General features: G+C 38.3%; 1 protein-coding gene and 1 pseudogene across 2 annotated transcripts; both read right to left on the reverse strand.

The window, feature by feature from the left end:
• Positions 1-39,780: 39,780 nt before the first annotated feature.
• HNMT (histamine N-methyltransferase) lies at positions 39,781-79,579 on the reverse strand (the record flags this gene model as incomplete). Its single annotated transcript, XM_080690042.1, has 6 exons — positions 39,781-40,136; positions 49,160-49,253; positions 51,825-51,955; positions 53,379-53,486; positions 73,203-73,255; positions 79,443-79,579. 6 exons carry the CDS (start codon positions 79,577-79,579, stop codon positions 39,781-39,783), a joined length of 879 nt encoding a protein of 292 aa, XP_080546168.1.
• Positions 79,580-92,884: 13,305 nt separating this feature from the next.
• On the reverse strand, positions 92,885-93,075 carry LOC308258758 (metallothionein-2-like; annotated as a pseudogene). The gene has a single exon. The product of its transcript is annotated as a metallothionein-2-like (transcript).
• Positions 93,076-144,179: the final 51,104 nt, after the last annotated feature.

Below are 144,179 nucleotides of genomic sequence, written 5' to 3' on the forward strand. Positions count from 1 at the left end.
GGCCCATTTTAAGAGAGCTAACCTAAGAATAATTGGAATAGAGGAGGGAAAAGAAGGTGAAACCAAACTGATAAATAATCTCTTCAAAGAAATAATAACAGAAAATTTTCCAAACATAGAACAAGGTCAAGGAAACTTATAGAACATTCTTTCGACAGGATCAGAGAAAAGGTTTCCCATTTGGCCAATTATGTTGGCCACATAATTGCCAATATGACCAATGTAGAAGCCAAGCAGAGAATCTTAAAGGCAACAAAAACAAAAAGCCAAGTGATATTCAGAGGCAAGCCAAGTAGAATTACTCCAGACTTCCCAAACCAAGTCATGAAAGTCAGAAGGGCTTGGAGTAACATATCCTAAACTCTGAAAGAAAACAACTTCCAACCAAAATTTCCTACCCAGCAAAATTAGATGGGGAAATAAGAAGCTTCCATGACAAACAGAAACTGAAAGAATTTATGTCTTTAAAACCAGTGCTAGAGAAAATACTCAGAAATTAACTATAAAGAAGAAATAGGTAATATACACCAGAACCAGAGAAACAGTATTTTCCATCCAGCAGACAAATAATCAAAGAAGAATAAACAGTCTTTCAAACAAAAATAAAATCTTAACATGTTAGGAATTAAAAGTTATCTCTCAATAATCACACTGAATGTAAATGGCCTCAATTCCCCATTAAAAAGACATAAAGTGGCAAAATGGATTAAAAACAAGAATCCATCTATCTGTTGCTTACAAGAAACACACTTTACAAGTAAAGATAGTAACAAACTCAAGGTAAAGGGCTGGAGCAAGGTAATTCTTGTTAAGTAGCCATCCTAACAAATGTGAAGTAGTATTTCATTATAGTTTTTATTTTTATTTCCTTAATAATTAGTTATATTATGATAATGATGAGTGATATTCATGTGTTTGTTGGTCATATAAAATCTTTGGAGATTCATTATCTATTTTAGTCTTTTACCTATTTCTAAATTGTATTGTTTGCTTTTATTGTTGCTAATTTTTAGGATTTCTATTTAGAATATTAATATACCTTCAGATATAGCATTTGTAAATATTTTATCCCATTCTATCGGTAACTTTTAATTCTGTTTATATTGTCTTTGGATGTACAATATTTTTTATTTTTTAAGAAGTTAGTTTCTTTATTCTTTTGTTGCCTTGCCTTTGGAATCATATCCAAGAAATCACTGCCAATTTCAATGTTGTGAAGTTTTATGACCCAGGTTTTCTTCTAAAAGTTTATATTCTTAAGATTTATATTTAGGTCTTTTACCTATTTTGAGGAAATATTTATATATGGTGTTAGGAAAGGGTCCAAATTTATTCTTTTTCATGTATTATTTTTTCAACAATATTTAGAGAAAAGATTATTTCCTTCACGAAATGTTCTTGAAAACCTTGTCAAAAATAACTTGACCATATGTGGAAGAATTTATTTCTAGGCTTTTTATTTTACTCCACTGGTTTATATATCTGCTTTTATAGCAGTACTACACTGTTTCAATTATTGTAGCTTTATCAGGTTTGAAATCAGAAAATGTACATCTTTTAGCTTTGTTCTTTTCTGAAATTGTTTTGGATGTTTAGCGTTCATATTTCATGTTAGGATAGATTTTTTTCTAAAAATATGTATGATAGTTTCATCTTAAAAAGAAAAAAAAATATCCTCTGGTAAGAAAGAAAACAAGAAAGAAATATTGAAATGTTATCTCTAAGTGATCAAAAATTTGATATCAGACAAATGAATCTGTTATGTGAGATTATCATTGTTATTTTTGGATAAATTGCTATAATATTAAAAAATAAAGAATAAAAACTGTAAAAAATAAAAAAACAAAAGACTATGAACAAAAAAAGAATAAAAAATAGATCTGGATGTGTATCTCAGAGGTTGAATACCCTTGAGTTCAATTCCTAGTACCGCAAAAATAAATAAATAAATAACACCAGTTTACAGTATTTTTATAGCAACCCAAGTGGATTAAGCAGGGTTTTTTTCTATATGCAATTGTGGAGCCAGAACCTGGCAAAATATATAAAACCCTTCCATTATGGGCTCTTTTATTCACCATTTCTCACACAGTGTTTTTCCCTTAAGCACTTAAAATACATTAGAAGCAAATTATTCTGAATATTTCTTGAGCTACCATCCTATGGGGGCTACCCACATTTTTGTCTTGCTTACTTTCTTGTTTATTAAAATTATTTTTCCTTTTGCTATACTCCTATTGATGCATTATAGTTTCACATCATAATGTAATTAATTCACCGTGATAGTGGCATACATGCACACAACACTTGGTGGGCTTTTCCCAGCTCCCTCCCTACTTCCCCTTCCCCATACAGGATATTAAGACTGACTTTAAAAATGACTAAATGTTTTGATTTTAACATTGTTTCATAGTAAAGATGTCTGCTCACACCCTTTAAAGTAGGACTCTCTGGTTCAACTGAGGAAAATGTCAGACACTGACAATCATAGCCTTCTGAAATCTGAGCTAAGATGTCTTTTCATCTTCCATACATTCTTCTCACTAGGTGCAAAAACCATACTGGATTCAACAGACCTTCCCCATATACCTTATTCTATTCCATGTATCATGAATTCAAGCTTTGATGCACAACACATCTTCAAAATATAAAATGTCATATTTAAGATACTTTGGTCAAGTTCTCCTCCCTAAAATGAAAAACAGCAAAATTATGGAATGAATACTCAGAGCCATGTATGGTGACACAAACTTGCAGTCCCAGTAAGTACTTCAATAGCTGAGATAGGATTAGGATCGCAGATTCAAGGCAGCCTCAGGAACTTAGTAAGGTCCTCAGAAACTTAGCAAGGCCTTGGTTCAATTTTTTTAAAGGGTTGAGGTATAGCTCAGAGGTAGAATGCCTTGAAATTAAATCCCTAGTACCCAAAAAATTAAATAAAAAAGAATAAATTCTAAGAAAATATTAGCCTTTACTTTTAATGGCCTTTGCTTATTCTGTTTACTTATCTCACTTTGGTGTTCTACCCAGTCATCAAGTCATAATGGAATCCAAATGCTTCCAAAGAAACACTTTACACTATCAACACCACCATTCCACCCTCAAATACCTCAAATACCATTGAGCTTTGTTCTCCTATTTTAAGACCTTTAGCAGTTTCATGAGCCAGGTTGCATTATATTATATATTCGTTGTTACCACTACCATCACTTCTTTCTAGAAGTCAGAGCTGGTTTCATCTTTATGTTCACCACATATAGGTAAGTTGATTCAATAAAGCAAAATTTTAGCAAATATTGTTGTCTTGAGGTAAGTATTCTTGTTTTGTTTCCCACCTCTGTTGTTTGCTGATAAGGCATGGAGGTTATAGGATTTCAACAGAATACTGAGTCATCACCTTATGTAACTTTATTTGTGTAGAGAATTTCTGGAGTCACACTGCCAGCTTCTCAGGAGTAGGGGGTCCCTAACACAACACACAGGGCTGCCTTTGAGAGTCAAGCAAAACTTTGTGGTCCAGAAGAGACGTGGAATGAGCATGTTTCACAGGGAGAAGGAAGCTATTGTCGTCTTCATAGAAAAGTACAGTGAATCTGCAGTAGATTCCGGGAGCCAAGGAGAGCACTTTTGGGTTAAATGCAGACCCACTTGTAGTAGGTAGATCCACTTGTAGTTTCTTTTTCCCTTGAAAGATCATTGATGGGCTCTGGTCTAGTAAAGACCTTCAGTGTTGGACATTTGGGGTCAGATTCTTCAGAGATATTCTTTGATTGGCCTCAGAAGCTGCAACAGACCAAATAAAAAGCCAGCCTGAGCCGGGCATGGTGGCACACTTGTAATCCCAGCATTCAGGAGGCTGAGACCGGAGGATCACGGTTCGTGGACAGCCTCAGCTACTTAGTGAAGCCTTCCACAACTTAGTGAGACCCTGTTTCAAAATAAAGAATAAAAAATGGGGCAAGGGGTATAGCTCGGAGGTCAAATACCCCTGGGTTCCATCCCCAGACCCCCCCCCCCAAAAAAAAAAGCCAGCCTGGCCTGCATTAGACATGGAAATCAAGCAAGGAAATAGTCACCACTTTTCAAAGAAAACTCTCTCTGAGGGTTAATTGGATTTTATTTTCATTGGGAGAAGCAAAGTGTACTATCAAGCTTACATTCTGAACTTACAAATTTATAATTATGTTTTTACTGTTAGGCTCTTGATCATGTGTACCAATATTCAAAGGAAGAACATGGGGAAGACTGAGCTGTGATGGGGACATCAGAACAGTATAAGATGCATGCACAGTGATTTAATCTGTTCACAGATAGCATCAGCGTTGCATCCAAGTTCTAGTTGCTACTTATTCTTTCACTGTCTTTTTTTTTTTTTTTTTGGTGGTACTGGGGTTCCTGGAAGCCCTTCTACCTCCGGGATACACTCCCACAGGCTACACTCCCAGACCTATTTTTTAAGATTTTTTTTGTGGAAACAGAGTCTCTTAAGCCAGCGAGGCTGGCTTTGAACCAGTGCAATCCTCCTGTCTCTGCCTCCCAAGTGCGGGGAATACAAGCGTGTGCCACCACACCCGGCCTTCTTTCACTGTCTTGAGGGATCTTTTTGAGTAAAGAATAGCAGAATGCTTGACCTAGAAGAAACTTGGAAGTTGTCCGGTCCTTTCATCCTATAAGAGATTAAACATAAAACCCCAGGCATGTGCGTGCACAGGAGGATGACCCTGAACAGAGATAGCAAAGGGGCAGCCAGCTGCTAGCCAAGGAGAGATGCCTCAGAGGAAACCCTTCATCTTGGACTTGAAGATTCTAGAAGTGTAGGAAGAAAACCTTTGGTTTTTGAACCACATAGTCTGTGATATTTTTTGTTATAGCAGCCCTGCTTGACGAATCCAGGTATCCTTCTCATCAGCAAACACATTCTTGACTCCCTTAACTGATTCCCTATCCCCAACTAGCCACTGTCTTGTATTTCCAATTCTCCTCGACAGTCAACTTTCTAAATAATTGACATAACCATCCTTGACTTTTCTTCATTCAAACTTAGCATCCAATTTATTAGGAAAACACATCAGCTCCAGTTTCAAAATACTTTCAGATCTTGACCATCTCTCTCCATCTCAACTATTACTACCTGTTACAAGCTGCTATTCTTGCTTGTACACTCTAGTAGCCCTGTGATCATGGCCCTGTGATCACTCTCTTGGTTCTCTTCCACCTCTCTGCAGACATTCCTACTGAGAACCCCCCAATTGCCTTACATCATAGATAAAAGTTTCAACAAGTTTGACACAAACTGCCTTCCCTTCTTTCCTTCACCACCCTGACCTTATCTATGACCCCTTTCATATGCTTTATTCAAGCCAAGCTGGCTTCATTGTTTCTCAGAAATTCTCTGCATGAAGCTATCTTAGGTCTCTATCTCTCCTCTCAGTTTGTGCTCTGACAAAGCATTATGACAGAAGACTTCCCTAGCCAAGGAATATGACCTTTTATATAAAACAATCCCCCCAACGCAACAATCCCCAACCCCTTTGATGCTGCTTTAGTTTTTATCTGACACATTGCATATTTATTTGTATGCTTACAGTTTGTCTTCCCTCTACTACATGATTCAAGGCATCTTTTTTTCTGTTCTTTACTTTTTTTCTTGTTTGTACTGGGGATCAAACTCAAGGGCATTCTACTTCAAAGCAATACCTCAGCCCCTTAATTTTCTTTATATTTTTAACTTTTAAATTATTCAGACTGGCCTCAAACCAGCCATCCTCCTGACTCAGTCTCCAAAATACTGAAATTACACATACAACCAACCCACTGAAGGCAGCTTTTTAAATTTGTTGCTTGTTTCCAGCATCTAGAGTGGTACCTAGTATGTAGTATCAATAACTATTTTCTTACAAAAATGTCTCTGCCTTATTTCCCTCCTTATAATCATTATTACATACTGGTTTGCCCCTCGCTTTCTAACTGTCCTTCTATCAAGGTCTTCAATGGCCTAAGTTTTGCTAAATCCTCAGTTAACTTTACCTCTTCGTATTTTTCCAAAACAGTGGTCTGTCTTCTTTCTGGGTCAGCCTCCCTCTGCTCCTGGATTCTCTCAAGCCCCCTCTGTGTCCCTGGTCACATCTCCATGTCTCTTTGTTTCCTCCTCCTTCACCAGCCCCCGGCGCAGAGCATTTCGGGGATCCCTCTGGAGCTGCCTCATTCTCAGGCCTCGCTTTCTCTCCAGGATCTCCGTTCTTCCCATGGCTTTACATACTACCCATTGCCAATCACACCACACTTCTTCTCTCACCCAGCATTATTTTCTGAGCTTCAGGCCTGTGTTCTCATGAAGACTCGCAAAATGAAGTGTGGGAATTGAAGGTCATAGGTACTTGTCACTGAGCGCTACCTCTCTCAGAAAATAGCCTTATTCCTTAACTCGAAAAACTGGAGTCATCACCAAGTCCTGTCACTTCCACACCTTGTGTCTACTGTCTTCTCACCATCTTCAATGTAATACCTCGACCACCATGCTCCCTACCTGGACAACTGCAACTGGTATCTAACTAGTCTTTCTTACCTCTTTAATATTTTTTCTGTACTGTCTCCAGTATGATTATGTGATAATTTCCTTGCTTAAAATATCTCAAGGGATCCTCAGTACAATTAGGTCATAAAGTCCATCCTGTTCTGTTTCTTTTTCCTGATTTCTCACATTTCTTCCCCTCATTCATTATCCTATATGTCTATATCTATGAATAGCTCTTATTTCTTGGAGTACCTATTACATGCTTTGTGGTGGTTATCTCACCGTGTAGTTTTCACATCTTTCATGCAAAATGAACATTAATATTCTGAAGTTTGAAACGAGAGCCAGGCATGGTGGTTCATGTCTGCAAACCCAGCTACTTAGGAGACTGAGCAGGAGGATCACAAATTTGAGGCCAGCCTCAGCAACTTAGTGAGACTATGCCTCAAAATAAAAATAAAAAGAACTGGGGGTGTAGCTCGGTGATAGAATGCCACTGGGTTCAGTCCTTAAAACTGAAAAAAATTTTACATGAGAAAGCTGAATTCTAAGAAAATGAATCTTGGCACTGAAGTCCTATTTGTCTGAAGAATGAATGAGCCCAAGACAAATAGCTAAACAGTACCAATCTTCTCTGCCAAAGAACCAAAATGTAAATTTAAAAAATTTAAAAATCATTATGTTTTGGAAGTTTGTGTTACTTTGTATTCACAGGCATTCTTACCGAGTGGGAAATATAACTAAAAGGCTAAGGCTCCACCATTAAATATCTTATGTTCTCACCATTCAGACCAACCTTACATACACTGGAAATCACAGAGAGCAAAGTGGTGCCACATACACATCCCTGGGAGAATGACTGGGGAAGATTCTCTTTTTGTATCCTGTTGAGGAAGGACATGAATAAAGAAAGGCAAACCCACCCACTAACCTCATTAACTAAGCCTACCAATAGAGCAATAAATTGTAGCTGGTTTCTCATTTATGAATAGCAATATGAACTTAGCCCAAAGCACATAATCAGTATGAGTGTGTCAAATCCAACCCTATAAAACACTACCTAACAGAAAAGATCTACTCTGATGCTAAGTCCACCCTATTTCCTCAACTTCCCAGCCCACTGATTTCTCTACCTTTTACCCAAACTTATTTTTTTCTCACCACTTACCTGCTTGTTGTCTGTTTGTTTTTGTTGATTCACTGTTTCTTCCAACAAATGCAAATCTTAAGAGAACAGGGACCTTATTTAATTTGCTGTTGTCCCCCTGGTCTACACCAGAGGCTAGTCCTTAGAAGTCACTGAAGAAATAGTGCACTAAATGTTTGAATAATGAGGCATCCTGTTCAAACAGTCTCTTGCTTAAATGAAAAGCCCAATGATGGGGGTGATTACTGTAACAATTCAGTATTATAATATTATCCTTTCTCAACTGAAAATATCATCCGATTCTCTGCTCTTAATTTTCAGGATGAGTTTCCCTATCCTCTTACCAAATTTTATAATAGAGAAAATTACAGCCCCATTCTCCCCTGTGTCCACAGGCTATATGACCAGAGGCACAGGCCATGCCCTCTTCAGAGGCCTTAAGAGCTTCCATGGGCAGCTGTCTGGTATCTCAGTGGGCCTCACTTACTGCATTGCTGCTTTCCAAGACTAGAAGATCACCAACTTATTACCAAATGTACTGTTTATGAGGATTGATCAAGAACCCAAGAGGCCCAACACCGGCTCCATTCAGCTATGACAGTGTACCCAAGAGCTAATGCAGGTTTTACTAAATTACGGGAGCAAATGTCAGACTTCCTTTGCATTATCAGGCACACATCTTACATGGCCTCTTTATTGGGTTTTCATATCTTGAGGGGGTCTTAATAGGATGGAAAGGGAAGCTTGCTAGGTGCAAATGAGTGCCATTTGACTATTTAAAGGCACATTTAATTAAACTGGATTCATTGCCTGCATGGGGCAAGTTAAAAGAAAACTAAATAGATGGAGTATGATTACATATTATTAAGAAGAGAGACAGCTCTGGAGACCAGATTCTTTTAACACAACATTAAGTTGAGCTCATTTCATATGCACAGTTTAGCACCGGACTATAAGGAGAACATGTTTTGAGAAAATCAGCAGAATGGTTATGAGCTCTAAACAGCTTTTAATAAAATGCAATGTTTCAGGGAAGGAGCAGCTTCTAAGCTTCACTTAAATATGCTAATTAAAGAAAATGAAGTTTCCCACTGATTCCAGGTTCTTTTTGTTTTCTCTCTATTTTTTATGTTCATCTCACCCAAGCTACTTTCTACCTTATTTTATGAACTCTCAGAAATGCTCCAGATTGCATATTTTAAAAATGTCAGGACTTAGAGTGAATGGGGGGAGGGGTGTACAAACCTGGGCCTATCAAGTTGGTGACTTCATCTGATTTGGCCATCTGGGTCTGGTTGTTCATATACTGGGGTTACACTGAGCTTATTGTTGGCACCAAGACCATTTTGACAAATGGACCCCACAGAGTGTGGCAATAATACACTAAAAACAATTTCCATCTGTTGAGTCTCTGTACATCCTGGAGGCATCATGTAACTTGATTTCCCTATCACCTTGAAAGATAGGTATTGATATCCTCATTCCACAGAAACTGCAATGACGAGGTAACTTGCTCAGGGTCACAAAAATACAGGTTTGACAGACTCCAAAACCTTTACTCCCTCAACAATGTCTGCTCCGATCCCATCCAAGAAGCCATACCTATGAGGAAGAATGATATTTTAAAAGTATGTAAAATAGACAACATAAAATTATATTGCAAGAAAGAAAAAAATTTAAACTTCTAATGATATTCAAGGCATGAATCCCTTTAAAGAAAGTTTTACAAAACCTTCTTGGCTGCTGGACAATAGGCTAAAAATAAATTAAGCACCGATCTGACTTATCCTGAGTTACAAAATCCTCACCCTGTTTCTCTATTCTTCTAATAGCAACATTTTATGTAACTTTGTGGAATCAGTTCTCCCCTCCTTTGGTTTACATGATCTGAACTGTGTTTTCTTGAGCCTTTAGTTCTACCAGTTAACATGTATTCCCCTATAGCCAACAAACTTCCAACTGGCTAACAAAACCTATTTCAGGAAAGATTCACTAGTCCTGATACTTTGGGCTGGAACTATTGAGAAACTTAGAGCTACCCCCTAAGGTTGATAAGCTGGTAGAATGTACGGTACTGCCTCATAAAAGGTAAGCCTACTTGGTAATGAAACCCAACTGATATATGGAAAAGCACAGAACCCCCCCTCACAAACTTTGTTTGAGAACTGGGTCCAGCCATACACAAAGTCGAATGCCTACATGTGGACTTCCCTAGTTCATAAACCAATCCTATCTTCAGCCAATCAGAATCAGTTTTCTATCACAAGCATCTGAAAAAGTATGCCTCTCACCCTCACCAACTGTATTACGGTAGGATATAAGACCCAGAGTTGAGAAATTTAAAAATAAGCTATCACTAATTAGTGATAAGTTTAGGACTAGAAGCAGGCTCCTGCTTCTCAAACTAGTTTTTTCCCCTTCTTTTTAATAACTCTCTAGAGTTTTGATCATCAAAGTGTGCCTATTAGACCGATAGCATCAGCATCATTTAGAACTTGTTAGAAATCAGTACATTAGTGAGCCCACCCCAGGCCTACTGAATCTGAAATTCTGAGGTTAGGAGTAGCCATCGGTTTCACATCCTTCACGTTGACTACTATGCCTGCTGAAGTATGAGAATCACTGCTCTAGATCAATGTTTTCAAATTTTTAAAGTGATAGAGAAACATTTTCTTCAAAGAATCTATTGCACAGAAGCTACCATTATGTGTGTATGAGAGAGAGAGAGAGAGAGAGAGAGAGAGAGAGAGAGAGAGAGAGAGGAGAGAGAGAGAGAAATTATTTTTACTAGAAATGTAGGAGAGAAAACTAGAGATCTGCTTGTTTCTGAAGATCTGTGGAAGCACCTGAGAGTTTCCAAAGAATCTCTAAAAGTCCTATAAGGCACCATTTGGTTAAAAAATCTTTGAGATGTATAAATGGCCACCTAACCCAATCCTTATCATCTTATGTTGTTTTCCTCTACTTATATATTCAAATTTTCTATAATCCCTGCTTTGTTTTAGGATTAGCTATTTATTATTCTCAACATTAAAAAGTTACAAAGTCAGACATGAAAAGTGGGACGAGGAAGGTCACGGTAAGTGCACAGAAATCTTTCTTGGGAAGTCTAAGGTCTTGTCACAACCCTCCTCCAAATCCCAAATATTTCATGTTTGGGAATGGGGTAGCAAACTATTTATACTCCCATCTATTTGGACTTCCCTAAACATTACAAATACAGTAGGCCTACTTCTTGGCCACTTTTTGAAAATCGGGTGTGTTCTATGGGACCTTGATCATCTGGCTGTTTCTAGCTCCTGGATCATCTTTCCTTCCCTGGGACACCTGACTTCTCCCACAGAACTGGCAAACTGGGTATACTTTACCCAAGTACATTGAGGCTTGATGTTCTTCTCCCTAGGGACAGACAGTGTCCAACAGAAAGCAGAGCATCTGGTGGGGAAAGATTTGGAAATGAGGTTCAATATTCCTCCTAGGAACAGTGGTACAAACTTTAGTGTCTTTGCAGTCCTTAGTTATTATCCCAAGACCTTTAACTCAGCCCATTTTCAAATCTATTTGATTGTTCTTTTATAATAAGTTCAACTATCCCCCCTTATAAAGCTATTTCTTTCTGTCTTCCCTGAAATTCCATGTTATCATTTATTCTTGTGCATAACTCTGTTAAAACATTAATCATAGTATTTGTATGCTAAAGTAATGTTTTATATAACAATAGATGACACATTTCTTACCATTATCAGTTTGGGGTAGATAGCTACACTAAGTGGTGAAAGTAGGAACCACATCTGTGCCTCAGGAGCCAGATACAGTATCTGTCACATCATAGATGCTGGAAAAAATATTTTTAGCTACAAAATATAGAAATAAATTCCTCACTAGGACTACTCTCCCAAGGTCAATCATGGAGCATACCATCTTGAGAGATTATTAGCAGCTGCCATGAACCCAATGCCTAATGTCTGGTGAGTTACAGACATCATGGATGAGGAATTGGAAGCACAGAGACATTATGAGCTAGTCCAAAATCTAATAACCAGTGATCAGTGGAGCAAGCATCTAATCCCGGTCTTGTTTGTTTCTAAACTCTTGAGTTGCTCCTCTTTTTGCCTCTTCCTCTTATTTATTCACTCAATCATATAACCCACACTTAAGGAGAGCCATCTTTGCTTTAATAACACGTCTGGGTATGTGACATTTTGAGGGGCTGATCTCAAGGGCCTCTGAGTTCTTGAGATTCATACAATGGGACAAGAAAATCCCCCAAAGGGCAAAGAATAAGTAGGTAAATACAATCTGGTTATGTTAAGGGATTTTTAGCTTGGATCTATATCATTGTTCATTGAAAGAGTACAAAACTCCAAATACATAAACACTGAAATCATAAAAAGTTTTTGGTTCACTGTTTTTCTGTATAGAAACAAAGCTTTTTGGCTTAACAGAATTCTTGGGCCAGAAGGAAGATCAAATTAAGCAGGTTATCTTGATAGCATTCATTATCCCAGGCCAGCTCTCCTATCTCCTGCTCTAATTGCTAGCTTTCTTGGGCAGAAATAATTCCAAGTTGCATGCTCGGCATTTTCTCGTCTTTTTTAATATCTTCAGATTTGAAATAGACATACACTGTAGCAGAGTGGCTAGAAGTATTAGAAAAGCCTGGTAGGAGATATTTGCATATTTATGAAAATAGTTTACTTTCTACTATGATAATAATAAATGCTCACAATCTCAGCAGTTTGTTCCCTTTGTTTGAGGAAAGAACTAGAAGTGAATTAGCAATTTAGAAAAGATTTTGAAGGGAGGATTTGGAAGGTGATTTATTTTCTTTAAAGTTATCATTCCAAGAAGTTTTGAGGGCACAGAATTTCTCATGCCAGGATGACCTTCTTTTGGCTGTGATAAACATGGAAAGTTTTAGGATTCTCTCCTAACTGTGCCGAAAGTTTAATGGAGACTTTGCCAAACTTAGTCTAACAGATTATACTCAGAGTTCACATTCCAAAAAATTCAATTCATGTCAACAATTTTTTTATGAATACATATGACCGATTTGTCATTCTCATGAGTCATTCCCGGTTTCCTAATTTTTTTTTGAAGATGCTAAACAAAGGATATTGAGAATCTGACTCATGAGTACGTTTGCAACCTTTTTCTAGGAAGAGTAAAGGCTCCACAAGAAATGTTTTAGAACAGAAAGATGAAGATTACAATGCCTTAAATAACTCTCTAGCAGCCAGTGTTTGTGCTAGGCTATCTCCGACTACATCACTAGTTTACAGACATTTCCAAATAACTAAAATAACTGAGCCCCACATGGCAAAAGCTTAATAAAACAATAGAAAGAGCATAGGTTTTGGTGTCAGAAAGACTTAAACATAAATTCCTACTTCCTTGCTTATTTGTAATGGTCTTCAGGAAAAAAAAAATCCAAACAACTATTTGAAACCCAATTTCATCAGCTATAATATGAACAATCTTTCCTAGCTTGCCTGGTTTTCTAAGTTTGAAAGGACAAGGAAATGTAGTTCTGAGTTTGTGGTGCTGAAAACATGTCAACCACTGTTCAGTAACCACTCCCCTAGAGTTCATATCTCATCTTTTGCCATTGCTTCTGTTATTGTTAGTGTGTGGTTTACATGCTATTACTGGTATTAGTCTTCTATGACTACTGTGACAAATGATCACACATTTGGTGGCTTATAGAATTAACAGTTCATTCTCTTACAGTTCTGAAGGCCACTAGTTTGAGTCAAGATGTAGACAGGGAGTACTCTCTCTTAAGGCTCGGGTCGAGAATCCTTCTTTTATTATTCTGCTTTCCGGTGTCTCCACACATTGTTTATTGGCTTGAGGACACAGAACTCTGATCTCTGTCTCTGTCTTCACCTGGCCCTTATCTTTATCTTCTCCTGTTTTGCCTGTGATAAAGACAGTGGTCACTGAACATAAAATGCATTGCATCTTCAAATGCTCCTTTGCCAAATAACATTACATTCATAGCTTCTGAAGCTTAAAATATGGACAAATCATCTTGGTATCATCATTCAGCCCACTACACTAGTATATTTGTGAAAGTATAATCAACTAACTTTTGGAGGGGTTGTCTGTTTGTTTGGTTATTAGGACTGAACCCAGGGGAATTCTGCCTCTGAGCTACATCACCTGCCCTTTTTATTTTTATTTTGAAACAGAGTCTCACTAAGTGGCTGAGGGTCTTGCTAAATTGCTGGGGCTGGCCTTGAAACTGAGATCCTCCAATCTCAGCTCCCTGCATTCTGAGATTAGAGGTGTTTGCCACCTTGCCTGACTAATAAACTAAAGTTTACAAAATACGTTTTCTTAATTGCATAGGAGAGCAGAACAAAACCTTTAGCAAACTAAGATCTGACTGGTTTCAGTATAGGTGATGGATGCCATCTGATGATAATGGGAAGTTAGGCCAGAAGGTAGATTGAGATAATTTGTGATGGGGTTAGTAGAAGGTAATTTTAATGAAATTACATAGTAACGAGTATTTAACAAGATTCACCTTGTGAATACAACCTGAGTCTGGCTAGCTCTGAACTACTCTCTTGTTTCTCTGTAAGTGCTTTAGTCTTCTCAAAACATTTCTGCCTATAATGTATCTTTAAATTCTTTAGTAGAGGAGAGGTGTAGACATGACAGTTATTTGATCAACATAATGAATCCAACTTGAAACTAATTTTAATAGGGGTATTTACAAGCCACTGACAGATGGAATCCAGGGACATTCTACCTCTGAGCTACGCCTCCAGCTCTATTTTTTATTCTTTATTTTGAAACAGGGTCTCACTGAGTTGAAAAGCCTCACTAAGTAGCTGAGGTTGTCCTGGAACCGAGATCCTCTTGTCTAAGCCTCCCAAATACTGGGATTACAAGCATGTGCCACCACACCGACGAAACTATAGTAGTTTTTCAATTATTACTATCTTCAGTTTTGTAAATTTCCTGGAAAAATGTATATTAACGTAGACTTCACTTAAAGACAAAGAGAAGTCCCACTTTTAACTTATAGGGGCAAAGAGAAGAGCAGAGATTAGCGACTGAGGACCCACCATGATGGTGCACTCTTGGAGAGAGTCAGGACTGAGGTTTGCAGCCCTAACTTCTCCATTGAGATGTAAACGTATAATAAACTGGATCTTAGTGTAGGGAAACAGCATGAATATTAGAATCAGAGGGATGTGTGTGTGTGTGTGTGTGTGTGTGTGTGTGTGTGTGTGTGTGTGGTGGTACTGGGGTTCTTGGAAGCCCTTATCCCTCGGGCTACTCTCCCAGACTTATTATATATCTTTTACTGGAAACAGGGTCTCTTAAGCCAGCGCGGCTGACTTCAAACCTGCGTAGTTGACTTCAAATCCTCCTGTCTCTGCCTCCCAAGCGCAGGGATTACAAGCGTGTGCCACCACACCCAGTGGAATCAGAGGGATTTATTGCTAACCTAATCTACGATTTACTGGCCCAGACTTCTCAAGCGAGCTACTTGGCTATTTTGATAATTTGCAACATTATTAAGTTGAAAATAGTTCATCCAACTCAAAGAATTTCAGGTAAGATTAAATAAAAATTGAGCGCTTTGAGTTTTTTCATGGTGAGACCTATCCCTTTATGTCTTGGTATAATCTGTAATAATTTATGGGTTTGCTGTCCAGAGCATCTCTAACTCAGAGAATTGTTGGTGATAGACTTGTACCTTTAGCTTGTTGCTTCTTCATCCTGGGATTCTCAAACCTTCATGAACTTTGCTCTTTGATAAGCTACTTAATCAGTGCTGGAGACTTAAAGGAAAATGCTATCATTTTCAGAAATTTCTCCTTAAATAAGTACATAAAATCCATATTTTTATCTTTCAGTTGCCTTTAAAAATAAACCAATATAGATGGAACTTTCTGACATTCACAAATGCTAGCTTGAGATCACTCAACTCATTTGCATGGGTGACCTCTGCTTGAACTCATTTCTCTGGAAATAAAAGTTTAGTGCACTACTAATTCAACTTAGAAAGTAATTGGAAGACTTCAGCAAATGAGGAAAATTCTCATTTTATAGGGACTAGGGATTTAATTCAAATGAAAAAAGCTTCATTGATGACATGAGTTAATTGTGCAGTTAACATGAAATAACCTTACCTAGAATTACAAAGACTCTAAAAGCATCCATTTGCAGGTATCAATGATTAAAAGACTCTTTAACAGAAAATCACATTTCTTGAATTTTCTCCATGTTGTATATTACGGAGATAGTCACTGGTCACTAGGGAGTCTAATACTTTATGTGATTTCATTTAGAAGAGCCTTATTATAATCTCGAAACTTAAACAAAAAGAATGTATTCAGATTCTAACACTGCCTCTTAATACTCATATCTCTCTTTGGCTGAATCCTTGCCTTCTATCCCTGAATGTCCAAGATCTCCAGATCTCAAGATCGCCTAAACTCCTTTATCTAATTGCATACCTCCTTGTAGGTTTCATCCATTCCTCTAGCTATTAATAGTGTTCATATGCTACTGATGCCCAAATATCCCATCTCTGTGGCTGAATCATATAACAAGCTGACTATTTAACATCACCACTTGGATGCCTTACAGTCAAAAGCAACACATTCAAAATTAAATTTTCTCTTCAATTGAGCTTCCTAGAAATAAAGCTTCAGAGAAGGATTCTCAAGTGATTATTATATTGATATGGATTTAGTAATATTCACGTGACTACTCTCAGGAGAACGGGAATGAGGAAAATAAGAGAGGGCTGGGGAAAAGATCCGAGCAAGACTGGTTGCAAAGTGGTTCTGAAGGGAGTTGTGGGCTGCAAATTGTGCTCCACATCACTTCACTTTGAGGCAAGGAGGCTGGCCTTTTGGAACCACCTGTTGAGCTTCAGTCTTTCCCAGGAGCCAGAGGTTGGAGGACATACTCTCCTGAAGCACTGCAGCTACTCCCTTAGAGGGGAAAATTATCCTCCAGACTATGACTACAGGAAGCAATCAATGTAGACTTTCATGGCAGCTGATAATAGAGAGGGTAAGGACAGGTAAGAGGGTAACATGCATTATAGGTTTTTAATTAACCTCACAGTATCTACCGATTATATGTTAAATCCATTTACATGCCTTCATCTCCACTCCTAATGACCCAAGCCAAGCTACCTTTATGTAGGTAAACTAGTAAAATGCGTCTAACTGATGCTCTTGTTCACCCTTATTTACACCAGTGTATGGTCCTTAAAAAACCAGAAGGAAGGTTTTTAAAAAACACAAACTGGCTGGGCGTGGTGGGCGCACCTCTGTAATCCCAGCATTTGGGAGGCTGAGACAGAAGGAACTGGGTTCTTGGTCAGCCTCAGCTACTTAGTGAGAAAATTTGCAACTCATTGAGATCCTGTTTCAAAATAAAGAATAAAAAATAGGGCTGGGGGTGTAGCTCGAGGTAGAATGCCCCTGGGTTCCATCCCCAGTACCATAAATAAATAAATTAATGACTTCTTATTGCCTTTATAATTAATTCTAAGCTAAAGGCCAAGATCTACTACACAGTGAAGCCATATGCCCCCAGTGCCAGCCCCATCAGAAGCCTCTCTCCCTCCAGCACTCAGAGCTTCTGAGGCTGCTTTTCCAACTGTTCCCAGAGCATTAGAACCTCTGCCTTGACTCCTTTGTTTCCTCTGGTGAGAATGCCCTTGCCAAATCTTCACTCATTTGGCTCTTTTTATCATTCAGGTTTGGGGTTCAAGGACACTTGCCTCAGAGAGGCCTCTCTTGACCTACTTAGCTCTTCCACAGCGCTAATCACAATCTGAAAGGTTGTTTTCTCTGAAAACCTGACTATTGAATGAACCCAATTTGGTGTATAAAAGCAAAAAAACAACTTTCTATTAACCTTGGTCTCTTTGCTCATTATCCTGCACATTGGATAAGATTGTAGCTTCTTCAGTTTCTCTCAGCTATTAAAAGTCCAGTCCAGTGAAACATCTGACACTTTCATTTCTTTAACTTATATTATTTAAAGCTTTTTAGCTCTGCCAGCTTGGGCCTTCCTCCAGCTGGCAAGACTACTGTGAACCAGGAGGCATGGTGCCATCAGCTTTATTTTTTTTTTTAAAGCTTGATTTTCTCAACTTGCCCTATTCAATTGCGCAGGCTCTCTGTGTCTTCTAGTTTGGAGCAAATATGGAGCTGGGTGATTGTAACTGGGCATCAGGGCCATCATTGTATTGCAGGACTAACGCTGATCCTGTCTTAAGCTGAGGACAACTCATGTGTCATTTTCTGACCCAGTTAGTGCCTTAGGTGCTGTCTGGTAATATACTCTTGAACTCCTCCCATCCTGTGGTCATCTAGTCTCCCATGCAATCCTTTTGAGGTCACCTCACCAAATAAAGATCCCTATCCAGAAAGGACATCTGAAATATGGAATATCACTTCGTTTTACACTGCCAGCCTAGAGTATGAAGATCTTCCAGGGAAATCTGCTACTAAAGGCTATGCAAAATCTACAGGAGGTTGTCAGCTACAAGTAAGATATCAAACCTTATGTCTCCCAGGTTTCTGCTTTCTGAGGATCTAGTTTCTGGGAAGGGGGGGGGGAGCATTTCCCTGGCATCCTGGCCGCTCAGTGACAATAGTTTGTCCATCAGTCTTTGTTCCCAGGCCTGTCTCCATTGGCTCTTTATAGCCAGAAGGTGAATGTTGACAAGAGACGGGAGGACTGATTCTATCCAATCTTCTTGCACTACCAGTATACAAGATACAACACTCTGATTCAGAATATGAGGGTAACTTATACCTACTATTCTCAGTGTGAGTGTCTCAGTTGAAACTATAAGATGGGAAGATGGGAAACACCACATTTAATACTCAGTTACTTTTTTTTTTCTTTTGGTCTGTGAATCTCAGTAAAATATATACCATAAATCTCAAACATTGTCCTCGGGTTCTTTGATGATTCTCCATGCTGAGATCAGTTCCTGGCACAAAGTCTTTGCTCAGAAATATTTAATGAGTCAATTAGTGGTAATATATGTGTGTATTTTTTTTTGTTTTAGTTCCTATATTGATAATATTTGCTCAAAACCTGACTCTTACGACAAAGAATACAAGAGGGAAAATGTACAGCATGTAGAGAAAAGAATGGAGGGCTGATATTTAGATTAGAGCCTTTATTTAGGATTTCAAGGATCTCAGAATCTAGTCTGCATCAGAGACTAATAACCCCTCACTGATTCTCTGGACTGTTCTACAAGTCTCCTGACAAGACCCAATCTCAGATCAGGCAGGTGTCAGACTTACCATAGTTGTCCTGCTTTAGCTACTCTTGCCTCCCTCCCAGGAGGTCAGAAAGCCACAATCAGACTTCTATCTGTCTTTATATTAAATGAAAAAAAAAACACGAGAATTATGTGAAAAAAATCCTCTATTATTAGGTGGTCAGCGCCTCCTAGTTGGTATCATAATTATCATGATTGTTATGATATGTTGGCAGGATCCTCTGCCAGTGAAAGTAATAAGCCTGTTTTCTTTACTGCTTTCCATTGTCAACACATTGTTACTGTACTAGCTGAGTAAGCAAACTACTGTGCATTTTTATGGTTGGAATGAGCAATGAGTTAAAAAAAAAAAGATGTTCAAATGGAAGAGAATTGTGTGTATTAGGAAAAACCAAGAATTCCACCTTGGAATCCAAGCCACCTGAAGATGCTGCTTGCTTTGCTGAGGATCTTCTTATGTATAAGGAGAAGATTTTGGCTGGAGTCAGTACAAGTAAAAATGCTGTGATTGGACTTTTGAAGAAAGGTCAGGGAAAAAAAATATGTGGAAACTAACAAGTTAAAAAATCAAAGCAAAACAAACAAAAAGTCTTTCAAATGAAAAAAGGCAAAGTCAAGTACTGAAGTTTCTCCTTTAATGCCTCCAAAACAGTAGTATCATAAAGTTCTCAAAAGGAATGCATGGATAACAGTCTAAAGGGCATCGGTGGAGACCGTAAAGTGTATTATCAAAGTCAGAAAATATCAGATATTCTTTGAGACTGGTGAAATATAAAACAAGGATAGAAATCATTGCTCTTCCACAAAAAAAGGAGCATGAAAGCAGTTAAAATGAAGCCCTGTGTGTCCTGGAAAGGTGTTTATAACACAACAGCTCTTTGAATTACAAAGTTGAGTACAGGAGTGGTGTCTTCTTTCCTAAAAATTATGTGGCACTGAGGTTGTTTGTTTAGAAACTATGGTCAGGGTTGAGTCCCCACTCGTGGAAAGAGTTCTCTTTGATATAGATTATTTTTGCCATCTAATTTTGTAGTTATAATAATATACATAATTATGTGGCCATTGATGTATGTTTCTGTGACCATTGCTCCAATTCAATAAAAGCAAGTCTGTCTGGTACCTTATTTTGTTTCCATCTCTGTACCTCACATTCTGATAGGTTTTAGAGAGCATCTTCTTGGATCTTGATTGCTTAGACCTGTGTTTTGATTATTCCCAAAGACTCCAACAGCTGTCCATATTGCAAATTTGTTCATATTTGGAGAAGGTATACTTTTCTAAAGAAGATACTGTATTTCCTTCTATCATAAATTTCTCATAGTACATTGATTATATTTAAGATAATGCCTAATGTGACTTCCCAGAAAATTATCCTGCTCAATATACAAGTCTAATCTGGGATTAGTATTGCATTCCTATAATCCCGGTACTTTGGATGTTGAGACAAAATGATCTCATGTTCAAAGCCAGCCTCAGCCGGGCGTGGTGGCGCACACTTGTAATCCCTGCGCTTGGAAGGCAGGGACAAGGAGGATCGCGCAGGCTCAAAGCCAGCTGTGCTGGTTTAAGAGACCCTGTTTCCAAAAATAAAAAAAAATATAAAATAGATCTGAGAGTGTAGCCCGGAGGTAGTAGGGCTTCCAGGAACCCCAGTACCACCAATGAAAACAACAACAACAACAACAACAACAACAAGTCAGCAAGCTAGCCTCAGGAAGTTAGTGAGGTTCTCAACAAATTAGTGATACCCCATTTTCAAATTAAAAAAAAAAGTAGGGCTATAGGTGCAGTTCAAAGGTACACTGACCCTGGGTTTGATACCCAGCACCACACATACAGATAAAAAATTGTGTGTGCGTGTGTGTGTGTGTGAGTATATGCACACACACACACACACACACACACACACACGCACGCACACATGCACACACCTACCATGACATGCATGAAGATGTTTAGTGGGATACCTTTTGCAGTATACAACATGAAAAACTATTTCAGTTCAACTATTTTATTTTTTGCTGTGTGAGCTGATAAAATTATTTAACCTCTCTTTGCTTTAGAAAAATGAAGCTAATAACAGGACTCTGGAGATTAAATTAGTACATATATATATATATATATATATATATATATATATATATACACACACACACAAACATAGGTATACTTAAATACTTAAATAGGAATAGGAACTTGGCAATAGAAAACATTCAGTAAATATAAGTTGTAATCATTATTAGTCATAAAAAATGGAGTTTTAGGCAGATTCTCCAAGGGTATCCAACTGGGATATGAACTGGATCTGGTCTCTTTTCCCAGCAATTCTGTTCACATGGGATGTGGTCTGTGGTTAAACATCAAAAGCTTTGGTTTTTCAACACTGATTCTTAACTAAGTTGAAAGTAGCTAAGAAACAATCAGGTATTAGAATGAATGTTATAGAAATGCATGCTGTTTTTTTCAGGTAAATAAAAAATATATATGGACACTTCCCTCCAGAAAATCATGTGGTTCTCTTGAGTTTGCAGTTTCGTTCTGGCATCTAACTTCTTATAAAAAGATTGTTTTATATCCACTTCCCTATTTGGTACCTACCATAAGCAATTATAGTTGTTATAATAGGACCTTTTAGAATGATGCTTAACAATCCTTCTGAAAATATATGGATCCTTGAACATAAGAATTCCAGTAATGAGAAGGAAGTGTACAAACAACTGTGAACCAGAGCAGGGAGACAAGGAATCGTGTGCTGGTGCCAAAGCCTGAAGCCAGTCCTCTCACCTGCTCTATGTCTTAGAAAGGACAGCCCTATGGGAGCTAAAGTCAAAAGGCACAGGAGGCTCTCTTCTCACTCCTTCTCCATACTACCTTACATTCCTGTCTGTCCTGCCTCCAAAGAAAATTCTACCACCTGACTCTAATCTGTTAAGGGTAATCATGCCTTTACTTTAAGGTTCCTGTGGGCTTCTTCATATATCAAAGATAAATTAATCTTTTATGGCTATAAATGAACTACTATACCTGTTCATGGAGCTTCATGTCCTTACTTGATTTTTTGCTTTCCTTCTGCTCTGCTCTGCTCTGTATCACAGAGGGGTGGGGGATAGTAAAAGGAGCAGATTGGTTGGCTGCTATAGGTTGCATTTTCCAGGCTCCTATTTTTTCCACAGGCTCATGGTCATGTTTGGGTTTGGCCAAGGAAGTTACTCATGGACTATTGGAGGTCAGTGGGAAGAAGAAAGAAATCTCCACTTGTTATGGTTTGGACTTAGAATGAACCCTACATCCCACAGAGACAATACAGTCATATTGGAGGTGAGGCTTGGTTACTGACGAGAGGTACCTGAGAGTGTGGCCATAGGAATTATATATTTTACCTCTACCATGCCCTGTGCTCCACTAGTGTAATCTGTCCTAACATGGACTGAACCCATGAAATCTCTAGAATTGCAAGCAAAGAAACCTTTCTTCCTCTGTTGTGGTGATCAGGTGTTTTGAATAAGAGCAGTGATAATGCTGACTGAACACCACTTCTATGCTTAGAGTGGAGTTTCTAATAGCAGCTGTTTCTCTTCTGTGTTGCAAACAAAACTTGCTGACATATCTGGGCTCTAGTTTTCAATAGGTGACACCCAGCCCAGGACATCATTGCCAATATTTCTTTTTTTCCTTCAGATATACTTATTCCTCCCTCTGTTTTATTGATTATGCAGTACCCTCTCATTATCCTATAAAACTTTGGTGCCAATCCTTTGAAACTTTTTGGATTTGTTTTATATATCCAGACTTGTTGTCATTTTCCTAGTTGGACCCTGATCAATAAATGATGATTTTATAAAGGTAGTGATAGTGTGGTAGGGATGAGCTCAAACTCATGAATATGATATATAGAGTCAACTACATACAACAAAAAGAACTACAAGGAATAAAGATTTTGTGGAAGTCATTCCGACTAAAAATACAATATCGTTTGCTTCTAAAATGCTGCATTGCAAGCAAAAAAGAAGGTAGTACTTACTAACTTAAAGCTGGGGGCACATTATGCCCAGGGGCTTACCACATCAAACCACAAGCTTTTGTACCTACAAGAACATAGTTTGTTCTCTCTCTCTCTCTCTCCCTCCTTCTCTCCTTCCTTAATCTCTTCCTCTCTTTCCCTCTTTCCCTCCCTCACGCTCTCCCTTTCTCCCTCTCAGAACTGCTTCATGATAGAAGAAAAAGAAAGAAAAGAAAGGGCTTCTGATACTCAGGCAGCAGGAGACAAGAGACCTTGTCACTATCAAGATGAGTGACAAGGATGCAAACTTGAAAATAGTTGCTTGGAAGATATATTCCTGGCACATCTTTCAAAAGATGATAGTGTTTGTCCAATAAAACACAAAGGACAGCTATTTTATTTGTTAATTCTATAGATGTGAATGAATGCATACTCTATGCTGTTCTATTTAAAACACTGCGGTTAAAACTGTAAGCAAATAGGTAGGGCATGGTGGCACACTCTTGTAATCCCAGCATTTCAGAGGCGGAGATTGGAGGATCACAGTGCATGGACAGCCTCAGCTACTTAGCGAGGACCCTTACAACTTACTGAGATCGTGTTTCAAAAATAAAGAATAAAAAAATTAAGGCTGGGGGTGTCACTCAGAGCTAGAAATGCCCCTGGGTTTCATCCCCAGTACTGCCAAAGAAACTGTAAGCAAATAAAAAATATCCTATTTTGATATACATATAGTATATATGTATATATAGAATATATAATATGGAGAAAAAATGAGACAAACAATAGATAAATAAGTAATGTATATATTAAAATGGTGACTTGTAATATAGAGAAAAGCAATGCAAGGAAGCAAATAGTAAATGTTGGAACTAGACGGTTCAAATTTGAAGCAAGGAAGGCCAGGGAAGACCTCACATGGAGTGGCACTTACAAGAATTCCTGTAGTAGGTGAAGAAGGGAGCCATGGTTCTTCTGATTAAAGAGCATAGAGGCAGAGAGATGCAGAGGTGTTGTGTTCAAGAGTGTTGGTAAGATACAGACAACCCAGGAGGAATTTGATATTCCTGGCCAGAGCAATTGGAAGCATTGTTGTTAAATGAAATAGGGCAATAATAAGATGGAGGAAATTTACTTGGGGTTGGAGTTGGAAACATCTGACCACCACAACTTAGAGGAAGAAAGGTTTCTTTGCTTGCATTTCTAGAGATTTCATGGGTTCAGTCCATGTTAGAAGCTTAATATTTATACATATTAAATGTGCAAAGTCTATTAGATACTTAAAAGAGGGCCACCAATGTCAGTGCCTTTTGTGTGAATATTGTATTGAAGATAGAACACAGAGGCCTTTAACTTGGAATCTTCCTGTCTCCGTCTCAGCCTCCCAAGTACTGGGATTAAATTCATGCAGCACTACCCTCAGGAAAGGTTAAATTTTTAAAAAATAGGGGAGTAAACAGCAAGTTATTATATTTAATGAGAATAATCTAATAAAGAAGAGGAGATTATGGTTTGAGGAAAGAGTATTAGTTACTGCTATGATGTATTTGAGCAGACCAGAGGACTTGAGTCTCAGTGCACAGATAAAGTGCTGGTCAGCCAGTAGCATGGTCCTGGCATCCACACTCCAGGAGAGGGGCAGAGTTTGCAGCCACAGATTAAGCAGAGGAACGGGTGTGGTGGGAGTTTGTAGAATTTTTCTTCTGGTTGCATTTGTTTTCTTAGTAAGATATAAAGCTGAGAAGGAGAAAACAAACTACTAGCTAAAAGGAAAGCTGAGAAAGATGCCTAGAGTTTAAGGAAAGAATTGAAAGTAAGAAGTAAAGTCACTAGTAGAGTGAAAGATAAATGGGTATGGAAACAGTTTCTAGTTAACAGTAGATCTCACTTGAGGTGAGTGATCTCGAAGTAGAAGCAAATCCACCCACCATGGTTTTGCACTTCCCTTCAGTGGTATTCTGGTACACAGTTGCAGGCTTGGAGTAGACAAAGGATTGCAGTTAACTAGAGCTCTGTTTTGGCCCATGATGAAGCCAGAAACTTTCAAAAAAAATGTCATGGATATGTGCAAGGGAGGGAAGATTATTATTGGTCACCAAAATTTCCGCTGGATATGAACAAGATTGAATCCAAGATGGGCCAGAAAAATGATAACAACTGATAAGATGGGGTCACAGAGTGGTTGGAGAGGTTATACTAGAGGGAGTGGGCTAGAAATTGGGTGGTGGTGACAGTGATTCTGGAAATAGAGTCTCTAAAGAGGTCATAGTTCAGGGATGACAAGTCCACAGCATCATCATGGGGGCAATTAGCTGAGATGAGAGAGGAAAAAAGAAAGTCACTGACTTAGAAGCCAGGGCATTAGAAAGGTCATAGTACATTATAGAAATATTGAAATCACCATGAAGTTGAAGACATAAAATCAAGCAGAGTGACAGTGAGACAGTAAAAACGTCAGACATTAAGAGTGTCCCAAGGGTGATCTGATAAGTGCAATGAGGGCCACTAGTATGTGAAGTAGCCTGGTGATCTGAGATTCAATGTCTGTGTTTTACTGAAAAAAGAAGAGAAAATAGGAAAAGAGCAGCTATGAGAAGAAGATTCTACCCATATCCTGTGTGGTAATGCAAAGGGCTAATAGTTCTCACTCAAAAAACTATGGGGACATGGTCTCCTCAACAGAGAGCCAAGCTCTAGAATATAAATGAGGGATTGGGAATATAGATATTTATAATGGATCGGAGTTCTAGAAGCCACAGTGGAAGAGTTTTAGAAATTCAGAATAATTATATGCCATCAGAAAGAGAATGAGGGTCAGCCTGGTAGGCAGGGCTTCCTGTATAGCTTTCTTTGGTTGAAACTTGGACTTTCTTTAGCTACTGATTAGTAGCACAGTCTAATTATAGAGGGACTAATTTCTCTTCATGGAGCAAGGTACACAGGCACACAGGCATATGTACTGGGTTATATAGAAGAAGTCATCTTCCCTAGGCTATGATGCATGATGCCTAAGAGATAATGTATGAAAATTAGAAAGCTCAGGGTGGTTAGCTTCTTTCATACTTAGAGAAATTTGCATGAACGTGGGAAGAAGTTATTAGAGTGTAAAATACCAGATCTGAAATTGAGCCTGCCTTATTGTTATAGGGAAAATTCCTTCCACCATCAATCGAAGGATAAGATGGCACTCCCTGGCACTGGTAGTATATATTTCATGAGTTAAGGGAGGAAGAAATTGATAGAAATTTTTGTTTCTTGCATGAGTGATACATATTTTGATTTACAAAAGCAAAATTTTACTTTATTTTTTTGCAAGCTGACTGTTGCTTTTCTTTTCATTTCCACATAAAATTGGAATATAATTCAGTCACTTTTAGGTTAATTCAGACAAATGAGATATTGCTCAGTTATTTCAAGTAAATGTCAAATTTAGAAACAGTTTCTCTCCCTATCCTCTCTAGTTTCAGCACCATAAGGTTGGGGAGATGAGGCTTCATTGCTGAGGGAGAGCCTGTGCTTAGGTTTAATCTGTACAGCAACAGTACTATGAAAATGTGAGAGCATGGAGCTCTGTCAGAAGTGCAAGGCATTCACCAGCACCCACCCCCCCTCTCCTGCTGCCAATCTCCTGACCCAAGTAGACCTCTGAGACCATGACTCCTTCTCATAAACATAAGGTCTATTGAAGACCAGTGTCCATCTCTACTTTTCATAACATCCATTTAAATGTTATAATTTTAATTAAGAATGTACCCCTAGACCCCTCATAGACAAGGCAGCCATGCTGGAGGCAGGACTTGGTTGCTGTTGAGGGGTCCCTGGAGGCATAGCACTTGCTCTCTTTCTGCCTCCTGCCTTCATGCCCTGAGCTCCATAGAAGTAACCTGGCCTAACAGAGACTGAACCCCTGAAATCTCCAAAAATACGAGCAAGTAAATATTTCTTTCTCTAAGTTGTGCTGGCCAGATATTTTGGATTATGTCTGTGGGAATGCTAACTGAAACAGATGGCAGTGAGTAGTTGGGATGGGGATCCTTGAAGTGCCAATCCAGCCAATATACTTTGGGGAGTGGTAGTCTCTGTTGTTCTGTCTTACAGGTTTGATTATGAGAGTTAGAAGAGATAGTTTACCTTTGTAGTAGCTATGCATGATTGAAAAAAGAATACTCCTTGAGGTTTTGCTGCCTTCCTGGCTTCCTCTAAGGTGGAAGTCTCACACATACTATATCAGGTCTTTACATATTTGGCATAGAATTGGGCATAGATGTTTCTACACAATCTCAAACAACAAGCAAGAGTCCTCTCTCATGTCTAACATTCCTGTTTCTCGAATCCTTTCTATTCTGAATTCAAACCACTTTTTATTCATTAAGACATGGAACTTTGGCCAAAACAGGAAAAGCAATGCATTGTATGTCAAAGTCTTATACTTTTTCTCTGGAGTAAGGTATTTATACCCTTATTCTTTGGTTCACCAGGAGAAAAAAGTTTGCTGCAAATATTGGATAAAAACACATGGTAAGTTTTTACTTCCATCTGTACGATCCATTTTTGTTTTGGCAGAAAGCTTATGTTGATAAATAAAATAATAGGAACAGCAAACAGTAAGGCTTTGACAGGAAAAAGTGTGATATAAATGGAAATAATTGTTTTAAATTTGTGAGAACTAGAAAGACAGAATGAGCAGATGGCTCATCATGCTTTTGTTGGCTTTCAAATTGGTTCCAAATGGCAAATGATTGCCCAGGCAAATATTTGGAATCAAGATGACCCTACCCTATTTGTAGAGAATATTTAAGTTATGTATAGACTCTGCAGGTCATGTTCACCGCAATAAAGAGACATAAAAATATCTGTGATTTATCAGAGCATTAGAATAGAGTTTAGGGGAAAGAAAGCTGGTGAAGGAAAAGAGATCTATCACCAAATAACAATGATGTCAACAAGAAGAAAAATCTCCAAACACTGTGAAGTTTTTCATCCAGGGAACACTTTAATCCACACTTAGACAAACACTATGTGCTTGATTTTTATAGATATTAGAGATATAATCAATTAAAAAAGGGAACTTGAGCCGGCTGTGGTGGCGCACACTTGTAATCCCCGTGCTTGGGAGGCGGAGACAGGAGGATCTCGCAGGTTCGAAGCTAGCTTTGCTGGCTTAAGAGACCTTGTTTCCAAATTAAAAAAAAAATAAAAATAGGTCTGGGAGTGTAGCCTGGAGGTAGTTAAGGGTTTCCAGGAACCCCAGTACCACCAAAAAAAAAAAAAAAAAAAAAAAACAGGAACCTGAATTATTGATTGTTTGTGTTCTAAATAAGTCAAAGACAACCTAATATAACTTTTATAAAACCAATAATCTTTTCTTCTTGTTATTTTGTTTTGTTTTGGGTTGGTTCTTTGTTTAATCTTTCTAGCTTGCTGATGGTCTTGCTAAATTGCTGAGCCTGGCTGTGAAGCTGCGATCCTCCTGTCACAGCCTCCCAAGTACTGGAATTATAGCTGTGTGTCATAACACCTGGCTGGTATAATCTACAATCTTTATAATAATAGTTCACTCTTTTGGCTTTCAGTGAAACACAAACTGACTGTCTTTCAGGGTTTCTTTTCCTTAGGATATTGGGTTGTCAATTAGCTTCTTTTTATTTTATTGATGCATTGTAAATGATTATTTGAACTGCTTCCATCATCAAAAATCCCCTTCCACTTCCCTATCTTCATCCCCAAATACTCTTCCATTATTCAACTAGTATCTCCCCACATTTATCTGAAGTCCCCTTTGTTTTCCAGTTTCTTTCTAGGTTCACATATGAGTGAATATATATGATCCTTCACTTTCTGTGACTGGCTAATCTTGCTTAGCATAGTATGCTGAAATTCCATCATTTTCTCTGCAAATGATATGTAATTGTGTTCTTTTATATGACTGAGACTGAGTAAAATTCCATCATGTGCACATACAATGTAATTTCATAATCCATTCATCTCTTGATGGATATCTTGTCTGGTCCTATAGTTTAGCTATTATGAATTATGCTACTATATGTGTATATATTCATATATACATATGAATATGTATATGCATATGCATATGAATATGAATATGTATATGCATGTATTCCTCTAATATTATGACTTCAATTTCTTTAGGAAGATCTCCAGGATTGCTCTAGCATGGTTATATGGTGGCTCCATTCCCAGTCTTTTAAGGAATATTTCACCCTATGATCTCCATAGTAGCTGTACTATCCCACCAACAGTGTATAAGGGTTCCTATTTCTTCGCATCCTCAGCAACATTAATTTTTTTGTTTCTATTTGAGAATGCGATTAAAATAAAATGACATGCATTAAAAATCAATCAAATTAATTAGCCTTAAAAATTTTGAAGCACAATTGGCAATAAGAGCTAAGTTTTGGAGAATGGAAACTGGATCTCTCAATGTTCTAATTTATTACTTGAGAAATTAAAAGAGAAAAAAAGAGGTGGATAACTGGAGAGCAGGACACAGCCTGTGAAGTGAAACAGGTTTGAATTTGTGTCCTCAATGAGTTTGTGTCCTCAAGCGTGCTTGATATTAGGCAAGTCTTCACCTGTCTTAAGGGCTACAACTTGCTTAAGTATAAGTTTATTTTGTAAAATGAAAATATGGAAGCAATTTTAAGATTTGCAAAAGTATCATAAAATACAGATTAAATCACTTAGCATAGTGCCTGGAACATGGATCTGGGATTTTTTTCATCTAATCCCTCCCAGCAAATTTGATATGCAAAGGCTTGAACTAATATTGTTGAAGTATAATATTTTTCCTTGAATACATTTGGGAATAAAGTCAATAAAAGAGCACATTTGCTCTGCTTTTACTCAATGATTAAGAAAATTCAAAAACCCATTGTCCCATTGAAAGGAGGCTGGAAGGGCCAGACCAGTTTGGGAGCTGTTTCCCTGAAGTGAAATAGATTTGTTCCTTTGCCATACTTTGTTCCCACTCTCTCTCCCATCTGCTATGCAGTGGTTACATCTAGCCATGCTTCCTATTTGCCATGTTTAGAAGTAGGCAAGTATAATTTACTTTATTCCACCCAACTAATGCTTATTCCTACAGTAGGAATCAATTTTTTTCTTCCTGTTGTGACATATTCCAGGAAAGAGGTAAGAAAGAGTGGTCTCTAAAAACAGATGGAACTGTTTGAAGTCCTGACCAAGTGTGTCTTAGCTATAAAATCTGTTTCTTCACTCCTCTAGTAAGAACTGATTGCTTCAAATTCCCTCAAGTGGTCCCTACAGTTAAATATTGCATTCATGTCTCATTATACCTTATGTTTGTTTTCTCACATCTCATTTTTCCTTTGGATACAGTAACCTTTCTGAGCACCAGAGCCGGTCTTCTTCACTTCTAGCTTCTCCACTGTATGCTTCATCCAGTTTTGCACACAACTAGTGTGCAAGCAAGGCAAGCCTCTGTCAGTCAACCATCTACTACAGAACTGGCCTCTGAGTTTGGGGTGACTGGTAGTGTTTACATAGAACTATATGGGAGTTAGAGGGATGTTTCTCCAGGTACCTGTGATTATCTGCAACCCTATTTTGAGGTCAGTGAGAAAGATTGAGGATTGTGGAATCGATACATCATATAATGAGGAAAGTGCTTTCAGATCCTGCTGTTTCTCAGCTCCTTGGCTGAGAAATGTCACAGACTGCTGAAGCATGCCTCCGAGCCAAAGACACATCTATTTGCACAGTTGTGACTATTTCTGTTTCAAATTTACATCTGCTTCTCAAATGCCCCTCTTCCTTCACAGTAATATTTTCTCACTACTTCATGTAAATTCTCTCCATTTTTCACATTATTGATCTGAGGTTATGGAAGGAGGGGTTCTTGCATGAAAGGAAAAATCACTTGGCTTATGTAGTTGTCTTGAATGCCTGACATTTACATCCAGTTCCCCTCTGGAAATTAAATAATGTCATTTTAAGGCACAAAAACAAGACTGTTATAAACTCTGATTGTAAATAGCCAGATGTATCCTGGGCCAGATTCAGACATATTTTTCTTGGTGAGAAATGATTATATTTTACAGACCCCCTCCAACACTATTTGGCTTAAGCCTATACCTCTGTTCTTTCTGGTTGGAAAATGTAAATCATCCTTAAGAGTTGTTTCAAAAATAAAAAAAATAAAAAAATAGTCCTGTGCTGAGTCCTTGGACACAAAGTTGCAGTTCCCTGCAGATTCTATAGTTGAGTTACAACTCACTGAGAACCAGGGATTTAAAATGGAAGCTCTGACAAACCTTCAAGCGAGGGCAGCACGAATGGCGCCTTGATAATTTATAGTCCACCGGCAGCTCTTGGGTTTATTATCACAATGACAAATGCACTGTCATTGTTAATAGGATATTTCCCAGCAAGGACTTCTTGTTATGCAAGCCAGGTTCGGTATGTCATGCAGCATGATAGCAATAAAGTCTACAAGAATTTGTAATGAACTTCAATTACTAATAGATTATGGTTAATGGGAAATATGTGCCGTAAAGATATGGGTTTTTATATGCGCCTTCTGGTATTCTATGAGGCAGTGATTTATGCTACAATTTATGTTAACATTTCCCACTATGAAAAGGCCCAATTTGGTAGAAAGCCACTTCATTTATAACATATATTTAAGATAATTTTGTGCACAATATAAATGAAAGCGTAAAATTAGATATCAATCTATTTAATCCTAGCATTTTTATTTTTATTGAAAATGAAGATCTTTTCCCTCTTCTGATGAAGTACCCTGGTTAGAAATTTCAACTATAAAAAGCATGAGCTATATTGTCTTTGAGTCAAATGTAACATCTTGTATGTTAATTACATTGTTTAACTTCCTTCTGTAATTTAGGATGCTTAAATTTATATATACTAGTATCTTGCTTATGTAAGTATTATTTTAAATTAAGAAAATCCACAAGTATTTATGTTAAATTAAGATGAATTTGTACTCCACATCATACTTCCACTTACTACAGAGATCCTCAGTTATGGTATGAATATGAAAGTAGGCATGTAAATGATGTCGATGTTTGTGTGTTTGTGTGTGTGTGTGTGAAATAATAAGAAGGATTTATAAAAGGTTTAACTTCAAGGCCAGGTCTCCTGGCATACATCTGTAATCCCAGTATTTGGGACACTGGCACAGGAGGATTGCAGGTTCAAGGTCAGCCTTGGAAACTTAGTGAGACGCTCATCAATTTAGAAAGATCCAATTAAAAATAAATAAATAAATAAAACAGTGCTGGGAGTATACCTTGAAGGTAAAATGTCACTGGGTTCAATTTCCAGAAACAAAAACCAAAAGTAAGTTTGGCCTCAAAGCTCAAAAACAAAAGCCATATTTTTGTGCTCCTCCTTTTCTTTTAATTCCAGAATTTCTCCCCCTGGTGTTACATCTTCTCTTGCAAAAGGCAGCTGAAGGCATGATGAGCACCCATGCACTTATTGCTGTCCTGACTTGAACAGACTTTGAGCCCTGGTTTATCTCTGAGAATGATGGCTCTAAAAGTCAGAGGATTTAGCACCCATGTGTCTACCAACCAAGCACTTGGATTTTGGAAAGAGAGAATTCCAGAAGAGGCTCTGCCCTAACATAGCTTAGCTTACACTGTGTGTAAGTCAATCTAAACTTATCAAATCTGAGAGGCTTTATCTAACAAAATCAATATAAACTTAACAAAACTGAGAGTCTTTATCTGACAAAAATGAGAATAATTAATCAAGATCAGCTTTTTACTGTGAAAATTAAATAAAATAACCTAGGAATAATTTTTATGGTGGTTGCCACACAGTAACACTCAATTAATTATAGATAATATTAATAGTGGTAGTAGTAGTAGTAGTAGTAGTAGTAGTAGTAGCAGCAGTAATGGCATGTAACATATACTAGTCTATAGGTCAATAAATGGTTTAATGTTTAAATAAACATTACTTTTATTATTGCTACAATAATCTTTTAAGCCTCCATATACAGTAGGTTTGATGGCTCTGGTGAGCCAGAGAACTGTCTGGTCTATTCACAAAAACATACTGTTGGTTTGCATACATGTTCAGATTTTGAATGGGAACATGCCATTTATATATCTAAATATAATCCCATATGATTCTTCAGCCTAGCACTTAGTCATATGAGTCTCCCTAACTTCAAGGGACTATGAGAACTGTAGTCTTGATCTGTCTGGGGATGTGGCTCAGTGGTACAGTGCTTGACCAGCATCTGATAAAGTCTCTTGTGATGGATAATAACTGAAGACGTTTTCACAAGGTCAAAATAACGGGTCAATTCACTGGATTGTTCTCCTCTGCTCAAGAGACAAGGTCACAGTCACACAGGGGCTGCCTTTTGCATATGCTACACTGAGTCAAAAGGTGAGTCAAAGGTGATGAATTCAAGCAGGTGCTATCTTCCTGACGGAGTCCCTAAGGGAGATTGGTCCCTAGGAAACAGAATGAAAATTTGGAATCTAACAAATACTCCCAGAATGAAGCTTGAGGAGAAAAGAATGGGACAGAGAATCAACAGGATTCTAGAGTAAACTGGACATGGTGGTGCACCCCTGTAATCCCAGTATTTGGGAGGCTGATAAAAAGGATTGTAGGTTCAAGGACAGCCTCAGCATGTAGCAAGACTCTTAGCAACCTGTGAGGAGTGAGACGATATTTCAAAATAAAAAATAAGAAGGGATGGGGCTGTAGTTTGGGGGTACAACGCCTCTTGGTTCAATCTCCAACACATACGCACGCACACACACACACACACACACACACTCACACACACCAGTGGTCTACATTAAAATCCACAAGATTCAGTATTATGTACATGGTTTTGGGGTTTAATTCATATATGTTGGAACTCTAACTGCACCAGATATAAGAAAGCAGAGAACCTTAGAGAAGCAAACCTGTTTCCTGCTTGCTTGCTTTCTTCTTTCTTTCTTTCTTTCTTTCTTTCTTTCTTTCTTTCTTTCTTTCTTTCTTTCTTTCTTTCTTTCTTTCACAGCACTGGGGATGGAACCCAGGGGCATTCTCATTCTACCTCTGAGCTACACCCCCAGCCCTATTTTTATCTTTATTTCGAAACAGGGTCTCACTGAGTTTCAAAGGGCTTTGCGAAGTAGCTGAGGCTTTCTACAAACCTGGATCCTCCTGTCTCAGCCTCCCAATACTGGGATTACAAGCCTGTGCCACAACACCCAGCTAGTTTCTTGCTTCGTAAAATGGAAATAAAAATAGTAGCTAACTCACTCATAAACGTGTGTATTAGATTACATAATGCATATTAATATTTAAGAAGTTCCTGACATCTAATAGGCCCTCAATAGATGCTAACTATAGTTAATGTGTAGTCCTTAAAATTCTCTATGGTCTCTTATTTAGCAATAATTTTTCTGCCATGATTAGTTCTTTTTTTGGGGGGGCTGCAAATCTATAAAGTAGAGAGGCCAAGGAAAACAAGGGAAGCAGCCATGCAAAAAGGCCAGTTTGTGATCCTCTATTCATTCCTAGGACACACAGATGGGAAACCCATGAAGAGCCAAGCCTGCCCAGACACATCCATGCTGTGAAGAAGTACACCCTGGATATTTTCCTCATCTTATTTTCTGCTAACTTTGAAACAATAAGGAAGAAGTCTAAACTCTTCCCCTAATCATTCCTGGAAGGATAAGGAAAGCAAATAATAATAAAATATCACAAGGACTGTAAGGCACCTCCCATTAAAGCTATTGTGGATTAGATGAAGCCTCTTGAAAAACATTCAGAAGAGCAGCAGTATCTTGATAAATTAGCTAAGGCTGCAATGTGCTTGTGCCGATAATAAGTAACACAGAACAACTGCCTCTTCTACAAAACCCTGGGATTTATGTCCAGTCGGCTGGCATTGAAAACCAGAGAATTAACTCATGAAGCCCAATACATCAACAAGTGTAGAAAAGAAACCACGGTATAGAAATGAAATTAGCATGAAATTAGTTAGCTGTAGGACATAAATAGAGGCACTGACAAACTCCTCTGTCCTCTGTATCAAATGGCTTTGGAGAGATCACCAAGCTTGGACCACAGTTGATGGTTCCTCTGATTTATTTCAAAATCTTCTAGCCAAGGCAGGTTGTTTGCAAAGTCCTTCAAGTATCATTAAGATGAATCAGGAGATGCAGGTAATTCTTCCAGAGAAGAATATGATTGTGGGAAGACACTACTTATACAGAATATCCAGTGTGTCATCACAGCCTCCAGAACAGGGCATTGCTGTATTTATTAATCCATTGCTACAGAGATTAAGGCAATCTGACATGGACTGCTAATGAATTTTTGGCACGTTTGGAAATTGTGACTGTCGTTGCCCAGGGAGCCTTGTAAATCAGCTTCCCTTTTACTGCAGTTACCTTTGCATGGTGTATATCACATTGAAAAATGGATTACATGATCTGTAGCTGTAACTACCTTGCATTAGTTGATCGTATACTATGGATGTGCATTACACAGTGTATAAATCATAGGGGAGGTAGATTATGGGTGACAGATAATTTAAACCTGAAACTGGTGATGCCTGGCACCTGGTAGGGATAAGGACAGGGAAACGCAGGCCAGAGTCAGGGCAACTTGTAGGGAGAACCCATGTGTTTGTGGCTAGCTTAGCTCGGCTCATTAGTAAAGTGGGGTTTAGAAAGAGTGCTTTGTTACCATTCTAGGAGATGATTTTTTCTTTTTATTCCACTCTTGGTTCATCTGATTACTGCTTCTTTGCTTCTATAATCAAATCTCGCTCAATACAGATGAACTTTTGGTGACAAGAGTGATTTATTTCTAGGAAGTCTTACTCTGCATCTAAGGTGAAAGAAGATCATAAACTTAATTTGCCTAATGTATAGATGCAAACTGTGGAATCAGAAGACCTAGAATCTAACTTAACTTTCTGTTATGAACTTACTTTGAGAATTCAACTCAGCTATTATATAAACTTTATCTCTTGCTTTCTCACCTGAAAAATAGGATAATTTAAAAGTAAAGAATCACGCGGCGTGGTGGCGCACGCTTGTAATCCCCACGCTTGGGAGGCGGAGACAGGAGGATCCCTCAGGATCGAAGCCAGCCGCGCTGGTTTAAGAGACCGTTTCCAAAATGCAAAAAGTATAAAAAAATAGGTCTGGGAGTGTAGCCCGAAAGTAGAAGGGTTTCCAGGAACCCCAGTTCCACACACACACACACACACAAAATAAATAAATAAATAAATAAATAAATAAATAAATAATCAAGCCGTGCGTGGTGGCGCACACGTGTAATCCCTGCGCTTGGGAGGCGGGGACAGAAGGATCATGCAGGTTTGAAGCCAGCCTTGGTGGCTTAAGAGACACTGTTTTCAAATAAAAATATAAAAAATAGGTCTGGGAGTGAAGCCCAGAGGTAGAATGGTTTCCAGGAACCCCAGTACCAACAACAAAAAATCAAATGAGATCATTTATTTCCTCTAACTAGGATATCTGGAAGGTAAGAGATAGACAATTCCTTGACTACAAATGTAAAAAGTATAAGAAATAGTCCCAAATGAGTTAAAGCGTATGCTAATTCTAAGGGCAGTACATAATTTTGTTGAATTTGTTTGCTATTGCAGTGTTGAGGACCTAAGGCCTAGCACATACTTTGCAAACACTTTGCCTCTGAGCTACACCCCCAGCTCTTGGCTAGGCTTCTTGAGCTATGCTTATGATAATAATATAAACAAAAGGGCATCAGGTGGATACTTAAAAAAAAATTCATGCATCACCGTTTTCTTAACATCTACCATATGCAAAACACCATGTTAAACACTAAGAGATATATAATGAGGTAGGAAACAGCACTATAAATTCATGCTATTTTTTTTTTTTGAACCACAAGAACAAACTTGAAAAGTCAATATGACTACTCCAAATTCTTTGTAACATCATGCAGTGCAGGAAGAAGTTAGTAGTTCCCTCTCTTCAAGTATATAGCTTTTGACAAAAAAGGTAAATATTTACATGAATCTATGTGACTCTGTTTATTAGTTAATATATAGTGCTGGGGATTAAACCTAGGGAATTCTACCCATGAACTACACCCCATCCCCAGACATTTTTATTTTAAAGCAGAGTCTGGCCAAATTACTGTGTGCTGGCCTCAAATCTGTGATCCTTTCATCTCAGCCTCTCAAATGCTGGATTTACAGGCATGCCTCACTGTATCCAGCAGGTTTTTCTCTTAAGGAAGGCCTGTGTGTTCCCACTATGTTAAACTGTAGTGAGTAAGAATTCATTTATCCTTGTTTTTAGAGAAAAGGCCTTATAGCGATGAAAAATAGCCAGATTTATAAATAACAACCTATGAACTGTTATTTTTTTTTTACCTTTACATAGCATATTTTATTTTTGCATATGTACTTTTTACAGGAGGGCATAATTGTCTCTCTGTAGTCTAGACTTCCGTCCTTCTAGTGAAGCTGTTAATGGTCATTATGGCCCTATGCCCATCAGTCATGTGTGCCTCAGATTTTCTTTGTCACTAGTAACTATCAAGATGATTAATGGTTCAATGTTCACATTCAGGATTCTAACTAGATAACTGTCATTTTATTTGTTGAAATTTATAATTTAAAAAATTGATAAAATTTTCCAGGAAAATAAATCAATGCAAATCAGTTTTACTTATTATGAACAACAAAACCTGATAATTTGTTTCAATAGGCTCTGTGTATGCCAGTGTACTTCCTGGGGATGAACTATGGGTTGGGGCAGGACATCATTAAAGTGACTCTACTGCAGCAGTAAGTGGTACTGCTATCATGGCAAAGTCGAAATAGCATCCTGGGCTGAAGGTTTCCCCACCAGGAGGATGAGAGTCCAGGAGCTATTTAGTAAGACCTTACTTTTATTCTGTTTCTGATAAGAAGTGGCAACTCTTTACTTACTATTGTTTATCCATTATTAACTTTCTTAATTATTTACTTCTCTAAAGAGATACATTGCTTTTATAAGAATGACAAGGTTTATTATTCAGTGAGGCTGTTTAAAAGTAAAAACCAAAAAATTGGGCTAGGGGTGTAGCTCAGAGGTAGAATGCCCCTGGGTTCCATCCCCAGTACTGCAATAAATAAATAAATAAATAAATAAATTAATTAATTAATAAATTAAAATTAGGAACATCAAATAAGTTTTTAAGAATTCCCTAAAATTATACTGTCCAAAGATGACTCTTAGCCTAAGAAGAGGTATTAGAGCAACAAAGGACTACAAAATACCAAAATAAATTCAAGGTTTTGTAAAAATTTAGTAAATGGTAGAAGATTCACTTCAAATTAATTGAGTTCTTTGTTGTCATTTTTGATTTTCAATAAATTCTGATTATGGGAGATTGAGAAGAGTTTATTCTCAATCTCAAACATAAATTTCATTTTTTCTTTTTCTTTTTTTGCACTACTGGGGATGGAACCCAGGGGCATTCTACTTCCAAGTTACACCACCAGTCTCTTACTTTTTTTTCTTTTCTTTATTTTGAAACAGGGCCTCACTGAGTTGCAAAGGGTCTCATTAAGTAGCTGAGGCTGTCCGCGAACTGCAATCCTCCTGTCTCAGCCTCCCAAATGCTGGGATATTACAAGCGTGGGCTACCACACCCAGCTTCAAACATAAATTTCAAACATTAAAATTTTCATTTAAAAATAAAACTATAAAGTTATTATTATAAAATACTGGTGTTTTAAATGTTGGGTTTTAGAAGACCTTAAAAATGTGCTATTTCCAGGTGCAGAGTGGCACACTCAACAAGTAATCACAGTATTTGTGAGAAAGGAGGATCACATGTTTGAGACAAACCTCATCAACTTAGATCCTGCTTCAGAATAAGTTTTTTAAAGGGCTGGGGTATGGGGATATAGTTCAAAGGTAGCCTGTCCCTAGGTTTAACAACCAGTAATCCCCTAAAATGTCAGAAATGTAAATTTTTTTTTTTTTTTTTTTGCGGGTTTGGGGATGAAACCCAGGAGCATTTGACCTCCGAGCTACACCCCCTGCCCTATTTTTTATTCTTTATTTTGAAACAGGGTCTCACTAAGTTGCAGAGGGCCTCGCTAAGTAGCTGAGGCTGTCCGCGAACCACGATCCTCCAGTCTCAGCCTCCCAAATGCTTGGATTACAAGCGTGCGCCACCACACCCGGCTTAAAATTGTTTTTAAAAAACTAAATTCGGCTAAAAAATAGAAAAGTTATATCAAAAATAAAAAAATTATTAGATAACAGTTACATGAGAAAACAAAGAAGAAATAATACATGACAAAGTTAATTTTATGTCTAAAGTGCTTACTTTTAATAATCAATAAAAATAAGATAGAAATGACAATAGGAAAATGTACAAAGACAAATGCTTCTTCACATACGGAGAAAAATCTATTTCCTTACTGATTGAAGTATCAGTATTGACTTAGCAGCATTTAAAGAATCCATGATATACATTCTATTAGTATTCTAGGAAATCCCAAGACAACCAGCAAATGGAAAGAACTTTATTATCACTAAGCCAGTGAAACTCCGTTCTCACGCATTTTCCAGTGTAGGCAGTAATAGGTTTGCATGTGCTTTTTTGGGGACAGAATTACAACAGGAGTATATATTCCACATGATTCTTCATGGAAGCGCAAGAATGCCTTCGAATTTTGTAGAGTTTATTTATAAGAGATAATGCTCTATCTCTATTATAGGATTGTTTACAATTTTAACAGAGAAATATATGATCAGTAATTATTCAAAATATAATTTTTGAAAACACACCATCATGATTGATAGTTATGCCTCAACCACCATGAAACTCAGACTATTATTAAAAAGAACCTTCCCCTCTTTCTTAACACTAAACTCAGGCCCCTGTAGATCTTTCATAATTTCCGTTTTGAGATCCAGGGGTGCTATTGTGTTAAAGTTGCAGGTTTCTGTCAGAAAATCCCAAAGCAAGTCTCCATTTTCATTACCATCAATAAAACAATCAGTTATGTCCATGGTGGACAGAAGGTCGTAGCACTCATACTTAATCCCCAGATTATCCAGCATCTGAGCGAGATCAGACGACGTGATGTACTGGCAGAGGTCATCCCGGGGAAGGCGGGACCCATACTTTTTCCACAGCTTGTCCCAGCCACTGGCTCCTGTGCAACAGAACAAAGTTCGGGCTTTCATTAATTCTTTCTTTCATTTACCTTCTGCCAGCCAGTACACTCTATGTTCAAAATTGAGTAATGAACAAAGTCATAGTCTCATCTTTTGTGACGTTCAATTCAAGGAGCACAGAGCAAGGGGAAATTAAATAAATAAATATAGAATATATCAGATGATGATAAGCCCTATCTGAAAAACTAATCAGACTAAGGGATAGAGAGGCAAAGGGTCTGAGGCACTGCTAGTTAATCTAGGGTGGTCGCAGAGAGTTTCTTTAACAAAGTGACCTTTGAGTAGAGACCTGACAGTAAGCTATGTAGGAATCAGAGGAAAGATACAGATACAGATACAGATACAGAAAAGAGCAACTTCAAAGGACCTCAAACAGGGACATACAGGGCATATTTAAGAACTAACCAGAAGCCGGGCGTGGTGGCACATGCCTGTAATCCCAGCATTCGGGAGGCTGAGACTGGAGGATCACGGTTGGCAGACAGCCTCAGCTTCTTAGTGAGGCCCTCTGCAACTCAGTGAGACCCGGTTTCAAAATAAAGAATAAAAAATGGGGCAGGGGGTGTAGCTCAGAGGTCGAATGTCCCTGACCCCGCAAAAAAAAAAAAAAAAAAAAAAAAAAAAAAAAAAAAAAAAGGAAGTAACCAGAAGCTGGGTGTGGTGACACATGCCTGTAACCCCAGGATTTAGGAGGCTGAGGCAGGGGGATCACAGGTTTAAGGCCAGCTTCATCAACTTTACAAGATCCTGTTTGTTTAAAAAAAAAGTAATTGCTGGGCGTGGTGGCGCACATTTGTAATCCCCGCGCTTGGGAGGTGGAGACAGGAGGATTGCGCTGGTTCGGAGCCAGCCTCGCTGGTTTAAGAGGCCCTGTTTCCAAATTTAAAAATATAAAATATGTCTGGGAGTGTAGCCCGGAGGTAAAAGGGCTTCCAGGAACCCCAGTACCACCAAAAAAAAAAAAAAAAAAAAAGTAAAAAATGCTGGGGGTATAGCTCAGGGGTAGAATGTCCGTAGATACGATTCCAAGTACCAAAACAAACAAGCAAACAAACAAACAAAAAATTAACTCAGGAGCCAGTATGACTGAAGAAGAGTGAGAAAAGGGAAAAGTAGAAGATGAGGGCAGATGGGTAGCAGGGGGTCTAGATGAGGTACGAGATCACAAGAAGCCAGGTTGCAAACCACTGAGAAGTTATTTCATTTTTACATTTTAATAAATCCACTATGGCCATTCAGATGAAAATATACTATGGGGGCATAAGAAAAGAAGCAGAAAGAAAAGTGGGATGGCTACTGCAAGGAGCTGGGTGGTGTGTGGTGGTAACTTCCCTATCCGGTGGGCTAGGATGTGGAGAGAGGCCATTGTTGTGCATATATGTATTTCAGAATATCCAGCAGGGTTTGGCAATAACTTGGATATAGGATGTGGAAAAGTGAAAAGAGTAAGTGAAAAGCCCTATGATTTTTGCCTATGTACCTGGAAACAGAATTGCTATTATTACAAATGGAAAAAAAGGGAGAGGAATAGTTTTAAATGTATCAACAGCCATCTGGTTTGGGGAATGTCAATTTGGGATACCTATTGTACTTTAAGATGGTGATATGAAGAAGTCTAGAGTTCAGAAGGGAAGCTTCAAAGTTAAAGCATTGAAAAGGAAAAATCACAATAAATGATGATTTCCTCATACCAAAGGGGTAGTTATGTTCCTATGCCATTTATAAAACAGTATCTTGGACTGCTATTAACTAGGCTGACTGCCACAAAATTTTCCTCCCACTTTAGAAGATAAGTTAGAAATATCTTTTGAATGTAATTGAAAATTCAGCCTAGCAAAGAAGCTAAGAGATGTATCTTGTGGATTAAACTAAAGTTTTCAGATTTAACTCTACCCAAGAGATTATCCAAGAGAAGGTATTATAAGTAATAAATGTTAGATAATTGATGTTCTGCTAATATTTCAAAGATGGGGATATAAATAGTGCATATGCGCTAGGGAAAAAGTGGACTTGGAATGAGGCAGAAAAGAATTAAATCTCAGTTGCATGGGCAAAGAAAAAATAAGGGTCGTGATTATATATTTTAAAATGTTTCATACCCAAGACAGTGGGTTGTCTTCCCCAAAGAGAGGTCCTTCTATCATCATTACTTTTTTTAACCTGGTAGAGAAAAAAATAACCAAAAACTAATTGCAGAAAATTTGTGTGGGTCAGTGCTGTGACTCAGTGCCATTTCTGAGCTGAGCAATTCTACACTCTGACTGGTGAGTTATCATAATGGCTCTCAGTAGGCACAACATATGGTGTTACTTTTGCTTTCAACATGATATACACCAGATCCTTCCCCCTGCACTGTATTAAAAATAATAGACCATGACTTGCCTACTTCCTTAGGTAGGAGAAGACAGAAATTGTGTGGACTTCTGTCTCATCTCCTTGACTAAACAGGCTGCCTTTTATTCAACAACTTTCTCAACTAATGCCTGGCTCCAACACTGGCAGAAATACGTGTCATGGCTATCATTTTAGTGTGGGGGACTCCTTGTTTAAAACAAAAGCTAACTCTTCTGTTCTTATTTGTCTCTTTTTTCATCTCTCAAATCAAATTTCTTTTATCTTGATAATAAGGAACTTCTGGTTATCTCTGAATATTTACTGAGTTGGGCTGGTTCTATCATAGGTGCTTCAGAACTCAGAAGAAAAAGTCCTTTTCCTTTGTACAACATACATTCTAATAAACTGATGAGTAAATGTCATCACTGAATTCTGATTGCAATTTCTTATTTTTCCCTATTAGTTTTAATTGTTGATCCTTAATTGTTTTTGTCTGGTTATTTCCATATTTAGCATGCGTGTGTGTGTGTGTGTATGTGTGTGTGTGTGTGTGTGTGTGTGTGTCTTCCTATTTATTAAGCTCATCTGCAAATTATACAGGACTTTCTATGTTCCCTGATTTCTTATCTATATGTAACCAATCTAAAGAAAATGCATTTCCTATTTTGGATGAGTGGGTTAGAGGTAATTATAGTTCTTTTTTTTTTTTTTTTTGGTGGTACTGGGGGTGAAACCCAGAGGCTTTTACCTCCGGGCTATATTCCCAGACCTTTTTTATATTTTTTATTTGGAAACAGGATCTCACTAAGTTGCTGAGAGCTTCACTAAGTAGCTGAGGCTGGCTTTGAACCCGTGTGATCCTCCTGTCTCAGCCTCCCAAGCGCGGGGATTACAAGCGTGTGTCACCACACCTGGCCTAATTATAGTTCTTATAAGGTAGAAATAAACAACTTCTCAGTAAAATTCAAACACAGTTTGAGTATCTTCTATGTGACAAAGGCTTTAGAAAACATCTGGGAATAGATTGAGAGGAAAAGACCCTGCTCTCAAAAAATTCTCCTGAATTCCCCATATATAACTGAGCACATTACTGGAAGTGTTGCCATGTCTGAGTCCTCGAATGAGAAAACTTTCAAGGCAGAGGAAAAGTTAAAGTCATTTCTGCAAGCCTCAGAGCCCAACGGTGACTGACTGTAAATACTCAATAAACTGAACATATCAAATCCACATGTCGACTATCCTATGATACAAACATGGAACTAAGAGTGCAGCGGTGCTTCAAATGTGGCCAATCACACGAAGCATCTTAGCCAAACTCAGCACAATTAAACTGAAAAATGTCTCCATATTTAATAATCTTATAACCTAACATATTTCAAACATGAACACCTATGTGATGTTCAAACAGTTAACTCAGTATATCCAATGAAAGAACCCATCCATTTGTTAATTGGTGAGAACATGACTGAGCTGAGCACCCAACAACCTGGAATACATAGATATTCAGAGCAGAATGCTGCTCCAGACACACCATCCATCGAGCTGGATGAGGTCTTGGCTAGATGAGTGCTCTGAAGTTATAATTGTAATTGTAATTTAATTTAGGTTGTTCTGAATTTGCTGACAATGAGCATTGTTTTCTGCATTGTAGATCACAAAGAGGTGAAAATATTTCCTTGAAACAAAGGAAATATTTGCAAAAACATCTTTCTCATTTGTCAAAGCAAGTTACACTTAGAACATGACTACAAAAATTTTGATAAAAATAGAACCCAGTGTGAGCCGTTTCCTTTAGGTATCCCAATATTCAGGTAAAGATATACTTTACCTTTTAATTGTTTAGTTTTTCTGTTGTTTTGTTTTCTGAGTTTTTGTTTTCAGTGCTGAGGATTAAACCCAGTGTCCTGCATCTGCTAAGTACACACGCTAGAATCGAAGTATACATCCTGTTACATTATATGTTGTAATTTGGCAAGTAGATTGTGAATGAGGTTGTAAGAATTATGATTTGGGCTGCCAAGGCAGGCTAGGACAATGGCTCCTAAATACAGGTGAAGAGGGAGATAGATAGGGTATCTCAGCCTGGGAAAGTTCTTTTCTATCTATAGACTAGTGTAGCAGACAGGAAATTAAAGTTTTATCATAAAAATGACTAGAAATAAACGAGGCATGGTGGTGCTTGTCTGTAAGCACAGTACTTGGGAGGCCCAGACAGGAGAATTGCAGATTCAAGACCAGCCACAGCAACTTAGCAAGGCCCTCAACAACTTAGTGAGGCTCTATTCCAAAGTAAAAATAAAATAGGGCTGGGAGTGTAGCTCAGAGTAAAATGTCCTCAATCTCAAACCCCCGTTAACCCCCATACAAACATTATTAGAAACAACATGGATCAGCTGGTTGTAGTAATACACGCTTGTAATCCCAGTACTTGGGAGACTGGGACAGGATGATTGCAGGTTTGTGGGCAGCCTCAGCTACTTAGTGAGGCCCTCTACAATTTAGTAAGACCTTGGTTCAAAATAAAAAATAGGGCTGGGGGTATATCTAGAATGCCCTGTGCTCTATCCCCAGTAGCACTCGCTCACACACACACACACACACACACACACACACACACACACACACACACACTAAAAATAAAAGTAGAGAAAAAACATGGTTTATTCTAGTACATATTCACTAATATTTATATAAAATATCTGATTAGAAAATTAATGTGATTAAATTTGTTTCCAATTTTGGAAACAAAGCTTGATTTATATTTTTATAACAGATGGTCCATATATTTTTATTGAATATATTGATACAACCAAGTAATTATTGCTATTTTTAAAAAAGAAACTACAGCTGCTTTCATACACTGAGAGGGTATGGAGTCTACCGCAAAAATCATGTTGTTGTTAAAACAGGCTCATGGATGCACAAGTTTAGCTAGGTGATAGTTAAACTACTCTATGTAACAAGGAAGAGGGTAGAATAGGGAAGTGAGGAGCTGATATCTTAGCACTAAGATAAAAAGATATGAAGAAGATCTGAAAGATGTGAGAGTAGGTCCAAAGGAGGCGGGCCAGAGAGAGCAAAAGAAAGGCCTGAGAGAGTGTGGCTGTGGGAATTCAGTGATGGATTCTGTCTTCTGCTCTTCTTTCTCCCCACGGGTCTCAAAGAATAATGTTCTGAAGAGTGAAGGAAGTGGGGTTAGCTACACCCTGCTTGGAGCAAGGTGGAGTGAGAGGAAAAGGGGTAGCTTCAGCACACGAAAGACTTGGAGAGAAGGAAGGAATCCAAAGTCAAAGAGGGAACAGAAATTTAGAGTAAACAGTAACCGGCACCCATCAAGATCATGTGTGTGTGACTCCAGGAATCCTCATGAGTAAGGAGTGAGGAGGAGGAAAGAGACTACCCAGGTTCTCTGGGATGAAGGCTTCAGTCATGTACTATGGATTTATAAGCATTAACTGAGCCTACAGGACTGGAGTACCTGGGCACACTTTAGTAACACTGAGTCAATGACAATGATCAACACATTTCACAATTCTGTTTTCTCTTTTCAGGTAGACTATTTTCTTTCTTTAACTGCATATTTATATCGGGAAGAGTGGTTGGTTGGTTTTTAAATTTGACTTACATTTGATTAATTTATTTGCCTAGTGCTTCTGATAAATACAAGCAAAAAGCTAAGATGTTTTTAGCCTTCGGAGAGACAGAAATAGAACATTCAGAATAATAAATAATAAAAACAATTTAAATACATTTTCTCCTTTGCCTCAGTGGTTCTTCTTTTAAGAAGAAATGGATATGATAGATCTTCCATGGCAGTGGAAACCTCTTCTAGGAAATGAGTATGGTAAAAGAAAGAGGTCTACAGAGTCCCAGTGCAACAGTCTCACAACTGTTACTTGTTCCATTCTATGTCTAGGAACAGTATCGACTAACACTGTTTGCCTCTTAGGATAGGGGTCTCCTGTGCTATTAGCAATAGTGAAAAAATTATGAATTACATATGGATAAAGTGAATAAAACATTACTACTATTCAAACTACATTGATTAATTTTGCCTCAAACATGATCCAAAGCCCTGGTTTGATCACAAACATTGCAATAACTAAATAAATGAGTAAACAAGCAAACAAACAAGTAAACAAATACATACTTTTCAATAGAAGCTAATACAGTTTTGAGACTTTACTCTTTTTCTTTTGATTTTTCCTCATGAGTGCATATCTACATAGTTCATATGAACTGCACATGTAGATAGATACAAAATAATGTAGATTTGATTACCCATAAATAGCCCTTGAATTAACTAAGGCTCAGAGACCAAATTCACCTAAGTAGAAAGAGCCCTAGCATTCTTGAGTCATGTGTCATTGTATCTTGCACTAGGTTTATCTTGGTTTGCATCTATCTTTTTACTCTTTTCTTTTTAATACTTTTATTGGTGCATTGCAATTATGCATCATTGTGTTCAAAGCGATATAAATGTGCACACAGCACTTGGTGTGTTTCCCTTCCGATCCCACCCTGCTCCCCACCCCTCCCTGTACATAGTAGTAAGACTGGTAGTGGCACCTTCATATATGGACATAGCATTATTTGAACGATTTTATCATTTCTACTTTTTCCTCTCTCTTGTTCCTTCCCCCTGTCTCCTTTCATTATTCTACTGGTCTCTCTCCTCAGTCATCTAATATCCCTTTTGTTTCTTATTTTCTCTCTAAGCTCCCACATGAAGGAAAATATACAACCTTTGACTTTCTACTACCAACAATTTTTCACATTGGTCCATAAACCATGGATTATGTTAATTCATTTACAACACAGCCAGTAGAGTGCTGCATCTATAAGGCCCTTGGTTAGTTCTCAGTTATGTGTAGAATTCTCAGCCACTTTATGAATCTTAGGCTGGCTTTTTCTAATTGGTAATTATAGACTCATATAACACTACCATCTAGAATGTAAATATTTAACTTTTAAAACTAATTTAGAATAAAGCAAATATAAATAGAAGAGGACATGAGATATATTATAAAATCAAACTATATTGCTTCTGGATGAATTGCTACTTGTGTCGATAATATTTTTTTCTGGTTTGTTGATGCCGATCATCAAGAACACTCTTTCCACTGTGTTGATAATTAAGTCTCCTTGTGTAATTCTAGATGCAATACAGGTACTTGAGCCAAAAATCCTACTTTAGAAAGGGGTTGGTAGGAAGGATCCCTTTTACATAATTTCTTCCAAATGGGAAATCAGAAATTTCCTACATAAATGAGTACTTTTAACCAACTAGAGGTAAAATTAGCATATCAGAAGGTTCCTTTGGGGAGCAAATTGTGTACGAAAGTTCTCTATTATGAAACTTTCACATAAATTTCAAGTCCAGAGTTAAAGGTAACAACTGTTGGATATTTTTATCACTTTTCTTTATATTTAAAAATAAAAACTCTAGATGAAGAAGAAACCATCGATGAGTAAAAAAGGCCACCTAACTGAGGGGAATGAGAGGAGGGAAAAGTGAAAATCCTAATGTACATGATGTACATTCATAAACATACCAAAGATAACCACTAAGCCAAATATGAGGAGGGAGGTGGGAGGGAATGGGGTGGGAACTGAGGGAAGGCTAAACGAGTGATGTGTGCCTGTGTGCCTCTATCATCTTGTACCCCATTAAGATGTATATGACTACAATGCACCACTAAAAATTTTAAAAGCCAGTGAGGTGGTGCACACTTGTAATCCCAGAATTTGGGAAACTGAAATAGGATCATGGTTTGCAAACAGCCTCGGCTACTTAGTGAAGCTCTTTGAAACTCAGTGAGATTCTGTTTCAAAATAAAGAATAAAAAATACAGTTGGGGATATAGCTCCGAAGTAGAATATCCTTGGGTTCCATCCCCAGTACCAAAAAAAATTTTCAAAAAGGATGTTAATTTTTTGACATAGGGTTTTTGAGTTTGGAGTCTGCTGTATGATATATGAAGATAGATACTATTTTATATTTAGAATGAACCCATTTAGCACTATGTGGATAATCCACAAGAACAGTGAATGGAAGAAGGACTGCAATGCATGAATGACCTCCACAATGCAGGTTTCATTTTCTAACAGTGTCTACTCATGCTCTTTATGTGGCACCTACTATGTCTCTGGAAGCCACGTGAAATGATCAAATGCCTTCTTTGGAAAACAGAATACCATCACAAAACTACAATCAACAATGTTGCTAGTGGTTCTAGAAATACAAATTAAACAAATAGATGACATCTTAAATATCTAAACTTTTATTAATAAACATCACAGAAAAAAGAGGGATGCTCAAATGACATACAAAGTAGGTAAGATAAATATTTCTTGCTTTTAGCCTCATTTACAAACTATAACTTAAATTTTCTTTGTTGTATAAAAATAATTTATGAAAAAAGACAAACACATTTTTCCCTGAGAGAAAATTTCACATAGAAATCTAATTTCAGTATACTCTCTAAAGTGAGAGCTGTTGGGGAATCCCTTTCCCAACAGTGTAAAAATTAATTGGTTGTGATAAAAAATCAAGGCAAGAATTTTATAACAAAGGCAAAATATACTAGTTTTCTTCAAACACATGAATCAATAGATACACACAGTCTTGCGAATTTAAAATTCAGGCTGAATGAAAATAACCTACCTGACACAAGAATAATGAGAATTTTGGCATTGGTAGCCAAGAGACTATGGAAGAATTTCAGGGTAGCTGGGATGTCTTTTACGTAATATAGCATCTAGATGGGAGAAGAAAAGAGAAATAAGACAACTTGTCAGGTTAGAGTCCTTGTTCTTGGATTAGATACTCACTAGAAGGTTTGATTTTCAAGTTCATTGGATTTTTATCCAGCAAAACGCTTAAGACATTGAAAGAGTAAAAATGTTATATGGAGAGTGGACAATAATGGAATAAAATATTTGGGAAAATGGAAAACTCTTTCAACTCATTCTCTCAACTAGAGCCAAATAGTTTTAAATGTACTTTTTGGCTTCTATGACATAGACATTTAAAGCTGGAGACACTTAAATTCCATTCCCTATGATGACAATGGTCCTTTGCATTTTCTATATTTTGTAAATTGTACCTCCGTTGGGAGAAAATGGCACTAGCACCATAAAAACAGACCCCATTTCATGGAATGTTACTTTAAATTCAGCCTTTTGTACCAGCTTCTCCATATCCTCACAGGCAGTTTTTGTTGTTGTTTAAATCACAGGAAATGTGAAAGCTCTGATGTCTAGGACAATGAACTGATAAAGTATGAGGTTACATGCCAGATCTTAGAATATCAGGGGTCAGCCACCGACCCCATTTTTAAATAATTGTGGAGCTATCACTAGTGAAGTGCAGCCATTGTACCTAATGCACAGAACTTGGTAGTATGCGTGTGGAATACTACCACATTAGGTTTACTCTAATGATGTGCATAATTTAGACACTTGGGAAAACACTTCCACAATACTTTTTATATCTTATCTTCATCTCTCATGTACAAAAACTTAGTATTCAATGTAGCATGCTGTAACAGAATTCACTGAATGAAGGGAAAAATACTTAAGCCATGGCTCTGTCATATAAATAAAGAAAAATAAATGAACTTGCATGAAGTGCATTCTGTCTCACAGCCATGTCTGGTATCTGGGCCATTCCATATTATTAAGTAGAGGGAGTGGAGATGGCTATCCAAACACAGCCAATCCATGAGAAAGCAAATAATCTAGGACATGACCTGTATAAACAAAGAGGCAGTGGGTCATAGCAGACACCCTGAATTTTTACCCAACACACACCTCTAGGTTTATGTGAATATTAAGTTGAAAAATCTTATGAGCACATTAAGACTATAAATAACAGTGAAAAGGCATGGTTTGGAAAAATGCAGAGTAGAATATATAAGGAGGGAGAGAGAAATATCACAGTGATGCTGTAAGAAAGAAAGAACAAACATGGAAATTCGAGGAGAAATAGAGGAAAGAAAACCAGGCATAGTGGCACACTCCTGTAATCCTAGTACTTGGAAGGCTGAAACAGGAGGATCACAGGTTCAAAGACAGCCTCAGTAACTTAGGGAAAGGTTGTTTAAAAATTTAAAAAGGGGGAACTGGAGGTTCAGCTCAGTAGTAGAATGTCCCTGTCCCTGGATTCAATCTCCAGTACCACACACACACACACACACACACACAAAAAAAAAAAAAAAAAAAAAAAAAAAAAAACATAAAAAAGAGTTAAAAAGTTGATTCCTAAAGTCACAACATTTTGTAGCAGGGAAAAGAATGGAATTCAGAGCATCAACAGAGAAAATGGCTTTTTTACTAAGATGTAAGAGGATGGGAACAAGTGAAGCCATGTTCACAATTTTAGAAGAAGACCAAGGAGTTTTGAATCTGAGGATTCCTGTTTTTCTCCCTACAGTATGAATTAAGGTCATTGGTTGGGGATGCATGAGCAGGAGAAGGATGCAGGAGGTGAGCAGAAAGGGAAGGGGTGAGCAGTTATGTGAGGAGGTGGGAAAGCATCTAATAGAGAAACGGCCAAGGCTCAGTGTATTCCCTGATAGACAATAGACTTTTGTCAGTTAAGGGAACAAAGATGCAGGACGGCCTAACTATGCCAACCTCGGAGATATTTGTTTCTTTGGTTTATTAATAAGCTTATTCTGTTGAAGTAAAATGGTTGTAGACTACAAGAAGTGTTTTGTTATTAATCAAGTGATATATCTAGAATATGCATATCTCCTGATAGTAGCCACTTTTAAAGTCTATACACTACTCATGCTCTTCAGAAATATAGGTAAGTACCTGGAAATCCAACCTCATGCTACTTATAATATTCATAATTAATTATCTGTTGATACTGGACCATAGAAATAAAAGCCTACTGAATGGCTGGCTGATATCAGTAAAATTTCCTTCATCTATGGAATCATAAAATCTGTCCCCATTAGCCTTATAAACACTAGCCAGGAGGATTCAGAAAAACTCTGAAACATTGAATCTTCTAGATCACTAGAGCCCTGGAGGATTAGCTAAGATGCATATCAGTCTACTATCCTCAAATCTGTGTATGAACTTTCTATTTTAGAAAACTAAGTCAGTGTTAGAAAAATAAGTGACAACAATGGAATAAGAAAAACTGGCTTTTTAAGTGTTCCAAAATATTTTACTATCATCAACATCTTTATTTGGACAGATAATGCTCATAACATTAGAAATGAGAAGATTTTTATTTAAAAATTAAAATAGTATATATTCTTAATATGTATTCCTGCAAAACTCTTTTCTGATATAGTATAATATATATTTCTTACCTGAATCATATGAATAAAGTCCCACTTTTGAAGTTCTGTTTTCTCCATCATTCTATTTTGATATTCAGATGATGTCTCTTTATGCCAAGCAAACTTTATGTTCTCGAGGTTTGATGTCTTGGCTACAAGCTCTGAAATACAGAGAGGAGGTGGCACACCATCAATTTTAATTGCAAATGTGGAACACATTTCCATTTAGAATTTTAATGCAATCAATGTTATACACATAACAGATACAAAGCACATTTTTCTTTTTTTATGTAGCTCTGGGAAACCTGAGGGCTCATTCTGATTTTTTCCCCCAGTATTAAATGAAATTAGAAGTAAAAGAAAGAGCTGAAAGAAATAATTATGAGAATCTGGTCAGACATAGGTTGGATTAACTTAGTGTTACTGGGGAATCAACTAGTGAATTTTATTAATAGAAAGTTGATGTGAAACAAGTAATATGCAGAAAGAAATACACTCAGTGATGTGTGTCTGTATGAATATGTCACTCTGAATCTCACTATGATGTATGATTACAATAATAATTTAAACATAAACAAGCAATTTGACTGTGTAACAGAAGCAGGAAAACCACAGGGGTTCTAGGTGGCTCAGCACCAATTTGTATGGACATAAGATGAACACATATACTACTTAACTTCTTGATTTTGTGTCTCTATCATTCATGAGAGAGAGTCATGCAATTGCATTATTAAGTGGTTGGGAAAAACTAAAAGATGGGTGATATTTCTTAACTTGTGAAAATAGTACAGAATTACATTTTGGTATTCATAAATAAAGTTTTATTGAAACACACTCAAGTTTATATATTGTCCATGGCTGCCTTTATGCTACAATGGCAGAGTCAATTATCTGTGACAGAGACTATGTAGCCTTGTAAGTCTAAAACATTTAATATTTGGCACTTCTCAGAAAACATTTGCCAAGTCTTGCTACAACTCAATAAACATTCTCTCTCCTCCCTTTTCTCTCTTCCTTTCTCTTCTCTGTCTGTCTCTCCCTCTTCCTCTCTCCCTCTTTCCCTCTCCCCCCTCTCTCTCTTTGTGTGTTAGTGGGGATTTAAACCAGGGGCTTCTGCTTCTGAATTATTCCCCCAGCAGTATTTTACTTTTTATTTTTAAACAGAGTCTCACTAAATTACTGAGGGTTTTGTTAAATTGCTGAAGCTGGCTTGTGATCCTCCTGTCTCAGCCTCCCAGGAAGTACTGGGATTACAGGCATATGCCACCACACCTGGCTAGACATACTATCTTTAAGGGCAGGTGCTCTGTTTAAATACAATGAATGACAGAATGACTCTGACCCTTACATGATGGTTGATGATGACACGGGAATGGATGGAGAGTCGATTAGAGAGCCTAAGTACTCACTATTCACAGTCTGAGGTGTTCAGTCATGCCTGCAAGAATTAATTAGGTTCTTATCCCAATAAGCTTACAAAGAACATACCACAATGACTGACTTATTAATCACTGAAGTTAAAAATATGAGATGAAAAGCCATTGTGGACAGGACTTGGCATATAGCATCGTGCATTACAGGTACCTTTGTACTTGGTGATCTGTTCAGCACTTGGCTCAACAACTTCATTGTTGATGCAAACTCCTGGGTATTGAGCCTGCACTTTGGAGAGAATCTGAAGATCAATTTCACCTAGAAGATAAATTTTTGGAACAGGTTACAGCATTCCAGAAAAGAAGTGATTAAGAACAATTTGAACTGATTTATTATCTGCCTTACATTTACAAGAAAAGACCAGCATAAAGAATAATGTTAAACTATTGCACTGTCACAATGCCTCTGATGCAGAAAAGTCAGCTTTGTAGAAGGAATGTTAATGTGAATTGAGGAAGGGTATCAATGCCATTCATTCACTAATTTATTCATGCATATAGTCCTTACTTAACCTATCACTATATTCAATTAAATCAAAGTTGCCATTGATTACAAGAGATGCTCAATCCTCAATTTTGCTTTCCTAGGAGGAAAAAACCACTACAAAATGTAATGTTAAGATTTTTTCAGTTATGAGGTATAATTTAATGGACCTCAGAATGAATAAACTCATCTAAGTCAGAAGAATAAAAATGGCAGATTTTTTTTAAAGATACAAACATATGTTAGGTATAAATGTAGAATGCAAAAATATGTCAGACATCTGCTTCGAAAGCACCATTGCCTAGTGGAAGAGACAGTCCTAGAAACACCCCTGGCTGTGTTGGCACAAGGTGGGAAGAGAAGAGGGGATAAGAGTGGGGAAAGAAAGAGGCAGAGTGTCCTGGAAGGAGACTACTCTTGAGCTCTCCCTCTCTCCAATTGAGGTGGATTGGCACAGAGATTTGAATTACAGGGAAAGGGGACAGGATGCAGAGGCACAAAGTCAAGAAGGGGAAGATAATTTATGGAACTACTAGCAGTTTGGAGTCCTGAGAATATCAGGCAAGGCAGGACCTCTAAGCAAGAGAAAATTTGGGAGGTGAATGGAGAAGAGATTATGGGCAGAATATATATTTTTCTATGCATTCACTTATCAACTATTAATTCTGTAATCAAGTGATAACCACTGCTCTGGGCTCTAGGAGATACTGATATGAACAGATGTATTCCTGCCCTGCTGTGATGGCACAGGAGTTTGTGGTAAGTCAGATGGATTTCAGTTCCAAATCTACTTTCTCCTTGTGCTACATATTTACGATCTCCATCCATTTGTTTTAATTCTGTTATGGTTAGATATAGAACATCCCCTGAAGAGCTTACATATTAACGTTCAGAATTGATGTAATTATGTCATAAGGATTTTAATTTCATAAGTAGATAAATCCATTGTAATGGATATACTTGGTGGAAACCTAGGCCTGTGGGAAGTGGCTGGAGAAGGTGGACCCCTGGAGGCGTGGCCTTAGGGACTACGCTTGCTTTTGTCTTTGAATTGCTTTGCTATTTTTCCTCTTGCTTCTGACCTCCATGGTGTGGGAGCGGAGCCCCTGCTTTTCCCCTGTCTGTTTCCTGCTGCCATAGTCTGAGCTCTGCAAACCTAGCTTGATGCCCCAAAATGTCCCAAAACTGAGAAATTTCCAAAATCTTCCTTTTTCTATCTTGTTAGTCAGGTATTTTGGATTATATCATTGAGAATGCTGTCTGAGACACTATTCAACTTTATTTTCTCATCAGAAAAAAATAAGAAGAATAATAACACCTAATTTATTAATTGTGAGGGTTGGATGAGGTGCTGGATATAGAGTACAATGCAAAATAGAGTTGTCACTGAATTGGTGTTAGTAATTAATTATTTTTACTGTTGTCATTGAATCCCTGTCTTGAAAAACATTTCTCCTCTCCCTGTTTCTCATGCCTCCAAATTAAGTTTTACACTTTTATTCAGTTAGGTTATGATGCTGACCTTCATTAAAATGGAAATACCTCTTGGCAAGATTAGCATATGAAAATTATGTTAGGCTTTAATGTTTTGGCATAAATGACATTAACAGAACCTTTCCAAGGTCAGGCATGGCAGGCAGTAAAAGCATAGGGCATAAGACTGGGAGATCTGGAAGGAAGGATGAGAAAGATGAAGCAGAAACAGAAGATGTTGAGCTAGAAAAAAAAAAAAAGGACAGCCAAGAGCATAATGAGAGTCCCAAGTAATGGGATTTGGACCCTGGAGATTTTATATATGGAGGGGGAAGAGGAGAGTGGGCATGAAGCAGAAATGGATAATAAAAAAGTTTATTTTTCTCTAAAGCTTGACTTACTACATGAACTTTTTATTCCTTCCCTAACAACTATAGCTACCATTTACTGGTCATTTAGTTTGTGCCAAACTCTGTACTAGGCGCATTACCTGGAATCTCTCATATATTCCTGATGGAAAGCTCCAGGACATTTTCCCAACCAGATAAGGTGGTCTGAGTATTCTGACATTCCGGAGATACTGACATGCCTGAACTTTATGGACCATCTGTTTAACTCTACAGTGTTTTTTCTTCTAATTACTTTATATTAATAAGTAGAAAGATATCAAATAATAAAAAAACAAAAACTAAGAAGTATTTTACTCTTCTCCACAGTAACTATTTTTAAGAAAAATGTATAAGGCAAAAGGCAGATTTAAAAAAATTGTAATGAGTTAATGAGAAGTAGATCCCAGCTTGCCCCGAAGGATGAGAAAATGAAAGTTCTATCTCTCTCAGCCCAGCCAGTATCTTAAATGAAAAGAAGTTCAATTATGAAGATCTCAAATTCAACACTTTGAAAGAAACAACTGAAATGCAATCATTTTCCCCTCTGGGCCTTAACGAGTTCTTCTCCTAAGAGGGCTGGCCTCCATTGACCTACTTCCTCCAAGTAGGTCTTATCCTTGAAATTGCTACCACCTCTCAACAGCATCATCTGCTGGGAACCAAACCATATCAGTCACCCCACTTGCGAAGTCAGAATAGACTCTACCTGGTTTCTTCTGAGGAAACATTTCATTTCCTCCTTTTGTTATTCATTCATTTTTGCTAAGGATGCACCATACCTGAACTCACACTCCAGAGGTTGCTTTCCAAACTTGTGGTTTGGTGCGTCAATTGCAGTTCTAGCATGGTGTCCTCCATGAGGTGTCCTCAGCCAGGAGGAAGGACTGCCTGCCTCTGAATATGCCGGAGCTGTGCTAGAGATGATCTGCCATTTGAGAAGATCTGAAATGTTTCTATCTCTTTTAGGAGAACGAGATCTCTTTACATCCCAAAGGGGAAAATATGTTGCTTCTTTCAAAATGTTGAATTGGAGATCTTCATTAATTGAATATATATTATATATATTATATATATTTAAGACAGTGGCTAGGCTGATAGGGGATAGAACTTTCATTTTCTTATCCTTTGGGGCAATCTCTCTCTTCTCTCCCCTCTTCTCTCTTCTCTCTTCCCTTTCTCTCTCTCTCTCTCTCTCTCTCTCTCTCTCTCTCTCTCTCTCTCTCTCCCTTCCCTCCCACCCCCAGCTACCATGAACTGGGCTGTTTTACTCCATGACATGTTTCTGCCATGCTGCTCTGCCTCTCCACAGGCCTAATAGCAACAAGGCCAAGCAACTGTGGACAGAAACCTCTGAAACCATGAGCCAAAATAAACATTTCTTTTTTAAGTCATTCATCACTTGTATTTTTGTCACTGCAATGGAAAACTAAACTTCTTCCCCAGAAAAAAAGAGGGTCAAGAGATAGTTGAGAATGTCCACTGTATTATACTTTAGTCTACCCATTTAGCACAGCACTTACTCATAAATATTTGCTTGAAACTTTACATGTATGCTTTTTATTATCCATTCACCCCCCAAAGCTTTATTCTTTCTTTTATCCTCCTTCCCTTCCCTTTGATATGTTTCCTACAAAATGATTCTTTGCTTCCTCTTCTCTGTCTTTATGAGCAATGTCCTTGTTCAGGTCCAAATCATTTTATCCTGAGAATACTGCATTAATATCCTAATAGGTCAACCTATCTGTCTCTGGTCTTGTCTCCCACAAAACCATCACCATGAAATCATTTTAAACTCTGCACTAAGTGAGCCCTTCATTTCCCCAGCTAAAATCTCCTAATGACTTTGATTAGTTGGTTTAGAGTCACACTCACAATTTCATAATTTGAAACTTTCAGTTACAGGAACTCCAAATCACTTGCATCCTCCCCTTCTCCCCCCAGCCCTCGTGCTCTTCTGTGATTTTTTTTCTTTTACCCATGCTTTCTTTTTCCTGCATACTCTTTCTCATTTTTCATGTCATCTGACTAACTCTTCTGCATCTTAAACTTCACCAAAAATGACTAATTATCCTGGTGGCCTTTTCTACAGAGCCTGGAAATAACCCCACAAGTCTCCATACAGTGACTACTCATCAACTGACTGGAGTTGGCAACACAGATAAAACCTACTCATCTTCCCTGAGTTAAAGTATTGCTTTTCTCTGCTTATTTGATTCACTAACAAAGGCTTGATTTCAATACATTTGTTAAAACAAACAAACAAAAAAGAATCAAAATGCTAGATCCAACAACTGAACTGGTTTGATCATCAATCACTGAAAAGCACAGGAGTGGTTAGGAGACCCTACAGGACCATGATCTCACAGTAAAAGAAGTCCAAAAAGAGGAAAAGGAGACCATTTGTTCTTGTTCAATTGGATCCCTGAGCTGGAGCCACAACATTATGAGCATGTTGCAATATCAGGCATCAAGCTCCTGTAAGTGTTTTGAGAAAGCAACAAGGCAAACTAGTGTGCAAAAAGGATAGCAGAAAGTAAATGAGATGTTAAGTCCATCAAAGAATACAGACATATTCAGCACATCCAGTACCTGAATGATATGTAGATAGACCAGGCATGGTATAATATCTGCCTGTAAGCATAGTACTTGGCAGGCTAAGATGAGAGGATTGCAGGTTCAAGACCAGATTCAGCAATTTAGACTTCCAGCAACCAAGTAAGACCTTGTTTCAAATGAAAATATAAAATAGGGTCATGGGTACAGTTAGAGGTAGAATGCCTGGGGGTTTAAACACCAGTACCAAAAAAGAAAGGAAGGAAGGAAGGAAATGAAGGATATCATGTATGGAGAAAGGGAGGGAATAGAGAGGGAGGTGCTGGGGGAGGCTCAGTAAGGACTATGTGCATATATGCCCTTATCACTCTGAACTACATTATGATATCAGACTAAAATGCACCAACAAAAGTATATATAAAATAATTTATTTTAGGGGAAGTGCGGTAATACATGCTTAGTTTATGGTTTCCTTTCACATGTGAGCTGCCATTTGGCATTACTTGATCATAAATATGACAAATGTAGACAACTTACTTTTTACATCCTAATCTTAAGGTACCTAAATACCAACAGCTATATGGGTTAACTAAAGCCATATTAAGAAATGGCATTAAGTGTTTTCCCTTAGAAACAAATATCTGTCAAATGGAGAAATCAAAATGATGAAATGGCTCTTACTACAGAGCATCCTTTGCTCTTCCTTTTCCTTTCTTTTCTGTTTTCATTTATTTTCTATTCTTTTCTCCTACTTTGGTGAATAGCAAAGCATATTAATGAGTTTGGAGTCTGGGCATGTTATGATATACCAACTGATTTTCTCTGCGATCAAAGTTTGGAATTTGAACAGTTAGGCAAATCCAAATATGTGTCAGCATAAATCAATGGGTTATAGAGCACTTTGTTTCAATATACAATGCATAGAAAAGTCTGCTCTGAATTAAAATCAGTGGTTCTCGCAAGGTGGTGAAACTTTGGGTCATTTTTAATTCTTTTTTTCTTATTTGTAATTTAAGATGCATCTTACAAAAGTTCAGTCAAAATAATTATTTTTAAAGTTTTTATCTTCCAACTGAAAAGCTCTTCTGGATGGTTAATTTTGAGCTAACTCGGCTTAGCCATGGAATGCCTAGATATTTGGTTGAGCAGTGTTCTGTATGTGTCTCTCTCTGACGGTGTTTCTGGTCAGTACATTAAGTAAAGCAGGTGCCTCCTTAAAGAAGGTGGGTTTCATCTAATCAGTGGAAAACCAAAGTAGAACACTATAACTTGGACATTGGTCCTTTTTGGTGCTTAAACTCAGAGGATTGGGTCTTAAGACCAATAGCTTCCAGACTGGAACATCCGCCACCAGCTCCCTAGGTCTCTAGCCTGCACACTGCAGATCTTGGAGTTTCTCAGTCTTCATAATTATTTGAACTAATTTCTGATTTTAAACACATATTAAATAGATAATATTCATATGATGATATATATATATATATATATATATATATATATATATATATATCTCCTATTCTGTTCTCTGTAGAACTCTATCATGCCTTTTCTTCATCCCACCAAACAAAAAACTACAATAAAGGAGGTACAGGTCTGGATTGATTATGGTTATTTTATATGCAAATGACCATCCTAAGGCGAGCATAACCAAATGTGGAGCAACTCATATTAGCAACAATTTGGCATTTAGTTTAATATCATTATTTAACATCTATAATAATGACCTTTCAACATTAGTACCATCTATATTATGAAGTTTCTAATTAGACATCCTTAAATAAGAGAGCCTTTAGAGTTTATTAATTACCTTTCACATGTTGGATGCATATTTGATTTATAAAAGTATAAAATTTTGATTTTATAAAGCAGGGCTGCATTTTCATAAATGTTAGTGTATGTAAAAGATGACTATCCATTAAATCACACATGAACTTTATCTGGTGACTCAAAAGACTGGTCCACTCAGTTGAGTCTTTCAGTTCTGGGGAAGTGCACTAGTAAAAGAGGCTGTCAAAGAAAACTTTGATTGCTTAAGCATATGGATAAGCAGGTAGATAGCTTTTTAGATGGATACATGAATGTATGGACAAACTGACAGAGACTGATAACATAGCTAGTTGGATGATTAGAAGAAAAGTATATAGTAAAAAGGTAAATCACAGCTTGAAAAAACAAATTTTATAAGTGCTCTGCTATGACAGGAAAATATAAAAGCATTTTTGAATGGTAGAATATGGAGACAAGCTAGAAGGAAATCCCTAGCAAAAGTCCTGCCAAGCCTCCTTCTTGGCTGACACCTTTTACAAAATATATTCTGAGGACATGTTTTTAAGTTCAATATACACTGCCATTTGTATTATTCATGGACACAGTATCTGCTGAAGGAGATCTCAAGTCAATCCAGGGACGCAGTTAGGATGGTGTTATGATCAAATATAGAATGTCCCCTGAAGAGCTTGGGTTGATATGGTTGAGTGTTGGAATTTCATCAGTAGATAAATCTACTTTGATGGATTTACCTGGGTGGTAACCTAAGCCAGTGGAGTGTGGCTGAAGAAGGGGCCCTGGGGCTGTGGCCTAAGGGATCATGCTTGTGTCTTTGAATAGCCTTGCTTGTTCTCCCTCTCTTTCTGCCCTCCATGATATGAGGAATAAAGCCCATGGACTCTCCTTCTCTCCTGATTTCAGCCCCCATGATGTGAGAGCAAAGCCCTTGCTCTCTGCTTCCACCCAACATGCCCTGAGATTCAAAGACCCTGGCCTCACATAAACTGGACCCAGAATCTCCAAAAACTGTGAGCAAAGAAATTTTTCTTCCTCTAAGTTGGGTGGTCAGTCATTTTGAATTATAACAGTGAGAATACTGCCTAGTGGTTTTGTAAATTCTTACCCTAGAGGTTTTGGTTCCTATGGAGTTGTCTCTAGTGCATACCTGTTTTGTGTGTAGGCATTTTAGGCAGACAAGAGAGTGTACCACATATATTGTCTTTTCTATCTTAAACTAATGTTTGCTTATAAAAATGATAACCTGTTTGCTACAATGTAGAGACAGATCATAGAACTTCATAAGCTGATAATATACGAACTCTCTTATTAATCTCATGATTGTAATTAAATCATTACAATGACCCTAGTCAAATGGCACAATCCTTTTCATTTTTCCTTACAGTGCTACCAGACTTCCATATAACTTTTTACATGTTATTTCCTATTAGTGCATTGAAATAGTACATGATAGTGAGATTCAAAGTGATACAAGCATACATATACCCAGCACTTGGTGTAGTTCCTTCTCCATCCTACCCCAGTAGCTCCTCCTCCCACTCCCTACATGGTTAGTGAGATTGGTAGTGATACCTTCATTTATGGATATAGTATTATTTGAACTATTTTCTTCTTAGATTCTCCTTTTTCCTCTTCCTACCTCCCTCCCCCAAGTCTCTTTCACTATCTACTGGTCTTTCCCCTGGTTGATCTCAAGTCTCTTATCTTTCCTATTTTCTCTCTAATTTCCACATGACATATAGAGACACGTGACCCTTGAATTTCTGAGACTGACTAATACTCTGGTTTCTCTTCATATCATATAAATTTCTTTTTATTTTATATAAATTTAAAAAGTTATTTAAACCTCTCTTACCCTTGTTTCTTCACTATTAAATGGGGGGACTATAACTACACTCATTTTCTTATGGCATAGGGTAACTGTTTTTAAAGTTTGTTTTTTGTAACGTTTGGTTTTGTTTTTGTTTCTTTAGTTTAATTTCACATGTCACACTTACAATAATCCTGAACTGTAAAATCAGTGCAAGTAGTTAATATAGTTAATTGGGTCAAAAATATGGTCACAAAAGTTATTATTTATCATTCACATTCTGGGACAACAAAAGAAAGCACCAATAACTATTTAATAAAAGTCAATGACTTGTTTTGAAATTTTGTATGTTGTAATGCCTTTCTTGCCACCATGGATCTATTAATGATCTATTATATGCCAGGATATAAATTTATAGAGATAAGTATTAAATGAAGAGGCATATTGACAACTGCACAAACTCATTAGTAATCAGATTAAAATTGCAATGCAATATCAATTTATATGTATTGGACTTACAAAAAATCAGAAAGCTGAAGAGTATTAAGTATTGAGTACTCTTTCCTAGAAGAAATTTCATTAAAGTTGGTAAGAACAGAGACTATAGTTGGCATTATGGAGTCTAATTTGGTAATATTTATTCAAATTAAATATATGCGCAGCCGGGCCTGGTGACGCATGTTTGTAATCCCCGCACTTGGGAGGCTGAGACAGGAGGATCGCACAGGTTCGAAGCCAGCCTCAGCTACGTAATGAGGCTCTCAGCAACTCAGTGAGACCCTGTTTCCAACTAAAATATAAAACAGGTCTGGGAGTATAGCTCAGAGGTAGAAAGCCTCTGGATTCTACCACCAGTACCACCAAAATATAAATAAAATAAATACATAAATAAGTAAATATATGTACAACCTATGATTCACAAGTCTTGAATTTGGAATATATAAATACATAATGGAGAAAAAATTTTGACAGAGGTATGAAGCATCAGGATGCATAGTACCAGCTGTATGAAATACCAGGAAATTTACTACAGCATCATTTGTGATAAAATGAGGCTGAAGACAAATCAGACCAAAAAAACCTGAAAATAATAATTAAGTGGATGCACAGCACTTATTGCAGTATTCTGCAATAGCCAGAATCCAGGGATCGGGTACACATCTAGCAATACAGATGAATCTTCAAAGTACAGTATTCAAAAGAAAAAAAAAAGAACAAGAAAATGAGTAATATATTGAAAAACCAAAACATGTCACCACAAACAGCCTCTTTAACATAAAAATTGTTTTTTGAGCTTAAGATAATTCTTAAGAAGCAGCAAAAGGAAGAAAAACTCTGTCCATCTTCCTGCTTTTCTGCCTAAAACTCGAATACAAATTCTCCTTCATTGAAGACAGTTCTGGATTCTTCTCAGCCCTGAGACACAGAAAAAGGAATCTGCAAAGGAATCTTAGTCTTCTTCCCTTCTGCCCATGTGCACTTTCCCATAGTTCCCAGCCCTTAGAAGCCTAGAACTCCTTTATTTTACTCTATCATTCTCCTACAAGACTCATTGTTCTTTGTTGAAAGTGTTCTGTGAGCCAAAGCTTTAATCTGCTGCTTTGAGTTACTTCTCAAGAAGCTTTCTCGGAGACCAGCACTGTACCCTTTATTAAACATGTTTGTTTTCTCTTGTTAATCTCTCTTTCCTTACAGCAGCCCATCCTGACTAGGAAACTCATTAAGATTGAGGAATTTTTTTTTCAGCTCTTATAACATACAATGTACATCATACAGGATGGACAATAGAAAAAGAATTTTTAAAAACATATACACTGGCCAGGTGTGGTTGGTACATGCCTATCATCCCGGTACTTGTGAGGCTGAGACAGGAGGACTGAAGGTTCAAGGACAGCCTCAGCATGGTAGCAAGACTCAGCAACTCAGGCAGACCTGCTTTCAAAACAAACAAACTGCCGGGGCGTGGTGGTGCACGCTTGTAATCCCTGTGCTTGGGAGGTGGAGATAGGAGGATCACAGGTTTGAAGCCAGCCTCGCTGTCTTAAAAGACCCTATTTCCAAAGAAAAACATATATAAAAAAAAATACGCCTGGGAATATAGCCTGGAGGTAGAAGGGTTTCCAGGAACCCTAGTACCACCAAACCAAATCAAACAAAACCAAACAAAACCAAACCAAACAATAACAAAAAAGCAAACAAAAAGCCCCAAACAAACAAACAAACAAACAAACAAAAAGGGCTAGGGGTGTATGTTGGAGGTATTATGCCCCTGGGTTCCATCCCCAGTACCATAAAAAATAAAATAAAAATGGCAATGGAAGATGCATAACACATTACAGACAGATATTATTACAATACAAAAAGTCTGCTGAGATCCTCTATGACTTCCCTTCTAAAATATATAGCACCAAACAGCTTATGTTATTACAACATATAAAGGGGAGAAAAAAACTTTTATTAAAATTATTGATTGGTGAATCTGGGGAAGCTATGTGACCATAATTTACTTTAACAGTTAATAAATTTTAGTTTAATCAAAACTGGTTTTTTAATTGGTTGGATTGTGGCTTTTTGTCTATTCTTTTTATTCCTGTATTATTTTCTATCATAGACAACATGACCGCTTTTTATTTGGGAAGATGAACAAAAACTAAGCTTTTAAGAATCTCCTTTCCTCCAAATCTGCTCCTTTATGTTACTCTAACCATCAAATCTGACACGACTATAGAATGAATGATCTTGTCTACTTTCTGAGTTATTTTGAATGTTTTAGTTAAAGTCAGATAGTCTTATAGTTGTAATTATTTTTTTTATACTGGGGATTGAACCCAGGGGCATTCTACCACCAAGATACATTGCTACACTCCCAGCCCTTTTTATTTATTTACTTATTTATTTTGAAACTCAGTCTCACCATGTTGCTGAGGGTCTCACTAATGTGCTAAGGCTGGCCTCACAGCTGTGATCCTCCTGGCTCAACCTCCCAAGTACTAGGATTATAGATCTGTGCCTCCATGCCTGGCTTATAGTTGTAACATTTGCCTTCATACAAACTATATTTCAATTAAATTTCTATATTTGATGAGGGACACTTAACTGAGATTTCTGACAGTGGATCTAATTTAAAAAAATCAAAAACTAGGGAAAGAGGGTAGTTAGTGTCTCATTTTCCAGACAACTTTTCTACTAACTGAACTGTAAGAATATATATATATATATATATGTATATGTATGTATGTATATATATATTTATGTGTGTATATATACACAAATATACATGTGTGTACATATATATGTACATATACATATGTGTGTTGTACGCGGCACACGCATGCATGCATGTGTGTGTGTGTGTGTGTGTTTGTGTGTGTGTTACTAAGTGTTGAGCCCAGGGGCACTATGCATCTGTGCTATACCTCCAACCCCTTTTTATTTTTAAATAGGCTCTCACTAAATTTCTGAGAGTCTTGCTAAATTGCTAAGGCTGGCCTTAAACATGTAATCCTCATGTCTCAGCCGCCCAATGAAAATCCCCCATTCCTGGGATTACAGGCAGGCATCACCAGACCCTGCACAAAGATACATTTAATATGACAGCAAAGGAATGTTGTATTTTTGTTTCAAATACAAGATAATTTAATTAAAAATAGGAAATATATAAATTAAAAATAGAAAAATAGAGACAAAACTGAGCTCAAATTTAGTATGATCAAAAATTCTCTTATGCATATTTGTTAATCTCTCTGTTCTTTAAATTGTATGTCTATGAATTAGGAATAACTGAGTCTATGCCACTCTAAGTGTTAGAGGTAATATAGGGAGACAATTTGCCATGGTTTGTGATATACTCTAAATATTCAATAATTTGAAATGATTCTATATTAATTCAAGGAATACCTTTGCACACCTAGTTAAGCTGCCAAACTTTAATCCATGAAGCAATGAATAAAACAAACAAAATCACCCATTTTTTTATGGATGGCAACAAGTTCCATGGAGAAAACCAAAGCAGGAAAAAATGCGGGTTAAGTAGTATGAGTTTTGCAGTTTTCAAATGAGTGGTCAAATAAGCTTCTCAGAAAAGGTGACATTTAAAGGAAGCCAGAAGAATAGGGATGAGGGCATTGACGATTTGCCTTTCTAAATGGGCAGCTCTGTAGTAAAATGACAAGTCAGAAGAGCATCCATCACGCATTCCTGACGTCTGGCTTGTCCCGCTGACTGATCCCACAGGAAATGAAACACAAATCCCCGCTTGAGAACCCCGGGGCTTCCCCAAATGAGAAAATCTGTAGGTCAAGAAAAGGGAGGATTAAAGACTGGCAATATCTCTTGCCATTTCATTTCGGTCTATTCTTGCTTCATTTCTCCCATCAAAATATATGTGAATTCTTTAGATTATCAGCAGGAAAAAAAAAAAAAACTTATCCTGTTACATGTTGAAATAGATTATTATCATCCTTGTTCCCTCTACTAATATATTGGGCAAGAAAAAATTGTTTCTAGGAAGAAAGATTGGTCAGATAACCCTGTGCTTGGTGATGAAATATAATTTCAGCCCTAGCTTTGCAACCACAGCAACAATCATCTGATTGTGAGTTGCATTGTGAATGATAGAAGATTCTTGACAGGAGCCTCTCTTGGCTTCCCTTCTTTATCTATGTTTTTATTTTTCCTGGATGTCTCTGTATTTAAACAGTCTGTCAGTATGGAAGGATGAGAGAGGAATATTAACATTGCTGTGGGGTCTCAGGAAGGGATTATAAATATAAATTCTGAGTTAAAAGAGCATCACCATTATATGCTCTAGTGTTAGGAAAATGTGTGAAATAAATGCTCTATGAACCATCATCCAAAAGAACGTAGAAATCAAGAGTTTCCTCATAACTAGATAGAGACCACAAAGCTTTTACAGCCTAGACTGGGAAGTTGTGTATATACATATGCATGCGTTTGTGTGCTTTAGTGAAACACATTTAGCAGCCAGGAATGCTTTTTAAGGGTCTCCATGTTTTCATATCACATTAATTTCAGCAATTGTTTCTAGGTTTTAAGAGTAATGCATTGCATTCTAAATAGTGGTGTCTGCCCTTTGGTGTATCTGGTGTATCTTCAACATTGAAGTTCCCTAAAATTATTTTTAGGGAACATCATACAGTGGAGCTTTATTATTATTCAACATTTAATGAGTGTTTTTTTTTCTGCTAGATGATACATTAAAAGAAGAAACCCACATTCTTTTTCGTAAGGAAGAATGTTAATTTACAGTGCATACATTTATGCCTGAAAAACATTCCAGAAGGTAGTAATGGGCAATGTATTCTCCTTGCTCTGGGCTTTGCTTAAAAGAGAATCATTTTATCTGTCCCACTATTCAGTTTTTATGTTTCAATGTCAGAAAGTTATATAAGGGTTACACAGAACCAAAATTCAAATAATCTCACTTTTCCAGCTTTCCATTTCTATTTTTATTAACCTATCATATAACAAATCAATCATCATATCCTATAGAATATCATTGCATATAAGTATGTTGATAAATTCTAATCCACTTAAGCAACTCACAGATGAAATACTGGTGATACGAGCCCTTCTTAATTTTTGGTTAAAAACCTTAGTGATAGCTTCTGAGAACAGTTATATTTGGTGCTTTTCTTATTCTGTAAAACAGATATCAGCATTCCTACAAAGATTAAAACATAGTAGAAACTGGGCATGGTGATACAAGCTTGTAATCCCAGCATTTGAGAAGCTGAGACAGGACAATCGTGGTTTGTGGACAGCCTCAGCTACTTAGTGAGGCCCATTTCAACTCAGTGAGACTCTATTTTAAAATAAAAAAATAAAAAAAATTGGAACTGAGGGTGTAGCTCAGAGGTAGAATGCCCCTGGGTTCCATACCCAGTACCACCAAAAAAAAAAAAAAAAAAAAAAAAGAGAGAGAGAGAATTTGGCCACCATCACAATCTTCTCTTTACAAAGAAGAAATCTGAGAATCATTGAGTTAGAACAAAACCCACTTCTCTTTAGTTCAGTTCAACATGTTGTAATAAACAGATAAAACACTTAATTATTAACTTTGTAAATGAGAGATCAGGTGCTCAGTTAATGACCAACTACTTGAAAATTTAATCTTAACAGATTCTTAATTGTGTCATCTTTAATAAGTGACACAGTTTTAATGTTTTAAGATAGTTGGAACCAGGAGAATGAATATAATCAGAGTAGAAACTAGAAGAACAGGCACATGAGGTTTAGAAACCAGGGAGTGACAGGAAGCAAAGGCGAGTACTTTCCAATGATCCAGAGTGAGCCAGTAGCCTAGATCAACAATTAGGAATGATTAGAGAAACACTGAGAATTTTTTCCTGCCTAAAAAATATAACCTAAGTGCACATATTGTGCTATTTAGCTATTTCCTGTTGGACAAAGTGCAAAATATTTGCACCCCAAGACCAATAGTTGAAAACTCCAGAAAGTAATTTCTTGTTGATCAGCATAAGAAATTGCTAATGATGGAATCTGTAACATCTTGGAAGGTAGAGTCACTTGCCACTTTTAGGGGTGTTTGCATAGACTGGAAAAATACTTTTCAAAAGGATTAGGGCACTCGTACCTGGGGTGTTTGGGTCATCAAATGTGTTTTTTGCCCTGAACATCCATGTTTTTGTGATTAACCTTTCAGGAAATAGGCCTTTCTCCAGTTACATGGCTATTCTAAGTCGGGTTGCATTGGGGAAGTGAAATTCTAATGGGGTGTATAGACATACAATGTTTAGTCCAGTTCTAAATGCTTGCAAACTAAAATAAGTAAGAACTGGTTTATTCATGTGCAAGATGATAGCAATTGTTCCATTATTAGAAGTATATAATCTATAGTAGCATAAAATCTATAAAATTTAGGGCTAATTTATTTCAGATAATCATAGCATGGGGCCTCGAATATAAAGCATCATTAAATGCATTCATAACTAGATAACTAAAAAACAATTCTTAATATGTAATTTTACCAAAAGTTTTTGCCTCACTGTATTGTATTTAAAACTTTTAGTGAACATGAGAATATTGTTTAACAACAAGTACATTACAGCTTTGAAAGAATGGAACGTAATGGCACACCACTGGAGTCATCATCATTAAAAGCAAAGTGAACAAGATTGTTTTGGTTAATTTAATAAGGCTTGAAACGAAAAACAAGAGATAATGAGCAAAGTGGAGACAAGACTATCATTATTTGCAGATTAAATGACTGTGTACTTAGAAAAGCAAATAAACCCAATTGTAATGCCTTAGAACTAATAAGAATTCAGCAATGGCCTGATACAGGTAACAGAGATAGAAAACAATATGGTAATATGGTAGATTCTTCTCTTCTTTTTTGATAGCATTTGAGTGTTGTTGTTTTTTAACTCAGTTTCTGGGGTCATTTTGTTTTTGCTTTGTTTTGCTTTGTGTCTATGTGGTATTGTGAATTGAACTCAAGGGCACTCTGCCTCTGAGCTACATCCCAGCCATTTTCTACTTATTATTTTGAAACAAGTTATCACCAAGTTTTCACAGCTGGCCTAAAACTCAGCCTCCCAAGTATTGGGATTATAGGCATTTACCTCCACTCCAGGCTTCATTCAATTTTACTTGAAATTCCATGGCATGGGGTAATGGTAATTTTTTTGAAGGACAAATTTGTATCTACCGGGGTTTGTGCCAGTCTGGGATACAGTCTCTTAACTAGTGAATAGGTTTCTGGCTGACATTCACTATTGACTACAGCTTTCCAATTTAATAAGCACGCATGCAATTCTGAGGGAGGGGATCTGTTGTTCATTTTATTAGTCATGAACCTATAAATATGGGCCACAGGAGTTTAAAAGTCACAGAGATTGGGGTCAGTACCTAGGGTTTCTTGTAACTTCATTAACAATAACAAATTGAGAGAAAGGATAAAAAAAATTGTTTGGTATTTAATTATATATTTAATACAAAACACACATACAAACCTGTTCAAACTTCACTGAGATCAAGAAGATTTAAAAGTTAACTGTAATTGTATTATGAAATCTTTCATATACGAAAGGTAAATATATGACGCCGGGCGTGGTGGCGCACACTTGTAATCTCCGCGCTTGGGAGGCAGAGACAGGAGGATCGCGCAGGTTTGAAGCCAGCCGCACTGGCTTAAGAGACCCTGTTTCCAAATAAAAACAATATAAAAATAGGTCTGGGAGTGTTACCCGGAGGTAGAAGGGTTTCTAGGAACTCCAGTACCACCAAAAAAAAAAAAAGGCAAATATATGAAAAGAAGTCAAATTTTTTTCTTAAAGTAATTTTGTATTTGGTATCAAGGACATCCAATACACACTGACCTGGGCATGCTGGTTGTTAAAATTTTGAAATATTTGGTAAATAGTCATCCCCCTGCCATCACACCACAGTCCCCAGACATTGCTTCAGAGCCTCCTCCTGCATTTATTTCACACATTTTCCTAACATTGGAATATATCATCTATAGACAACAGTGTTGTCTATCAGGTGTATTTTTTTGATGTGAATGATTACTAAAATACTATACTATATATTGAGTTTGCCATCAATTTCCTTTCTTTTGAACTGCACAGAGCCCTAATAATTGCTTAGCAATTATTTATAAGAGGTATAAAACATCTTTTTAAAAATTCTATATTTTTTCATAAACTGAAAATTCTCTCCTTACAAATACTGGCTTCTAAAAAAGAGAGACTGATAGGCTGCAGAAACATCCTCCCTGATCACATTTCTGAAAAGAAAGTCAAACAACCTCCAAAGAACATGAGCACTAAATGTTATAAAAGCAGCAATTTCACTTAGGAAGGCTTCAGTTGGTTTGCTTTGGGAATGTTTTTAAACTGTGCTGAAAGAAGTGGTAGTACCATTATGAATGCAGAGAGTATTTGCACCAGAGATATGCAGAAAATCACCTGCGGTTGTCTGGGCAACCAAGAAGAGAACATGGAGGAGCTGGGCATGGTGGGTGAGACAGGAGGATCACAGGTTCACAACCAGTTTTAGCAACTTAATAGGACCCTGTTTCAAGATTAAAAAAAAAAATTAAAAATAGGGCAGTGTGTAGCTCAGGGGTGGAATACTCTGCTTCAATTCTGAGTAACACACACACACACACACACACACACACACACACACACACCATCTCAATGGTGAACTGAGATCCTGTGAGATGCGTGATGGGAGCCATAAAGCAGAGTGGAAGGCCAATGGCCTCATTAGCCAGGGATTACAGCTAAGTGACTGATCTGGAAGGACATTCAAGCCACAGGATAATGCAAAACTCCCAGGCACACTATGGATCTCAGAAATGTGTGGAGATCTTTCTCTAAGGCAAGGACAGGCAGTTTCTTGATGTAGTTCAGCAAAGAAAGGCTATAATATAACCATCTCCCAGCTGCTAGAAGAACACTCCAGTTAACTGAAGTGGGCTGTCCCTTCACTTCAAAATGCTGCTTTTCCATGATGGGGACACCTAGACCTAGCAATTTTAAATGTGTTGCTTTTGGCTTCATGTAGCTTGGGTAGTGAAAGCTATGTATCCAGAACTCAAATTTCTTTTGGCGTTCTTCTTATGTTTCTGATCAATTCCTTATGAAGAGTGACCCTAAACAGCACCTGTATTCTCCCCAAGGCAGAGCTTGTTATTAATACAGCGTTCAGCCTCTGCCAGAAGAACTGTGAGTGTGGCTCCCTTTATTTTGATAAGTTTCTATATTAGCTCCTGGGCGCACCTTGATGTAAGGAATTGCTGTGCAGGCTAAGTGTTCCTTTCTCTAGATGGCTCATAAGCATCTGGATAAATTTGCATTCGAAATTCAATTAACTTTATATTAAAAGGTCAATTAACTGGGCCAGGATAGAGATTGTTTTTAATTACTTTTCCTTGTAGGGCTTCTCTTCTTGTCCAAGCACAAGTGACACTATCAAATCATAGTCACACTGTCTGTTGGTTGCCTGAAATTTATATGCAAAACACACTAAAAATGACTGTCTTGGTTAAATTAATTAAAAGGACGCTCCTTAGGCAATTCTTCACCATTGTAATTCTTTGAGCTTACAGTATCAGTAAGAAATAATAGAGTATCTTAGCTTAAACACTCTGTAGAGTATTATTATGACAGTATACTTTGCTGTTTGTCCTTGCTGGTTTCTATTTTCTTACTGAAAGATGATAATCAAATAAAATGAATTTAAGGATTAGTCTTTGTTATATTACAATATAGTTTATGAAAAAGAAACCAATAATGTCATGAAAAACTAGCTATTTCATCTCTCAAGACGGCTCATGATTTTCTTTGTTAATATGGGCAAAATTCAACTCAATTTTAAGGCTCTGGAATCCTTAGTTTTTAACATGCTCAATATCACCACAGGGCACTAAGCAACAATTGGCACTGTAGTATCCATGTTAATGACCAGTAACCTTTACTAAGCAAACACTGAGACAAAAGAAAGCAATGTCTGAATGACAATGTGCATGTATAAATAAAATGTTAGTGTATATTTAGATAACTACTAATTTAAAAATAAAGCAAACACTAGAAATTTGATATGAAACAAAATCTTGAAACTATTGTTGTATTTTGCAGAAGGGGACAGCTTTTGCCTTGTAGGAGCAATAACAATGTGCTAAAAACTTAGATAATTATCCATACTATTATCCATACTATTCTCATTATACTACTACAAGAAAAAGCCCATAATTCTCATTTTATTCATAAGAAAAGCGTAGCTTATGTTTCAGCCTAGCTCTTAGGAATGCTTAGGGGCAGGTAGAAATGCCACCATGTCAATCCACCTTTCCAGAGTCTACATTTTCCCCTAGGATAAAAGCCCTGCCTCTAGGAATAGGGAGGCCACAAAAAGAATATAAAAAGTCACTTCTGAAAAGAGGCTGGGGAGTGTTTTGAGTGCTTAGAGAGCAGGTTTGGAACTCAGTCAGAGGAAGGGAATAGCTTAGGCCAGTTCAATTTAAAGTGTAATTACATCAATAAGTTTATTTTTTCTCTACAAAGAGACTTTTTCCCAGTGAAGAGAGATGTACATCAATTTGCATTCTGGTTCTAATCACCTTATGGATCAATAACAGTGCATGCTCTAAACGGCACAATCCTATGGCAATTCTTAAGAAATTTTCCTTTTCTGTGAATATTAAATCATTTTGGATAAAGTAAAACTTAAAGTTATCCTGTTTCTCATTTTATAAAAAGAAAAAGAGAGTCATGTCTCTTACCCACCTTACAGGTAGTAATGAAAGCAAATGTCCTAAACTCTATAAATACACAGGGGCATTAATCCCAGTTGATTAATTGCTGGTTTTAATGTGTTGGTCTTTTCCAAAAACAAAAGAAAGTAGCTTTCCTAAAGAATGAACACTATAGCCATCAAATAGAATCATGTTTACAGTGGAATACAAACTTTTAAATGTTTTTTTCATACCTGCACCTCCGCCTATGCTCAGAATCTTAATTTCTGATTTTTTGTCTCCAATCCTGAAAAAAAAATTATATAGTTTAAGAAAAATATGTTGGGTGCTTTATAAAATCCAGTTACCAAATGTATTGGAAGAGAACAGGCTACAAATACAGCCCACAGAAATCAAGCCAATGCGTAAGTTCCCAATCATTTCAGTGGTGGTAGCATTCTTTTTAGAGTATCTTGCGAAATAGATTCCACTTATTAACACTCTTGAACTGGGAGACTTAGAGCCATGGACATCTCAGAGGTGTGAAATGCCATTTGTTTGGAGACTAAAGAACAAGGACAGAAAATGTGGGCCTTGGGATCTGGTAATATGACATCAGTCATAAAAAAGGAGAAAGGACAAGGCAGTTCACACTCTTCTGTGATGTCTTTTTCCCTTCCTTTTTCCTACCACATTTTCTATAAAAATATTTGTTATGTGCCTATTTTAGGCACTGAGGTTCAAATATAAATCAGGGTCTACTTGGCTCTCAAGTTATGTGAGATCATAAAGCCCTGAATTGTGTTCTAGCACAAACAATAGCATGTAATAGATGGACTGAGAAGTCAGTCAGTAGGATTTACTTAAAGAAGAAGATGAAGGGGCCAGGCAAGACTATGAGTGTACAGTGACAGCTATATCTCAGCTGGGATGTCTGGGCAAAGGGTAGGGGAAAGTGTAGCTTCACAGCAAATTTATATTTTGTCCTTTTTTATTTTTAAGAAATCTGAATTCAGCAGACATTTGTCCATGCAAGACTTAAGCTGGCTAGGAGAGAGATAAGGTCAATGATATATTCTGGGAAATTATCATTATAAAGCAATGGTCAAAAAAGCACATATGTATCACCCAATGATATTGCCAAGTTCAAAAAATGGTAGGACAATAAGACAACATCACTTTTTAAAAGCCACTGAAAGCCAGGCATGATTGTGCATGCCTGTAATCCCAACACTTGAGAGGCTGAGACAAGAGGATAGTAGGTCAACACAAGCCTCAGGAATTTCATGAGGCCCTCTTAACTTAGTGAAACCCTGTTCAAAATTTAAAAAAAATAATAAGATAGGGCTGGGGGGTAAAGTTCAGAGGTAGAATGTCCCTGGATTCGATCCCTAGTTCTCAACAAAACATTGGGTTATGAGAAATACACAAAAGTGACACAGCTCTTAGAGATGCTTGGAAAATAAAACAGGGATATCCATCAGCTGCGTCAAAAGCAGAAAAGTGTACTACAAACAAATAGAAAATGAAAAATCTCCATTGAGTACGGCAATATGAATGTCTTTGATAACAGCAGGTTTAAAAGAAGGTTGAAGACAGATGCCAGATAGCAGAGAGATTCAAAATGACCTCAGTAAAGAAAGGGCAGATCTAGGAACTGTTAGAATAGGATGAAAGTACGAGAAGGGAAGAGTTACCAGGTAGAAGGGACACATGAAAATAAAAGAACCATGTCTGTTTCTTTGGACTGTGGGATGATAAGCCAGTGATGCAACTCAGGTGAACAGGCCAGTGTGGGGATAACAGGGTGTCCTGCATGAAGACACATGGAACCCTGGTTCTGAGGAAGGCTACAGTCAAAGAGTTCAAATTGCCTTCCAGCTCATAGCCATGAGACTGAGTACCCCCAACCTTTCCTTATTTATTCATTTTTAAGAACGCTTACATCCTGTAGATAAGATAGGAGGGCCATGAAGCACAGCATCCAGGTCAAAAATCCCAGCTTCCTGATGTTACCTTGAATGTTATTTGACCTATACCACCCATCTTATAGGATTGTTAATAATTATATATAACTCATGGAGGAGTTGTATTAAATAATCTAACCCATCAAACTCCCTTAGAGATGCACATGCATGTGGCAAGCACTCAAAATTTGCTAGCAATTACTCTGATTCTAGACATAGATAATCTAATTCCACTCTGAGTTAGATACTATTATTAGCTCATTTTATATATTAATAATAAATAATTATTGAACGCTACTATTTTTAAGCCAAGGATTTAAATGCTTTATATGTAACTTACAATAGCAATAATAAGAAACCTTACTTTGACAGCTACATGTATAACTAACCTCTCAACCATATTCCACCCTCCACCTGCAGATAGGGTGAATTCCTCTCTAGGTAAACAGCAATCTCAGTGAATAAATTTATATTTATTGATACCCGAGGATCTTTGGGAAAGAAGCAAGTCCACATTCAATTAACTATGGCAAGTCACTTATTCAATAAACCTTGAATAAACCTTGTCCTTAAATATACAGATAGAATCCTAAATACTTTTAATTTCCTTATTATTATATCTTTTGTGGGTCTGGGGATGGAACCCAGAGGCAATGGACCTCTGAGCTACACACCCTGCCCTATTTTTGTATTCTTTATTTTGAAACAGGGTCTCACTGAGTTGCAAAGGGCCTCACTAAGTAGTAGCTGAGGCTGTCTGCGAACTGTCTCACCCTTCCGAATGCTGGGATTACAAGCGTGTGCCACCACGCCCGGCCATTTCTTTATTATTAACTAGACAGCGAAGCCTCATCATGTATGTGGGAATCTTTTCAAGCATGAGAAATCAAGACTAAACTTGCAATACAACATCATTTTCAGGATAGAGCAATCATAGCTCTAGAAAAACAAAGTTGTATGTAAAAGAAAATATAAAGTATAAATATTGTTCAATTATGAATAGTATATACATGGACAAAATGGCCTAAGCACTCAAATCATTTAACCAACTGTTATAGTTAGCTATGGCCCCTTGAAGAGCTCAGAAATGCGTGCTTGGAGTTGTTGAGTCATGATAGCTGTAACCTTGACAGTGGATAAACCCACTGCAATGGCTTTATCTGGGTGATGGGCCAGGCCAGTGGGGTGTGACTAGAGAAGGTTGGTCCCTGGGGCAGTGGCCTTAGGGATCAGATGCAGTTCTCTTTCCCTCACTGGCCTTAAGGATCAGATGCAGTTCTCTTTCCCTCACTGGCCTTAGGGATCAGATGCAGTTCTCTTTCCCTCACTGGCCTTAGGGATCAGATGCAGTTCTCTTTCCCTCACTGGCCTTAGGGATCAGATGCAGTTCTCTTTCCCTCACTGGCCTTAGGGATCAGATGCAGTTCTCTTTCCCTCACTGGCCTGAGGGATCAGATGCAGTTCTCTTTCCCTCACTGGCCTGAGGGATCAGATGCAGTTCTCTTTCCCTCACTGGCCTGAGGGATCAGATGCAGTTCTCTTTCCCTCACTGGCCTGAGGGATCAGATGCAGTTCTCTTTCCCTCACTGGCCTGAGGGATCAGATGCAGTTCTCTTTCCCTCACTGGCCTGAGGGATCAGATGCAGTTCTCTTTCCCTCACTGGCCTGAGGGATCAGATGCAGTTCTCTTTCCCTCACTGGCCTGAGGGATCAGATGCAGTTCTCTTTCCCTCACTGGCCTGAGGGATCAGATGCAGTTCTCTTTCCCTCACTGGCCTGAGGGATCAGATGCAGTTCTCTTTCCCTCACTGGCCTGAGGGATCAGATGCAGTTCTCTTTCCCTCACTGGCCTTAGGGATCAGATGCAGTTCTCTTTCCCTCACTGGCCTGAGGGATCAGATGCAGTTCTCTTTCCCTCACTTTCCCTCTTGCTTCTGGCCTTCATGATGTGAGAGCAAAGCCATGTGCTCCCCCTCTCTCCACTTTCTGCCGCCACCATGCCCTGAGATGTTTGGTCCTCAACTTCACATGGACTGGACCTCAAGATCTTCAAAGAAAAGCATAAATTAATAAATATTCTTTCTTCTAAGTGATGTGGTCAAGTCTTTTAGATTATAGCTATAAAAATGCTGAAGAATACACTAGCCAAAGATTTTGACATGATAGATGGAGAAAATGTTCATGTTTACCTTTTTTTTTCCAGACTGGAAGTTGAACCTAGGGGCATTCTGGCTCCAAGTTACACTCTAGCCATACACACACACACACACACACACACACACACACACACACACACATATATATATATACATATATATAATTTTTTAATTTTTTAAAAATTATTTTGAAACAGGGTCTCACTAAGGGCCTCACTAAGTAGCTGATGTTGGCCTCAAACTTGTGATCTTCCTGTCTCAGCTCCCCAAACACTGGGATTACAAATGTGCACCACCATGCCCAGCTCATTTAGCTATTTTAATATAGTAAAATCAAGAAATAGAGAATAGTGTGTGAATAAGAATTATGAAAGAAAATTCCACAAGAAACAAAAGATTTTGAAGACTAGAAAGTGATTAGCTTTTGGAGAACAGGAAGGACAAGGCAATAGCCACTGTTTGTTGTTGGTGTGAGCTTTTTGGGACCACTGGACTTCTTAAAACATGAACATGCCCATTTTAATAAAATGTTAAATTAAGTCAGTGAGTCCATACTCAAGTCCATATTCAATTACACAGTGAGCTGCCCGCTCAGTAAGCCTTACCCTTACATATACAGTGCAACTCTGGACCACTTTTTAATGCTTCCAAAATTGTAAATAATTTTAAGCAAAAAGTTTAAATGGCAGACATGGTGGTGCATGATTGTAATTTCAGTACTTGGGAGGCTAAAGAAGAATCACAGGTTCAGGTTCGCGGCCAGCCTTAGCTATTTAGTGAGGCCCTCTGCAACTTAGTGAGTCTCTGTTTCAAAATAAAGAACAAATAACAGGGCTGGGGGGTGTAACTCAGAGATAGAATGCCCCTGAGTTCAATTCTCAGTGCTAGGAAAAAAAAAAAAAAAGTTTAAAGGCCTTTCAGCTAAATCTAATTTTAAACATTACGTTCAGAAGAAAAAAAAAAACTTTTCTTTATAAATGACATTTTGATTCGGCTATTCCTAATTATGTATTATTATCATAATACAAATTTAGCTGTGACTTTTAAAATTATCAGTCTTTGATAAATTTTATGTTCAACATTCCAGTTAGATTATATATATTTCGAATACAGGCAGCTATCATCCATCATTGATTGTTATATCTACATGTACTACCTCTTTAGACTAAGCTGTGTGGTTTTAAAAAAAAAAAGGCAAGGATCTGGACAAGCAACAGAAATGAACATATACTTTTAGGACTAGAAAATAATGGAGAAATGACTACCTTTAATTTGAAAAATGAGCAAAAAAGATAAAAAGAAGTAAACTACAATTAGTTCCTAATTTTAACTTCTTAGATAAGAAGTTGTCTTTGCTATCTACTTTGATTTTTGTTTCACTATTCTATTATATATTAACTTTAACAGATTATGTAACACTTTTTAAAGAAACCAACATTTAAAAAGTGAGCCATGTAACACTGAAAATAGAAAGGACAGCAGAATTTACGTGCATTCAATGATGCCTGTTCTACTCAGAGAAAGGGAATGCCCTATTTAAAAAAAAAAAAAAAAAACTCACACCTAAAATAGAGAAATTTAGCAAAGGATAAAATATCAGGTTCCTTTGCTGTTTGCCAAAGTCAGACATTTCTTCCCAGTCCCCCATAGCTATTTCCTGAGGCATAGGGAGTTATAGCAATCCATTCCCAGATAGGTGATTTGATTGTCTTTAGCATGTGAATCTGTTACTCTCCTAATGCTTATCAGCTCTAGCACAAATTGAACACATTAATCACACAAAAAAGCATGTGTGGGGAGGAGTCTGTGAGAGGGGTAGAAACTAGTGAATTTCACTGATAATGGAAAATGCTCTTAAAGGCCACACTGCTAATATCAAGTTGAAAAGAAAATACATTTTTTTTGGAGAGTGTTAACTATAAGAAGAGACAAAGGCAAATGAATTCAAATGCCTATTATGCGGGCTAAGAGATGCCCGCCCACACAATTCTCCAGGGCAGCAAGAATTTGGCAATTATTTGTATTTGACTCTAATGAAAAGAATACCAGATTCCATTTGGGATTTTTTTTTTTTTTTGAAATGTAAAATTTGGAGGAGGGCTGAAAAAAGAAAATCTGAAGACAAAGATCTGAATCTTATCGCTTCCCCCAATGAACATGGATTTGTGCCTTCAAAGGGTTAACACTTATCTCGGGGTAGCTGGGAGCCAGGCGCAGCGAGAGCTGAGTGTTTGGAGCGACTTGGGGGAGGCTGAGAAGAGGCGGGCGGCGGGGCCCAGGGAACCCGCCCCATCCCCGCAGCCCATCCATCACTGGCCCACAGCGACTGACCCAGGCTCGTCCCTGGGACAAAAACGTCCCTTTTTGTTACCTTGCTATTATGCCTGGCAGCTTCGTGTCCAGGAATTCCTGCATGCACTGGTGCTCGGTGGAATTGTCGAGGAACCTCCGAAACGATTCCACGTACCTGCTGTGGTCAGAGAACAAGCTCCTCATGGAAGATGCCATATTGGGTTTCCTGAGGAAGACCGGGAGGAAAGAGAGCCTTAACTTCCTCCCCTTCCCTTCCCAGCTCCCTCTCTCTCTCCCCACCCCCACCACTTTCTATGAGATAAACACTGCTGAGCTAAGTCAGCCTTGGTTCTGGTCTTCGGTCCTGCTCACACTTGAGCCTCTGCCCAGCTGCTGTTGTTTTACAAGAAACAGAAATGGTCGTGAAGCGAGGCGGTTTGAGCAGGGGCTACGATTTGGTTTAAAACTCAAGTTCAGAAAGCCCTAGAGCAGCGGCACTCCGAGCACTTCCTGTTCGGCCAAGCTGGAGAGTGGCTATTTAAGGAAATACAGGGATAAAGGGCAGCTGCAGGGCTCGGCGCCACTTTCAGAATTATGCAGCTGCTGGACTCTCCCACAAAAGATTCCCGCCTGCCTCTGTGCTTTTTACAGGGGAGTTTCATGCCTTTACATCTCTCTGTACTTTAAATTCACCGGCTGCATTTCTTCAAATGCTGATTGGTTTATTTTAACGCAGCATGTTTATTCTCTTTCTCATTTTATATTTTATTTTGTTTTATTTTGCGGTACTTGGGATTGAACTCAAGAGGATTTTAACACTGAGCTACTGCTCCAGCCCTTTTTCAAAGTTTTTATTTTGAGAGAGGGTCTCCCTAAATTGCCCAGGTTGGCCTGGAATTTGTGATCTTCCTGCCTCTGCCTCCTTAGTTGTTGGGATTACAGAAGTGTGCTACCAAGCTCAGCTTCAGCAAATCTTTTAAAAGGGACCGGGAAAACTATTAGTTGTGAAACGGTAGTATGAACCCTTCCAAACTTCCATCAAAAAGATTAGCTCTTAGCTGGGCTTGATAGCTCACACTTGTAATCCCAGTACTTCAGAGGCTGAGACAGGAGGATCTCAAATTCTCAGCCAGCCTCAGCTACTTAGTGAAGCCCTCCGCAACTTAGAGAGACCCTGTTTCAAAATTAAGAATAAAAAACAGGTCTGGGGCTGGGCGTGGTGCCGCACGCTTGTAATCCTAGCACTTGAAAGGATGAGACAGGAAGATGGCGCAGGTTCAAAGTCAGCCTTGCTGGCTTAAGAGACCCTGTTTCCAAATAAAATATAAAATAGGTCTTGGGAGTGTAGCCTGGAGGTAGAAGGGTTCCATCCCGAGTACCACCAAAAAAAAAAAATAAAAAATAAAAAAATAAAAAATAGGGCTGGGGCTGTAGCTCAGAGGTAGAATGCCTCTCCCTTCAACCCCCAGTTCTGAGAGAGAGAGAAAAAAAAAAAAAAAGAAAGAAAAAATAGCTCTTGTAATTTCTGCACTTTTTGCAATTCTCAATGCTTCCATTCTTGTATTTTAGTTATATATTTGCCTTAATTCCCAGGCTTATCCTCTTGTGCTTGGTAGCTCATATCTGTTCTCCCTGTTAGTTGACCAGAGTAGGCATTCAATTTTTTTAAATGATCAAAAATACTGATGTTTCTCTACAGATGTTCTCCATCCTTTTCATTATTGGGTACTTTCAAGTGCTATTAATAGTGCACATAATTCCACTTACTGAGTTCTTACCGTGTGCCAGTAATTGTGTGATTCTTTTCAAACTCACCATAAGATGTGCTCTTTGCAGTGCTGCCATAACACAACTACAGTATAGATAAGAAAATCAAAAGGATGCCTGGCTAAGAAGTGTCAGGACTAAAATATAATTCCAGGCTGTTTAACTCTAGAATGAGTGCTCTCATATTCAGCCCAAATCTGCCTCCCTTTAACTCCTAAAAAGGACACCAGTCTAGTGGTTCTGTTTGCTTAAGATAAACAGAATGTGTCCAGTTTTTTCTCCATATAACATTCGTTGAAAAATGTGAAATTGATTTTTCAGATAACCTCATACCCCAGGTGTCTCTTCCATAGTTTCAAATTATTTCCTTTATAAAGTGTATCTTTATGTATTTCATGACTCTGATCTTCTCCTTTAGAAACAGTCTTGTTTGTCTGGGTTCTTTTAAAAAATGGTGTTTGGAAATAGACACAATATGCCAAAGGTTGCTTAAACAGTGGTGCGTGCTACTGACGGGACTAGGAATATTATTTCCCAATGTTCTGCACAGTCCAAGTTTTTTAAGGTTTTATTTGATGCTCTGAAACTCAGAAAATGAGTTCCTTTATCAAATAATTTATTACAAAGCACTATATTCAGTAGCTTTCTCTGTATATTCATAATATCCATTAATATATTAAGTTCATACAACCTTTATCACATACCCTGTTGAAAAACTGAAATACTAATGTCTATGGCATTTCTCTGATGAGGCTTGCAGCTAATCCATAAAAAATTTAAAAGAGGAAATTGTGTTGCTTTTTAGCATGACTTGCACTTAATTAAGTACCGGTTTTAGCAATTACAGCTTCCTTTTTCTCTTAGACTTTTTGGCGCAATATAATTATACATTTTAGAGAGATTCAAAGTGATACATTCCTATATGTACACAACATCTCTTGATATGCTTTCCCCCACATCTCACCTTGAACAACTGTCTTTTGAATTTCACATAGAATTTCTGTTTCATAATCCAAAAGTTATATGAAATTATCCTGGGAGCTAAAACATCTATCTGGATGGTTGGAATTATCAAACCTTGAGAATCCTTCTTTGGAAAATTGTGAAACAATTTTCTGTTATTAGCCATAAACATTTTCTGTTATTTGGCACATCCTTTACTTGCCATGAGTTCTTAAAAGATCATTATTGCTTATAACAGTTTTTTTTTGTTTATGTTTTTTCCCCAGCACATTGGGATATAATCCTTTTACACCTTAAAATAATGTCTAATTTAAAATTCTCACTTGTTCTCTTACCTATGGAAGGCTTCCACCTACTGTTACCTACAGCTAATAGGCTGTTACTGTATCAATGTGCCTTGCCTAAATCACTCATTGAATGCCAACCTTCTAGGGCTGGAACTACTAATATCATCAAATAAGACTCAGCAGATAAGGTGTCCAAGATCCTTGACTCCTGAGAAAAGTCTGGATCTAAATGTATTGCAATTCCAAGCTTTCCTCACTTTTTAAAATTGCACCAACACTTCTCACTACACATTACCCATCCAATATGAAGATTACTTTCCATCTTAGAGAAGACAGGAGTAAAGAACAATGGAGTGAGTCTATGTTCTTCCTAACACTTATTACTAGTATACCATTTGTGATAGATCAAAAGGTTTCCCCTTGTTTATTCTTGCTCTGGGTGTACTACACCAAAAAATAAGGAATAAAAGAGAATAAAAGCAATGGAAACGTCTTTAGGACTTGTTTTATTGTACATAGCATCTTCCAGATATCTTTGTTCCCACTGGTCTTTGCTTATAACACTTTTCTTTCCTCTCTTTCTTCCTTCCTTCCTTTCTTTCTTTCTTTCTTTCTTTCTTTCTTTCTTTCTTTCTCTTTCTTTCCTTCCTTCCTTCTTTCTTTCTTTCTTTCTTTCTTTCTTTCTTTCTTTCTTTCTTTCTTTCTTTCTTTCTTTTTCTTTTTTGCGGGTCTGGGGATGGAACCCAGAGGCATTTGACCTCTGAGCTACAGCCCCTGCCCTATTTTTTTATTCTTTTATTTTTGAAACCTGGTCTCACTGAGTTTCAGAGGGCCTCACTAAGTAGCTGAGGCTGTCCGCGAACAGCAATCCTCTCGTCTCGGCCTTCCTAATGCTGGGATTACAAGCGTGTGCCACCACACCTGGCCTTAACACTTTCTTAACTGTCTAGCTTCTTACCCTTGGTTATATGCTGCTGCTCCTTCTTTTTCTTCTCTTTCTCCTTCTCCTTCTTCTTTTTGTGGTTCTGGGAATTGAACCCAGAGGCATTTGCTAGATTTCTGAGAGTCTCACTAAGTTGCTGAGGCTGGTCTTGAACTGGTGATACTCCTGTCTCGGCCTCCCAAGAACTGGGAATATAGGTGTGTGCCATGCCTGGCTTGTTCTATCATCTAAACAGCATAACATCCATCTATCTATCTGTCTATCTAGACAATAATGTTAAAATTATCAAATCCTTTTAATCAAATAGTTCAAAGAATCTCATTTTATTTTGCTTAACAATATGAAGGAGGGATTTTAAACCACATGAGTAGCTTATTTAATTTGTTGTTTAATTTGAAATTTAGTGGATAGGTTGACCTGTGTTCTCAGAGAGAGGTTTGAAATCATAGTGTGTAGTATTTTAGAGCTGAAATATTAAAAGATATCCAATTAGTATGTATGATTTTTTATGTTCTTGTGTAATAGTTGAAAACAAATTTTTAAAAATTGATATAAAAGAGTGTTTTAGAGCTGAGTTAAATTGCCATTTTAGGCAAACATGAGAAACTTTAGCAATCTTAGCTTTGCACAAAATAATTTGGCTAAGTTTCTTATATGTGTAGAAATAAGTCAAGAAGCAAAAAATTCTAATGTAATACAAGCTCAGCCTCTTTTGATAATGTAAATGATACAACTGTCTATACTTTGCTTGCTTGTTTGATGATTTTTAAGGTTCTTTAAAATTCTAATGAAATATATTCATCTTTTAAAAAGATTATCATGGGCTTGTGAAACTAAAAGTGGATATGCATGTGTTCATAACTGGTAGATCACATTAACCAAAGAGTGTCAATAAATCATAAATAACAACCTAAAGGTCATCTCTGGGTAAGCAGCCAGTTGGCCTTATATAAAATATTATCAGCCAAGTTTTACCAATATGAGTTGCTGAAGGTCACATAGCTGGTAATAATGTCGGGTACCTTGTTATTTTTAATGGCATTGCTGTTGCAGTTACACTTTATTAATGCACAGTTTATAGTGGTTTTGTTTTAATTAACTTAAAAGAAAAAGAAAAAAAGTCCCAACATATTCAATCAGGGAGAAACCAAACCAAATGATTCAGGAAAAATATTTAGGGGATAATTTGTTGAGAATGAAAAGAGTATATGGGTAGACAAATGACATTCAAAGCTATACAAGAGTAATCAGTCCTATTCTAGAGACAATTGCTTACATGAAATTTTAAGGGTAGAAACAACTATGAAACACGTATGGAGACCAAAGAAGAAATAATCTGGAAACTAACCTTCTGCTTAATAATACAAAAAATATAAGAAGTCTCCTGGGAAGGTCTGAATCCCTGTCTGTATTGGTAATATTTGGTAATAACAAAACAAAAGAAATAAATAAGACAATATAATTCATTAAACAACATTTTCCTAAGAGTCCGTGTTATAAACCATACAGACTTCTTACCCTGAGGCAACCCTAAGAATTAGATCTAATGATGCACTAGAAATTCAGAGGAAGGAAAGAGTTCATGAGAGGGATTTTTCTAAAGAGAGGAGTAATAGTGAGCAAACTTCTTTGATATTTGGTGAAAAGGCACATGCTCTAGTACATGCTGGGCTAGAACATTCCCCTTCTTCGGATGCCGTGCCTGTGCATGATCCAAGACTGAAAAAGATGCATGTACTCAAAGAGCCCAGAAAAAAATTTAAATCAAAGCATGGCTTACATACACTAAAGACATAGATCTCAAGTATACAGGTTGAGGAAGTTTGGTATGTGCATATATACCTATATAACCACCACTCAAATCAAGATATAAAGTTTTCCCAACAGAGCTCAGTCACTCATGCCTACAACCATCCCAATGACTTAGAGGCTGAGGCAGGAGGACCTCAAATTCTAGGATACCCTGGACAATTTAATGAGAGTCTGTCTCACAATTTTATTTATTGAATGATGCTGGTGATTGAATACAGGGACATTCTACCTACACTCTACTATGGCCTACCTCAAAATTAAAAAAATAATAATTTAAGAAAAGGCTAGAACAGGATGTGGTGGAAAATGCCTGTAACCCCAGTACTTGGAAGGCTGTGAGAGGAGGATCGAAGGTTCAAAGCCATCCTCAACAACTTAAAGAGGCTCTCAGCAATTTAGTAAGACCCTGTTTCCAAATAAAAAATAAAATAGGGCCAGGATATAGCTTGGGGATAGATTTATCTCCCAGCACCCCTACAAATAAATAAGTAAATAATAAAAAGGGCTGGGGTTGTAGTTCAGTGGCAGAGCCCCCCTGTGTTCAATTCTTAGTACTGCAAACACATAAAAAATTAAAAGCTTTAAATAAAGTAGTTCTAGCCTCCTAGATTAACTCATACTGATTTTGTTTGTTTGTTTCTTTTTGTTTTCGTTTTTGTTTGCGGATCTGGGGATACAATTCAGGAGGATACAACCTGTGAGCTACAACCCCTGCCCTATTTCTTATTCTTTATTTTACAACAGAGCCTCACTAAGTAGCTGAGGGAGTCCAGAACCGCGATCCTCCCGTTTCAGCAATCCGGAATTATACTTTCAATACATAGAATTCCTCCTACCTCCTCCACCGAACAACGTTCTGACTTTTATTCCTATTGATTAGTTTGTTCTTCTTGAAATTCACATAAAAGGGACATACCTAATGGGCGTGACGGAACACACCTATCATCCTAGTACTTGGGAGGCTGAGACAGTAGGTGTAGGTTCAAGGCCAGCCTCAATACCTTAGCAAGATCCTCAGGAAATTAGTGAAACCCGGTTTCAAATTTAAAAAATAAATAAATAGAAAGCACTTGGGTATAGGCAACAAAAGGAAAAAGGGAAAACATAGAATGTACTTTTTCTGTGTCTGGATTCTTTAGCTGAACATAATAGTTAAAATTCACTCTTATAGGCCAGATGTGGTGGCGCACACTTGTAATCCCCGCGCTTGGGAGGCAGAGACAGGAGGATCGCGCAGGTTCGAAGCCAGCCGTGCGCGCTGGTTTAGGAGACCCTGTTTCCAAATAAAAATGTAAAAATAGGTCTGGGAGTGTAGCCCGGAGGTAGAAGGGCTTCCAGGAACCCCAGTACCAAAAAAAAAAAAAAAAAAAAAAAAAAAATTCACTCTTATATGTGATTTTTTTTTTTTTTTTTTTTTTTTTTTTACTGATGTACATTATCTCATTAAATAAATATACTTTTTTGGTACTGGAGATTGAACTCAGAGGCATTCTACCTCTGAGCTATACCCCCAGCCCAATTTTATTTTTTGTTTTTTGAAACAAAGTTACAGTAAGTTGCTGACAGCCTTGCTAAATTGCTGAGGTTGCCCTCTAATTTATAATCCTCCTGTCTCAGCCTCCCAAGTACTGGGATTACAGGCATGTGCCACCACACCCAGCTCTATAATTTTCAAAACCATTTTCACTCAAAGAAAATCTAGAGTAAGAGTTTTACCTCTTATAAATAAAAATAGTGAAAACATTCTTGCAAATGTCTATTTGCTCTTTATACATTAAGCTAGAGTATAATGGAGCTAGAATGTCAATAATTTGTGATTGGTTGACATCACACTAATAGCTTGAAATCAACCACCGCGGGAATATTTACACCATGGCAATTGGCAAACTTTATGCATCAGAACTTTTTTATCTGCCCAGCGAATAGATTATCAAACAATGAGCAACACTCTGCTGCTGTATTTAGCACTGCATTTACAATGCTGCTGTGGTGAATTTTAACCATTTTTTAAACTCTCTGAGGAGTGATATGTAACAGAGGGCTCCTTTCTCCAGTCTCTTCCTGAAGAGTGCACCGAAACATCCTGTATGGAGACCACTAGAAGAAACAGCAGCAGCATTGTCTTCGTGTGTGTGTGTGTGTGTGTGTGTGTGTGTGTGTGTGTTATTGGGTATTGAACTCAGGGGCATTCTATCTCTCAGCTATACCCCAACCCCTTTTTTCAATTTTTATTTTGAAACAGGGTCTTGCTAGGTTGCTGAGAGTCTCAGTAAATTGCTGAGATTGGTCTTGCACTTGTGATCCTCCTGTCTCAGCCTCCAAAGTACTAGGATTACAAGCATATGTTCACCATGTCTAGCTTCCAGTACCTTTTCATTAACTAATCAGCTATACCCTTACTTTGATCTAAAGACTAATCTAGGTGTAACTCCAGAGACTAACAGGTACTAGGATTGCAGGTTATTTATGTTCCCTGAATCTCGTATTTCTATCTGTAAAGTAGGGATGACAGTACTTACTCATAATAGGTAGGACTCAATAAAATAATGTGTATTAAGTGTTCAGCATAATGCTTAGCACAAAGCAAACTCCCTGGTATGAGACTGACTTTTCTAACCTTCAGTTCCTTTAATTTTAAAATGAAGATAATGATATTAATCAGTTTCCAAGACAAATGACAGAATTTATTATCAGTTGATACACAGAGAATTTTTAATACTGAGAACTCATTACTAAAAGGTGTTGAAAGCTGAAAGTGCAAACTGGAGTCATGAAGCGCCACCAGGACAGGCTGTCCCCACACCCTACGGATGGAGGTCAAAGGCAGAATGTGCTGTTACCAATGTTTGAGAGCAAGAGCTACCTAGTAGGATCCAGAACAATGAGGTGATACAGCTACTCTTGGAGATGTTCCTGCCCTTTTATCTCTGCCAGTGTTTTAATTGTTAAAACTAACTGAAAACCAGTAGGCAAGAATTTTTGGATGTGGGTTGGTGTTGTGGCTCATCGGTATAGTGCTAGCCTAGCATGCCTATAGCTCTAAGCTTAATCCCCAGCACCAACAGAGAAGAAAGAGGAGGAGGAGCAGGAGGAGGAAGAGGAGGAGGAAGACCAGAGGAGGGGTGAGAGAGCATAGATGATGTAGCTTTTAAGATTTAATGCCTTGAAATACAGAAAAGAGCAAGGAAGGACCTGAAATATTTTTAGTAGTAAATAGCCAATGACCAGCACAAGTGCCTGACATATTAATTTGTTGTGAAAGGTCTGTTTCTTAAAAGGAAAATGTAAAGCAAAATACTTAGAACATAATAAGTATCTGTTGAATGCTAGATGGTAGCAGTAAAATAGTACAAGTGAAATATAACTATTATGATAGCTGCAGGTCAAGGGAAGGCTAGTAGTATTCATAAAATCTTAAAAGCTCAGATGATGGACTGTGATCATTAACTCTCCAAGGTCAATAAAAATGAGTGACTTTGTTTCATTTGTAGGATACTTAGTTGAAAACTATTTCTTGTGAATCTGTCAAGGTTTTGGCAAACTCACCAGAATCACCATCACTTTCCTAACCTCTGTAAGTTTAGAGCTGGCCGTGAGCGAGAGCTGATGGCCCTTCTCAGGCACGCAAAGGGAGACAGTACTTAGAGGAATGTGTGCTCCCTGTCTGCTAGTCAGTCCTTCATCGCGTGACCAAAAATCTTAATGAGAACAACTTAGAAGAGGAAAGGGTAATTTTGGCTCATGGCTCCAGAGGTCCTGTCCATGGTCAGCTGGCTCCAAGGCAGAAACAGCACTGTAAAGGGTGCACTGGGAGGAAAGGTGCTCAGTCCTGTCAGTGGGAAGCAAAGATGCTAAGAGAGAAAAAGACCAGGAATCAACAATGCCACCCCCCCCCCACCACTTCCCTTGGCCACACACTACTGCCTGGAATTATCACCCAGTAAATCCATTCAAATTATTAATCCATCAGTGGACTACCTCACCAGTGAGGGCAGAGCCTTCATAATTCAGTCGTTTCTCCTCTGAGCACTGCTGTGTTGTTTGAGGTTTGGGGGGTATTCCAAATCCAAATCACAACACCCCGCTTTTACTTCTTGCTACTCTGTTTACTCACCTGTGTGGCTTAGAGCAAGTACTTAGCTCAGCTGGGCTTGAGGTTTATTTTATGCACAGAGAACTAGATACCATCATCTCACATGAAGTTTGAAAATTCTAAGATTATTGAAACTTTTAATTAAAGACATGGTTAATATTTCAGTTTGGAAACAAGATGCTATTTCCAAGACATTTGGCACTCTGTGTGCCTCATTTTCTGGCTCTTTATTATCTCTCTTTACTTAATGCATATTCAAGGCTATATTTTTTCTGAAACATGAATTATACCATGACAATGCACTAACCATTTGGAAAACATAAGGGGCTCATAGTAATTACCCATATGCTTGAAAGCAATAGGAAATAAAGTTTGTTTATCAATGTGACTAATTAAAAACAAAAGGCATATATATTAAATATTTATTTTTATCATTTTCTCTATGAATCTCTAGGATTTGTTTTTATTTCATTGATTGATTTATTGATTTTACTGGGGATTGAACCCAGATGCATTCTACCTCTGAGCAACACCTCCAAGTCCTTTTTATTTTTTGTTTTGAAACAGGGTCCCACTAAGCTGCTGAAAGTCCCCCTAAATTGCTGAGGCTAGTCTTAAGCCTGCAACACTCCTATCTCAGCTGCTTCAGTATTGGTATTACAGGCATGAGCCACTATACCCTGCTCAGAGTTGCTTTAAAATATAGCTGATACTAGGTGGGCATGGTGGTATATGCCTATAATCCCAGTATTTGAGAGACTGAGACTGAGACAAAAGGATGGAAGTTTGAGGCTAGTCTCAGCAACTTGGGAGAGACCTTGTTTCAAAATAAAAAAATAAAATAGGGCTGGGGGTCTAGCTCAGAGGTAGAATGCCCCTAGTACCATGCATGCTACACAATTTTTTTTACCCCATTATGATATATGAACACAATGCATCAATAAAAAATTTAAAAATTATCTATATTTTGTATTTAAATATACTTATATATGTATACATATGATACCAATAAAAGAACTAGCTCATTTATTTATATGTTCTATAATCAGACAGTATACATGGGAATATGAGTCCATTTAAGTAGTTAGAAGCTGACCTGCAAATAACATTGCTGTTACATTTTAGTGTATGCTCTGTAAACCATCAAAGGAAAGTTGTAGTCAATAAACACATGGTTAGAGGTGGAGGCATGATATGCAAAAAAGTACATTTAAAGCCTCTTTGTTCTACTAATACTTCCACTGGTACAGTTATAGCAGCAGAAAAGCAAGTGCAGACTGGGTCAAAGATAGTGAAGGTATGTGGGACTAACTTGGTAACTTGAAAGTTTATTTTTTGAGAATTCTGAATTGAACTATAGACTTTGTTTCCAAAACTCTGTGCCTTCAAAAAACAAACAAAAAAAGAGAAAATAGCACAGTGATTTTTGCCTACCACAAATGCACACTTTCTTTCATACTTTACTTTGGATGCTAAGTGAGTACTGGTTAGAATTTCAAAGTTGGTTAAAACTTTTACAATATGTGGTTTTTTACATTAGTCAGATAAACACCGAAAGGGTCACAAGTTTTTCATAATATTGCTGCTAGAATCATTTTTCTAAGGTTCATTTTTATCACCATTTTATCTCTAGTCAGGTTAGGAAATGAACACATGTTGGAATTTAATTTGTTAAGGGAATTCGTTTTGTTTAATTTAGATTTAAAATACTAACTGTAATCCAGTATTGAGAGGAGATAGCTCAAACTTCTTAATAGCTATATCCAGAGAGATTTACATAGTAGAAGTAGATATTCATGATAGTCAAGCAAATAATTTTCAAAAACCCATGGAATGAGCCACAATTACATTTAAAAAATCAAACTGGAATAAGAATTCAAAGCATGGTCTCCATGAACACAGGGCCTTACACCTGGCTGTTAGATGGCAGACACAGAGACGAATAAAGAAACCCAGCTTTTGAGAAACTTAATTAAAAGTTATATCAAACCTGGGATTCTCCTGAATGAATCTGTACTTACTTTAATAAAGGCTGTTTCTCATCGTGCAGCAGTTCTAATTTTATAGCACGGTTGCAGTTCTGTGCTGGAAAAGGTCTTTCTATGAAATCCTGCCCATTTTTACAAACATAATATATCCTCCCCAGACCCAGGACATTCCTTGGCATCCAGACAAGGGAGCATTTGCCAAAATAATGGTTGGAATGCTCTGAAGACAATAGCACTACTTTGAACTTCGTAACTTTGAGCCGCAGGACAGCTAAAATCCAGACCACAGCCTGTGGTGGAGTGAGAGGGAAACCATGTCTACCACCCAGAGGGAAAATTTTCATTTTCAATTTTAGAGTTTTAAAAAGAACAGAGATGTTAGATTGCAAAGAAACAGTAAGAGGAGCTTTTCTTGGAGTAATAGCACCATTTTGTATTCTGAACATGGTGATAACTCGGATTAAAACCTCCCCAAAGAATGTATTTTATGGTATGTAGATTAAAAAAACAAATATTATCAACTTTAAAAATGTGTGTCAGTTTTGCTTTAGGTTAGCTGTGTCCCTCAGTAGACTGAACCCTTACCTGTTAATCTCTACCTTTATACCTCCTATTTCAAAGCCATCTTTCTTCTCAACCCTCCTCAGTTTCTTTCTTCCTTGGGGTTTTCCACAATTTTCTGATTTTTCTTTTTTTTTTCACCCACACATACAGAAACTACCCTGAGTAGTTTGCTGTGGTCTGGATCATTGTGATGAATTAATCAGGCCTGGGGAGGGGCCTTCTGAGGTTGGGGAGAGTGGATCCCTAGAAAAGATTCACAGAGAAACAGGATGGGGTACCATTCTTTTACTTAATTATATATTTATTCTTAATTTTATGAATTTTTTATTTAGAAAAACAAGCGAAACAATTTCATGCAGAGTATCAGGAAATAATAGTATAGATTTAGGGCAAATATCACAAGGTGGTATCAGACATCTGGACCCCTTTGTTGGTATCAAGACAAATATTTTCACTGAGCCTACCTCTCCTTTCACAAAGAGCTAGAATCAGTCTTCCCTGGTCAACTTGATTTCTTCACTCACAGATGGCCACAACTACCCTGGAGCAGCCAACCAGCAAGTGATCCGGACAGCTCTGCCTGGGAAGCTCCACCTGAGACAACTGAGAGGCCTGCACCATGTATAGAAGGTCATTCTGAATTGCTTCAGCCCCCGGACCAAGAACAGAGACCTGCAAAAAGAGGCCATTCCTTCCCAGGGTGTCTGAAGCATCAGTGAGTATGAATGGCTGAAACCTCACACATTTCTTTTTAAGTCAACAACTTTTATTGTCAGAAACATTTTTTTTTTTTTGGTGGTACTAGGGGTGGAACCCAGAGGCTTTCTACCTCCGGGCTATACTCCCAGACCTTTTTTATATTTTATTTGGAAACAGGGTCTCACTAAGTTGCTGAAAGCCTCACTAAGTAGCTGAGGCTGGCTTCGAACCCATGCGATCCTCCTGTCTCAGCCTCCCAAACGTGGGGATTACAAGCGTGCGCCACCACGCCTGGCTATAAACATGTTTAATAGAAAAAGGGAAGTAGGAAATGAGTTGTAAAAAAAAAAAAAAATCCAGGTCCATGTTGCTCTATTTGCAGGTGAAAGCCGGGATCCCCACAGGTCAGATGCAACAGCTGCACTTGTCCAATGCCCTTTTACAGATGTGGCCCTAAGCACACTTGGCACAGCCCTCGGGGCAGCGGGAGCAGCAGCTCTTCTTGCAGGAGGGGCATCTGTACTTTGCATTTGCAAAAGCCAGGAGCTGGAGCAGGCACAGGAACCACCAGTGGCGCAGGAGCAGTTGGGATCCATGGTGACTAGAAGTGACAGGGACTGGAAGGTGGCTTGGTAATCTTCACACATTTCTAGCATGAGAAAGGATTGTGCCAATGCAACCAAGATGTATCAGAATTTTTTGCAGGTTTTCTACCCAGGTCAGAGACAGTCACCCAATATAAACTTTTCAGGTCAGAAGGAAGCAGAAGCTGGTTGACAAGTATCTGTCTATCAGACTTAAAAAGCCACTAGTAACTACTCAAATTCTTTTCCAGGGAAAGCTCTTAAGACATTCTCTAAGTTATGCTTCTTTTTTTTTTTTTTTTTTTACCCTCAGATCACCTGAACTGTTAGTCACAAAATAGAATTTTGTTTTTACTATACCAAGTTCTACTTATAGCAATGTATTGTTTATATCCCTAGTTTATTTCTATTTAATCTCTTTCTTACTTTAAACTTTTAAACACAATTAATTCTCAATAAAACTCTTTAAATTTAAGTTTTCTTAAAAATGGAACATTATATGTCATAATGAGGTTCAGAGTGATAGAAACATACATGCACATAGCATTTGTTTTTCCTCCCTGTCCCACCCTCCTTCCTCTCCTCTGCATACAGAAACGTAAAAGTGGCAATCATTCTTTTATTTATTTATAATTTTTTGCAAGAAACTTTTGAGTCTTAAGAGAGGAAAGAAGAATTTGGAGATCATAGCATCTTTACATGTAAAGTATGTTACAGTTTTATAGAAATATTTAACTAGCTCCTGTTAGGCTCAATCAATTCATCATGAGAATTTTCCAGATGAAGAACTATTGCCCAGTTTGTGAGTTGCCCATGGTCATGGGGCTAGAATGTGGAAACGCTTGACTTATGAATCACAGCTCCAACACTGGCTTCAGTCCACATCCCTCTGCCAAGTTGCTGTGAGTTGGGAGCCACTGGCAAGTTTCCTCCCAACAGCATCCCAGAAGCGGCGGCCAGAGGGTGTGGGTGGAGAGGCAGTCATCACTGTCCACTTGAGACTTGTGTTTAGAGAAGGAATTTATATTGGACTCTGTATTGATGGAGTCAATGGTTCACTCATTTTTTAAAAAAAAATTTTATTGGTGCATTGTAGTCATACAAGATGATACAAGATGGGAGAGGCATACATGCACACATCACTGATTTAGCCCTTCCACAATTCCTGCCCCATGCCATTCTCCTCCCTCCTTCTCAGGTTTGGCTTACTGATTGATATATTTGTGAATGTCAAAGTCAGTGGTTTACTCTGACTCTTTTCACCTAATTTAGACAAGCTATAGGAATAGGCGGAACAAACTGCAGGACTGTTTTCTCAGCTAGAAGCTACCTCCAAAATGGCAGTGCCACACAGAAATTCAAACTCAGAAAATAATGTTTGGGGCTGGGCTGGTGGTATTCATGCATAATTCCAGAAGGCTGAGACAGGAGAATTGCAGGTTAGCAACCAGTCTCTGCAACTAGACTCTCAGCAACCTACCAGAGCCCTATTTCAAAATAAAAATGATAGGGGTGTAGCTCGGAGCCTTCTGAGGTAGAATACCTCTGAGGTAGAATACCTCTGAGTTTCCCATTACCATAAAAAAAAGAAAAGAAAAGAAAAGAAAAGAAAAGAAAAGAAAAGAAAAGAAAAGAAAAGAAAAGAAAAGAAAAGAAAAGAAAAGAGTGCTTGGGATCTCATCTCCCTCATGTTAAAGGAAAGAAATTCAAACAGGTTTTCCCTCATGAGACAGAAGGTGCTAACTGGAGATAAATATTGTTGTTTATTTATGCTGTGTCACATCCAACAGATGATTCAAGAAGAATAACTAGGAAAGCACAGATCTAGTCCTCTAAATTAAACACAGTTCTAGAAAGATGGGCCCCAGCATCTCTGGAGAAATTTCCTCAAGAGACTTTGGGTTTCCCAAATGTCTAATGTTTTACTTTCTGCAGTGGATTCAGTATTTCTCAATATGTTTCAAAGTATAAATAGCAAACCAATTGAGCAAATACCCATCTGTTTGTCTAATGTCTTCTTTCTAAATAGAGAAAAAGAAAATGCTTTTATCTTGAGGAAAATACATAGAAAGTAGTTGGTAGTCCCCACCCCTCCAGAGATGATCTGATGTGTCATCTAACAATGTCTTAGAGTCATTTTATAATTGGTATCCCACTCCCTGTCCATCCTGTCCGATACCCTTTTGGCCTCTTCCAGAATGTTATTCTCTGACATAACTTAGATCTTGTACTTCAAAGCATTTATAAAATTTTCCCTCATCAGACTGAAATTCCTTGGGGGAAAGGTACTGTGTATCTGGACCGACCTTGGTGTATCTGTGTGTATCTCCAGCTTCTAACACAAAATATAGATTAACATTTGTTCAGCTTTTATTTGTAACCAGGGATCTGGAGACCCCATGTAGATCATATTTCTACCACTTCTTAGCCATGTCATCTTGGATAAGTATTTTATTTCTACTGAAATTAAATTCTTCTTTCTATAAAATAGAACTAATATTCTTCTGTCAACCTCATATAAAACCTGTGGTGCTCAAATGAAATAACAAGTAAAGTAAGCATATGCATTTTTAAATCATTCTATACATGCAAGATGAAATTATTACTGTGAGCATGAAATCTAAAGTTAGTTGATGAGTTTGTGTCCTGGGTATGAATGAACTAAACTAGGTTACCCTGTGAAAGAGAAAAACTGGTTCTTGTCACAGGAGAAAATGCCATATTATACCATGGCTCTGTAGTTAAACTCAGAGGTGACTCTAAAATCTTAGTGACATAGATTCTTTAAATCTCAATGGCTTACATGCTTTGACTGATGTACTTGCTATTGGTATGTTAAATGTAGAGAGACCCAGTATTTATAAAAATCACTGAAGGGCACTGGGCGTGGTGGCACATGCTTGTAATCCTAGTGCTTGGGAGGCTGAGAAAGGAGAATAGCACAGGTTCAAAGCCAGCCTCAGCTATTTAGTGAGGCTCTCAGCAACTTAGTGAGACCCTGTTTCCAAATAAAATATAAAAATAGGTCTGGGAGTATGACTCGGAGGTAGAAAAACCCTGGGTTCCACCCCCAGTACCACACATACAATAAGTAAATAAATAAATAAATAAGTAAAACTCATTGAAGGGCAATAGCTCTTATATTTTCATTTATATAAATTTGTAAATTTAAGCTAGTTATGGTGGCACATGCCTGTAATTCCAGTACTTGGGAGCCTGAGACAGAAAGATTGCAGTATTTCAGGTTTGAAGTCAGACTCAGCAACTCAGAGAGACCCTGTTCAAAATTAAAAAACAAACAAACAAGCAAAGGCTAATGTGTAATTCAAAGGTAGAAACTCAAAGCTAGAATACCTCTGGGTTCAATTCCCAGTACCAATAAGAGAAAATAGTGAATTTATAATTATATACAAATATCAGTAATGAACAAAATCAATGATTGATATTTAATATAGTTTTGATATATTTGGTATTTATGATTTATCATTTTGTTACATATATTTTACTAACAATTTATATATTTTTATGATTTTATTAAGTACCTTTAATGTATACTTCTAAGTGAGTCTATGCATATATAAAGGTGAGTTGTTTGTTATGAGCTCTGGTTATTGGCCTGAAGTCCTTAGAGCCTACTCAGTAGTTGTTAAGAAGCCATTGAAATTATTTGAGAAGATTCATATGGTAAGAGCATTTTAATAAGAAACAAAGATCAACTGGACAATTACCAGTAAGGAATTGTGAGAGAAAAAAATAATTCAAAGCTTCTATCTGGGGAAAGAATGGTATGCCCATAAAAAAGAAAGATACACACGAATATGTTAAAACAAAGTTCAAAATATTTAAGTCCCTGAATATGGCCACAATTAAAATAGGAAACTTGAATACACAATATTAATTTTTTTTTGTCAAAGCAAGTTGTTTTATTTTTTCTGATTACACATGAAACACGTAATTGGTTATGTTTTAAAATTTAAACAAAACAAAACACAAAGCTTGGTTGGCCCTCACATATACTCTCTCCCCAGATGCCTGACTTAGATCCATCACATCCAACTTACCAACATCTGTACCTGAATAATTTCTTATGAAACCTGAAGCCAATGGTGGTAGATGTGGGTTAAAGGGCAAATCCCATCACATCCTCTTGAATTCCTTCTCTCCGTTGGCTTTTGATTGAACAAGCCTCACGTCTACTACTCTACTTGAGGTTGGTTAACAATCTACCAAGAGTATAACTTTTGCAAGAGTATAACTTTTTTTTTTTTTTGCAGTACTGGGAACTTAACCCAGTTAACCTCTGAACTAAACCCAAGGAAAAGAGAAAGATTAGAAAGCAGAATAATGTTATTTTAACAATTGTAAATGGATAACAGAAGGTATTATATCTACAGGACAAGAGTGATATTGTCACCAGGCCCTCTATGTGGAGCAGGGAGCTAGGCTCTACTTCTTCACAAATGCTTGGAATCAAGCTGGTAGGGAAATAGGTTTTGTTCAAAGTCACTTTTGAAGGAAATAGAGTCTAAGGCCATGAGAGCCCGAATGCACCCAATATTGCACTGTTTCAAATCTCCAACTTCAGAGCCCTTAAGGCCAAGCAAGGGAAGCTTTTTAAAAAAGAAGAGGCAACAGAATGGATGAAAGAAATGCATTTATGCAGATTTAGGTAGTCTGAGAACCTGTCAGTCTAGACTTTCTTGGGGCCTATGGTGAGGGGCAGCACTTTACTGTGAGCAGGAAGAAATACAGGATGCAAAAGAAAACAAAAGACATGAAAAACAAAACAAAAATCGAGTTATCAGGAAGTGTCAGTAATTTTAGAGGGAGTCTCTTTCTGTTTGATAAAAGGAAATTAGAATAGATAAATAGATAAATTTGGTAGAAGTGTTAAAAGACAAAATTAAGAATGTTTTATTTAAAATAGAGCAAGGAGGCAAAAGCAGGGCGGGGCAGGAGAGTGGTGGCAAGGAATAAAAGAAGGATTCAGAAGAGGAAGAACCAAAGAGGTGGTATCTTGAGAAAAACTTGATGAAAGGGGGCAGGAGCTCAAGAATGCAGGCAGCCTGCAAAAGCTGGAAAGGCAAGGAAAGAGACTGTTCCCTGAAACCTCCCCAGAGAGGAACACAGCCCTGCCCACATCTTGATTCTAGCCCAGGGAGATGCACACTGGACTTCTGCCCATCTGACCTTTAAGATAATGCAATTGAGCTGGGTGCTGTGGCCCCCACCAGTAATCCCAGTGCTTGGAAGGCTGAGACGAGAGAATTGCAGGTTGGAGGACAGTCTTACCAAATAGTGAAACTCTCTTCAACCTAGTGAGATCCTGTTTCAAAGATAAAAATAAAATATAGGCCTGGGGGTATAGCTCAGAGATAGACTGCCTCTGGATTTAATCCCCAGTGCTACCACACACACACACACAATAAATAAATAAATACATACATACATACATACATACATACAAACATACATACATACATAAATATTTATTATTTTAATTCCCTAAATTTGTAGAAATTTTTGACAGCAGCCACAAAGAACTAAGAAAGACCACGTTGCATTTATTGTGTATTCTCTCCGTTGGTTATTTTGGGATACTTATTCCAGTCCTGCTTCTTTTGCCTCTAGCCCCGAGTCCCAGGACATGGTCTCCTGCTTGAACACTCAGCCACCTCTGCTCATCACGTGTAGATCAGTCCTCCCTCCTTGCTGGCTTCCCTGTTCCCCAGATTGCAGAGTATCACTGAGTTATCTCAGACTCTGGCTCTCTGACTCACTCCTACCCTTAGCCCCTGATGAAGACAGTTCTCATATAAGCACCAGCCTCCTTCGTGTTTCTTTGGCAGTATCACATCTCTGCCATGGGACTGAAATGTACTTCTTGACTGTTTCCAACATATACGTGATTGAACTCTTCATGCACAGATTCAGTGTGTGTGTGTGTGTGTGTGTGTGTGTGTGTGTGTGTGTGGTGTGTACTAGAAACTGAACCCAGGGACATTCTACCTCTGAGTTAAACTCCCAGCCCTTTTTATTTTTATTTTGAAACAGGTCCTGATAAATTGCTGAGGCTGGCCTCGAACCTGCATTCTTTCTGTCTCAGCCTCTCAAGTACAGGCATCAATGCACAATTTTAAAATAAAAGACACTTTCAATAAGCCTGCATCCTTGATGTCAGTCAGAAAAACTGTATCACTTGGGTCTAATTCCTGCCAATCCACAAATAATACTAATCATTATTAGTATTTGGTGCTGGGGATTAAACCCAAGGGCATTTTACTCTGAACTATACTCCCAGCCCTTCTTAATTTTTATTTTGAAATGGGACCTTGCTAAGTTGCTGAGAATTTCCTTAAGTTGCTGAGTCTGACCTCGAGCTTTAATCCTCCTGTTCCTAATTACTAAATACTGAGAGCACAAGCATGCACCACCACTCTGGGCTTCCAAAAATAATTAGTAAGAAAAGATCTTTCCCAAGCTGGGTGTGGTGGCACATGATTGTGTTGCCCCAGTACTTGGAAAGCAGAGAGAGGAGGATTGCAGGCAGGCTGGAGGCCAACCTCAGCATATAAGCAAGGCTCTCAACAACCTAGTGAGACTCTGTTTCAAAACAAAAACACAAAAGCTGGGTGTGGTGGCACACACTTGTAATCCCCGAGTTTGGGAGTTGGAGACAGGAGGATTGCACAGGTTCGAAGCCACCCTTGCTGGCTTAAGAGAACCAGTTTCCAAATAAAAATATAAAAAAAATAGGTCTGGGAGTGTAGCCTGGAGGTAGAAGGGTTTTCAGGAACCCCAGTACCACCAAAATAAATAAATAAATAAATAAATAAATAAATAAATAAATAAATAAATAAATAAATACACTGGCATGTAGCTTGGAGGTAGATTGCCCCTGGGTTTAATCCCCAGTACCACAAAAGTGAGATAGTTTGGCCTTTAGAAAAAAATCAAAATATTGCAAAAACTGCAGAAATTTTAGCCAAATGTTTAAGAGAAAGGGCAAGTGGATTTATTGAAAACACAAAGAGTGCTTTGCATGCAGAAAGCCTCTAGTGTTTTTGGTAGACACCAAAACTGGTATGGGAGATCTAACAGACAGGGAATCATCAAGGGAGGTCAGGTGTGTCTGAGTTCAGCACCCAAGTATATGAGAAAGATGTTGATCTTGGCTTAGTACTAATTTATTCCAATTACCTATTTCCCTCTGACCTAAGACAAAATAAAATTTTATTCAAGCCAACAGGAAAGGAGTCCTGACAAGAGTTTCATACCCACAACCTCTGTCTGATCTTTTTCACTGAGCCCTAGGAGGTGGCCTGCAAATGTAAACAAAACCTGCAACCAGGATTTTGCATGAGACCGGCAAAACTTTTTTTTTAAGAGACAACCTCACCACTGAGGATAAAGAACAAATTCTCCTGTCCCCTGTGAGTCTCCAAGGTCGTCATTAAATTGGAAATTCCCATGGCTTTACCTAGGGCTCGCATGTTGATGAAAAGAGATGTCGCACCAGCAGCGGAACTATAATCATCTCCTCTGTTCCTAAACTCAGCACTTGGCTGTTTGTTAATTAACGTTGTGCCCCATGAGCTTAGCATTTCCAAACCATGGGCTACTAAACCGGACCTCAGTGAACGCCGTGTGGCCGGGGCATTAGTCTTGCTGCGCTTTTCTGTTTTACACTTCTAATTATAATTTTATTCATTTTTCATTTGACATCTCTATATTGAACTTCCAGTGCAATAAGCCAGTTTATTAGCTTTGTAGCGGGCATAGTGATAAATAGGATAAAGTCAATGCCTCAAGGTATGGAAAGCTGGCAGCTTGTGCCACCTCTAGAGGAATATAGAATGTGGGCCACCACCTTGGCTTCAGAATACACAAATGATTTCTCCTAACAAAAATGTTTCCTTTATCATTTTCACTGCAAAACAGATTCCAGAAATATTTGGCAATGTTGTTAGACTTTGGGGTCGGTGGATGATCCTTACCAATAACTTTATGAGGAAACGACATTACCCTCCTATACGATATATCTGTATTTCTTCAGTCTTCATGGCACTCTCACAAATAAAGTGAAATAATTGACATAAACTGAAGTTTACTTACTGTTGACCTCACTCATCAATAAAGAAATTCCCAGACATTTGTATTTCTCTTCAAACAAGCCATGGTTCATTCTAAATGGACTCCAGGCTGTCTACCCCTCCTGGTCCCAGGATACTGACCCAACAAGTTCTATGCTATACTTGGGATCCCTGCTCTGTCAAGATGAGAAAGCCTGGGATCTGTGAGCTGGTGAGTTGTCCAAAGGTTCTGGAGCTAGACCAGATTCAGCACTGTGTACTTGCATCTCACTGGTGTATTTTACAGCTGAATTTCACAATCACACAGATTAGTTTCCTTTGGCAGATAAACTGGAATTACAGCATTAAGTACCAGGTCGGGAAAGAAGCTCAAACCCTAGAGTCGGGGATTGAAAGTGGCCTTTTGAGATCAAGGGGCGGTGGTTCCTGAGGACAGTGAACCTCAGGGTCTCAGCATGCAGTTCCAAAAAGGAGGCAGTGCCAAGCGCAGGTCTCACTATTTGTAGAGGCTGAACATAGTTAGAACAACATTAGGTCTACATCCTAGTAACTAGACCACAAAAGAAATCCACACAGATACTAACCAATCGCCCACTCTGTGCCAAGTACATACACCACTGTCTGATGATCCATCTACTCATATAATCTTCTTAACAAAGCTCTCTCACTACCTTTTAATGCCCTCTTATTATGTTCTGCATAATATAGGATTAATGGATTTTGTTTTGAAATCCATTTTTGAAAGGAAATAAAAAGTCCAAAGTTATTAACCAAACACATCTTCCTCATATAGGACCAGGGAACTCTCTTAGGATACAAATTCTTGTACCTTACCACCATGAACAAACCTGCAGCCATTAATTGATACAATGAGTCCAGGCTTCTGTTTCTCTCTTTAAACATTGGTGCATGCATTTTTTTCTTTCTCTTTCAGAATAAGAGAAATTGAACTCTCAGCCTCTTAGAGAAAGTGCTCATCTGTTGCAGCCAGCATGTCTCTTGGTGGGCCATGACCTCAGACAGGTGAGCACTTCACTTGTTTCTAAGTCAGTGACTATTTTGCCTTCCTTACTTCAACAAATGTTAAACCATATATTTTTCCTGCTTCATGCCTGTCTGTTCACTCTAGGATCCTTCTCCCCCTCTCATCTTCAATTTGAAGCAAAGCTTCAAATAGCGCCAGAGTTCTAAAGTACCCAAGAATTCCATTTCTCTGTTTGCCACCTGAATTGGTGAAGACAGAAGGGCACATACCATGTACCATTTATAGGAATTATTTTTTATGGCCAGTAATTTTAAATCAATGCACCTCCCCCAACTCTTAAATATGTCATCTCAGGAGCCTCTGCTTCCCTCTTCCGTCTCCTTCATCATCCATGTGTCAGACGTGCCTCAGGCCCCCTGGACATCTGCTGTTTACCACTGGCTCATTTTTCCCTCCAGCCCTCTGATAAAGCCGTCCGAGGAGTGGACTATTAGAAACAGAGCCCAAGGAAAATATCAGCCAAAAGGTTTGAGCTCCCAGGTTGGCAAAAATGATTTTTAAATTAACAGAAGGTTTGCACGATGTTCTGCTCACAACCAAAATAAACCAAAAAAAAAAAAAGTTAAAAATAAGCAACTTCTCTGCTCTGTGGTCACTAAAGTGCTCTCAACAGCTCACTATAGTGAATTTTTATATGACCAGTTTGGGGAGAGATTATTATGGACAAGTCCTTTCATTTAATTTTAGTGATATGTTGACCAATTACCTGGTGATACTTTGCATCTGCAAGGCAAGGCCAGAAACTTGTTGGGAGATAATCATGTAACAAGGTGACTAGAGAAGATACGATTATACAGTAGTCATTGTATTTACCCATAGAGGAGGGAGAAGGGTCATTGTACAGCCCCACAGTGTGAAAAAGGAAAACCTTGGAACTCTCTGGAGACAAGATTACCAGAGTTGAGGCTTAAAGGCACTATCTTTTTGAAAAGAAGAAAAGTGGCAGAAAGAGAATTTTTCTTAGTTTTGTTGTCCTCATATGTATTACTATTGTACCCTGGAAATCTGTAATCTTCTTCAGGATTTATTGCACCTGGTGAATTCCATGTGCTATGCCCCCGTATACTTCCTATGCATTTCCTTAATTAAAACATTCTGATAGACTGGGCAGGCATTTCCTGGCAATTTAAGATCAGCTGGAGAGGCTGAAGCCTTGGAGCAAAGCTGTGAAAATATGCAGTTATGTTTATATAAAAGGTAGTTAAATTATTACCCTTTCATGTCTTAATCGATGAAAAGTGGAGCAGGCACATTGTTGTGGTTGACAAGCGGCATTTACAGTCTGGATTGCTTTCCTAATCACTCAAAGCCATCCGCAAATAAGCAAGAAGGAAGCACCCTCCCGGGGTTGACACGGTCTCTTTTGCATTAGATGTTTGGGATTCACTTTAGCTTGAAGAACTTTCCTGAGCATTATTTCTGGTAAGCACTGGGACTGGTTACTGCCATCCATAAGCAGAGAGCTTTGATGGTGGAAGAGGCAACATGAGCATTGTCTTATAAGATATCCTATGAAATGAGGATTTGTCAGTTCAAATTGTAACACTGCAAGTCTTTGCAAAAACTGCCTTACAGCGTGTTGTTATTTACAGGTGTCGGTTCTTTAACAGTTCCAGGTCTACGCTCAGTGTTTCCTTTATCTAAGACGGATAACATTCTGCAGATATTTTCTCTCTCAAGCTCTTTTATGAGTGGGCTAATTTCTTTCCTTGCAGATACCCTGCCATTTGGGTAGAACCTTGGGACCATGGTTTTTAAGAAACTTAGGAATGAGGAACAAATGGTATAGAAAAAATTCCATTTCAGACTATAAGAGAAAGGAAAAGCAAAGCTTTCTTCTTCCTGTACTGGGGGATAATATAGATGTGGAGGGAAGAGATTGTTCTTCCCACAGACCCACCACTCATCACATGCAGAAGGCTCTTAGGAACCTGGAGGTAGGTATGGCGGGGATGCTTGCTTTCCGGGTGCAGTAGGAGCTGCACCTCCCTTTCCACAGAAGCATGTAATTCACTCAGTTTCATTGCGAGATGTGGAATGTGGATTAGAATATAAACTAGCAGTCTTGCCTTGATGATTCATGATTTCCTTTTTTCCAAATGTCGAAACGTGATGCCTATATTTGAAGAAAGATAAATGTAATAGATGGCAGTTGTACGAAGTGTCCCTTGTCTTGGGATGAGTGGGAAGATACAAAGGTCAGAGAATTGCCTTCTGACAGGGCTAAAGGACAACTTGATGTAACTGCAGACAGGTGCAGGCAGAGACTCCAGTATCTGTGACAGAACTAAAGGCTGCTGCTATGTCTTTAGAACTTTTGTTAGAGAAACGAAGAAGCACACAAAGAATGATTGTGTGAGAGACAGCCACTGGCTTGTGGTATTGGCTTAATATGGAGAAGGGAGAGCAGAGCTGAACAGTTCAATGCAACACACATTCAGTAAGTGTGTACTGTATGCACAAGACAATGTGAAAATAAGATAAAACATAAGCCCCAACGGGGAATAATAGGATACAAGACAATACACTGAAATTGCCCCACCCCCATTTTTAAAGCAGATTCTTTCTTGCTCTAATCTTTGTAAAACTAAAGGCAAAATCTGCATCTGGTGAAGGAGATATGGCACAGGGCTCTCAGGAAGGATAGAACCACTTAATAAATTCACGGCCCCTTTCACCTTGTCTCTGTCTTCCTCTCTGTGCTGCAGGATCAGTGGCCTCTATCACATACTGTGCTTTTTTAAAATTTTCTTTATATCCTTATCCAGCTCAGTTCTGTTTGCTGGCTCTTATGCAACCCGCACAAGAGGAATTCTCCTTGGACTCTTTGGTTCAGACATAAATTGAAAAACTATGGCCTTGGTAGCGGCCTGCTGACCACATTTCAGTGTACTCCTATCTCAACCAGCCAAGTCAATGAGGCTGATTGTTTTTACTGACAACCTAAAGAGTAAGGCACTTCAGGGTTACAAAAAGGTTTACTTCAAAAGTACATTAAAGGGGATTATATGGGAATGAAACACAAGGCAGTGGAAACTTACCACTTTCAGGAAACAAAAATATTACAGGTTTTAGACCATTAATCCCAGATTTCCGAAAAAATAATTGGATCTTCTTTTGTGCCCTTTTGAGAAGAGAAAAAAATGCTGAGTTTAATTCTCCAATGAGAATCAACTGGAGCTCAGAGGTGTGTGAGGAATTTCTTACACAGGAATCCATGGCGCATCCTGCTTACCATGTACCCAGCAGCGTCCGCTGCTGCCATGGTTGGGAGACCAGGGCTCTTGCGTGATTTCATTGACTGGGGGGCAGTGTTCCTACGGGCCTGACCCCAATCAGTAGCGTATGCTGATAGTGGGCTCCAAGAGGCTTCTGTGGCCAGTGTGGGGAGTGGCATCTGCTTTATTGCTGGAGAGATGAGCTGCCTAAACCATGGCTTTATAAAGAGCTCAGGGTCTATGTGGAGTTTTCTGGAAAGATAGTAAATAGATGAAAGGAACACAGCTGTACTTGGCTTCACTTTTTTCTAGGACCTTGTTCTAGCTCTCTTGACATCTATTCCTACCATGACAGAAAACATGGACTCTTCTTATAGGAATAACAAGCCTGGTGGTTCTGAGCTTGCAACCTGAGGGCCTCAAGACCTCTGAGAAGTTCCAGGTGGTGCAAGGCCTTCCCCAGTGACTCAAACTTAACCCCCCAACTGACACGCAGGGGCCCTTCCCTCATCTTAGTGAGCTGATTCTGAGCATGGCTTATCACACGCACTGGCCACGCATTGCCCGAGCTACAAAAGTCACAGGCAAGGGAAGTTGGGGGAAGATTTGGGGAAAGAACTTGACAAGAGCATGGGCTAGAGAACCTTCTGAAAGAGATAAGGAAAAGTGTACTTTTTCATTCATGCCCAGGCAGACCAAGTTCTTTGGTAGAGATTGGATAGCTGTTCACCAGACCCCATTTTATGCCCCTGCCGTGGCAGGCTGTAGATAATGTTCCCCTACATTAGGCTGTAGATAATGTTCTCCATATCTTCTGTTGTGTGTGTGAGTACATCCGCCAGTTGGCCCTTGGCCCTCCTGTGTACTGGCCTGTTTCTCTTTCCTCTGATGCTGCTGGATATTGACACTCAAGGAGTCCTGAAACCTCCATGCTGAAGAGGATGAGTCTCCGGTCAGCCTGGATCACTGAAAGACTGTGCAGCCCTTGTTATGTTATTTTTGTGGACTGCTTTGTGCCCTTATAAACAGAGAAAGGGAGATCAGATCATGCCTAGTTCTCTATCTCTATCTCTCTCTCTCTTCCTCCCTCTCCCTCTCCTTCTCCCTCTCCCTCTCCCTCTCCCTCTCCCTCTCCCTCTCCCTGTCACCCACCACCACACACACCCCTCTCCAGAGCACAGAAGAATGAGTGTTTGAGTTCTGAGTGAGAAGGTAGCCATCTGCAGCCAGGAGGACAGTTCTCACCAGAAACCAACTGTAATGGCACCTTGATTTTGGACTTGCAGCCTCCAGAATGGTGAGCAAATGAATTTGCTGCTGTTCATACCACACCACCTGTGCGGTTGTGTTCCAGCTACAGGAACAAATGAACACAACCATAGATTTCACTCTTCTCCAAACCCCTACTGCTGATTTGATTTCATATTGTGAAACATAAACCTTTTCTTTGTTGTTGTTGTTTGTTAAGATGCTGAAGATTTTAGGTTTTATCTATTATGGAAGGTGGTATTTAAATTTTTAATATAAAACCAGGCAGAGCTAATCAAGTGTGTGTACCACTTTTCTTAAAGGGTAGAGATTGGGTTGTTTTGTTTTGGTTTTGGTACTGAGGATCGAATCCAGGGGCATTCTACCTCCTAACTATACCCCTCAGCCCTTTTTATTTTTTTTATTTTGAAACAGGGATTCTTTAAGTTGCTGACACTGGCCTCAAACCTGGCCTCAGCCTCACACATAGTAAAATTACAAGTGTGTGCCACTTTACCCTGTTCTGTTTGATTTTTTTTTTGTATGTGTGATACTTGGGATTGAGCCCAGGGGCATTCTACTTCTGAGCTATACCATCAACCATCTTATTATTATTATTATTATTTTATGAAAGAGGGTCCTTCTAGATTCCTATGGGTCCTGCTAAATTGCTTAAGCTGGTCAGGAGCCTGTGATCCTCCTGTCACGGCCTCCAAAATACTGGGATTACAGTCATTACCCACCATGCCTGGCTTCAGATTGGGTTTTTATATACAAGTTTTACTTTAGTGTGAAAGGTTCTTTAGAATCATTTCCCCAGATCCTTTAAAAAAGATAAAACTTAATGTTTCTTAATAGTTATTTTAAAGGGGGTCTTTTTTTTGTCTTTTTGGACTGGGGATCGAACCCAGGGCGGTGCACTTGCCAGGCAAGCGCTTTGCCACTGAGCTTATTTTAAAAGCAAGAGTATTTTACTTAAGCCAATGAACTCTTTTAACCATGTCACACATTAAATTAGCTCACTGCATCGTCATAGAAATCTTTCTACGTACTTTTATTTTCACACGGCAGCCCCATAGTCTCGCATCATACTGCAGGTCACAGGGATCGTGACATCCACGCACACAGCACTTGCTGGGCCTCCCTGGCCTCCTCCCCACTCTCCTCTCTGCCGCCATGATATTGAGGATGGTGTTCTCACATGGGCACAGAGCCCCACTGGAGATGCTCCCCACTGTCCCCTAGACCACTTCCCTCGTGCCACTGGGGTTTCTACTCCATTATCTAAAGTCTCTCTGCTATTCTGATTACTTCCTACCTTTCACATACGAGAGAAAACACATAAAACACAGAAAGAGCCTTCACTTTCCGTGAGTGGCTAATCCCACTTAACATAATATCCTTTAGGTCCATCCATTTTCCTACAAATGTCATAATTTTGCTCTTTTTTATTGCTGAGTAGAATTATATGGTGATATGCCCAACAATTTTGTAATCCATTCATCTGCTGATGGACACCCAAGTGGGGTGGATAATTTTTTGTCTATTGGCTAGCTGTATTTCTTTTGTGAAGTGTCTATTTAGTTCAATAGCCCATTTCTTGATTGGTTTTCTTTTTAGTTTTAAGGCTTTTAAGTACTTTGTGTATTCTAGATATTAGTATTCTATCAGAAAAATAGTTGGCAAAGATCTTCTTCCATTTTGTAGGCTTTCTTCTTAGACTCTTGATGGTTTCTTTTGATAAATAAAACCTTTTTGGTTTAATGTTGTCCAATTTATTAATTCTTGTTTTAAATTTCTGAGCTTTGAGGTCTTATTGAGGAAGTTTCTAGTCAGAAAAATATTTGAGTTAGAATTATTATAACATCTGTTTTCCAGATGAGGACACAAAGAAACAGAGAGGTTGAGTGGCCAACTCAAGGTCATACAGCTAAGAAGCAGTAAGTCAGGATTTGAACACAGCCATCCTCAGTTCAGAATGTATACTGTCAAACACTACCCATGCTAATTCATTTATCTTTGATGTTTATGCTTTGGTTTATTTTCTTTATTTCCAGAACACTGGTTTTACAGTGAGCCAAGAATGTTACAAATAGTAAAAAAATAAAAAGTGAACTGAAAGACACTTATATTTTATTTTTCTAACAGCAGAAAAAATTAAGCTTCAATAAATGCCAATGAGTCATTGTTCAAACTGTGTTCTATAGACCTTGAGCTGAGAGGACACAGGCTCAGAATCTGATGGACTGGATAGTTTGAGAAACTCTGATGAGACTTCCTTAAAGGCAGAAGTTTGCATTTTATACTCTATACTTTGCACATAGCAGGCCATGAAAAAAATGAGATAGAAATAGTCCTTTTGGAGATTCAACACCAGGTTGACAAAACTTTTCCAAATATATATTTTTCTTTTTTTTTTTTTTTCTTATGGTGGTACTGAGGATTGAACTCTGGGGCATTCTACTATAGAGCTACACCCCCAGTTCCTTTCATTTTTATTTTGAAACACGGTCTTGCTAAGTTACCACACATTGACCTCGAACCTTTGATCCTCCTGTCTCAGCCTCCCAAGTAGTAGCATTACAGGTATGCACCATGGCACCCAGCCAAATAGATTTTTTTCTCTAAATAATCTAAGTTCCTTAACTCAACTTTTATTTTTTAACCCAAGGTTTATGTGACATAGTTTGTGTTGTTTTTACTTACAAAATAGTCTTTTGTAATAGAGTTTGTATTCGGTTATGTTACTGTGCTTATTTATTAAAGTAGAGTCAGGAATGTCTAACTTAATTAGATGACACTGGGGTAGTTTCTGCCCATTAGACTCAGTTTCAAAATCTGGAGTGATGAAATTTACTGCACAGGATTACTGAAAAGACATATTGTTTGATAACACGTTACTGTGATGTCTAAAACCTACCAGATGTACCACACATTACTCAAAGGAAGATGGTGACAGTTTTAAAGCTACTTAAAGATCCCAGTAGTTTTATTATAACTTATACATTTTTTTAAGGAGAAAGGCAAATAATTTTAGAAAAAATATAACCCCAAAGGTGATGATGTACTGCCCTGTAAGATATTAATCAGCTTTGTATATGCCTCAAATATCTTCTCTGAAATTTTTTGATTAAATTGTCTATAAATACTAAGCTCTTCAAACTTTTTAAACTGTCTTAACATCTAATTGATTCCCTTATTAATTAATAAGTTGAACAAAATCTTTGACATGTGTTCATTTTATATTTGCATGTGCGTCCTAATTTTACCTTTTTGAAATTGTAGCTCAGTAATTGAAATAGAGCTCATAGTTAAAATGTTAGTACTTAGCTGGGCGTGGTGGTGCACGCTTGTAATCCATGTGCTTGGGAGGCGGAGACAGGGGGATCGCACTGGTTTGAAGCCAGCCTCGCTGGCTTAAGAGACCCTGTTTCAAAATCAAAATATAAAATAGGTCTGGGAGTGTAGCCCGGAGGTAGAAGGGTTTGCAGGAACCCCAGTACCACCACCAAAAGAAAAAAAAAAAAGTTAGTACTTACCATAAGAGTGATTTTATCTATCAGGTGGGATTAAGTCAAGAAAAATTGGCTAATTTCAAACATAGGTTCCCAAAGTGGGCAATACTGCCTCCTAGGGGAGGGCACTGGAATTAAATATAGAGACATGAAATAGTGCAAATCTGTTACCGCACGTTTCTATTTGCTTAAAGAACATAGAATTCCAAGCTGGGTGTTGTGGCACACGCCTGTAATCCCCTCGCTTGGGAGGCAGAGACAGGAGGATCACACAGGTTCAAAGCCAGCCGCGCTGGCTTAAGAGACCCTGTTTCCAAATAAAAATATAAAAATAGGTCTGGGAGTGTAGCCCAGAGGTAGAAGGGAGGCACAGAATATGTTTTTTTTTTTTTTTTCTGAAAAATGGATGGTTAAGCCAAATGAGTTTGGGAACCTCTTCTTAGAGAATTCAAATAAAAATGGTTTGATATAGTATGCAATATGTGTACATAACCATTGGATGATGGGGAATCTAAGGCCAGCGAAGTCACAGTGGACAAGGTCAGCCTCAGCTCCCAATGGAGGCTGCTGTCCCCAGACTTTTAGTAATGCCTCTTTAACTGTCACCATCTGCAACAGTGAAGAAAATGGTTTTCCACTGAAGCATCTCCAGTACCACTACCAAAACCAAACACACACACACACACACACACACACACACACACACACACACACGGAAAATAATATAGAAAAGAGCAAAATTCAAAATTTGGAGATACCTACCTAAATACTATCACCCACCTTCCTTCCTTCCTTCCTTCCTTCCTTCCTTCCTTCCTTCCTTCCTCCCTCCCTCCCTCCCTCCCTCCCTTTCTTTCTTTCTTTTCTTTCTTTCTTTCATTCTTTTTCCTATTACTGTGTTTTGAACCCAGCGATGTTAAGTATATTCATGCTGTTGTGCAAGATCCAGAAGTTCTCCTTCTAGCAAAAATAAGCCCTCTACCTGTTCAGCAACTTCCCATTTCTGCTTCTCTCTAGACCCAGAAAACACCACTCTACTTTGTGTTTCTATAAGTTTGACTACATACTGTCCCCAAATTATAGTGGTTCAACTTAGTTTTTTTTTTTTTTTTTTTTTTTTTTTTTTTTTTTTTTACTTTATGATGGTGTAAAAGCGATGTATATTCACATAGAAAAAAGTGATACCGAGTCAGGTACGGTGGTGCACACCTGTAACCCAGTATGTGGGAGGCTGAGATAGAAGGATTGTAGGTTTGAGGCCAGCTTCATCAACGTAGAAAGGCCCTTAGCAACTAAGCAAGAACCTGTTTTAAAATACAAAATAAAATAGGGCTGGAAGTGTAGTTAGAAGGTAGAATATCTCTGGGTTCAAGCTATAGTGCTGAATAAATAAATAACAAATTATGGGCTGGGAATATAACTCAGAGATAGAACATCACTGGGTGAACCCAGAGATATTCTACCTTCTAACTACACTTCCAGCCTTATTTTATTTTGTATTTTAAAACAGGTTCTTGCTTAGTTGCTAAGGACCTTTCTACGTTGATGAAGCTGGCCTCAAATCTACCTTAACATTACTGAAATGGACACTAAAAAATGGCTACACACTATACAGTATACTTTATTTTAATCACAAGTTTAAGACAGTAGGAAAAATGTTTTCTTTTTATTATTTTATTGGTACTTTGTAATCATACATCTTAATGAAGTTCAGGGAGGTAGAGGCATACATGCACACACACTCATTGAGTCCTCCCCCAGGTCCTGCCCCATTCCCTCCTCCCTCCTTCCCATGCTCAGCATGGTGATTGACTTTGATAAGTTTGTTTATGAATATCATGACCTTGGAGGTGTTTCCTTTTTTCCTCCTCCCATCTCCTTCAGCTAGGTCACCTTCTTTACTCAGCTAAGGTTTCTACTTTGTCTGAAGTCCCACCTATAGCCCAGGATTACAAAACTATGAGCTATGTACACAATGAAACTCTATTTAGTAATAAAGAAGAACAAAATTTTGTCATTTGCAGGAAATTAGATGGCACTGAGGAACATGATTCTACGTGAAATTAGTCACAAGAAGTGAAAAGTCAGAACATTTCCCTTATATGTGGAAGCGACAGAGAAAATGGGACAGACATAGGAGGAACTCCAAACAAAATGTTATTTCTCATCACGTCTTTGTACCACTAGTGTGGGGGTTTGTTGTGAAATTTTAGATGATTTGTATTGTTGGTTTTTATCCAACAATAGGTTTGTTTTCCCACTGAAAAATAACACAAGGAAGCATGGAAGTGTAAGCCCCTCCGCAAGTCACTTCTGGGGAATGAATTACAAAGGTCTAGAAGACCTTGACTTTGACAACATTCACAAAAGCTGTGCTGCCTTCCCTTTCTTTCCCCTCCATCGTGTCTCCCAGGATCAATCCACTTTTCAAAAGTAAGGGTTCCAAAGACAGGGAAATTACTTTACGTTATCCACCCTGACTATCTAAATGAAGTAAGAGAATTATTAAATTTTAGTCTGACAATACACTATTTGAGCTTGGATTATAGAGCATTGTTTACTCACACAGTGTCTGGCAAAAAAATAGAGGCTCAGTCATTTTGTTTTCTATAGACAGATGGTGTTTGTTCTCCAAAGCTCGAGGAGGAAAGAAATCAAGCAAACAGGGCTAAGCTCATCTTGAGGGAGCAGTACGACACAGGGGTCCAGGGCTGGACAACTTCAGTTCAGCAGCTGATTCTGCCATTTGCTTGCTTTGTGACCTTGGCTAATTCTTTCAACTTTCCATGTATCCATTTGTTTTTTCCCTATGTTAAAAAACATTAATAAACAATTTCAGCAAAATGAAATGCAAAGGTCAATGGGATTATCTTGGAGGTCTCCTACAGATGATTTAGGTACATGTCCCAATTGAACAACCCCAGGACAACAAGTACTATTGCTGATGGTAAGTAATATTTTACCCTGGGCTTCCCAGGGAGCAGTCTAAGGATGGAAATCTTCATAAATGACTCCCTGGAAAGATGGGTCCAAAACTGGTCTCCAAGGGAAAGCTTCAGACTGTTTCTTCCTTGGCCTTGAGTTTGACAAAGTAATGCAGTACTAAGATCAAACTCTGCAGACCTGAAGATTTTTAATTTTTCATATGTTGAAACTCAATTCCCAACATGATCATATTAAAACATGGGGCTTTGGGGGATTTGATTAAGTCACGAGGCCAGATACCTCACCAATGCCATTAATGCTCTTATAAAAGTGGTTCAATGGAGCTTTGTCACCTTCTGCCATGTAGGAAACAGCAAGAAGATAGCATCCATGAAGCTAAGAACAAACGCTCCTAGATGTGAATCCAGCTGGCAACACCTTGATCTTAGACTTCCCAGTCTTGAAGAGTGAGAGATACATTTCTATCACTCATCAATTACCCAGTACAAATGGATTAAGACACAGGTGCACATAGATTTGGGGAAAAGCTATTCAAACTAATAGATTTTTTGTTCTAATAATTTCTATCTTATTAAGATTCCCAAGGTTTATTTAGTGACAAGAACATCAATGGCAATAGCTGAGATAGTCACTAGAAAAGAAAATACTGCCACTGGCAGCCTGCCTCATCCCCATGTTGAAGACTAAAAAGCAAGACATAAAATAGGGTGTTGTGGATTTCTGTTTCCCCACAGCTTTTCTGTGCTTCAATCTTTTCTTTTTAGTTTTCTTTGTATATTATTTTAAATTTTAGTTTAAATGAATGTTTTATTGCCTTCGACTTACCACTATTGCTTTTGGCATTAATTGGTGTGAGCATGTGTATAATGTTAGTTGGTTTTAGTTTTCTGAGGTGTGTATGAACTATGTAAGTAAGTCTTGTCTTAAGAAGGAAAAATATTAAAAATTGAAAAGTAGGTTAACAGAACTTCTTTGTTAAATGCCTATTATGCAACCAGGTGTGGTGGTGAACATCTATAATACTAGTACCTGGGAGGCTAAGACCGAAGGATCACAGATTGTTCAAGCAAGCCCCAGCAACTTAGGGAGGTTCTCATTAACCTACGGAGATTCTATTACAAAATAAAAGAAAGTGAAAAGGGTTGGGGGTATAGCTCAGAGGTAGAATGTCCCTTGGTTCAATCACCCTGAATTCCATCTCCAGGACCACACACACACACACACACACACACGTGTGCATGCGCACGCACACCCCCACCCACCCACCCCCACACAACCTACCTATTATGCATCATTCAGGCATTGAGTTAAGGAATAAGAACATTGATGAATAGAAGCAACTCTTGCTGTCAAGGTGGTCACAGACTCTGGAGGAGCCTGCAACCTTGCTGGAAACAAACACAAACCTCCGAGCATGCTTCACTCTACAAGGGCCTTACACCTTCACCTGCACTGAAGGCTCTGGGAATAGCTGAGACTTTGTAGAAGAAAGTTCCAGGAGATCACTGCTGCTGTGTCTCGCCATCACTGTGACTGCCTGGCACCATGGGGTCAAGGGCCCCTCTCATACACATGCTCTAAACACAAAGGACCTTGGTCCATCCTTCTCTAAACTTTCCTTAAAATAACCCTTGGTGAGCCAGGTGTGGTGGTGTGTGCTTATAATCCCAGCATTTGGGAGGCTGAGATAGGAGGATCACAGGTTCAAAGCCAGACTCGACAATTTAGCAAGGCTGTCAGCAACTTAGTGATATTTCTGTTTCCAAATAATAAAATAAAAGGGGTTGGGGATGTAGCCTAGAGGGAGAATGTCCCTTGGTTCAATTCCCAGAAACCCCGCCCCCAAATCTTTTTGTATCTACATTTCTACAGAAAAGCCAACCCAATATTGGGGCATATGTTTGCACAGGAGGCAAGATTTTTAGAGTTTTGTCAATGTTCTTTTTGTTTTCATTAACCTTATTATTAAACAATGACTTTGTTTTCCTGGCCCACCATATAGAGTATAGCATGATAAGTCAAATGACTTGGGATATATCTCTTTGGGTTTTCATTTCTGTCACAAGGAGAAATCACTTTTTAGTATCCAGACTCTGAAGGGAGACAGATCAGTTTCCACTCTAGTCACAGCGCCTCTCGGCTGTGTGATCTTCAGCCAGATTCTGAAAATGTTGGCTCTCCGGCTTTGTCAGGTATAAAATGGGAATAACTATTTAACCTGTAACTAGGTTCAGCTGGGGACCATGGCCTACTAAAAAAAGCACCTGAAGGGAGTTTGGTGGAGGGTGGTTTAGGGTGTGGGCAGAGTTAAGAGAGCAGGGAAGGACCAGGGCAAACATTGGTGAAGGTGCTTGCTAAAGGAGATAGCTCTCACTTGAAGACTGGGAGGTGCAAATTGGAGAAACTGCTCATAAGAGCTGCTACCCTGAGTGATGCTGCCACGGCCTCATCCCTGCATGGCAGGGTGGAGATGGAATACACACCCCTGCTGCTCTGTTCTCCTGCTTTCTGATCCCTAGTGGTGTGCAGTCTGCTGCACTCAGCCAAAGGTCAAAAGGCAAAGGAGGGTAGGCACCAAAGATGTCCACAAAGATGGAAGGGTGGATGTGGAGGGCACATGGAGAGTGTCAGTGTCTCTCTATATTAAATGCTTGTCATTTGCCCATATCCTCCCCACCCAATAAAATTGAGATGAAGCTAAAATAAAAAGACCCTTACAAAAGTCAACTCACAATGGATCAAAGACTTGGAAATTAAACCAGAGACCTTGAAGGTCCTTAAAGAGGGCATAGGTCCAACACTACAACACATAGGCACAGATAAACATTTCCTCAACAAGACCCCAAAGACACAACAAATTAAAAGGAGAATCAATATATGGGATTGCATGAAACTGAAGAGCTTCTGTTCAGCAAAGGAAACTATCAAGAACCTCAATCGAGAGCCAACAGAATGGGAGACGATTTTTGCCACCTACGCCACCGATAGAGGACTAATATCTAGAATATACAGATAACTCAAGAATCTCAACACTAAGAAAACAAAGCATCCAATAACAAAATGGGCAAATGAAATAAATAGACACTTCACAAAAGAAGAAATTCAAATGGCCAATAAATGCATGAAAAAATGTCAACATCACTGGCAATCAGAAAGATGCAAATCAAAACTACCCTGAGATTTCACCTAACTCCAACTACAATGGCAATCATTCAAAACACAAACAACCACAGATGCTGGCGAGGATGTGGAGAAGTGGGAACTCTAAGACATTGTTGGTCGATTGCAAATTAGTGCAACCACTTTGGAAAACAGTATGGAGAATCCTCAGAAGAATGGGAACAAATCTACCATTTGATCCAGCAATACCACTTCTGGGTATTTACCCAAAAGATAGGAAGCCAAACTACCAAACTAATGCATGTGTATCTATGTTCATAGCTGCACAATTCACCATAGCCAAACTATGGAACCAGCCAAGATGTCCATCAACAGATGAATGGATTACAAAACTGTGGGATATGTACACATTAGAAATTTACTCAGCCATCAAAAAACCTCAATTTTGTCATTTTCAGGGAAATGGATGGAACTGGAGGACATTATGCTAAGTGGGATTAGTCAGTCACAAAAAATAAGAAATCAGATGCTTTCCCTAATTTGTGAGAGTTAGGGAGAAATCGGTCATAGGAGGAACTCTTGACAGAGGAAATCCTATAGAGGAGCAAACAAGACAACCTAAAGGAGGAGAAAGGAGGGGGGAAGAGGAAAATCTCTAAAACACACAATGTACTTAAACATATCGAAGTTAATCACTAAGCCAAGCAAGGGAGGGAGGGACGGGGAGGGAATGGGGTGGAAATTGAGTAGGGGTTATATCAGCGATGAGTACATGTTTGTACACACAAGTTTTTTACCCCAATATGATGTTTGAATATAATGCACCAATAAAAACATTTAGAGAAAAAAAAATAACAAGACCCTACTCCAGTAACCATGATCAGAGAATTGTATCTCTCCACCCTTTATCAAATTAATTTGATTAAACCTTGAAATTTAAAACAGGGTTTTTGGAAAAGAGACTCTTTTTAATTTTGATTATGAGCCTCAAGAATGTAGACTTGTGCCAACTAACAGTTATCTTTTCAGCTAGATAGAAAGAGCAGGCCTGGCTGGGTGTGGTGGTGCACACTTATAATACTAGTACTTGGGAGGCTGAGACAGGGGGATCTCAGGTTTAAGGACCGCCTCAGCCATTTAGTGGGGCTTTCAGAAAACTTGTAGGACCCTGTCCCCAAATAAGAAATAAAATCAGTGTAGGGGTATAGCTCAGAAGTAGAACGCTTCTGCGTTCAATTCCCAGTACCACACACACAAAAAAAAAAAGAAAGAAAGAAAAAGAAAAAGAAAAGAAAGAGCAGGCCTGACAATGAGATAGTACAAAGAAACACACACACACACACACACACACACACACACACACACACACCATGAGGACTTTGTTTGAGACCCCATTTCTAATTATACCTCTGGATAGCTCCATTTTTTGTTAACATTTAGGTTATACAAATCTTTAGTATCTAGTACTGGAAGAGTTGAAAGGGTCAGCATTAACTGTGATGCTCCAGCAGTTGGCAGGAGCAGGACATCTCAGTCCTGTCAGTTGAGGGGCTCAGAGAGAGGCGTTGGTATCACCAGCCTGGTCTCAGTGGACCTTGAAACCAAAGAGAAGGAGCTATCCTGAAAATGAGAGGTTGCCAGTCTGGAATCATGATAGAGATGGTAGAACAGGCCCTAAGACTAGAGAAGAGATGTGACCCCCATTGAACTACTACCTTAAGCACGGAGAATAAGAAAAAAAAAATCTTGGCATCTCTTTTCCTTCCATTTTGTTGATGCTTCCCCACCCCTACCACCCCACATTTAAAAAAAATTTATTGGTGCATTGTAATCACACATCTTAATGGGATAAAAGACTTGTGGAGACATAAATGCACACATCATCCAACTAGCCCATACCCAGTCCCCACCCAATTCCCTCCCCACCCCTCCTTCCCATACTTAGATTAGTGATTGACTTTGACATGTGCTTTAAAGTTTCTCTCATGCTCCCTCCCAAACTGTCAAGAACCTCAATTGAGAGCCAACAGAATGGGAGAAGATTTTTGCCACCTAGTCCTCTGGTAGAGGACTAATATCTAGAATATATAGAGAACTCAAGAAACTCAGCACTAAGAAAACAAATAACCAAATCAAGTTAATTAAATAGAAACTTCACTAAAGTAGAAATTCAAATGACCAATAAATGCCTGAAAAAAAATGCTCAACATCACTGGCAATCAGAGAGATGCAAATCAAAACTACCCTGAGATTTCACCTAACTCCAACTAGAAGGGCAATCATTCAAAACACGAACAACAATAAATTCTGGTGAGGATGTGGAGAAGTGGGAACTCTAAGACATTGTTGGTGGGATTGCAAATTAGTGCAACCACTTTGGAAAAGAGTTTGGAGGATCCTCAGAATGGAAACTAAGTTAGCATTTGAGCCACCCCACAATTAATTAGACCTTACTGGTAACCATTTGATATGGGAAGTGTGGGAAATCTGACTGGCAGAGTAAGACTCCAGAATTTAGAGTAGAGCAGGAGGAGGGTGGGCAGCTTTGAGAGCAAGCCTCCAGGTGGTCAGGGCACAGGAGTTCTTATTTCCTCTTTTCCTTCCAAAATGCATTGCAAACTTCAGTAAGGAATATACGATTTGTTTTTGTTCTCAAACCTCAGAGGACGGTGATCTCTGCTGAGAGACTTTAGTGGGTTACTATTTGAGACAAGACAATGTGATTATACAAGTTAATTTACAATGTCTGCCACCATTTATGGGCATGGAATCACATGACAGTAAAATTCAAGGATAACTTAGAATCTATTTATATTGGGTGACTTGCTTTTTATTTTATTATTTTATTTTATTACTTATTTATTTGCAGAACACAGGGCTTCCTATATGTGAGGAAGCTCTTTTTCATTAAGGTACATTTTCTCGCCCTTGCTGATGGTGTTCTCTCAGCCAGGCCTACCATGCTCTGCCCCAGCTCTCTGTGCTAAAATCTTACCTTCTCTTCACAAATTATGATTCATCTAAAAACATACACTCAGTTGCCCAAACTTCTGTTTTCCCTTCCTTTTTCCTTCCTTCTTTCCTTCCTTTCCTTCTTCCTTCCTTGTGGTTTTGAGGATTGAACCTAGTGTCATTCTACTGCTGAGCTACAGCCCCAGTCCATTTTTTTTTCTTTTTAAAGAGAGATTTACTGGGTTGCTGAGAGTCTTACTAAGTTGCCGAGGCTGTCTCATGCCTGCGATCCTTCTGTCTCAGCCTCCCAAGTACTGGGGATTACAGGGTTGTGATACTGACCCCGTTTCTCTCTTTCCTTTCATTTTCTATTACACTAATGGCACTTAACAACTGAGTTTTGTGTTTTACATATTGAGATTTGTTTCATATCCTCTGATAATGAATTACAAGTTTTCCAAGGACAGAGTGTTTTCCTCTGCTTTCTACTCTTTAGAGCAGGATTAAGGGATCCCATCCAATGACTCAGTGCTTAGTAAATGTAGGCCATGGAAGATGAACCTCTGGGACAGTCATTCAAAGCTTTAGTTCTGTTGTTTTCTATCTCACATTAGTATGACTTGCAGAATAACGTGGCTTGGGCTTCTTACCTGCACAGTGAGCTTGGATTAAATGAATTCTAAGGTCCTTCCTGGTTCATCCTTAATTCTCTAATTTCAATTAGGAAGTGGAAGATAAAATTTGTAAATAGCAAGATAATTCTGCTCCAGAATTTTTACCTAATGAAAGTGAACATTCTGTGATCTCACTCTTGCTGGATCCATTTTGGAAATTTTCCATAGAGCCGAAATTTACATGTAAATGCTCGATGGTCCTCATTCTACTTCCTATTCTTTTATGACTTTACTCTGGTGATTGTTCATTTAGCACCAAAAACAAAACCCCTCATTTTATAAACAGTTTTTAAAACATAGCCAAACAAAGGAATAAAAGATAACAAAATATTACATCCAATAAAGGGCCACTGTTCCCAATACGACCACAAAGAATGAAGTTCATAAATGCTGGTTTGCCAATTATGATGGTAAAATATGTATCTATCTCATGCATGTGATATGATGGATGCCATTGGAGTGGCTCTGGCATATTTATTAAAATTTATTTTTATGAAAATAGATAAAAAAGAAATGTCTGCTGTAAGCAGTCACATGAAAATGGGTAAATACAAAGGCAAGCACAAGAGTATTCAGCAGAGAATTTTGAGCCTGAACAATCAAGTTTCAGGCAAATCTTGTGTGGTTCATAATTTTAGCCCTTTATTATGCAAAGCTGCCAATTCAATTTTACAATGCAAAGAAATGTTTGGCATGATTATCAAGTTATATTTACTGTTCTGCGGATCTACTAAAAGATGCACTATCTTGAAAGAGCCTGTTCAAATTACCTCTGAACACACTTTTAGATCCTCATTGGTAAGCAGAAGTTGACAGAGTAAAATGTATTATTTCTTAACTAGCATCAGCATATGAGACTTTAGAAAAATCGGGAGAGCAAATGATGATTCAGTTGCAGAGCCAGACAAATAATTTCCAAATCAACAAATTCAGGCGGAGGAAGAAAGTTGCTGATCATAGATGAATGGGCACGTGGCACCACTTTCTTACCCATGTGCCGTGGTAGAAAGACACTCAAGAATGTTCTCATCCATCACAATAAAATATTTTTTTATTTAAAATCTTTATCTTCTAGTCTACATTCCACCTTCTAAAGAAGGAACAAGTAGGATCTTAGCAGTTCCAGTGCTAAAGCCAGAGCTGAGGGGTTGGGGTGCAGCATGGAGAAACTAGAAAGACATTACATTCTGGACCTTTATTCTCTCTTAACCTGTCCTCCTCCTTCTCCTCCTCCCTCTTCTCCTCTTTCCCTCTTCCTTCTCCTCCTCCTCTTTCTCTTCCATTCCTCCTTCTGTCTTCCTCCTCCCTTCCTCCATTTCCTTGTATTTTTTTCATTTTTCTCCCTATCCCTAGTAGAAGACCCCAAAGGATCTTTATTTAAATAATTAAAGAATTCTATATGTAGAATTAAAGTCCTCTCCTCTCTTCTTTTCCATGCATTCTTTTGTGGCTTTGTTCCCATCTCTTCACTAAAAATGTTTTATCAATATCTTCAATGACTCCCATGTTCTTTAGGAGAAAGATGTGTTCCAGTCTCGGGCTCTATGAGACACAATGACTACTCCTGACTCCTCAAAGCACTGTGCCTTCCTGTCTCCGGGAGCCCATGTACCAGGTGTTTCTTCTCTCACTGGTGTCTCATTTCCAAGGTGCCTTACTACTTCTCCTTCTTTCTGAAGTATACAATGGCTCAGTCCTTGAACCCACTGTCTAATCTCTGCATCCAAACTCACTTATATCATGAGTACAACTGGTCCCCTGAAAGTCTCAGCTTTGCAGCTTCAGTCTAGGCCTCTTACCCGGAGACAGATTTGGATCCGGCTGGCCATTTGATCTCTCCTTTTGGATGTTCAGTAGCCGTCTTGAGCCCAAAACATCCAGAGCCAGGTTTCTGATATTCTCTACTCTCACTGAGCCTGCTGCTACACAGTCCACCCCAGCTAGGTTGAGGATGATACATTCTTCAAGTCAGGACCTGGTCCAGGTCAGGCAAGCCAGGGTTTGACATAACATGTAAAGCATTCAGAGCATAGCCTAAGAGTAGATCTGCTTTTGTATGATCCTGTGTCTTCCTAAATATTGTGCCTGAAACATCTCTGTACTCTCTCTAGTCCCAGCCCAGCTTCAATTTGCTCCAGCACAAATCCTCAGCATCAGCCTTTACATCTCTCTTTCTCTCCCCCTACATCCATTTTACAAAGGAATTCTCAGTTTCCTTCATCTTTACTAATAATTTTGGTTCACCACCTTGATAAGATTTATTTATTGTTCCCCTTGCATTTTGGTCTGGCTACATGGCTAAGCATTGGCAGTGGGTTACAGCTGGATATAACATGTGCCATTCCCCAGCCACAGCATTGAATTGTCAGCTCAGATGTTCTAGAACTCTTTCCCCTGCTGCTATGCTTGGGCTGAGTCCTGGGATGAGGATAATATAGTACAGAGACCTCACAGACATGCAAGGACCATGTATTTTGATCCAGAAATATATCTTGGTGCTGTAAAGCCTCTGAAATGATGTGAGGATTTTTTGTTACTGTAGAATAGCCTGTCCAGCTAATAGCCAATTTACCTCTAATTGGAAGGTGAAAGGATTAAAGAACACCTATACAATAGAATAAATAATACAAAATAATACCTAAACTTCCTATGAACTGGTGAAATTTTGAGAATCTAATATGTCTAAGAGGACTAATTCTAGAAATAGCAAGTGTTCTAGTGTTTGATTTAATAGCCCTAATGATGATTGATGATAGTTACCCATATATATATGGCATCAGTCTTACTATGCTTTTTCTCTCCAAGCCAAGAGGATCAGTACCAATCTAAAATTCAGGCATTTACTTTTGGAAATGGGTCACAATGAAGATTAAGGTGCATAAAATGGGTGTTGGAGTGCTTGGTCCTGTTATTGAAGAAATAATTAGAAGTGTCAAAAGTAGGCAGAGCGGCGGACGCCATCCTTCCTTGCAGCACCAGGCCCCAAAGAGGAGGGGGACTAAGATCGGAGCTCAGAGCCAAAGAGGAGATACGCCGGCCTCACGACCGAGGATGCGGCAGCAGCGCCTTACTGCCGGCGGCAGGGGCAAATTCACCGGATGGCACCAGACCAATGCACTCAACAGCCCACCAGGCTCCAGAGAGGAGTGGCGGACAAGAGCAGAGCTGAGCCGCTGCGGAACAGCCGGGCGAGATTCGGCAGATTTTTCGGTGCAGGGAGCAGCTAAAGCTCCCAGTGGCTGGGCTCAGCACACCCTTCAGGGACTCAGAGCGGAACACAAAACCAGAGAAGAAATACTCCAGCCTCATGGCTGAGGGCGTGACAGCGGCGCAATATTGTCACTGGCGGCAGCAGCAGCGAATTCACCGAGTCCACTACAGCTCCATCGGTGCACTCAACAACAGTGAGTCAAATTGCAGCCCCTAGAGAAGAAATCCCAGTACAGCATTCCCAGGGACTTGACCCAGTGAGGGAGTGGTGGTGGCAGAGATATCACACCATAGGAGAACACCCAACCTGGCATCCCCCCATGGTCTAAAGCAGCCTCGATTGACTCCCTAGGTCTGAGACTCTGCCATATAACCTAGTAAAGGTGTAGTGGGGACTGAGATACCACCTTAAGTGAAGTCTTAGTGACCCAAGGGAAGAACCCAGAGAAGGCACAAACTTCCAAAATCATGGGAAAGAGGAATAACAATGGAACAATGAATTCCCACAACCTCACAAAATCAGAACCCAATAAAACAGAAATTCAGAGATTTCTAGAAGAGCAAATCAGGAAAATAACTGTAGAAATAATAGAGATGTTTCAAAAAGAATTCAGAGAGAGCTAGAAAGAGATAAAGGATGCAATTAATGAAGTAAAGGCCTCAATTCAAAGTACAAACAACCGATTAGACCACATAGAGTATAGAATCTCGCTCTTAGAAGATGATCACTCCAAAAATGAATGCATAGTTTCTAAATTAGAAAAAAAAAATCCGACAGCAGGAATGTGACATTGAAGAAATATGGGCCCATTTTAAGAGAACTAACCTAAGAATAATTGGAATAGAGAAAGGAAAAGAAGGTGAAACCAAAGGGATCAACAATCTCTTCAAGGAAGTAATAGCAGAAAATTTTCCAAACATACAGCAAGAGGTCGATACACAGGTCCAGGAAACTTATAGAACTCCCTTTACACAGGATCGGAGAAGAGGATCCCCACGCCACATAATTGTCAAAATGACCAATGTGGAAGCCAAGCAGAGAATCTTAAAGGCAACAAAAGCAAAGGGCCAAGTGACATTCAGAGGCAAACCAATTAGAATCACTCCAGACTTCCCAAACCAAGTCACGAAAGCCAGAAGGGCTTGGAGTAATATATTCTAAACTCTGAAAGAAAACAACTTCCAGCCAAAAATTTCCTACCCAGCAAAACTTTCTATCAAATTAGATGGGAAAATAAGAAGCTTCCATGACAAACAGAAACTGAAGGAATTTATGTCTTCAAAACCAGCGGTAGAGAATATACTCAAAGAGATTAACTACAAAGAAGAATGAGGTAACACACACCAGAATGAGAGAAACAAGATTTTCCATCCAACAGACAACTAAGATTGGTTATCTGTGGAGATTCATTATTTATGTTAGTCTTTTACCTATCTCTAAATTGTATTGTTTGCTTTTATTGTTGCTAATTTTTAGGATTTCTAGTTGGAATATTAATATTCCTTCAGATATAGCATTTGGAAATATTTTATCCCATTCTATCAGTAACTTTTAACTCTGTTTACATTGTCTTTGGATATACAATATTTTTTTTAATTTTTAGGAAGTTTGTTTACCCATCTGTTGCCTGTGCCATTGAAATCATATCCAAGAAATCACTGCCAATTTCAATTTTGTGAGGTTTAATGACCCAGATTTTCTTCTAAAAGTTTATAGTCTTAAGATTTATATTTAGGTCTTTTATCTATTTTGAGTTAATATTTGTATATGGTGTTAGGTAAGGGTCCAATTTAATCTTTTTCATATAATTATTATTTTTCAACAATATTTAGTTAAAAGATTATTATTTCCTCCACCAAATGTTCATGGAAACCTTGTCAAAAAAAAAACTTGACAATATATGGAAGAATTTTATCTCTAGGTTTTTATTTAACTCCAATGGTTTATATATCTGCCTCTATAACAGTACTACACTGTTTCAATTATTGTAGATTTATATGGTTTGAAATCAGAAAATATACATCTTATAGCTTTGTTCTTTTTTGAGATTGTTTTGGGTATCTAGAGTCCATATTCCACATTAGGATAGATTTTTTTTCTGAAAAATAAATAAATAAATAAATAAATGTATAATAGTTTCATCAAAAAAAGAAAAAGAAAAAGAAAAAAATTCTCTGGTAAGAAAGAAAGCAAAAAGAAATATTGAAATGATATCTTTAAGTCATCAAAAGCTTGGTATCAGACAAATGAAACTGTTATGTGGGATTATCATTGTTAATTTTGGATAAATTGCTATAATACTACATGTCAACCACTAAGCCAAGCATTGGAAGGAGGGATGGGGAGGGAACGGGGTGGGGATCGGATAGGGGCTAATTGGGCGATGTGTGTATGTATGTCTACAAAAGTTTTTTTTTTTTTATCCCATTATGATGTATGAATACAGTGCATGAATAAAAAAATAGATTAAAAAAATAAATAAAGGCACCTGCGGTTTAATTCCACCAGCTGCCCTAACCTCCAAAAAAAAAAAAGTGTCAAAAGTAATGAATTAACGCTTTTTTTTTCTTCAATATTATGCTTCTCCTAAAAAAGAAAACCCCAAATTTCTGCTCTCAATTTTATAAAGGAAGAGCTAACAGTAGCTAGGTAAATTTCTGCTCTCAATTTTATAAAGAAAGAGCTAACAGTAGCTAGGTACATTATTTCCAGAATGTTTTTAAAAATAAATAGACTTTGATTTTTATACCAGTTTTAGGTATGTAGAAAAATTGAGCAGAAAACATACAGTTCTCAGCCTCTCGTGGTGGGTCACACATGTAATTTCAGTGCTTGGGAGTCTGAGATTGTAGGTTCAAGCCACTTAGCAACTTAATGAGACCCTTAGTAACTGAGCAAGACTCTGTTTTGAAATAAAAAAATAAAAAAAGCCAGAGCTCAGAGGTAAATGCCCCTGGTTCAACTCCTACTACCAAACATTAGAAAGAAAGAACAAGAGAAAGAATAAATACCCTTCACTGCCATCCTATAGATTGCCCTATAATTAATATTTTGCACTGACTTGGAACCTGTGTTAAAATTGATACACCAATATTAATATGTTATCATTAGTTATAGTTTCAGTGTACATTAGCATTCACTCTTGGTGATGTACAGTATCTATGGGCTGGGACGAGGGCAGAGAAGACATCGCCTGCCCTCCACGCTGCAGCCTCTGTTGACACCTGTGTTGGCTGCAGCTCTGGACCAAGTGCCCGATTACCCCTCCCATATTCATAAAGAGAGAGCCTCCAGACACTTTCAAAAGGCCACCTCTTCTACCAAGCTGTTCTGATCCTTCCTAGCAACAGTAATTGTTCCACTTTCTGGTTTTGATGGGCTTTGGTGCATAATCCTGATGCTCCTCAGGCTGTCTGATGCTGTCCAGAGGTCTGTCTCCACCACTATCCCTGACTATCTTGAGCTTATCATGAACAAGAGCTCTACCTTAGCCATACCTGTCTTCCTCAGGGCCTGGACTTGCCATTTGTTGATAACGTAGAAAGATTTGGGGTTGTTCAGAGGGGAGAGGGACAAGGATTGAATAAAGAGAGAAGAGAAAAAGCGGCAAGGAAAGACACAAACAAGCAAGGTTGCTGGAAAGGAAGAAAGGGACATTCATGGTTCTGTACCTTTGCTGAGTTCTCTCTGGATGGGCCCAGACGTCTACACCAGAAAGAGAAGACTAGTGAGCCATCACAGGGATATCTGACAGCATGACCACACTGGTGTGTGCTGAGACTTTGACAAAATGAGGGCTAATTCTGAGGGGTCACAGTCCTTCCTACCAGCCGCCCCAGCCCCATGTGAGAGGCCAACACCTACCATTCTTCTGATCTCTTAGAGTCCTAACATCCAGGGACCAATGAGTTTGTAGTTACACAGAATAATTTTGCTAGGTAGGTTGTTCTGCTTTCTTGCATAAGGAAATTCAGCTATCTTATCATATTAGATAAATTACTTTCACATACTTTATTTTATTTATTTATGCATTTATTTTGGGGTCTGGGGATTAAACCCAGAGACATTCTACCTCTGAGTTATACCCCCTCTATTCTTTACGTTTAATTTGAAATATGGTCTAAGTTGCAGAGGGCCTCACCAAGTAGCCTTAAATCTGTGATCCTCCCAGTACTGTGAGCCTCCCAAGTACTGGGATTATAAACATGTGCCTCCATGCCCAGCTTGACACATTTTATAAAAATAAAAACGATTCTTTCTTAAGCTGCCCTAGAGGGTGTTTCCAGTCTTCTCAAGGATCTTATGCCTCAGCGTGGACAACCAGTACATCTGTAGCCCCCGATGCCCTTGTTTGGTCAATTCCTCAGTTAAAAAAAAAAAAAAAAGCGAAACCAGTAATGTTTCCCACAATAAATACATTGTAACATAAATAGTTACCTTTTGAGCCCACTCTTACTGAAATCTTTGTGACTTTAAAAAATTGAACTTCTAACCAGGCATGGTGGCCCACGCTTGTAATTCCAGTACTTGGGAGGCTTAGATAGGAGGATCACAAATTCACGGCCAGACTCAGCTACTTAGTGAGGCTCTCTGCAACTTAGTGAGACTCTGTTTAAAAGAAAGATTAAAAAATAGGACTGCAAGTGTAGTTCAGAGGTAGAATGCCCTAGGTTCAATTCCCAGTAACACACACACACACACACACACACACACTGAGCTCCTTAATTGAAACTATTATAAAGAAAAAGGGTAAAGTTGTATGAATGTTATTAAATTGAAGATGTTTATGTGTGTATAAATGTTATTAAATTGAAGATTTTGTGTGTGTGTTGCTAGGAATTGAACTCAGGGGCATTCTATTTCTAAGCTACAATCAGAGCCCTTTGTAATTTTGAAACAGGATCTTATTAAGTTGCTGAGGCTGGCCTTGAACCTGTGTCCTTCTGTATCAGCCTTCTAACCATCAGGATTGCAGCTGTGCACCACCACATCCAGCATATTAATTATAATTTCAATGTTAATGTTCTTTGACCCAAAAAATCCATTTTCAAAGTACAACAAATTATACTTAGAAATGTGGGTGGAAACCTTTGGAATATGTACTACCTATAACAATAAAATTAAACTTTCTATATATAAAGTGTCTATGAACAGCAAATGGGATTAATTATAAGCTTGATTCTCAGTTTTGGTACTTTGCATCCCAAGAGTTTCCAGAGCCCTTATATTGACCTCTTTTCTTCCTAATATGCCCCATGGTATTTTAGATTTGTATATCACCAAGGCATTTTCTCTGGTTCTCTTATCAGAACACACTGCTAATCTTTTTCTAGCAATCTGGTCATTGGAAAACTCCTAGGCTTGACAATTTTATCTTTATTCATCTAAGTATCTTTGATAGTAGATCTAGGGTTATAGGAATCTTCATTTTGGGGCTTTGTCTGAGGGTAATTTGCAGTGCCTATTTAAGATAAATGATGAGTGACCACACCCTTTTGCTGGTTTCCCTCCTTAGTGAAACTGGGGCCAGGGCCTTCCCTGAGTTTCTGCATCACAGTGGGAATGGACTTGCTGATCTGAGCCACACGTGGGTGACAATACTTCAGAGAGTCCTATTGGTCATATGAAAATTAGAAGAACAGAGCCAGGTGTGATGGCGCACGCTTTTTTTTTTATTTTTTATTTTTTTTATGGTACTAGGGTTCCTGGAAGCCCTTCTACCTCTGGGCTACACTCCCAGACTTATTTTTATACTTTTTTATTTGGAAACAGGGTCTCTTAAGCCAGCGCTGCTGGCTTCGAACCTGCAAGATCCTCCTGTCTCCGCCTCCCAAGCACGGGGATTACAATCGTGTGCCACCAGGCCCAGCATGGCGCACGTTTTAAAGGGTCATGTGGTTCGAGGACAGCCTCAGCCATTTAGTGAGGCCCTCTGCAACTCAGTGAGACATGGTTTCAAAATAAAGAATAAAAACTAGGGCAGGGGCTATAGCTCGGAGGTCGAATGCCCCTGGATTCCATTCCCAGACTGCAAAAAGAAAAAAAAGAAAAAAAAAAAAAAAAAAACAAGAAAGGAAATTAGGAGAACAGAGTGCATTCAATCAATATAAACTTCCTTTAGCAAAATGTAACTCAAGGCATACCTATTATGCATGCTGGGTCAAAGGCAGTAGCTTCATTTTCAAAGACTTGCATAATTATCAAGGGCAGAAATGTAAAGAACATGAACAGCTTGATGATGGAATTGGTTCACATTTATTATTAGAAATCCTATTTGAAATCCAGAAGAGAGCAACTTAGTGGATAAAAACATGTCAGAGAGTAGGTGACAAAGAATATGAGAAAATTACAGTTTTTTTTCCCACTGAATTTAACAGTATTTTAAAGCAAATTCATTACTTGACTGACAGAATAATCTGGCTCTACAAGGACATAAACTCTGAGAGGTTTTTATTTTTTTGCCATTGTGCCAATGTTTAACATTGCTAGTCTGGGATTTGTATATTTTGCTTGTCAGTAGGACTCCAGAAATGTTCAACAGAACACATGAGCATATTTTCTCCTTCAGCAAACTCCCACTGGACATGAAACCAGACTTCTACTGGTACTGAGGTCTAATTCTGTATAGAACAAATTTCGTGAAGTTTTCATCTATGTTAAAAAAAATCTTTCATATGTTCATGTATAAATAATGGCCACAATGATGATCAAACACACCGGACAGGGTCTTTATAGCCAGGCATGGTGGCACCACCCTGTAATCCCAGGACTTGGGAGGCTAAAGTAGGAGGATCACAGATTTGAAGCCAGCATCAGCAATTGAGCAGGGACCTTAGCAATTTAGTGAGATGTTGTTTAAAAAATAAAAAATAAAACAGGGCTGAGTATTTATTTTATTTACCCCAGAGGTAAAATGTCTCTGCGTTTAATCCCCAGCAACACACACACACACACACACACACACACACACACACACACACACAAAGATGTTTGTAAAATTTGTTCCAATATCATAGACTTTTTTATTTGTGTCTTGTGTTTCAGTTGAAATACAGCTGGAAACTAATGGAAAACCCTCTTTTCCACTTCAAACAGAGAACAAACAGCAATATGAGGACACATGTTGCCAGCATCTTCAGATATTCAAATAAGCAAATATTTCGTATCTCTCAGCTTGTTTCTTTATTTTTGAAACACATTCATTATTTCATTTTGATAAGAATTCAAAATGCCTTAATAATAACTGCTTTTATCAAAGGAACTTAGGTAGAATATGTGTGACTTTATCCTCTTTCGTGACTTAAGGGTCATCATTTCTTTTTTATTTCAGCACTGGGGATGAAACCCAGGGGCATTGTACTTCCAAACTACATCCTTAGCCCTATATTTTAGTCCTTTTTAATTCTGAAACAAGGTCTCACTGAGTTGCAAAAGGCCTCAATAAGTAACTGAGGCTGGCCGCGAACCGTGATCCTCTGGTCACAGCCTCCAGAATGCTGGGATTGGAAGCATGCGCCACCATGCCTGGCTCATCATTTTTTATTGATTTAAAATCTTGATTACTTAAAACACTTGGTGCACTGTTTTCTCACATCATAATAAATTCACCGTGACAGCGACATATATGCATGTTTGAAATCATCACTTTGAGCTATGCTTCTATAATGAAATACTTATTAGGTTTGGAGATGTAATGTTTGCCCCCAAAACTATGTGACTCCAAACTTCTGCAGAGTTGTTGATTTCACTACCAGTGTTACCTTCTTCACTCAAGTTCTGCATGTCAGTTTACCAATTTTCCAGGATTCTGTTGGTTTTTGTTACCAATAGAAACCCCAGATAACTTAAAAGTTACCAAGATAAGTAAGTAACCACCAAACTAAAAAGCAAATATACTTATGTATTTGTCAAAATGTAGATGGGTAAACTTAGTGTGGTGCTGTAGTTCTCAGTTTTTAACAGGCCACAGGATCCTCTGGAGTGCTTGTAAAATACAGGATGTTGGGCTGCACAAATGACATTCTGATTCAGTAGGTCTGGAAGCAAGACATGGGAATTTTCAGTTCTCAGGATTTTCCCACTGATGCTGGCGAACTATACTTTGAGAACTACTGCAAGAGATGGGAGATAGGGATAAAGAATTAGTGAGCATTGTAGGTTCTGGGAAATGTTGGAAATATCTAAAAATCTGCAAATAGAAAGAAGAACATTGCCCCTCTCTTCACATACTGGGTATTATAAATATTGGCAGTGTCACACGAAAAGGGAGAAGTAGGAGGGGAAATTCAGAAATTTGTTTAAAATTGTAGAGTGACATGTTAGTTCATTAAGTGATTTTGGGAAGTTGTGTTTAATACTTCCTACATTATAAACAGATGCTCCAAAAGACCTCTTTTGTTGCCTCTAATAGGCTGGCCTGGACAGCCCATTGGTTCAACCCTGTGTGGTATTCCTAATGTCTGTATACTTTAATCCGGTGGTTGCCACTAAAGTGCTTTGCCAACAGATTTTGTTCTCAGATAGTGCACAGCCCTGAAAAGAAAATCACTTTGCAAATCCAGTGATTTCATGGGCCACTGGGCTCTCTACATTCTCTATTACCCAGTCTATCTTTTGTTCATTTAAAGTATTGCAAACAACATTGAATTAGTTTGTTGGACAATTAGGTAAGATATTAAACTAAAGATGTACATATAAATATGTCAAGCAATTATTTTAAGAATTTATCTGTAAGGTTCAGTTAGAGAAGGTACTGTGAGAAAGTATTTTCACCCTGCTCTGTCTAATAGGTCAATGTTTCTACTTTTATAAAAAGTGCAACTTCTTCTAAGGTATACAGAAGTAATAGAAGATTTTCTATAATGGGTATTTAAAAACTCTCAACAAGACCCCAAAGGCACAGGAAACTAAAAGGCAAATCAATATGTGGGATTGCATTAAACTGAAGAGCTTCTATACTGCAAAGGAAACTACCAAGAAGCTCAATAGAGAGCTGACATAATGGGAGAAAATTTTTGCCCACTATTCCTCCAATAGAGGACTAATATTTAGAATATACAGAGAACTCAAGAGACTCACCTCTAAGAAAACAAATAATACAAACAAAAAATAGGCAAGTGAACTAAATATACACTTCAAAAGAGAAGAAATTCAAATGGCCAATGAATGTATAAAAAATGCTCAGTATCATTAGAAATCAGAGAGATGTAAATCAAAACTACCATGAGATTTCACCTAACTCCAATTAGAATGGCAATCGTTCAAAACACAAACAGCAAATGCAGGAGAGGATGTGGAGAAGTGGGAACTATAATACATTGTTGGTAGGATTGCAAATTAATGCAACTACTTCAGAAAACTATATGCAGGAACCTCAGAAGAATGACAATGAACCTACCATATGATCCATCACTACCACTTCCAGGTATCTACCCAAAAAATGAAAATTAAACTACCAAACGAATGCATGGATATCTATGTTCATAGCCACATAATTCACAATCGCCAAACTATGGATCCAGCCAAGATGTCCATCAACAGAGGAATGGATTACAAAACTATGGGATATGTACACAATGCAGTTACTCAGCCATACAGAACAAAATTTTGTCATTTATAGGGAAATGGATGGAACTGGAGAAGATTATACTGAGATTAGTCAGTCACAAAAAAGTAAAAAAATCAGATGTTCTTCCTAATATGTGGAAGCTAGGGAAAAAAGGGTCATAGAAGGAACTCTAGATGAAGAAGAAAAAACTATAGATGAGCAAATAAGATGACCTGAGGAGGATAGAAGGGGGAAGAGGAAAATTCCCTAATGTACATGATGTACATTCACAAACCATATCAATCACTAAGCCAAACATGAGAAGGAGGAAGAGGGGAGGGAGGGAAGGGGTAGGAATTGGTTAAGAGCTAAATGAGTGATGTGTGCATGTATGCCTCTACCACTTTGTACTCCATTAAGATGTATGACTATAATGCACCAATAAAAAGTTTAAAAAAATCATTTCCAAAGAAAGTAGCTTTTGTAAACATCCTGGAACAAATGTCAGGAAATTAAATGGGTATTTGTTAGTACAACGAACATTACCAATCCACTTTTTTTTTTTTTTTTCTGGTGGTATCAGGGATGGAACCCAGGGGCATTTTATCTCTGAGCTACACCCCCAGCCTTATATTTTTATTCTTTATTTTGAAACAGGGCCTCACTGAGTAACAGAGTGCCTACTAAGTAGGTGAGGCTGGCTATGAATCTGCAATCCTCCTGCTCAGCCTCCCAAGTACTGGGATTACAAGGGTGCACCACCATGCCCAGCTTCCAATCTTTTTTTTCCAAATGTGAAATTGGGCCTGCCAGAGTTCAGACAATTGTCCTTCCATAACATTCATTCTACTTTCTTCTGTTCAAATACTACCTTATTTTAGTTATTTTGTTAATGCACAGGGTATAGCCTCAGAGAACATTTCTGAGAATTGTGAGTTATACCCAGACATTTGCCATGGCCTGGTATGTGTAAGAGCTTTTGTTCCCAAATACCAAGAATGTTTGTCTCCTAGTCCTAAGAGATCAATAGGAACTCATGAACAATAACCTCCAGAGCTGGCACCTGCTCCCTCTACATCCATGTGATCTACCCTGGATTCTAATGATTATAGCATGGGAACTGGAAGTGCAGTCGTCTTTTTTCCAGAACTCTGAATGAAATGTCATTTCACCGTTCCTGATTAGCGGGAGCCAGATAATCTGAAAGGATTTTATTTTCCTGAGCTGACTGCAGTACCTTGTCAGAATAGATAGAAAGAGATGCTGGTGACAGACCCACTGTAACTTCCAAAAGTCAGCATTAGCCTGTTAGTAACAGAGTTGCCTTAAGTCGGAATTTTCAGTATAAACACCTGTCATGATGTTCCTGGCACCTCCTAACTCAGTTACAGGACAATTGACCAGTCCCTGCAACTCCACGAGTGCCTGGTGACTGCCCAGGACTTCTAAAACATGAATTACTCTGCATTGTGCAGGTGTCCTGTGGCCTTCAACTGATGGGATGAGATGTGGCCCTAAGACTCCCTAGGGCAATGTAGGATTGTCCTGGCGTCGCAAACTCCAACACTAGAACTAGAATCACTTTCCCAAGTCCTGTTGTAACTCTCTCATATTATAAACCAGTCTTACCATACTGAAGAGTAATTTTGAAACTAGCCTAGAATATTTTTCCTACTCAGTCTATTTTTTTGAAGTTTAATGAGAATACTAAAGAGAGGGAGACAGGTATTTGGTTAGGAGAAGGTAGGAAAGCCAGGGTAAGGGAAGAGCTCAGAGACAGTGGGAAGGAGTGTAGGGCATCCCAGAGACATGCCACAAATAGGTCTGAAGCCATCGCCACAGACACAAGCAATGATCCTAGCAGCCAGCCTCAGCTATGCTTTGGATATAATGGAAATACAAAGTCAGTTACTGAACTTCTTTAAACATCAGTCCAGTCATCTACAAAGCACATATATTTTACTTCACAATATTTTTACTGGGCCTGGAGGTGCATGCTTATAATCCCCGTACTTGGGAAGCTAAGACATGAGAATTGCAAGTTCATGGCCAGCCTTAACAACTTAGCTCTCTGCAACTTAGTGAGACTTTGTTTCCAAATAAAAATAAAACAAGGGTGGGTATGTAGCTCAGAGGTAGAATGCCCCTGAATTCAATCCCTAGACCCACCTCTCCCCAAAAAAATCTGGTAAGAAAAAAGATGTGAAAGTGTTAAAGATAGTTTAGAGAGTTATGGAAGCATAATATACTGAGAATAGATTATAAATTATAATTCTATCACTTGTCTCATTTTCATTTTCTTCTTTATAGAGACATTTTTATGAACGTTAAGTACTTCACCCTTCCTCCATATTTATCAGCATATATGTCTCATTCAAGTTTTAAAATAACACTTGTACATTAACCAGGGCTTCACAAATCTAGCCATGTCTTTTATTTACTCCCTCTGTGTTGTCTGGGGAATGAGGGTGTAACTCAGTAGTAGAGCACTTGCCTAGAATGCACAAGAGCCTGCCTTTGATCACTAGTACTGAAAATAAAAACATTAACTTAGAACTAGGCATGGTGGTGCATGCCTGTAATCCTAGTACTTGGGAGCCTGAGAAGGAGGTTTGAAGGTTTGAGGACAGCCTTACCAAGTAGTGAGACTCTAATGAACCTGTGAAACCCTGTTTCAAAATAAAAATAAAATATGGCTGGGACGTAACTTGGAGGTAAAACACCCCTGGATTCAATCCCTAGCACCACACATACAATTAATTAAAGACCTTAATTTAAAACATTTTGTTTGGAAGCTGGGTGTGGTGGCGCACACTTATAATCTCAGCATTCGGGAGGCTGAGACAGAACAATCCCAGTTCGGTTCTTGGGCAACCTCAACTACTTAGTGAGGTCCTTTGCAATTCAATGAGACCCTGTTTCAAAATAAAGAATAAAAATAGGGCTGGGGGTGTAGCTTGGAGGTAGAATGCCCCTGGGTTTCATCCCCAGTACAGCCAAAAAAAAAAAAAAAAAAAAAAAAAAAAAAGGTTTGGCAAAGTTGTTCTAAAAGAAAACACCTACTAATAAGACTGTAGTTTGATTAAGGCATACTACAGACAAATGCTTGGTGGCCACCAGAACAAGTATATCCTGCAATATGGACGAGTTTCCTAGTGTACCATGAGTTCCTTAAAGCTATAATGAATTATTCTATAAGTCTGTATTTAGAGATTTCTAAAAATGTAGATTATTAGCCTGAGAAGCCATTTTGTCTCTAAAGGAACATTTGCAGGCTGTCGTGTAAATCTGCATTTGAGCAACTTCCACATTATGATCTTAGTGAATTCTTGACCAGATGGACTTGAACAGCTGCCACCCATGCCCGGTAAGTCCCTGTGCTTGAGAAGACAAAATAGCTCATTTGTTTGCAATTTCTTCCTGAAAGTACACAAGGGCAATTTTCTACATTGTGAATTACTTCTATCAGAGCAACATTTTCCCTGAAAGACTACAGCTCATTATGCTATTTAGAAACAAACACACATGCACGCACACACACACACACACACACACACACACACACACACACACTATGCACAAACATTTTTTTCAGGAGTCTTATAATTTGTGTCCAGAAAAGAGAAGCTCCTTTCCAATTTAGTTCTAAACAACAACAACAACAACAATAACAACAACAACACACACAAAAAAAAACCTGCTTCTGAGTTGCCATTACATTCAAGGACAAGGAAGGTTATAACTGAAAGAACTCCCTTTGAAATAATAATGCTCTGCATTTGTATAACTGTATTTTCCAAGTGCTCTCAGACACACATTATCTCACTTGATCCTCAAAGCAACTCAGTGAGGCAGATAAAGTGGGTGCTTTTATATATTATCGTGTGATGAAGAGAGGTATTATTCTATAAGTATTATCTGAATATCTACTAACAGCATCGTATTTTACAAGGTGTTAGGAAGATAAAATGATATATCCCTAAAAGAAGAAACTTGTTTTTAGATAAGACACAAAAGCACAAAGCTAAATAGTAGAAAAGGTACAATATGGTACAAAAATGACAGAGGGCAGCATATCACTAAAGTATGCAAGGTATTCATAATCAACAAACTGTTCTGGAGCAGTTAGAGAGACTTCTTAAAGTAGGTGGAGCCGGGAATGGTGTATATGCTTGTAATTCCAGTATTTGGGAAGCTGAGATGGAAGAATACAGATGCACAGCCAGCCTTGGCTACTTAGTGAGATCTTTTTTCAAAATAAAGAATAAAAAATAGGACTAGGGGTGTAGCTCAGAAGTAGAGGGTCCCTGGGTTCAAACTCCAGTAGGAGAGAGAAAGAGAGGGGGGAGAGAGAGAGAGAGAGAGAGAGAGAGAGAGAGAGAGAGAGAGAGAGAGAGAGAGAGAGAGAACACTTGGGAGGCTGAGACAGGAGGATCACAAGGGTTTAAAGCCAGCCTCAACTACTTAGCGAGGCTCTCAGCAATTTAGTGAGACCCTGTTTCCAAATAAAATATAAAAATAGGTCTGGGAATATAACCCAGAGGTAGAAAAGCCCCTGGGCTCTACCCCCAGTACAGAAAGAATGAAAGAAAGAAAGAAAGAAAGAAAGAAAGAAAGAAAGAAAGAAAGAAAGAAAGAAAGAGGAAGGGAGGGAGGGAGGGAGGAAGGAAGGAAGGAAGGAAGGAAGGAAGGAAGGAAGGAAGGAAGGAAGGAAAGAAAAAAGCAGGTGGCCTCTGGATCACACCTGCCTCATGCCTGGAAAGTAGCTTAGAATTGGTGGAATACAGGAGGATGTTTGCTTGTTTGGCATCACAACCACCTACTCTTATAATCTCAGGATGCAAAACCTGTTGGCATTTATCTAATTTTCCTGACACTTGATGGTGGAACTGTTTCTATTGTATTCTAGACAAAAATACTAGAACAGTTATGATTCCTAAAAATTCTTTCTTACTTGCAGTCACAGTCTCCATCTCTATAATCCTACTCCTTGCTGACTGGAGCAAAACAGCTTTAATCCATTTTCTCATCCTATGAAATGCCTTCATGTATCTATATCAGATTGGTAGCTTGATCTTCCTCCTGTCTTGTCTTCTTTCCATTAAATCTTTAAACTTCTAGGTATTCACGATCTTCTAGGAATTCAAGATCTTTATCATTCTACTGGACCCATCATTTGTCCAAATTGCCTGTAACTTCTGCCATTGAAAATTAATGCAATACTGTAGGTAAGAAGATCTGAATGGAATTCTTGCTTCCTGGACTTTAGATACTAGAGTTACCTTTCTAATTCACTTTAAGCTTGTGTAACTCTGGTAGTTGTGAACATTTCTTATGTATCACAGTAATTATCATGTTAAAGTTGCTTAAGTAATGTACCTAGAATGAGATGAATGCCTTCCGAAATAACAAAGGCTGCTCTTATTGTTAGACCTTATCCTTTGGCTTTTTTCTTAATCCATTTTTTGTTCTGTGTGTGTCTGCGCAGCTGATGCTTGCTTAAGGGAATAATACCCAAGCTCTGGTGCCACAGTGATCCTCGACATTTTGTTTCTCATTTTTATTAGCAGGGAAAATAAAAATTAATAGCTCATGTAAATTAATAAGCCAATACTGACCTCTGGTGTTTAATAAGGAAATTACTTACTGGATGAACTAGTAAGTGCATGGAAAATTTTTGTTTTAATATCAGAAACTCTTTCTCCAAGCAAAGATGTTTCCAAGTTATAATCACAAATGCAGAAGTTGGAAGATGTGAAACTCACTAACCAAGTAGAGAAATTTTTCTTACTTTCATTCCTTGTAGCTGATAAGGAAAAAATATAAAACTAATGACACAAACACCCCATTTGGGGATGTTTTTGTCTGATTGGGACAGTTTTTAAGCAATTATAAACAAAGCGAGTTGAGAAATGTTTGGCATGTCTTCCCTTAACTCCATATAAACTGAACTTATTATTATTATTATTTATTATTATTATTATTATTATTATTAATTATTTGGTGGTACTGGGGTTCCTGGAAACCCTTCTACCGCCGGGCTACACTCTCAGACCTAGTTTTATAAATTTTATTTGGAAACAGGGTCTCTTAAGCCAACGAGGCTGGCCTGCGCGATCCTCCTGTCTTGGCCTTCCAAGCATGAAGATTACAAGCATGTGCCACCGCGCCCAGCGAACTTATTTTTTTTTTTTTAATACCTGTTGTGGATTTTTAAATCACTGCCTCGGATGTGTTATGGTTTTGTATGTTGAAGATTTGGCCCCCAATTCATCCCTGTTCTGAAATGGGGTTTTTAGAAATGATGGGTTGTGAGGGTTCAAACAAGTAGATTACTGTGTTTGGTGGATTAATAATATGAATAGGCTACTGAAAAAGGTGCAAACTTTAGATTGGGGGGCACAGATGGAGAAAATAGGTCACTAGGGGTATACCCTGGAAAGGTTTATCATCTCTCACCCATCCCACCTCTCTCTCTCTCTCTCTCTCTCTCTCTCTCTCTCTCTCTCTCTCCCTCCTCCACCCCTTTTTCCTCTCTGTCATGAGCTGAGCAGCTTTCTTCAATCACAACCCATGCTCTGTCTCACCTCAGACACAATGCAATGGAGCCAGCCAACCATAGAATGAAGCCTCTGAGACTGTGAGCCAAAATAAACCTTTCTTCCTTTAAATTGTTATTTTGTTGTTATTATTATTGTGTGTGTCTGGTATTAGGGATGGTATTAGGGATGGAATCTACCTCTGAGCTACACCCTCAGCCTTAATTTTTTATTCTTTATTTTGAAACAATGCCTCACTGTGTTTTAAAGGGCCTCACTAAGTAACTGAGGCTGTCCTTGAACCGTGACCCTCTTGTCTCAACCTTCCAAATGCTGGGATTACAAATGTGTGCCACCACGCCCAGCTCCTTTAAGTTGTTAAGTTGTAATTGTAAGACACTTTGTCTTCAGCAAAAAAAAAAGTGCTAACTTAACACAAAGTATGTTCACTGTCTGCAACCCCCCAAACTGCCTCTCTTCTTATTTTAAACTCAAGGTCCCCAAATCACCTTTCTCTAGTTGAACTTGCTCTTCTTCTACATTATGTTTTTAAATTCTTAAGTTGTACCATATGCCAGGTCTATACTTGCTTTATAATTCAAAATCCCAACATTTGTCAAATTGGTTCTTATTTCGGGTTCCCCGTTATCTTTCCTACTTACAGTAGGCGCTCTTCCCTCACCCTATGTGCTCAAGTCAGGTGGTCAGTGTAACATCCTCCCCATCGGTCCATTTTGGCCAGAGCTGCTGTAGTACACAGAGAGGCTGCTGGTGAGTTACTCAAATGGCAGAAAGAGGTGCAAGTCCTGCAAATTCAGGTCTCAGTTGCTACCTGCAACTTGACTGGTGGCCCACCCTGCCTGTAGTAGTGCTTATGGAACCTTAGAAACTCACCTGTAGTGGACCCAGATTTCAATTCCTGACTTGCTATGAGACCAGCAACCTCATTCACTCCTAGACTGCTTCACTGCTATTTCCCAATCTGCAAAAATAGAGTAGATGACCCCCACCATCCCTTGTATTACTCTAATTCTGCATCTCTACGAGTGTAAGCTCAGGAATCAGCTTGGAGCCAGGTTTGCCACCTCCTGCAATGTGTTCGCAGCTCCCTTCTTCTCCCATCCTGCGGGTTCTTTAGGAGGTGCTTTTTTGTTCTTCCCATGACACCCAGGACTGTATGACTGTACTCATTTGTCTCTTTCTCACCAGTGGCCTGATCTGGTAAGCTGTTACCAGATGTCTACTGAATGAATAAGAATGAATATCTTCATTCTGCAATATCTGCCATGTAGTCCTGTGGGGGAGGCAATGGGATTGAACTCAGGGGTATTCTACTCTGAGCTAAACCCCCTGTCCTATTTTATTCTTTATTTTGAAACACGGTCTCACCAAGTTTTGAGGGGCCTTACCAAGTGGCTGGGGTTGGCTGTGAATCTGTGATCCTCCTGTTTCAGCCTCCCAAGTACTGGGATTACAAGTACATGCCATCATGCCTGGCTTGCCACATAACCTTCAGAGGCATCTAGGCTCTGGAATCAGGAATGAGCATCAAACTTTTGTCCTGGTTCTACAAACCAGATTATACGCAAGAATGTTGCTTCTTAAAAGCAATAAATAACTAGAGTTCATGCTGGAGGAATATGAAGTACATCAGATTATTAGTTTGGACTGAATGGCTCTGCATGTAGAGTGAGAAGTTCAAGTTCTCAGACTCAGGCAGACTAGGAAAAAGCAGAGACTGGGTAGAAGTATAAAGTGGCATTAATAAAACGGTTTAAATTGAAGATGATGTGTGGTGAGCCTGCTTCCAAGTAGACTGTAGTAAAATAGCAATTTATAACCACAGTTCTCAATGGGGAATTATCAGAGGAAATACTCAACAACCAAGTACGCTTTGGAAGCACATATACTAAAGTACATATTTAAAAATGCTATATCTAGATGAATATATTTTGCAAAATGCTGTCACTGGATGAGTGAATAAAACAGATAATACTAAGAAATGGCAAGTAGATTGTTCACACTCTGCTGGTAGGAGTATAACTTGGCACAGGCATTTAGAAACTCTTGGTTGTATCTTTTAAAGTACTTTATAAACTTAGCAAATTTATTCCTAGGTCATTACTCACTAGAGACATAAATATCTTGAAAAGTTTCCCAAGTCTGAATATTTGAATGGAACCACCACATCCCATAGAACATACTCCTTTAAGACATATAGGCAGATAAGTATTTATTTATTTATTTATTTATTTATTATTTAATTTATGGCACTGGAAATTGAACCCAAGGGCATTCTACTTCCGAGCCATGCCCTCTAATCTCAGCCTTTTTTTTTTTTTAAACAGGGTCTCACTAGGGTACTGAGGTTCTTGCTAAGTTGCTGAGGCTGGCCTTGGACCCGTGATCCTCCTGTCTCACAAGTACTGAGATTACAAGCATGCACTACCACATTTGGCCAAGGCTTTTATTTAAAAGCCAAGGATATGGTGCAGCGGGTGAAAAAGGATGCAGGTGAGCTCCGGGTATCTGAAATATATCTTACATGCAATCTCTCCAGCGATTCCCTCATTTATACACAGAGTGTTTTGTCCCTGGCTTGGGCCACCCAGATCTTGCTTTCAACAAAACTCAAAGAAGAAATATGCAGCAGCCTTTCATGTCCCCAACCAAGTCATCAAGCTAGGCTTGTCAGACCAATTAAGCCAAATGTAAACCATCAGTAAGAAACTGACTCTAAAGGTCACCAGGGGACATTTCTTAACCTTAAGTGATATATTATAGATCTCTTCATTGCCTTGACCAATAGTTAAAAAAAAATACCCAGATATAATGGTTTCCCTAATAAAGACAGAGTTTTTTCTGTCCAGGTGTAAATGCACATAAATTTTATCTGATAAGAAGCCAGGTAAAGTGTTGTCTACCTGTAATCCTAGTACCTGGGAGACTGAGACAGAAGGATTGCAAGTTCAAAGGCAGCATTCAATGACTTAGAGAGACACTGTTTCAAAATTTAAAAAAAGAAATAGAAAAGGATGGAGGTATCACTCACAGACACCATGGATTTAATCACCAGTAACACACACACACACACACACACACACACACACACACACACACACACACGGCAAGAGTAATTAAAGCATTATTGTAATAGTAACCAAAAACTGAAACTAACCCAATATCCATCAAAAGGAAAAAGGATAAACCATGGTCTAGTTATTGATAGAATACTATAAAACAATGAGTAAATATGCATTATTATTATGCAAAGCAACCCAAATTTATCATAAATAATATGCTAATGGAAATTCCATTTTCATAAAGTTCCAAACCCAGGCAAAACCAATCTTTGTATATGAAATCAGGATAATAAATTGCTTTTGGGAAAGAGGGAGAATAATGACCGATAGTGAGCATAAGCTAAAACAAGATTTGCAGGTTGTGTTATATACTGACTCGACTGATAGTTAAATGGTTGTGTTCATTTTGTCCTTGGTTGTACATATGCAATATTTCAATAAAAGGGATTTTTAATTTTTTCATGTGTGTATACACACATGCACACACATTTCTGCATGCATACACATACTCAGAAGTTTTCTATGCTTTTAGAATTTTTCTAGAAGATTCATTTAACTTAGTACTGAGTAGGCAGTCTTACCATAGGATGCGTTTCTTTGTCTACATTTTAATTTTTCTTATATTCTTATTTCTACTTTCTTCTTTAATCCTTTGTTTTTCTGTTAGATGTATATTGTAATTTAGGAATTTAAGTTTTTGTTTGCATTTTCAGCTTCTTTACATATTTTTAAATTTATTTTGGCTTAGTAGTTAACTGAGGTTCGTCTTCGAATTTCTAATTTAATACAAAGTCTTAGTACATTCATGCAGAGTATTAGTTATTAAAAACAACACAAATATCAGCCTCTTTAGTTACAATAGTGTAAAGAAATGTGAATTACATTTTCCAAATTAAAAATTGTATAATTTATATAATCTGATGGATTTAAAATATCTCATGTATATACATGACATGATGCATATCTATTCAATCTGTGTGACTGTGTGTGTGTGTGTGTGTGTGTGTGTGTGTGATACTGGGGGTTGAATCCAGGGGCATTCTTCCTCCAAGCTATATTCTCAGCCCCTTTTCTTATTCTTTATTTTGCAACGGGGTCTCACTAAGTTGTAGAGGGCCTAATAGGTAGCTATGGCTGGCCACAAACCTGCGATTCTCCTATCTCAGTCTCTTCAGTACGAAATTACAAGTGTTCTTGTTTCCTCCCACACACTTGTCATGTTCAGTAAGGAAAGAGAATATTTTCTGCCAGGCATGGTGGCACATGCTTGTAATCCCAGCATTCGAGAGGAAGAGATAGGAGGATCACAATTCTCAGTGAGCCTCAGCTACTTAGTGAGGCACTTTGCAACTCAGTGAGACCCTGTTTCAAAATAAAGAATAAAAAAAAAATAGGGCTGGGGGTATAGCTTGGAGGTAGAATGTCCCTGGGTTCCATCCCCAATACCCCCCCCCAAAAAAAGCAAATAGTATAATAAAACACCAAATCAGCAAATAGTATAATAAAACACCAAATCAGCAAATAGTATAATAAAACACCACATTTATGACTTGGACCAATTTTGGCTCATCTTCGCAGATTGGGAGAGGAAACATATTCTATTAACTTGTAACAATATGAATATTGTAAAATATGGAAATAAGAAATAAGATAAGGAAAGAGGGGATTGTGTCTACTGAGTAGACAATCGATATCTCTGTCTGGTACTGGGGATCCAAGCCAGAGGCTTTCATCTCTGAGATATACCCTTAGCCCTATTTTATTTTTTATTTTGAGGCAGAGTCTCACTTAGTTTCTGAGAGCCTTACTGAGGCTAGCTTTGAATCTGTGATTCTCCTGTCTCAGCCTCCCAAGTACTAGGGTTATAGGTGTGTACCACCATGCCTGGTTTAAAAGTTTTCTAACAGAAAAAAATGTACCAAATT

The sequence above is a fragment of the Muscardinus avellanarius genome, assembly GCF_963383645.1.
Source record: "Muscardinus avellanarius genome assembly, chromosome: 2".
Classification (NCBI taxonomy): Eukaryota; Metazoa; Chordata; class Mammalia; order Rodentia; family Gliridae; genus Muscardinus; species Muscardinus avellanarius.